The sequence below is a fragment of the Streptopelia decaocto genome (genome assembly GCF_964273445.1).
Source record: "Streptopelia decaocto genome assembly, chromosome: 5".
In the NCBI taxonomy this organism is placed as follows: Eukaryota; Metazoa; Chordata; class Aves; order Columbiformes; family Columbidae; genus Streptopelia; species Streptopelia decaocto.
Window position 1 is genome coordinate 68,459,443 of NC_138659.1, and position 144,179 is coordinate 68,603,621.

The following is a 144,179-nucleotide window of genomic DNA, read 5'->3' on the forward strand; positions in this document are numbered from 1 at the left end:
ACAAAGTAAATATGACTCAGTAGATGAACAATTCCCAAATAGTCAGTTCTCATTTTAGAGCATACTAACATGTGTGTCATAAGATACATTCTATTAAACAGGAGAGAATACACCAGATGAGACCACTCCAGTAGCTTGAGTAGGTGATAATTATGTCTGAGTTTGGATCTTACTTTGTAAGAAAGATATCAACCATAGGAGAGGCTGAAGGAACAACATTTGTTCAGTTGAGATGAAAGGAGAGAGAAATGGGACAGATGGTGGTTCTTCGGTATCTCAAAGCTGCTTCAGGTGATCAGCTGAGCCAAGTTTAAGGGTTGTCCTATACAGGGACAGGAGCTGGACGCGGTGATCCTTGTGGGTCCCTTCCAACTCAGGACATTCTATTATTCTATGAAGTGGCACCAGTGGAGCGACAAGGGCAATTCCCAAGTATTTTCATGTAACTTAGCTTGGTCACCTCAAATGTCTCACAAATCTGTGAGCCCAAAGAGTAGTTCGCCTACTGTCACCACCCCTGAAAGCATCATTGAACAGTTGTACCTCGCTTCCAATGGAAGCGATACACAAAGTGATCAAATTGCTAGTACAAAGCACACAAAATTATGCTTAATATTAGAATTACCAATACTGTGAGAGTGGCTTAAGCCATCGCACTGGCTGCAGAGCCGTGGTGCTAAGTCCAACTCATGTATCTGGGAAGAGACTGAGCTTTTGCCATGGAGTTTGCAGGCTGGGCAAACCAGAACAGAGAGAGAAGACAGCAGCTCGTAGTCAGTGGTATAACAAATTAAGGCTCTTTAGTCCCACTTTCCTGCTGAAATGACTGGGCCATGCCATCTGCCAGTGCTATTTTAAACAACATGACGGAGTGAAAGTTTATGGAATGAGCATAAAATGATTGAGGAAAAAAAATCCTCATCTCTAAACTGCTGGAAGTACCAACACTATTGTAATTGCTGCTGCAGGAACCACCTTTCAGAACGCTCCTTGGAAATGGCGTTTAATCTGAAGAAACGATAGCAAATGAAGTATTTTTCCAGGCAGGTTTAAGAGCACCTGCTGTTGAAAACAGTTTCAGCAAAGATCGTATTTGCCATCGCACAATGGGGCTCTCAAGCAGCACACACGGCTGTTCCCTCTCTAGAAAAATCAATAGTTTCTCAACAGCTGTGCAGACATATTGAGCAGAACTGACCTTCAGTGTTTCTCAGAGGCACAGAGAAAGAAAACTTTATGGAGTTATCCGTATTTCACTGTCAAAAATAGTCTAAGTCTCAGTACAAATGAACTCTCTGTGTTAGTGTAGGTATGAGGAGTAGATAAAGCTCTGCCCTCTCTCCCTCCCTCCCCTAACCAGTTAAAAGTTTTGCCTTGTTAAATTTGTTTCAAATAGATATGTTTGGCCTCTAAACTGACCAGTTTTTTAAATTCAAGATCCTTTATGATGGATTTTCTTACCTTGTGTGCTTTTCCTATGACCCAGACAAACTGTCTAAAGGCATCGAACTCTCTCTCTCTCTCGGAGCTGGACTGGCTAAAAACGCTTGATAGCATGAGCAAGATGCTTTCTCAGATACTCCAGAGGGGACTTAGAACCAGGAGTTAGGACTAGATGTTGGATTTTTAGATAGCTAATGGTAGGGGAATACAACTTCCATGGGACCAAGCACTGGCACTTTGTGTCCTGATTTCAAACTTCAGTGCTCAAAGTATGGTTTTGCTTAATACTCAGAAAATTATATTAAGCTAGGCAGAAATTATTTTTTATAATACTTGTGGTTAAATTTGCTGTCATGATGGATTCAATGATGACAATAAGTGTGAAAGTCAAAAGGAAACATACCTGGAGAGATTATACTCCTTTCATTCTTTTTGGAGTTATATTCAGTCTGTGATGAACTTCAACTGCCAGAAACATGATGTTATGACTAGAAAAATGTTCAAAACAAGAGCACTAGATGAAAAAAAAAATTAAGTGAATATAAAATGAGAAACTTTGCTTTCCAACAAGAGGTCTTACTAGGACTGCAAAACCTAGAGTCATCAAAGTCCATATAGATTAGTGTTGGCACAGAGACTAAAATTGTTACGGTTGAGGGTAGGTTATATAGGAAATTATTTTATGAATAAATGCTGTATGCTACTTTTCAGCAGCAGCAAACTTTCTATGAATAGTTGACCTGCCTGCCTCAGAGTATTTATGATCCCAAACAGGGTTCTCAGTAGACAGAAAAGTTAGGGCTGGTTTACAGAGCTCTAGAGAGAGGCATGTCCCTTTATTAAGTATCTCGATGGCCTGAGTAAGGCAGATGAGTTCAAAACCCAGCTCCACATCAGAGATTTGGAGGCAGTTTTTGGTCTCCAAAAGGGGCATTCCAATAACAAATAAATGGGCTGTTTTGAAGACCGCCTCATATCCTGCTGGAGCTATTCCCTTTTGCACTGTATTCTTCAACATCTATTGAGGCAACACATCCAATGTCCGCTTCCAGCCCCAGTAAAGGTACAGAGTCAAGAATGCCTTGAAGTTGGGAGGTCAAGACACTTTAATAGGAGCTATGTAGTCCCATTCTTGGAAAACAGACCTCAAGTCTACATTTGCAGCCTTAGAAATGTATAAGAGGAACACTACACTGATGTTTTCATGAAATTGATTTTCTTTTGTTTTCTTGCAATTGCCTAGGAATAAATGGGAGTTTTTTGTTGTTTTTGGGGGTTTTTTTTTGAGAGGTGTCATTGGCTTACGCTTGTGCTGTTGCTCCATGTATTTAATATGAATATTCACTCTTTCAACCTTCCTCTTTCCACAGACTCGTTGAATTATCCTCTGTAGTTCACATCAATTCCCACTGGGGAATAATTTCCAAGTGCTTAGCTTACAGCAAAGTTGTTTCAGACCCTTTTGTGTACTCTTTGCTACGGCATCAGTACAAGAAGACGTGGAAAGACATCATAAACAAGATCCTCAAAAGAAGCTCCATCAATTCCTCTGCCCTCACAGGCGAATCGCACAATCGGAATATATTGCAGCTGAACGAATGAGGAGCCTGGTATGGGACCTAGAAGACCCAATTAAATGACATAAGGGAAACTAAAGTAACTTGCCTATCCCTAGTAGCTATTCTCAGCTGTCAAGGTTTTGGGAGGCAGTCACAGACAGGTTGAAGCTCATCCCATGTCCCTCCAATAGCCCATGTAACAGCTAAGGGAGACAGGCTGCTTTGTACCTCCTGCCTCCAGATAAAAGTGCTGTTGATAGGTGATCCTGCAGGCTTCACAAATACAAATCTCCCATTGATTTCCATCAGCAGTTACATATACCCATAGGGTGAGAATCTGGACCTCCGCAGGAGGACTCGTGAAAGTAGTGGGAGCAAAAGGGTGCCATCATAAGATCGCTCTAAAAAGCTGCACAGGGATATTTGTGCTGTATTTTTCACTGACTGCAGGTAACGCTCCGTCTGATGGAGCTGCCAACCTGACTTTACAAAAACAGCCCTGAACTATTTGCTTGAGTAGATCCTGTATAGAAAAACTCTTAATAGAAAAGCTTAATAGAAAAATCTTTACCTAGATACTCATAGAATGCCCAACATAGCATTCAATCTCTTTTGAGACAGATTTTTGAACAATCCTATAGAAATGAATGAAGAGCAAAATAATTTTTGAAGTATGCTACAGGCTGGATTCAGCCATACTCTTATGGGTTTTTTTTTTTTTTAAGTAACTTCCACAGAATCCCATTAGTTTTCTCCCCATTAAATTGCAGAAAAATAAAAATGCTAGAGAGGCTGGAAAGGTCAGGACACCTCCTGCCTACCTTCAAGCATAGCTGAGCTATAAAGTGATGGACTTCGCCCAAAGCTGCAGAACTGGGCCCTGTGCTCAGGGGAAAAAAAGTTTAAAACCCTCTTTTTCTGAAGTGTTATTAATAGTTTTTCCTACAGATGTGTTACTTAAAGAGGAGCCTAAAGCTAAGTTTAAAAGTATTATTTCCAAAGCAAATGAGGCAAAAATAATAGACCTCCTTCCCACCGTGAAAGTGCAGCCAATAATCCAAATATACTAATTTCAGGAGGTTTCAATACAAATCTTTATAGCACTAGATTGTAGCTCTGCATAGTAATGTTATTAACTTTTACCATGCATTCAATTCAGCCTGCAGCTAAAAAAGACCTAAATACCAGTAAAATTTTCAAAACCAGGACAATCCTACGTGTCATGCTTCCTCAGACGCTACCACTGTATCTTTATTTTTGTAAAAGTTATTTAGTTCATTCTAAATACATTTGGTGGATGGCTTCATAACTGTCACATGGACAGGTGATGCTCCCATGACTCATGAAGAATTACTTTCCTTGGTGCAATTTTCAGTGAGTTCTCTCTTAATGCAGTGAAAACACTATGAAATAACACAGTTTTAAGTATTTTCTTGTTAAGATGTAGGCTATCAAGAGCAATAATTAATCAGTTACCATTTCTGTCGCTGTGATTTTTTTAGTAATAATCAATTCGTAAACCACTAAGTGTATCATCTCATAAACTCTCGAAATTCTTTTCAGATAAAAACTATTGGTTTTGAATGTTTCACATTTATACTTTGATTGGCAAGAGACTTATGACCAATTCTGACCTTAATTCTGCACACATTTTTCTCCAGAAAGTGACTTAAGGTCCATAAGACAACAGCACAGTAACATCAGAAATGAAAGTTATGGAACAGCATAACCACAATAAGATATATACACAAATTTAGTTACAGAATTTAAGTAAATTTTTACAACGCTATGTTTAAAATTAGCCCTTAGCCAGATTAAGTAGTCTACCTCATCTTAATCATTTTACTTCTTAGGCTTAACATGATTTTCTCAGGTTCAACAGGTGAAAACACCCAGTTAATACTTGTTTCTTAAGATATTCAAGTTATTTTGATGGCTTGATTGTATTTTGAAAGAATATTAGGAAGTTGATTATTAGTGAGTTTAAGAAGATAAAATGCTCTATATCAGACTTACATGTTTTAGTAAGACCACTTTTACTTTAGTAAATTGCAACAGAATGATTGTTAAAATCCACAGCTGTTTACTTATATGTGGTGCTGCTGCCAAAGTCAATGGGAGGTTTGTATGTCGATAAACCTAGCCCCAGAAAAAAATCAAATTTTAAATTAATTATTCAAGTAGAATAAGATATTTTCCCAGGAAAAAAAAATATATATATATATACACACATATAAAAATAAGTACATTTAGGACAGCTAGTAAATGATGGAGAAGAATACAGCATTGGACTTGTCTCATTATGCTTGTGTATCACAGTCAGTCCCCGGTTGATTTATGTGTTACCATGAGCAATAAATCTCTCCCCTTGTATGCGTTTAAAAATTTGTCTTTCCTTCATGGTGCCTTTCTTCTAGAATTAATCTTATAACAGAGAATAAATATAATTTCTCCCTACTTACATCAGCTCTCTGACACATTGTCATATTTCTACCATCTGAAGCAAGCGAGAGTTGTAAATGCTGGTGCTTGGCAAACCGACTCAGTGTACAAAATAAAAGTAATAACCTAACATTTCCTGATGACATTTTATAAGATATTAGAAATATGATACTGTGGCTCGTTAAGTGCTAGATATTCAGCTGAATTCTTATAGGCAACTGGCAAAATTTCCTAAAATGTGTGTCTCAGTGATGAATGTAGATATGAGTAACTGTGTCTGCTGAGTATTATATGTACTATACAACACTTTCACTCGAGTGAGTTAGAATAATGATGGTAAACGTAATGCACAATATTTATTATCTCTGACCATGAAGCAGAACTGTTCTCTTGTCTAACACAAATGCGCATGTATGCCTGGGGAGGGGGGAGTGGATTTTTCCATTAGTTCTTTAAATATTTTTGAAAAATTTTGTAAAGTATGGCTACAATGTGTGCCCAAAATACAGACCTGCATGTGCAAAAATTGTGCAGCTGCTTTGGCAATACGCAGTATTCAGTTTGTTGGTATCTGCAATCCATATGCAATATCTATTTCTCACATGCATGTTCAATTAACATTTTCTTCATATCTCGTAAATTTGGCAAGCAGAACGTTGGCAGACAATTAAGAGGATTTAGTCCACTGTCATTTTGCCGATTCAGAGATTTTCCTCTGCTCATTTTACAGTTATTTATATAATCTCAGAGCCCTAACTGTGAACTAGGATCCCATTTTACGTTATGTTTTTGACCCAGTCTGAATGTGAAGATTTGAATAATTGTGCTTGGCCAAAACTATGAGAGACTGATAAGAGTTTATTGAGTAAATAACAAGTACCAGGTCCTCTCCTAATAGAAATCAATATAGCAGTTGTTTGTCTCACCTGATGATCAGGTCCCATTAGATGGCTATATCCAGGTTTTATTGATCTGTCTTCTAAATGTGTAGGGCCCTATTTTCATGGTATTTAAAAATGGAAAGGTGTAAACAAGATTTAGTGAGCTCCTACATGCCCACTTGCAATGTCAGGCAACCACATGATTCTTCTCTAAATAAGCCCTATCCCTGTTTTCACTCTTTGAGTAAAAGACCCCACCAACCTGGTTTTGGTGGCTCTTAATCAGACTTTTTCTAGCTATTATTTCTGAAAAAAAAACCCAAATCTAGATGTTTAGAAAGTTCCTGACAAATCCTTATGAAGCCTGATGACTGCTACAGCAGTAGCCATGTGTGTCACAGCATGACAGACCAGCTGAGGTTGGAAGGAACCTCTGGAGATCAACTTATCCAGCTCCCAAGAGGCAAATCACAGCCTCTTGTTATTTAACATCTCAGTATTGCCAGTACATAATTTGTTCTGCGATAGTGCTGGGAAACGATCCTAGGTCATGAATAAATTCTTCCTAGAAATAATTATTAAAAAAAACAAAACACTTTTGGGAAGACATCTTAGACTTCATTTCAAAAGCAGCTGCATCAGAACAATTTTAGAGGTTAAAACACTAGGGCAGAAATAATTGTGAATGGGAAGCCGGAGATCAGAAAGGTTGGGAACTATAAACTGGCTTTGCTGCCATTGCAATATGTGTTACCCTGGCTGAACTGGCCTTTTCCTAGTGACCTATTTCCACACAGAGACCTCTCAGATTTTCACTTACCCCAAAAAGAAAGGTAATATTTCCATCAAAGCCCAGCTGAGGCTGCAAGAGCAGCACAGACTGCACAGGAGGATCCTGGTTGGGTTGGGAAGACACTAATGGTTTTCAGCTGGGCTATATGGAAACTACTCACATGATTTGAATGATCAGAAATCACCTACACCTGGTTGAGTGTTACTTTAGGAGACAGTTTAACTCTTAAAGCCCAGGAGGTTTAAACACCTTGTAGAAAGTAATTTCTTTCTGGACTTACATGGTTAAATGAAGAAGGCTCTGAATATTTTGTCCTATATATTTTTGTCTGTGCAGTGAATACCTTCGAAACAACCCTTTGGAAATGGCTTGCTTTTCATTACTGTTAGAGCTGTCTTCTTCCCACACTAAATGTCCTTGTAATTAACGGAAGCCTAAAAGCAGAACCAGAGATTACACACCTATGTCAGCTCATTTTTACTTGAATCTAAAAGTCACTAAATATTTCAGCACGTCACAGCACAGAAAGCTCAGTTAGATCCTGATCCTATGGTCACTATGTGTTTGCTTCAGCAGGTAGACCTGAATAATTAGGGCTAAACACAGATTTATGTGTTCACAGATTCAGAGATTATACCTTTGTGACCTATTGAAGCCTGGATAAGTGAAGACAACATTTCAGCCTTAAATCCTTTTATTTTTTTAATTTGATTTTTTTTGGTGTGCTTTCAGCATTTAATGTGTCAAAAGTCTTTGATGGGTGAAGTTTCTTTATGAAAATCATCCTGCTCAAAAAGGCAGCTGTCCCTGTTGGGGTATAAAAGTTTACATGGAGAAAAGAGCTGCTGCAATCTCTGTAAAATGTCTATTACTTACCTATAGTCCTGGCGTGTACCATGTAAATATGTATTTAGGATTGTTGGTTTTTAAGCAAATACTGCTGATCTAATGAACAAGAGAGGTTGCTATAGTTTATCATACATGTCTATATTTATAAGAAAGATGGTTAGCCCTATAGACTGTAAGTGCACTTCAGAAATACGTGTATTGAGAAGCAAATGCATCAGGTGTATGACAGCATGTGTGTGGTAATTCTGTAGTAAAATATTATATTTTTTTGTTGAAGAAATACTATTGCACATGGTTTCAATGTTCCCAAAGGCATGAGTCCACATAGCTGATTAATAATCTACAAAGAGATATTAGGAAAACGATCTCCATTTGCAGTTATTACTGAATACTAGGAAACTGGTTTCCAATCACTGTAGTTATACATTACTACTTCAAAGTAAACCTTTATTAAAAATCATACAAATAGCAAAAAAATTAAAGTCTCCATCCTCCTGGGACTTGGATCCAGCAAGAGGTCCTAAGGAAAAAAAAATAGCCCTGTTGGATATCAAAGTGTTTTTACATTACCTTGTGACCACAAAATCCTTATGCAAAGACAGGTAATTTCTACTCCTCCTGCTTTGCTAATGCAATCAATTAGCAACAGAGGGGGTAATAGATAAATAAATAAATAAATAACCAAATTACTTTTGTTAGGAAAAGAAGTCAGTAAAATACTCTGTGTCCTTATAGTCACACAACAAACATGTGACAAGGCTGGGGTCAAGTTCTCCGTGCTCTGGCATCCAGCTCAGCCTCTTTCAAGTAAAATAAGGTTACCTGCATCGGCCAGAGTAAAGAATGGATCTTTTTATAACAGAAACCATAGGGCTTCCCAGATAAGACATTTGAAAAATCATCACAGATTGCCTTGGAAAATAGAAATAGATAACTAAAAGGTGCCTTGATTTACCTTTATTTATACACAGGACATTTTTCTAAACCTTAGATTTTTTTCACAGTGTTTTTATTTTCTTAAGATCATTTTAGGGTGAAAAATCCCACATATTTGGCAATCACTGTTCATGTCCTCCTGAATTCTTGCAGGAACGTAATGTATTACCAGTCTTTACAGATGCATTTAGATATAAACATCTTCCCCTAGATTAGATTATTAGCTTATTATTTCCTTTGAAAAAAACAAAAAAGTAAGGGGCTGGTTTTACAAATCCTTGCTTGGATGAGTAGGGACCATTCATATAATGAGAGGTATAAAAGGTCCAGCCTGTGTATTTAAACCTTCTTGTTCTATTTTGCAAACAACAAAAAGAGATGGTCTCTTATTTCAAAGAGCACCCAGCCAGTCTGAAGAAAGATAGTTTCAAAATACTGTAACAATACTAGCTGCTACAGATATGGCATGTTTTAATTATATTATTATAAATATACCATTATAATTTATTGCATTTTACTTTTTTGTATAACAGTGGGATATATTATAATTGCAGGGGCTATTTATTTAGGAAAAAATGGCAATATAAATAGAACCTCTCTAAACTGCATGGATAGAGAGATGCGCAGACCAATCTGTAATTATAACTTGCTCTAGAGTGCCCATGGGTTAACATGGACTGCAGGGTCCCTGGTCAGCTAAACTGCAATAGTCTCCCAATAGGTATTTCATAGATACAGATTCATTCATATAAAAGCAGACACACATTTTTTTTTCCTATATTAGTACCTACAGTTTAAAGGAATATAATAGAATAAATTTTAATCCTGACTTTAAATTTTTGAATAACAAGGCCTGTGCTGTGTATTCTGTTTACAATGGCTTGCGCTTTGTGAATACATATCAAACATTGTAATATATTTTTATTACATAGAGTTAATGGTTAATACAGTGACATATACAAATAAATATATACTATATATGTATATTGTGATTTTGTTAAATTTACTGTTAATGAAATGTGATTATGATAAATGACTTGGTGTGAGATATTTTTTAATATAAAAGTTAATGTTTTAAAAAGTCTGTTTCACTTCATTGTTGCGAAAGTCAAGCCTGTAATGTCATTGCAATGATGTGACCTGATCAGTCCTGCTCGCTTGTGGAAAACAACTACAAAGTCAATTGCAATAGAATATTACTGCATTGCAATATGAGCAACACAAGTGAAATAATTAGTATCATAAAATCTAGAATGTCCTGAGTTGGAAGGGACCCACAAGGATCGTGGAGTCCAGCTCCTGTCCCTGCACAGGACACCCCACAGTTCACACCATGTGTCTGAGGACGTTGTCCAGTCTCTTCTTGAACACTGTCAGGTTGGGGCCATGACACCTCCATGGGGAACATGTTCCAGTGTCCAGCACCCTCTGGGTGAAGAACCTTTTCCTCATGTCCAACTTGACCCTCCCCTGGCACATGTTCCTGGGGTTCTGTTGTTGGTCACTAAAGAGAAGAGCTCAGCCCTGCCCCTTCTGCTCTCCTGCTGAGGAACTTGCAGCCCCATGAGCTCTGCCCTCAGTCGCCTCTGCTCCAAGCTGAACAAACCCAGTGACTTCAGCTGCTCCCCATGCAGCTTCCTCTCCAAACCCTTCATCAACTTCATGGCCCTGCTCTGGACCCTACTGAAGAACCTTAGAATCATAGAATCATCTTGCCTGGAAAAGACCCTAAAGATCATTGAGTCCAACCATTAACATAACTCTGGCAATGAACTATTTCCCTAGGAACCTCATCTACACATCTTTTAAACCCCTCCAGGGATGGTGACTCCACCACTGCCCTGGGTAGCCTGTTCCAATGCACAACAGGCCTTTCTGGGAAGAAATTTTTTCCCAATATCCAATCTAAACCTCCCCGGCGCAACTTGAGGCCATTTCCTCTCATCCTGTCACTTGCTACTTGGGAGAAGAGACCAACCCCCTCCATGCTCCAACCTCCTTTCAGGCAGGTGCAGAAAGTGAGGAGGTCTCCTCTCAGCCTCTTCTTCTCCAGGTTGAATCCCTCAGGGGTCTTAGCCGCTCCTCACAAGAGGAGCATACGTCTAGTGTTAACACGTATGTCTGGTCTTAATACACACAGTCCTACTTAAATTTAGCTGTTTCTTGACACCCTGAGTAGGTTTCACACTTGGTGCAAAACCAAGTTTGGGCAGGGGAGCTGGTAGTGCAGGGGTCCCTCTTCCGGCTCCTTGAGCATCCTTGCCCACCCAAAGAGCCACCCACCGAAAGGTCTCTGGAGGTTCCAGACTCATCCTGACCACCACTCACAAGGCATACCCTGCAGAGGGAATAGCTGGTAGTCCCCACAGAGCAGAATCCTTTTATTATCTATGTAAGGTCCAAATTCTTGCGTTCTTCTGCTGACTCACAGGGTTTTGTCATTAACTGTGCTTTAATAACAACATCATAACTTCAATTCTTAGCTGTAGGTAGACAGTCATCAAAATCAGCAGCGATATCGCCAATCTCCTCCCTGTGATCTCTAGACACAGATTCGAGTTGAAGATTAAATTCCACTCCAGTGCACAGATTAGGCCTCTTAAGGGCTCTTTTGCTTCCCTTACAGATTTTAAATCTCTGCTGTAGAAAAGCAGAGGAGACCCCAGAAGAGCTCAGATTTCTCAGACATGGAATAAATTCTGATGAAACCAACATGATTACCTAGTGCTATGTCTTTGGTCCTCCTTTCCCCCCTTTGTTTTAAACAGCTCAGCAAATAAACTTCTGTTTTGCATCTTTCTCTGTGTGTGCCATCCCTTCGTGCTACACACACACATAGATGGTCTCCACAGATTAACACCACGAAAGCCTGTCAGGGCTGGACGGGGTAAATAATTTATTCATGTTCAGCTCACAACCACTTTAAATTTTTACTGAGAAATGCATAAATCAGGCTCCAAATGCAAACCTTCCACTGTTTTCTTTGGGAGAAGAAGCTGGAGACACGTTGGCTCTGCAAACTCTCAATGTCACAATGTCCTTTCACACGGGGAAGACATTTCCCAGCATCATGGATCCCTCCTGGGCTCCAGACTCAAACAAACACCCCAAAGAAACCTGCTGACACAATGGGAGAAATTCTGGGAGGCTGTTCCCTCTGAATCTGTGGGAGGTTTTATTTTGCTCTGGTCTCCACTACAACCGCTTCTTTTTATCCCTTAGAAAGGACCTAAATATTGCCTTTCACATGACAAAGGCTGATGCAAAGGAATATTAATTCATGGAAAGTTTTGCCTGGAGATTTAGCAGAGACAGAATAATTATCCTGGAAAATGAATCTTGTTTCAAAGGACTCACCATCCACATGGTTTTAAGACTTTGTTCTTTTGCCAGTATCATGCCAGGACCCAGTTAAAAGCTTCATGCCAACTTCTGCTACCCAGACTTTTAAAGGAAACAAGCTGTAATGGCAGCAATACAGTGGGTATGAGTCCAGCAGGGCAAGACACATCAAAAAATAACGCTACTTATTTATTCTTGTGTATTTAGTGGTGTGTACAATGTAGAAAAGGAGCCTAAACTGATGTTATATCCCTGTGTGTGACTGTACAGTCTGTTTTCCAATGGGCATGCGCAGATGTGCCATGCAAACAATGCAGAAATACCCATATCTGTGCCATTAACTTGAATTATTTGTGTTAGTATCTCTCCCAGAGTATTCCCAATGTACTGGACAGAAAGACTCTAATGAAAGATAAAATTAAAGAAAGCAAACCAGTTATCTGGCAGTAAACAAACAGCTATTCACATTTAGTGTTGTGTCAACAGAAAGAAAAGGCATTCAAGAGGAATGTTCGGGGTTTTGTTTGGTTATTTGTTTTGGTTTGTTTGTTTGTTTTTCAAATTAAACTCTACAAATTCAGATATTTCAGCACAGCATTTTCCAGGTAATTGCTTTATTAATCTTTAAGCCTCATAATTGAATGTGTGTATATCAAACCATCATATCTGATAATTAGGATCATTTAACTTTGGTCATTCTGAACACGTACAGAGGCTGCAGCTGAAGGAAAAACGAGGAGAAAACACTGCATATCATTCCAAGTTTAAGCAACCTAAATAATACATTTTTCCAGCTGAGGTTGGAGATAGCTAATGCTATTTGCTTTTGGGTTTTTGTGAGGAGTTTCATCACTTTAAATTGCAAATATTTCTTTTCAGATTTCTTTTTCTTTTCATCACCTCCTGAAAGTGCTTTAGAGAACCTCTTTCCAAGATGACAAGTTATGTTCTGACATCTTTCCTAATAGGTTTGTCATTACATCCGACTTAATATTTAAAAAATAATTCTGCACCTTTGCTGTCCAGGTATCACATTTAATTACCATTATACTAACAGCAGCTACATCGCATTTTCCTGTATCTGCATATATGTCACTTTTGATTTCATTTGTACTGTAAGCTTCTTAAACTGTAAAATAAATAATTATGTACTATTTCTACACAGCAGTAATTCCTGTTGCTATGTATAAATAGCCAAACTTTCATGGCATATGGGAAGAAATAATGTTGGCTTGATTTGTTCTGTTCTACCTGTTTCTGAGGTTGTGTGCTTGAATTTAATACTCTCAAAAATCTTAAATTTACCTTTTGATCAAACTGACCATCACAGGATTTCACTAACATCTTGGGATAAACCCCTCATTCTGCTCATGTTTGAGGAGAAGACCCACGGGAGCAAGATCCAGCTAAAAAATTGTTTGTACTATTATCTCATCATTCCTTCTTCTTTCTATTGTAAATCCTCCACTCCTAGTAGGCAAACTGTCAAAATCAAACTGTTTCATTTTAAAGCAAGTTTCTCTGGAATCCACACAACTTCACACCATCCATAAAGAAGGTTAATGATATGAACAGCCAGCCCAACAAAACGATAGCATCTGAACTTGCTCTAGTCCAATTAGTTATCATCTTTTAGACAAAGTATACTTCAAATATTGGATTTCAGAAAGGGAACCTGCATTTTCACCCTCCAGGGATGTCAGTCACCCTCAATGTTCCCACACTTGCCCCAGGGGCTGATAAGAAAGATGGGGACAGGCTTTTCAACAGGGACTGTTGCGGTAGGACAAGGGGTGATGGTTTTAAGCTTAAAGAAGGGGAGATTCAGGCTGGACATGAGGAAGGAATGTTTTACACTGAGGGTGGTGAGAGCCTGGCCCAGGTTGGCCAGAGAGGTGGTGGATGAACCATCCCTGGAGACATCCCAGGCCAGGCTGGATGGGGCTCTGAGCAACCTGAGCTGGTGAAGATGTCCCTGCTCATGGCAGGGGGGGCACTGGATGAGCTGGAAGGTCCCTTCCAACCCGAACTGTTCTGTGATTCCGATTCCATCATCACCTGCATCACTGAGTCCTCAAGCCACCACTCTGAAGGTGTCATTGTTCAGATGGATGTGGAAAAGGACAAAATATGTCAAATGAATTTTCATTTTCTTATTCGGTGTAAGAGTTGCCAACAACCATAAACATTTCGGATACCTTCAGGAAGACCAGTGCCTTGATAATTCAGGAAGCCAGTTTTCCTTCTACCTTTAGGGAATTTAATACTTCTCAATAGATTAATGTAATCTGGTCTACTAAGCATGCACTTGCATGAGAGCCTTCACTGCTATTTAGAAGAGTCTATTAGTACATTGTAGGCTCATTTTCAGCAGCGAGGTTCCCTTCTCTGGCTTTGCCTCTCTGCCAGGGAGATTTTCATGCCAGCTGATATGGTGATATGTCTTGGCTAGTGCCTAGGACAGCTTCGCAATCAATGGAGACAGGCATTTCCAGAGGATTAATCAAAAACCCCACACTGGACACAGTAAGATTCTGAAGTCAGGTGACATGGCCTGATGTTAAAACATATACTCTTTCTTTCCATAAGTTTGCTGAAAATTTTTTGTCTGAAATTTGTTTATTTTGGGGATTTTTTGTTTCTATTATAACTGTGTTATGGTTTAAGGTGCTAAAATTCTTCTAGGTCCATAGGAAAGTATTCAAAATAAAATGTTAGAGCAAATGATAACAGAATGTTCCTGAGATAACCTGAAGGGACCTGACTCACAGGATATTGTAGAGACTTTCCACCGAGTCCAGGGGACCATGGAATGAAGCCCCAGATCTGAAAGAGTTTGACTATGAAATTTCCTATTTGCAATTAAGAAAGTGTAAACAATAGATTTACAATCACAGCTAATCTGTCATATGTACACCAACAGAATGACTTCCAGCTGCAATGCTTTGGACTGGAAAATGAGAAAATCATCGTTAAGGAAAAGATTACAGTGAATCAGGTGTTTGGGGCTCCCTGTCTTCAGGTAGGCTCAGGTATAACTAATCCAGCTCCAGCACAGTTTAGTCTCATCTGGTTTTTAAAACTCCCAGTGGTGGTTGTTCCACAAATCCTCTATCTTCTACAGATTATTTCAAAGTTTCACTGTTCCTACAATTTGTTTATCCTCTCTAATATCTAACATTGCTGTAAACATTGATGTTAACTGTAAAGCTCTTAATCTTCCTTATGCAGGTGCATTTATGGGAGAAAACACTTTCATAAGTGAGAATTTGAAGAGCTAAAGCTTCACTTACAAAACAAAAACAAAACCCACAAATATAAAGGAAACTTTCAGGAAAAAAAAATGCACAAAGTTTCCAGCCTTTTTCTCCTGCAAAACCCCTTTGAAATAGATAAACAGTTGCACAATAAGACTCTCCATGCAGATGGATGGGCTGCTGGCATAGTTCAGCTGCATTATTTCCAAGCTGCTAATGAGTCAACAGTAACAGCGTCAGATGATATTTTTGAGAAGACTTCAGGACATTAAGAAATATGAAAAGAAACAAACCCAAATCCCCACATTTTCAAAATTTTGGTTATAAAAATCTTAGTAAAAATCTTATCTTTTGCCCACTCAGTGTCCTACAGATGAAAATTTTTGATGGTATTTTCTATATAAACTATACATAACTATACATAACATACAAGATTTATTTACCAAGGCTGGCAGGTTGGTGCTTTTTTAACAAAAGTCCTTTTCATTTCTGAAAATGTCATTCAAGAGCTGCCTTGTTGTTCTTAGGTGGATATTCTTGTCTGAATGGAATGAACATATCCTAAAAGGATATTTTTTCCCCCAGCTCCACTTATTTTTGTAACATCTACATACCCCTCTGTTTTATAAGTGTGAGTAGTAGCATCTCCAAGACTTGAAGCAGAAACCATCTCCAAGATTTACAACCCAAAGTCCTCCAGGAGCCACATGCCTGCCAGGGTCATCACATTCCTTCAATGGGAATGGGGACAAGGATCCTGCTCCCCCAGACCAGCCCTGTGTGCCACAGTCCCCAGGACAAAGATGCTGCAGAATCACCGTCTAAGCAGCCGTTTCTCTACGTTCAATCCAAATTCGGTCAATTCCTACTCTCGTGATGCCTTTGCTTGTCAGATCAACCTCCCAGCAGTTTCAGGTGCTAAAAATTCCAGGATATTCTGGAGATGAAAATAGTAATTACGAAAAGCAGGTGCCTTTTTTTTTAAATTGTAAAATGCCGACAATTACTGCAATCATTCTCACAAGGTGTTTTGCTAGAAAAAGATCCACCTGCACATTGTGGATTCAGAGAAAGAGGATGCTGCAAAAGTCAACATACAACCTAATAAAAATGCCAACACAGAACAAACCAGAAGCTGACAGCAAACCTGGCAGCGCTCTGGGGATTGATCTGAGTTGAGTCTTTTCTGAACTTGGAGAGAAGAGCAAGAGCCAGGGCAGCACTTTGCTGCACTGATTATTTACCAAGCTATATACCTTCTCAGGATTGCAAATTCTTGTTTTACCACTATGAGAAAAAAAAAAAAAATAGTTCATTTAAAGATTTTAATACATCCAAAATCATGATATGCTAATTTTCCAAGGTTTTTTTCTTCTATTTTTCTGATAGAAAGATTGCTTTCAGCACTTTGTTGTCTGTCCTCATTTAATCCATTTCAAAAATATCTGTGCAGCACGAAACATTGTCGTTGATCTCATTAAGTGTCTTCTAATAATTGCAGGTTTTAAGCAAGCTAAAGACAAAAACCGACTGAAATTAAGCTTGTAATGAAAAAGAACAAGAAAAAAATGAGTAGGAGTATGGTAATTACATGCTTACAACTGTGACGGTAGGCAAAAGAAAACAGAGCAGCAGATGGTACCTAAATCTAAAGGAAAATGTAAATGATGCTGAACTCAGACAGTTCCCTAAATAATGGTGTATTTAGCAGCAGGTAGATGTTCCATCTAAAGAAGTTTTGCCTGATAATTCAAAGATGTACATCTATATAGAAGGGATGTACCTGCCTTCTTGATTTGAATGAGAAATCACTTTATCAATTTCCATGTACTGCAAGCCTTTGTCTCACTTTCCTGGCCATCTTCACAATTTTGCTTATCAAGAAACTTACATCAGATTTGATGTTTCTCACTGGTAATCACACAAAACACCACCTTCTTCTGCGACCTTGGTAGCCTTAACATGGCTATTTGCAACGTACCTTGAGTCAGCAGTAGCTGCCCTCTAGTTCAGCGGGGAAAATAAACATAGGACTAAAAGCCAACAAAAATTATCATCGACATTTTAGGACATGTTCCCAAGGAGGCTGCTCAGCATCACAATAAAAGTGTCATGTGAATAAGTGCAATGGAAAAATCAGGTCTCCCCAGTTTCCCGTCTCTGTGCCTGCAATAGAACGTGAGCTGGAGCAGGGCAGGAGGTCTGGCCAGCAAAGTGCTGACTTACAAAAGAGGTTTATTTTTGAAGAAGGGTAGAAAGCAGGGCATGTGTGCAGTCCAAGTGTTTCATCAGCAAAAGCTTGTGTGTCAGGTCTGATAAACTGCTGGCTGAAGCACCAGCCAGTTGTCTAAAAGCCTCTTTCCAGCTATGAATTATTGGGTGTGTATAAACACAGTTAATAAGATTCTTGGGCCTTGTTTAGCTCGTGTTGTTAGAATTCTGGAACTGCTAATGTACGATCATTCTGTAGAGCCAGGCAGCATTTGTCTAAAGATATTTTTACTCAAACTATGTTCCTCCTTTGCAATGCAAAAGAAAGAAGAGGATGGGAATGTATATCTATGCATTTTTCTTATTTATATACTTATGTATTTATATAGCATATAAATATGTATGTGTTTCACAAATACAAATATATTCCTCCACAGGAGGCAATAAAATCTATTATCTGTTAACAATTAGTCAAATAACTTTACCCAAAAAATAGTATTTTGAAATTATAATTATTTTCACTTCTCCTGTGTCAAGAGGACCCAAAGAACATTGCTGCCTACCAGCAAACAATGAATATACATAGGCAGTGAGATCATAATCTCAGAAGAACTTCTGATTACTTCAGATTGTTTTCTCCTCTATTTTTTGGCCAACTTGCACAGGCTTCTTCCAGGGACTGAGGCATATTTTTCTCTATAGTAAAAATGAGCAGCTTAGGTAGTAAGTTGATTAGGTGGTGAAGATATTACCTGTGACTTTCTAATTTTACTTTTTTGAGCTCCATAACCCAAAATTTGATGTGCATTCCAAAATCTCCATCAATTTTAAAGAGTTTCCATACCATGGCCTGCACCAGCAACATCCTTTTACGATTTGCTTTATGCTCAAGACCTTCATTACATCGTCCCAGGCTGCCTTACAACATATCTTCTCTTTCCCTCTTAGTTCCTACCGGCCTGTGCCATGACCTTCATACGGGCTGACGAGTTACTGTTTGTTAATCCATATATTTTGCTTCTTTTAATAAATGCAGGTGCACATGCGGCTGAGATGTTTTCCCCAGGAGCCTGCAGTTCTTAATCATCCTATTAAAGTGATTGTGTGTTCGCCATAATTTTCACATTATCTGCTTTAACTGCACACACAGAGCTGTTCAAATTACTTGTTGCGAACGGCTGATTGAATTCAGCCCTGTTTGTTGTTTCCAAATCGTCCCCTGCTTGTCCACGGTTTTAAGGAGCTGCTGAGTCACTGAAGTTCAAGGTATTTCAGATATTTTGGGTTGAGGGGGTTGTGAGCACTATTGCTTACAGTGAGTTGACCTGAGCATAGAGTTTCTGAAATGCCACGGAGCACCTTGCAGAATAGCACCTAAGCTGCTGGCATGCCTGGTTTGCTATAGGCTATCAGAGTTTTTTCTCATCATTAAAATATGTTTGCATAGCGTTCCTACAGCAGCAGCATAACAGAAATAGCCTCAGTGCTAACTCGGCAGCAGCAGCCTTGGTGGACAGAGCACTGAAGCATTAAGCCATCAAAATAGATATGCGTCCTGACTTCTGTTTATGTAGAGACCGTACACTTTTGTCTCATCATACTACGTCTTTCAGTCTTCTGGTCTAACTGGCTGTGCATGAAGCAAGGGAGCAGCCAGGCAGCCGTTCAGCCTCTTAATGTAGTAGAATAGTTTGCTTTATGTTTCTTTCCTGGACCGAGAGGGTATACATGTGCATTGCTCCTGCCTTAGAGCAAAGAGATGAAGACAGAAACCTCAGATATCTTCTTGTGCTCCTTAAGAATCAGTGATAAGAAAAAGGTATTAGCTACCACACTGACCACAAAGACCTCTCCTGCTCTGTTGTTTGTTTTTTAAACTGTTGAACATGTTTTGATATCGAGGTTTCAAGAAATCTTTTTGTTTGTTTACCTTGCAGAAAGAAATGAGCGTAAGCGGTAATTTGAAAGGCTCTATAAATTTAAGGCATCTCCTATTCAGGAATGCTTCCCATGAAGCTCTACTCAAGAAATACAGTACTGTTCTGGAATTAGTCTCTACATGCATTTGTTTATAACATGCAGATATGTGCAGTGTTAAAGTTAATTTAGCTTGCAGAAGCTTGAAAATTGTGCCTTGGCTTTTGGAACAACGTATCAGTGAACTGAAAACTAGCACACACTGTTGCGAACATTGCTGCCACCATGCCCTCCATGCTTACTTTGCATTCATAAGAAAAAATATAGAAACAAGCACTAATGATGCTGCTGAGTTTATGTGTACATGGAGTACTGTTTGCCTGAACACAGGAGGAATGAAAAACAAGGATATAGTTTCCTTGCTCTTGAGTCTCTTTTCTCTCACCTCTTCTCCCTCTGGGATCTTTTGCATGAATGTGATGTTTTGCAGGATGTTTCTTTCAGGCTTTCTCTTGTTATCTTCTCGCCCTTCATACAGTTTCCCTCTGTCTTTTACACCACCGCAAATTAGTGATCAGCTACTGGGAGATGGCTAATTGATGAAGGGAGGCAGTTACAGCTGAATGACAGGGAGTTTTCTGTACAATCCATGACAAATGTACAAAGTTGGATGTGCCAGTTACCCACATCCATCCCCACGTCTCCTCATTGTGACATTTGTCTCTGTTGGGACTGATGCTGTTCCCCAATACTCCCTTTTGCCAAATATTACAAAACTGTTTTTTTACCAAAACAGGGTGATTTTCAGCAGACTACGGGTCTGTCTCTGGGAGGCAGATTGCTTATTGATTAAGATATTGTGCATAAAATTTAAGAGAGGAAGAAGAGGCAAAGGCAACAGGGTACCGTGTGTACCATGATTAAAGTGACCTCCTAAACAGATGAATTGTTCTTATAAGCTCAATATTAATGTTAAACACAAAGTTCCTATAAGAAAAGCTATCTTAGCAAGCAACAAGTGAAAACAAAAATATCCTCATCATAGTACCAGTTCAATATCTTAAAAATTTGTAGCCTGGCTCATGAAAAGTCATGAGTTCAGCTTAAAAATAATTAAATTACCAGAAAAATGCAATTGGTAGTTGGCCATGGTTTTTTCAGATGCTTGCAAACTTCTGATCTTTAGCTTCCTTCTGCAATTCTGAAGGTTTTTATAAAAACAAAAGCTGAATTTCTTCCAGGGACATCTGTATAAGTACAGTGTTGGCAAAGCTAGAATGACATATTTTTATTAGTATTTTGTTTACGGCAGCACACGCAATGTGCTGGACCTTTTAAAAACATTCAAGTGTGGACAGGCCACAAATTTTGATGAAAAAAAAATCACAGAATCACAGAGTGTCAGGGATTGGAAGGGACCTGGAAAGCTCATCCAGTGCAATCGCCCCATGGAGCAGGAACACCCAGATGAGGTTACACAGGAAGGTGTCCAGGCGGGTTGGAATGTCTGCAGAGAAGGAGACTCCACAACCTCCCTGGGCAGCCTGGGCCAGCCTCTGTCACCCTCACCATGAAGAAGTTTCTTCTCAAATTTAAGTGGAACCTTTTGTGTTCCAGTTTGTACCCATTGCCCCTTGTCCTATCTTGTCCCATCTTGATGTCAGTAGGCTTTGTGTAGCTTCAACAGATGAGAATTTTTTGTTTCCTCTCTAAAGTCTCTTTACAACCTGACATATAAAACCATGGACAAGTTCCTAAAGATTTCAAGGTAGCATTTTCATATACAGAAGTCACAGCAGTGTGTGTGGGGCGGGGGGGGGGGGGTGGGGGGGGGCTATTTATGTTTTCTTTCTTTTCTTTTTCTTCTCCTTTTTCTCTTTTTTTGGAGGGTGGGAGGAATGTTAAAACCGCTACTTTACATCTTGAATTCTCAGGCTGCAGCGTTATCACGGAAACAAATCCAACAAGATATAATCAGGAAAGCTGATAAATACTCCAGCCTCCTACACTCTGCTCTGATTGTTACTATAATAAGGCCACATTCGTACAGTTTGGTTTTCCTAATGTCAAACAATTGGCAGCTCGGCAGTGTTGATGCCCCCCGAGGGCTGCCTCTCCTCCTAATTGCTTCTATCTGCTGAAAGTAAACATATGAAGCTATACAACATGCCCACACAAGGCACATAAACACATGCACCAGTATTGTTGTGGGTCACAGAGACTCATTTCTTCTCTACCATCTTTCACATCCTTATTTGCTGCTTCCTCCCAGAGTTCATTATTTTTTTTTTCCTTCTAACAACAGACATCTATTTCATTTTCAATTGGGAATGGATAATTTCAACATCCTCAGCAGTTTGTGATACTTCTATGGTATCCTTTTAGAACCTCAACACCTCTCTCCAGCTTGTTTACTATGGGACAGTGATGATTTGGAGCTGTGCCTGGAATGGGACAAATATTCTGGACAACAGGAGGTGAATGGAGCCCTGGTTTGGTTTATTTCTCACATCCATCCTCCTGCCATGAAAAGGATGTAACACCATCTCCTCATTCACACCAAACACAGAATTTGTATCAAAACACAAACTCATCAAAGGAATGCTCCTTTGACCATGCCCTGAGCTTTTACCAGCGCTCTTCCAGTTCCTTCAATATGAAAAATACTGTCTGCTTCTTGCCAGATCTGAAAATTCAGAGTAATCTTCTGTTATTTGAATAACTGGAGTTATCAATATTTGGGGAAAAATAATATGCCAACATCTGCTTCTGAACTCTTTGGCTTGGACTGGAAATGTTGAAATGCCACAACTTAGGCTGTTTTTCATTTATCATCTCGCTGAATTCTTCAAAAGCAAGGACTGCTTGAAAATTCAGGAAAAAGTTCAGAGAGGATTATGCAGGACAAGTAGGAGAAGAGAAGATCCCAACTTGAATCCTCTTTTCCATGCTCCCTGCAGAATAAAACAATGAGTTCCAGGGAAGCTTTATTGATTTATATTTTGTGCAGACCTGGCTTATGGTAATTCTTATCAATCAGTATTAATGGTGCATTTTCAAACATGGGGAAAATTTGCCAACCAAGCAGCCAGGTGAAACTCTATCATTCTCGAGCACCTATTACATTTGATTTTCAGTCTGCTAACAGCAAATCAAGGAATTAATAATACATCTAAAGGATGTGATAATCTGAAAAGTACTCTCTGGAGACTCATACTGCTTTAAGAATGACAGATTGCTTCTGAAGCCAAGATGGAAATTCAGCAATTAATTTGTATGAACACTTTCATTAGCAAGAAACTGATTTTATAATGCTGGATTTTGTCCAAATCATTTATGGTCTGCGCACCACTTAATGCTGAAGGTGGCATGGTTATTGCCAATATAGTACCATCAGTACTCAAATTTACAGTGACTCAGAGTCATTAAACTGAGCCTTGATGACCTTCTTAGGGCAAAAGTGTTATAAAGTTTGCAAGGAACCACTGCTGTGAAATTTCAGTAAAACCAGGTATCATATGTCTCTGAAGAATAACTCTCAAAGTTCTGACATACAATGAACTTGGTGTTTAAAAATGAAAATATAGCAACAAACAATAGCAAAACCTTTTGACTTAAACAGAATAGGTATATTTAACAGCTTACCCATTGTTGCTGGTGGAGCTGTTGAGTTGATGCTCTTGGTCCCTCACTGCAACCATAGGGGGTTGAAATGTTAACAGAAACCGTTATGTTCATTACAGAGCCAAATACAGAAAAATAATCTTTCGCATTTAGGCAAATACAGGGTAGATCATAGAAGCAGAATCTGGTTTTCTGTTCAAATTCCACTCCTTTCCAGAATGTATTATAAAACTACCAGTTCTGCTAGTGAGCTGGGTTAGAGCTGTGGCCACAGGAGACAACCAGATTGATGATTCCATTCACCTGTGAGTTAGAGGGCCCACAAAACTGTAATAAATTGGAATTTGATTTTAATGCCTTTTACATTGAAGCCATGTAATCAGATCCAGATCCTTGTGGTAAGAAATAGATCTCAAATTTAAATCCCCCTGGTCTATTCAAGTAAGATTATGTTGCCATTGATCCTTATTAACCCAGGTATTGAATTTCTGTCACATCTAAACCACAAAAAGTAATTCCATTTTTCATATTTTTACTTGCTGACAATGAGGCTGCCTGGATTTTGTTGGATCTTTAAATGATGGTTTACTCTGAATGTTCTTTTTTGTTGCTCTTGGGTTAATACAGAGTCAATAAGAATGACTGTGCTGTTGACATAAGTGGTGTATTGAATTCTAGAAAGCAGCTGCTGCAAATTAAGTGAGAGTTAATGACTACAATAATTAGAATATCAGGTGTTTGATATTACCTTCATGTAACAATAGGTGGGAATTGTTACTAACTCCTTTCTCTAAACAACATCAGTATTTCAGAATATACAGTACAGATTTGGAATGCAAAAGAATTCAACAGAAAAGAGAAAGCTTTCTGTTCAAAATTAGGATTTGGTATTACTGTTCATAAATATTATTTCAAACAAGTAGAGGAGGGTTTTTTTTGCTTATTTTGCTTGCAATAAGCAAAGTAACAAAGTGGGGGTTTTGTTGTGGTGGATTTTGCTTGTTTTGGTTTTCTTGCATCTCATTCTCATGGAATAGCCCATCCTGTATATTTTTTTGTCACAGGTTTAGATGGTTTCCACATGGATGCTCACCAAGTTGCCATGCTTGAAGATACATCCTGAGTCTTTACATTTATATATTTCTTTAGATCTGTATGTCCCATTCCATATAGCTTTTTCTGGCCTTGAAACCCATTGTGCACACTGATGCTTTACCCTCTGAGAAAGCATCTTTCAGCTGCTTTCAGCCCCTGGACATTGTGATTCCTCAGTATGGAGTGAAGGGCAGGATGATTTATTATTTAAGTCACTGGAGAAAAGTACTTATTTTCATATGGACTTCACCGGTGTTGCAAAACAGCTATAAATATATCTATAACTTCTTCATAAAATCTTGCAGAAATTATAAAATCTGAATGCAAAATATTTGTTATGGAGCTATCATTAAACCTTATTTTTTCAAAATTTGCTGTTCATCAGTCCTTCCACATTTTCTTTACCTATGTCCTGATCAGGAAAACAAAGCTTTCTAAATTGCCCACACCTTCTCTTAGAATAGTATTAAACTACAACGGTAGGCATTTGCAGAGCAGTGTCATGCTCCTTTGTAGTATTTTGCTGAAAAAACCTACATTCAGAAGTGCCAATGCACCTTGAGAGCCCAAGTGTCACCTCCAGATGTGATGTCAGGACTCCAGCTGTGCTCCAATGACCTTTGCAGATGAAGGTTGGACCTTCATCTGGGAGCCTGGCTAATGGGGAGAGGTAAATTCTGGAAAGGTCTCTGAAGGTCAGTTCAGTAGAGCCAAGCAAAGCAGTCTGAGCAGAAAACCGTGGGATATTGTTTAATCCAGTCAGTACAAACCACCAGACACAGGCGAGGGGAAGAAGGATTTAACCTGACACTATAGCGGATCATTGAAGGCACTCATATAACTGAAAAGGCAGATTAAATACATAAACATGCAGCTGTAAAGTACCTTTATGTTCACTGCCTTAACTTTTTTTACAGGCTTCTTCCCATTCTTGGCATTTTTTACTGATAAATGTATTCATTCCAGGTAGTTATGAGCTGAAGTGTTATACCAAAAATCGTCCAGTCAATACCACCCATCTAAAATTTACGAAAGGCATAAAAATATCCTTTTTCTGCTTAACGAGCAAAGAACAGATAATGAGTATAAGAACACTGTTCAAAATTTTCATCTGAAGCAGTAATCCAAATCTCCATCCAAATAAAATTTAATAATTTGTCAGGTAAAGAGGACAGAGAAGCCACCACAACTGATCACAAAATTGTCCTGCAAATCTGAATGTGAACTTGGTGGGATTGTACGTCTCAGGTATAAACTGTCTATGCGTGCTGTAAAACGGTGATTATATCAGTGGAAAATAGCAGAGAATGGTTCCAGGCACAAGATTGCATTCACCATGATGGCTTCATTGAACATAAATATCGCTGTTATAAAAATAATATTATAATACTACAGTGAAATACAAAAATGTGATCTCAAGCTAAACGACCTTCAAAAAGAAATTAAAGACAAATAAGCACATTAGACTAAGCATACAGATGTGCTTTAAACTTGTGAAATTAAGGAAATACAAAATAAAGACCTAAAACTTCTGTAAGTTAATCACCTGAAGCCAAAAAGCATTCATAGCCATTTTTTGAGGACTGGAAAGGCCTGAGAAAACTGCTTGCTACTGTGATAGGACAAAGCAGCACAGGCAAAAGTGGTATTAAATTATCCATGAAATCAACTGTAAAAATCACTGACCCTCTCTCCAACTACCCAATTGCTCCAGTAAGAAAGGAAAAAGACTTTTGGAAAGCTGTATCCTCCTAGTGAGTGTGAAACAGATCTTCTTTGGGCTGTGTCCATGCTGGTGTAGCCATCAACAGAAGCAGAAGGTGATCCCACCACTATTTATACAATTTTATGTCCTTTTACCCTTTCTCCCTCAGGCTTATTGCTCCAACCTAAATTCACGCTGATAAATGGTAAAGACGCCCTTTTACCTCCAAAGTTGGGCATTTTCAGACCCATGGCAGATCTATTTAACGTAAACTTTTAAATGTTAACTACTCCAAGTTTTTGGTGTAAAACCACTTGTACTCTATTTCAAATGAACTCATATCTGTCCTTGTGTTTCTGTAAAAGGTTAACCACCTACCACACCGCGATAAAAGGGGCAAGTAAATCTGGCTGTATAACTCCATCGCTGACTGCCGAAATCCACACTTTGGGAAGATGTCCCAAATGCACTGAAAATAATGAGCTGAAGCTAGAGTAAAAAAACCACAACTACACATGAATAAAATAATGTAAAGTAGTTGGTGACAGAAGCTGAAGATATGTGACAGGCTTAAAATATCCAATGAAAAATTGCATTTCTTCACCAGCATAGTCAACAATTTCATTTACATGCATTTCTATCAGTGTATTTTACCCATGCAGAGCTCACCCTGCTGGTAAAAGTGACCCTCAGATACTCCTAACAGTCAGCAGATTAAATTTGGGTTAGAGATTACCAAGATTCACTACAGTTATACCAACAAGTAGATATAATTTTAGTAGATACAGTTTCATTGGTTTCATCATTCCCAGGCTGATTTGCAGATACCAAGACTGGTCTTTGCGAGATTACCATACCGGTAGTTAGGAAGATGGATGAGAAAAACTGAGATAAAGGTGACAAAAATTATGATAATTAAACAGATAAAAAATAAATAGCTGGAGAACATGACTTGGATAGCCAAGGAGAAGCCAGCCAGCTCCCACTGTATTTTATGATTGTCAGGGCTCTGCATGGGAGCAGATGACTGATGGTTGGAGGGTGGAATACGTCCTGGTTTAACCTTCTATTTGTTTAACCTTTACAGTATGGGTGAGATTGTGTAGCTGAATTTCTTATTACTTGGGAAGGGATTGTATTTTCTTCTTTTATATCAGGGATGATCAAAATTTAGCAGAGTTCTCATAGAAATAGCTCTTAAAATGGATTTGTAATTATAAAAGCATCGCTATCCATCCTCTAGTTTTATTTCCATTGTTTCTGCAGGGTTGCCTAATTTCCTATAACACCAAAAAGAAGAAATTAAAAGCACAGACTTTAAAAAAAAAAATTACCTGTTCTAAAGACCTGGAAAAGGTAGATAAATAGAAAACATCAGTATCCAGATATATTGGTTTGTGGTTTGGATCTATCTAAAGGTTAAATATCAGTGCTACGCATTTGAAAGAAAATGAGCATTTTAACTCCTGAGTGCATAACAATAGCAGTAAATAGGGCACACATCAGTTCAATATTATTATATTCAGGTCAGGCATAAGCATCTTTTCTCAGCATGAGATGTTCACACATCTGAAGTTCCTAGTAAAATTCCTTTGAACTCGAGTGTTCTCCAGTGTAAAGGTGCTGGACAGTCACAAAATAATTGCACAGACAAGTACACTTGACAGCTATCAGGCCATTTATTTAATAATGCCTGGACTAAAATGGAGTAAGGTCACCGGCATTAGTCCTGGTCCTGCTGTGCGAAGGATGTGTAAGCACTAGTCATGGCCAGTAAAAGCACCAAGACCACTGTCTTCAGCAGGTGATCTTACTGAGGTCTTCAGCAATCACAGTCCATCTAATTTTATCTAATAGATATCAAGGAATTTCCCATCAAATCCACTTCTTGCTATCAAATCAAAAATAACTTTGCGTTGAGATAACCTCATCCCTACGCACAAAGCACAGTGACCTCTAGGTTTGTAAAGTACATCTCATCTCAAACCAGCTTGAAATGTTATTTCAAGGCGGAAAGAACTGACCCGCCAGGACTGAGACAGTGGTTTCCACCTTCAGTCTGGTTGTCAGAGTGATTGAAATTTGGCTGGTTAGTTCCTTGTCTGCCTGTGTACGGCAACCACCCCAGCAAGAGGACTGGGGAGCTTTTGTGGGATTCCACCTAGAAGCCACCTAAGAAACTCCATGAGTTCATAACACAAAAAATCATGTATGGCCCTGATCTGTTGTGGTGGTAACAAAATCTACATATGCCAATGAACAAGCCAAATTAAACTGCTAACGAGATGTCTGCTGTCATTATTTCATATTCTAAAATTATTTCACATCGCTACTTGCACAAAGACACCGTTAATCCCTTCTCAGCTGCCAAAAATGCTTCTTGACAAGTTGCTGTTATATTTGCTATACAAAAATATGTAGCATATAGAATGTTGTAAGGGTGGTAAACAGAGTGAAATAAGTAAAATATAATTCCAAATGCTAATGTAATGACTGGATTATTTGTTTACCTCTATTACTTAATTTAACAAATGCTGTCTGGGAGCTTGAGTTCCATAATTTCAGTTATAGAAAATTATGTACACATTCTTCTATTTTCTTCGAGCCCTTGCTGCCAAATACATTGCTATTATTTAATGATATCTGCAGAACAAGCATGGGCTGGAATTGTCTAAGAAATTTAAGAATAGGACTACTTATTAATCAAGGTTCATGATTCTTCATTCTGCAATCTTTTGCCTTTATGTGTTTACAAGATTTGTTGACAAGAAAAAACTTTTAACACAGATGGCACATGGTATTCTAACAGTAAGTTTTCTACTTGCACTTTATTTTTTCTCAGTCTTGAATGATACTTTGGTGAATGTCTTTTCCAAGAACCATATCAAATAGACAAAAACTGTAATAGCAATTAAAATGTTTTAAACAGAACTGTATTTGGAAGTGTATGCCGCAGTCTTTCTACCAAGCATATTAAGAGATGTTTATTTAGCCACAGACTTTTGACTGTCTAAAATCATACAGCTGGCCCTTCGTTTGGTATAACTATGGTCATAACATTGAAGCTAATGGAGCAGTTGTTTTTCACCAGCTGATACTTTGTCCAGTGTTTGTTTAGTTCATTCTTTCCCAGACCTGATCTGCATCTTTCCTGAACCTCATTCCTATCCTGCTGTACATTTTTGTTGCTGAAAAGCCAATAATAAAGCACAAATCCTTCTCCCATAGAGTCGTAAGGCCAGAAAAGCAGTAGCAGCTGCAATGGCAAGATGAGCAGACCGTGCAGAGAATACAAAATCCATTGCACGTCATGGAAGACAGTGGCGCAAGGTGTGCGTGGGCACAAAAGGCACTTTTAGGCAGGTCAAAAATAAAAAAATACATATATATATAGGTGGATTTTTTGAACTATGCACATACCAGTGACCAAGCCTCTCCTCTTATTAATACAAACGTGATACAACCAGCTGTATCCACAAGAAAAGCTTTGCTTCAAGTCTTTCTCCCGGGTTAGAGAGGGGCTGCCACACCACAGTGGTCTTCGTCCCATGCACTTTTTGTTAGGTTTCGTTCATGGAGTAAAAACACAGCCTTAAAAAGCCAGAGGAGAAAACACTCCTGGCATTAAACTCAAGAATCACAAGATACCCTTAAGTATGAACAACCCAAGCAGGAAAGCACAGGTGGGTTATTCGCTTCAGGTTTTTTCCCCAAATATTATGGTGGTTGGCAAAAGGTGGATTATCTTGGAAAGGGGGACTGAAATTCTGACACAAATTTTAATGATATTCAGCAGAAGTTGTCCGCTCTCAGCTTTCCTCCCATATGAGACTAAAATGTAAAGAGCATCATAACTGGTTTTGAATTGTAAAAATATACCAATTTTATACGTTAGAAACAACATTTTTCAGTTTTTCATGCAAAATGACACTTTTCCTTTATAAGTATCTTGTTTTTTTTTTTTCTTCTATTTTTAAAGAAAACAGTTTTACAAAGGATTAAATAACTCAACAAGCAAAAAACCTCCTTCCAGGTTCACCCGAGACATCCTTCTGCATTCTTCCTGACTCTCCACCCAACCCAGGGCTGATTTTGGTTACACTTTGTTTCCGACTTTTTGCCAAACTGAAAAAACCCACTATTCGTCCAGCTCCGCTAACAGAAAGGCCTTGTGCAGAGAAATATGTATGAAGAGACAGGCTATGTAACTCTCACTACGACTACAGCCAGGCTGATAGAAGCTCATGGACGCCGGGACCTATCGCCGCTGCCGCCACTGCCGGGGCCTCTGCCTGAGCCGCCGCGTGGACAGGCTGATTGGTTGCTTCCCAAACTTCCTCATGATCTCCTTGATCCTCGCCAGGTTGGTTTTGGAGATGGTGAAGTCGCACTGGGTCGCTCCCATGTCGTAGCCGACTTCGCAGGTCTTGGTGGCAGTGGTGTAGCCCTCTGCCTTCACGCCCACCACGTATTCCCCCGGGTTGAGAAGGCGCCAGTAATCCCCATCGGCTCCTGGTAGGAAAAGAGATGGTTTTCAGGACAGTGGCCCTTTCCCCTTGAGGAAGGTGTGAGGAAGGTGAGGAAGGATACAGAAATGCCTGTATGTGGATTAGATGGCACCACAGGCAGCAACCCTGCATCCTCACACCAGGAATGTGTCAATGAGGTTGTCCCCTATCACACATAGAATCATAGATCATTTTGGCTGGAAGAGACCCTTAAGATCATCAAGTTCAACCATAACCTAAATCTAGCACTAAACCATCTCCCTATGAGCCTCATCTATACGTCTTTTAAACCCCTCCAGGAATGGTGACTCCACCACTGCCCTGGGCAGCCTGTTCCAGTGCTTCACAACCCTTTCCATGAAGAAATGTTTCCTACTATCCAATCTAAGCCTCCCCTGGTGCAACTTGAGGCCATTTCCTCTCATCCTGTCATTTGCTCAATGGGAGAAGACACCAACACCCCCCCTGGCTCCAAGCTCCTTTCAGGCAGTTCAGAGATCAGAAGGTCTCCCCTCGGCTCCTGTTCTCCAGCTGAACGCCCCAGGTCCCTCAGCCGCTCCCGTCACACTTGTGGCTCCAGACCCTTTATTAGCTCCGTTCCCTTCTCTGAACTTGCTTCAGCACCTCAAGGGCTTTCCTATAGTAAGGGGACCAAAACTGAACACAGGATTCGAGGTGGGGTTTTACCAGCACCAAGCACCAGGTTACACATTCCCCTCTTCCTGTCAACCCTACAGGAAAACAGACCTAAAATAGATTATCCAAATGGTGAAGGAAATGACAACAGGCTTCAATTTGACCTAAGATTTCTGTCAGTTTAAGTCACAAAGATCCTGAAGCAAAGGGCCACCTTGTAATAGTTGGTGATTCTTGAAGGGTATAAAAGACCTTCCCCAAACTAATTTGTCATTGCCAATAAAGAGAAGCCCCAGAGAAGTACCCACATCACACTATGATCCTGGCCAGACCACCTGGACATGTGTGCCTTGGTGCTATTTAGTATACAAACTTGTGAAGGCATAATGTCAGTTCACTTAGAGATGTAAGTAAATATCCCCTTTCATAAAATCTTACATTGAGTTTTATTATACTAATTTTCCTCCAAACTGTAATACATCCAGGTATTTAACCACTTGCTTACCTTGAAATGCATGAACAGAGCTCCACTCCCATATTCAACTAAACTACTCATGTGTAAAGCAAGATGTATTTTAACACCTCACTGAAGCAGGACTTTTTGTTTCCTTCTTTTTTTTCCCCCATATATAACCTCATGTTACCCATACAAACATAAGGATAGTTTTAGACTTCTAAATATTATTGTAACTAGTAAGTATGCTTAGCTGTGAACTGAAAAGGTGAAACACTAATATCTAATATCAGTTTTGCATTCTATCCTGGGAAAACCCAGTGGGATGAAAGTGCATATTCAAATATGTAATTCTGTATATAAATAGAAGTGCAGCATCTCTTGTATGAAGAGGGGTTGTTTTTCTAACACTGACAAGAACCGACAACCTTACTATCACTAGCCTTGAGTTGCTTGAAGTGCAGTGTGTTGCAAAAACTAAAGATGATTTAGATGAAAATAGTACATTCAGGGAAAGATCAGACTAACTAGAGAAATATTCTTTTAATTCGGGGCTTGGTGAAATAGTGAATATATTTGCAAACAGTAGGCATTAGAAAAACAGTGATACCCAACTATAACCTCATATTGCAATCTCAGTCCGTGAGTGTGAACTTGTGTACAAGAAACACGCTCAACCAGATTAATTTTTGTATTACCAGCTTGCTCAGGTTTTTCTTTCAGCCACTTTAACCCCACTTGGGGTGATGATTAAGGTCCAGATTTTCTGTTTCTCAGGACTCAGACATATTTAGGAAGGGGTCTCTGAGAAGCTCTTTATTCAAGTTCTCCATTACTATTTGATCCCTTGGCACCTTAACCAAAAGCTGAAACAAAAAGCTGTCCAAGTTTCTTGAATTTATCCCTAAGGGCTCGTTTTTAGCTGTAAATGCTCTGGCGATACTACAGGGCTGGCAAAAGGCTACAGATCACCCCATGGGTGGCTGTGAATGCATCCCTGCTCAGAGCCCGGCTTTATTTAGCCCCTGGAGTTCAAAACTGACCCACATTTTTCTGACACATTTAACAGACGGTTCATACAACCCCGCACAAGACTAGAAAAAACCCTACACATTCACACACCACAGGGAAATTATTGCAAAGCTGGATATTAAGCTGTTAGCAGGATGCACTTTACCTCCTTTCCATTTACAAGTAGACATTAGTATTTCTGCCAGCTGTCAGTGCCCAGAATTTAATACCGGACTAAAAGGTTGTGTGTTGTTTGTTTTTTGTTTTGTTTTTTAAAAATCAGATTAAATGCAGTAGGTAGAAAATTTCAGAGCAGATGGCAAAAGAAACACAATTAAAAATATAAATAAATTTAATAAATAATATGTTTGCTAAAATAATAGGCTCCAGTGAGAGAAGGCTGGAGACGGGCTACATCTATCTCCTCCTGTTGGGTCTGGAAGAGAATTGCCATGTCTGCTTAGATAAAATAACAATGCTTAAAAATACAAAGACAGCTTCATTATAAATTAAATGTGTCAGATGACACCATAAACACTTCAATTACGAGAGACACTCTCTTTAGCTTGATAGGACAGACCTTTTTTACACATTTACACTTAAATGGACCAGATTTTACTAACTGAAATACATTATAAAAATCTACCCCAATATACTGTTACCTACAAAAAACTCTCCAGAAAAGCTAGCAATAGTGCAACTAAAATGTAACTTTTCTCTACTGAACAGGCAGCCAGAAATTAGTCTGGAGAGTTATAATACCAGAATTATGCTTAGCTTAGGCTAGTGTTATTAAATATTCCTAAATGCTACTTCAAAATATTTTGGCTTGGTTACATAATGTATACTGAAATCATATGAAACTTTCCAAAATATTCATAAAACCTTCTCTGAACAGTGTGTGAAATTAAATTATTTATGCTTTATTGCAAAAATCACAAAGAAAAGTGCATCTGCCTTTGAACGCTGGCTGTGACACTTTACATTTCATCAAGATTTGCTTTGAGATTTCCAAAAAGTGCAATTAGAGGAAGGGACTCACAAAATTGCCTTTGCACCATGAAGTAAAAAGGTGTCCAGGTGCATTTGTACATCAAAATGATGAACTCTTTTCCAAAGGTTATCTCATAGAGCACAGGCCACATAACCAGAACAACATGTAATCACTCAGACCCAATCAATAGTTACATCTGCATCAAGAGAAAATGGAATAATTTTCCATAAAGCTCTCTCAGAATCAATGAGATCAATTAGCTCATTAATATTATGCCAGCAACCCTCTCTTCCCATAAGGTATTTTGTACATTCAAGAGAAAGTAAAAACCAAATTGTTTTCCATGCACATTTTTGTCCATGGGAAGAAGTAGAGAAATTTTCTCAAACAAGTAAATTTTATTAGAGGACATTTAGAGACAACATTTGTCTGGCTATACAGGGTAGTTGACCACATTAATGTATCAAAGAAACAGTAGATACCTTACAGCTTAGCTCACTTTAAACAAAACTTATATGAATAGAGATAGAGGTCGTAATTCTTCTCTTGCCAGGTCTATTTTTGTATCAAGGCAACTCTGAGATTTAAGGGGATACATTTTTCATTTTAAAAGGTATAAATGAAAGAAGACTGCTGACAATTTGCCTTCTTTCTCTGGAATTCTACATGTCATTTTAGCTTTTGGGATCCAAAATCAATTCTCCAGTTTCAAAGGCTAATGAGAGATACATTGTTATCTGCATAATATAAAACGAGATAGAACTTTAATGTTCCCACCTACAAAGTGATTCCCAAACAGAGTGTCAGCTTAAATGTCTCATCATGAAAAGAATTTAAAAGAATGAAATAAGAAGTTTTATTTTTACTGACAATTGCAGATGGTCTTGAGCCACAGAATCTCAGCTCTGAGTCTGGATGGAAATAGCTGAAGTTTCCCTGAGCATTACAGGGTGGATTCTGGGTTCCTACACCATTATTACCATGTCACTGGGGCTCCATGTGTGTGTTTGCTGCCTTTAAACTGTTAAGTTTTCTTTCAGGTGACAATCCAGCGTATTGAGAGCTAGAGATCAATCACTTACTGCATTTCCTCGACCTCAACCAGGGCAATATATTAATTCTGTTGACAGAGTAATACAACTTACAGTTTATGGCAGTCTTTCAAGACTGCCGAGGCTTCCAAGACAAGGAAAACCAACTGATTACTTTAATTCCTCCTATCATTTCCCAGTGGTACTATTTTAAAACATTTAAGGCAGAATATTGCCTAATTAAATATCTGTCATTCAATATTTTATTTTAAAACAGACACACAGTAGCACTGAAATAAAATAAAAACTAAGTTTGATATTCCAAGATTCATATTTGGCTCAGATAATCTACTTTAGCAAATGTTAAAGATTCCTAAGTCTCTTATCTAAAGCTCTATGACATTCCATAGCCTCAAATCAGTTTACATGTCAAAGCGTGACATATCATACCTTAGTGGCAAAGCAAGTGAAAGTGGCAGCTAATGAATGACCCAGAATGTCAGCCAGGATGTAAAAAATACATACAATTGCTGTTACTAATATTAGATCAAACCTAGAATACACAACACTATGGTTTTTCTGGTTATTCATCACGATGCTGCTTATCTGTAAACATCCAACAGACACCTTGTTAACTTATTGCAAACAACATTGAGTGCAATCACTGAAGACTCCTGCTGACATCTTGTTTTACTATTTCTTTCTACTCTCCTTGCTACACCCTCTTGTTTCTCCATTTAAGACAACTGTGTGTCTTAAATCACAGTACATACATACACGAACACAATGGCCACTGAACACTATCCTGCCTGCTAACTGCCAACAACAATTTCTAGGTATTACTATTAATCTTGTAGTTGCTAGTGTCTATTTAAAGCAGCTCTTTATTTAGTGCCATAACTGCTTTCTAGGCTATTAAACAGGCCTGGAGTTTGCTCCAAGTATAAATATGTGTCTGAGTATAGACCAAGACTGTGCTAACAAGGCAAATAGCCATTTGTGCGTTTTTTTTAAAACTATACATATTGAAAAGTAATTCTCTGGTCTGAAATTCACCCATAAAAGCAGCGTCTCTACTGAGCCCTATGAAATAATCTTTTATAAAGCCGTGATGTTTTGCAGGAGACTCCAGGTTGTGAAACTCTCCCTTTCCCCACAACAGCTGTTCCTCTGGCCACAGCTCCAAATCACATCTCCAACACATTCACAGTCCTACAACTGTTATCAGCCAGAGAATTCTCTTTGCACCCACCAGGTATCACCTACATCCTTGTCTTTCAGAGCCATAATTCTTCTGGGTTAGATTTGCATTACCCTTACATGAGAAAAGGAGCAATAAGTCTCAGGCTATTGATTTGGGGCAGACAAAAGGCTGTTTGCTAACTACTTTAAAAGAGGTGGGAAGAAGAAGGGGAGCAGAGAAGAAAGTCATAGTTCTGTTCTTGTCTACGCAGCTGCACCATGGAAAGAAGTGACCCACTCCTCCTGCAATGTGCTCCTTGGATTCTGCACTATCTGCTGAAGTTCTTTATTTTGTTATTAAACCATTAATCTGTTCATTTGCACTGCTATTTTATTATTTTTTTTTTTTACCTGTGCGAATGTCATGGTTAACACCTTCTACTGAAATAACAGCATTTGGGATTCCTTTTCCATGCACATCTCTTACTATGCCTTTGATGCCTCGATGTACCTGTTGAGAGAATAAGCAAAAAACTAAATATTGCACAGCAATGAATGGTGCTATCATTAGGAAGATACAACAAATCATTAATCTCATACATGAATTAAATGCATTCTATTCCTACTTTATGGTTCACACGATTTAGAAATATCATTATTAGCACAGTATCAGCCTACCAGGCATATGCTACTTCTGAACTGTTAGGATTCCTGAGGCATCAAATTCAAAAGATAGATAAAAAGCAGATAAAGCGGTAGACATAACGGGTTTTGTTAGTTTGTTTGGGGTTCTTTGTTTGCTTTTTTTGTGGGGTTGTTTGTTTTGGTTTGCATTGCTTTTTGTCGGTTTTGTTTTGGTTTGTTTGCTTGGTTTTGTGTGTGTTTGGTTTTGGTTTGTTTTTGTTTTCTGGCAATCGATCATTTCTAACAAGCTCTGCACTCACGGCAAATTTCAGCAAGCTTCTTTATTTTGTCTTCCTCCTACGTTAAAACAGTCTGGCTGAAGTGATACGCCAGTATTGCTTACAGTAAGGTTTCTATCACAAACACCAATAATCACTTAATTAGTCATGCAAGAAAAATATCAGAAACATGAAGCTCCCTTTCAATCTGAAAGGAGCCATCAATTTATTCAGCCGTTGTTCTTCTGTCGAATACCTGTTCCATAAAAACGATCAGGGACTCGCGGTTGTTTTCCCATTCCTCAGGCAGCTCGCTCTCGTGGGGATACTTGTCGCAGCCAACATAGATGGATAGCTCAAAGCAGTTTGTGTGCAGATAACTGAAGTCATTTATACCTGTCAATAGGAGGTAAAAAAGAAACACTTTTATACTCTCTTTTAATGCATTGATCAGATCTGTTTATATTATGCAAAACAATAGAACTTATTTAAACACAAACTGGGTATTTTTCTAGCTGGCTTAGTGTGCAGATCTGGCAGGGCAAAAGTTATTTACAAATGCCATGTATCCTGTAACAAAGCATCAGAGTAACATCAGAGCTGTACATTTAACAAAAAATCCCCACTTCCTAAAGACAGCATCCCATTCAAAACAGAAAACACAACAGACGGACCCAGCACATCCCTAATTCTTTGCTGCAAGGAGCAGCATTGTTCTGCCACCACAAAATTTAAAGGAAATAGAGATTTAGCAGAAAATCTTTCTCACCAGGGTACCCTGCCACATAATCTACAGGTCTGTGTGTTTGCAAAGAAGTGAAGACTGTCTCTAGATATAGATACTATTAGCTCCTGGTTTAACATATAATCTGTTTCTCATATCAGGCTTTCCTGGAGTAAACATCTAAATATGTCTGAAGACAACTATGGCAGGTGGCCGTAAACTCCTGTAAATGGACAATGAGAAAGGGGGACCGTAGGTTTTATAAAGCTCAGCAAAATAATTCACGGCATATCTCATGTACACCAAATAAAATCCATCCTACTTTGTGTTTCTCTCCTTTTTGGGTAAACAAAATTAAATGGAGAAATATAACCCATGAATGTTTCTCTCGCATTAAAAGTTTGTACATTATGGTCAAAAACCCCTGTAAATCATAAAGAAGAAAAAAGGCCAAACACACACAACAAAACACAACCTAACCAACCAACTAAACAAACAAACAAAAATTTAAGCTCATTCCAGATAAAGGTTCTACGATATTGATGGGGAATATAGGGGCACATTAGGAAGATGTTATGAAAGGATTTTAAGAAAGTACTGAGCTTCAGTAATCCTGGGTACATTCCCATGGAGCAGCTCTCACTTCTGTTTGCCCTGGGTAGAAATGGGATGGTCTAAGTTGCCTTCCATGGATGTGGGACCATTAACTCAACTGAACCCTAAATGTCAGGATGCAGAGTAATGCGCACACGGTGACTGCTATGTACGATTTATCTGAGCAGCTGCTGAAATAGTTTCTTAGTCTAAATGTTTTCCCATGTAAGTAATCTGAATGATTGAAAAGCCAGAAAAATCAAGGTAGTAAAAATTCCTTTGAGTTATATATGGTGTCTGTTAGCTTGTAAGGAATGAAAGGATCTATTCTGGGTTTTCCCTATTATGGCTTTGCAGAGCACTGGAATCTGCACCGCTGCTCTGAAATAGAGATTTCCATTAGAAATGTGTCCTGATCCAAACCCACGAACCTTAGTGCCTCTGACCACTGAGGAGCTGCAGTATAAGTCCACGTTGCAGAGAGCATTTATTAATGATCGTTTATTATTATATTTTAAATGGCACAGATTAGCAGGAAATGCATTCACCGAGCACTTCTGACTGAAAAGAGTTAAAAAAACCTTCTAGTCCCATCCAATTACCACAGAGCAGTAGTCAAGTATTTAACGAGCCCTCAGTGCCTTCTGGATGCAGAACAGGAGGATTATATAATACAGATGTTAATCTTTCCACTTTTCTGACGGGGAAAGCCCAAATATCAGACAGTGGCATATGCTACGCTGCATGAACGTGCTTCCCCTTCATTTGAGAAACAGTCACAATTATTTTCCCCTCATATACTGTATTGCATCCTGATTAATCTGTCGTGAAATGTTTTGCAATACATAGTAATTGTTCAGATTTAATACATATATTTAAGAAAATGGTTTCACATTGCCAAAAGCAACTCTCCGTGTAGCATCTGAAACATGCAAATCCAGCCTTGAAAAAAAGAGAAGTAAAATTATATTAATTTGTGCTTTGCTTTTGTGCAGTTCACCCAGCACAGAAATATTATATGTGACATTGCTGAAGAACTCGCACGCTTTGCAGTCCTGAGTATGTGCAGGCAATAGTTTGGCTGGGTTTCAAAGGCATGCAGAGATGTTTGATATCTGTGCAAGATATCTGTGGTGCACAAACTTCTCTGGGGACTCTGTGGTGTTGAAAAGGAATCAGAAAAATCCCTTATAAATTTTCCCATAGCGTAAGCAGTGAAAAGTTTATGTGCGTGATCACAAGCAGGTGGCTGAGGAGCGAGAGGATGGGCAGCTTCAAGTTGTGGTACAGCAAGGAGATGTCACCCACACCAAAGGACAGGGGGGCAGCTTTCTGCAAGCAAAATGTTGGTGTGTCACCTTCAGGTCAGACATTAGCAAGCAGGGGCTTAGGAGAAGCGAGTGTTACATGATTATCTAAAAGGTAAATAAAAAGTGGAGTCAGCTACATCTGTATAGTTACAGAGTGAAAAAAACACAGGGGAAATCTGTCTCCAAATCTAGAATCGTATTTGGACAGCCGCAAGGTTTCCAAATGGAAACACATATTTTGAAGTTTAGTCTGGAGTGCAAGGTATAAAGAACTGAAAGTAAACTCAATATTCTAGCATTTTTCTCAAAGATGATTTTGGAAGTCTGATTATAATGAAGGAGAACAGGATGTAAAGTATAATGAGAAATACCATCAAGCAATTAAACAAATCTGCTGAACCAATTCCAATATGCAATTATTACTAAGAAATCAAAATACTATTCAGCATCTATATTGTACATCGTTACTTAATGTAAATTGGTGTGACGGCTGTTAGTGACATGGCCAATATCATGTTTTCTGGATCAATTCATAATCATGTTTCTCACAGCACTTAGGAAAACTAAACTAATAAATTAGATAATTAAGCAATCAAATTAGCATTCGGTGGTTTGGTTTTGTTTTTTTTTTTTAGAATTTGCAGAAATGTTTAGAAATGTATTGTCAGGCATTGGCCTTGTGATCTAAGCAGTTCAATCTTTCCCTCTGAATTCACCCAGCACTTTTGAACCTCCTGAAGAAATATTTGAAAAGTTAATTCCTGGCTCTAGCCTTTAAAGACTGGCCAGCATTAACTTCACACATGCCAATGTAAGAGGATAAAAGTTGTGTCCAAAATTTAGAAATGTTTATGCAGTGAAGCTACCTGCAAGTTACAAACAAGAGCCAATTCCAATAAAAATGTGGTCCGCATCTGTTTGCCATTACTGTTGCAGTTGTTCCCATGGCCATTCAAGTGAAGGCAGATGCACAGCTCATTTCTAAATTTCAGAGAGTACACTGTCTAACTGATTTAGTTATAAAAAACCAAAGATTTTGAGCAGAATTGTGATGAATCAGCAGAGTTCCTGTTCCAAGTCTGCTCGAAATGTACACCCATGAAGATAACTGCGCCTACTGCAGTTAAAAATGTGCTTTTAATTGGACTTTCCTGGAAATTGATGTTTTCTCTACACTACAGGACCTGGTCTCCCTTTCATGCTCCTTGACTGGGCAACAGGTTTGGGCATGTGGTGAACGATGCAATCTGTAATTTATTCTGGCAGTAGAAATGCCTATGGAGCCCGTGCAAAGTTTAAGTGTAAGCATGTTGAGGTTTTTTAATAGGACGGTAGCAGGCAAGTAGCAGCTTTTCATGGCATGTTTTTACAACTCAAAGTAAGTGTGAGTAGGGGCTGATCTGTGATTGAGTTCAGAGAGTAGGAGGCTGAAATCATCATTTTCTTATCCAAGGGCCACCAGAGTGTCTCCCTGGGCTTCCCAACCAGTGTGAGAGTCGCTGCTTCTGACACTGGTTACCTTTGATATTGGGCAGTAATTTTCTGTTGGCACCCACTGAATGGGCAAAGGATGACAAGCTCCCCCCGATGGTGGGTTTGGACTGGGTTGATTTTCTCCTGAGAAATCATCTTGAACGTACAGAATCTATAAAACTAATGTATTGTACGGGCACTTTTGGAAACCTCAGTGGTAAAGGAAACGGCCAGTGACACAGTCTCCTTCAATCCTCTGATGAAATGCAACAAGCAGACCTTCAGAAGTGGAAATATTCCTCTCAGTCCACATTTTACCACCATTGCCCACTGCAATGGACACCAGGCAGTGATGGCATCAGCATATTTCATAGAATCATAGAATGTCCTGAGTGTAGAGGGAACCACCAGGATCATCAAGTTCAACTCCTGGCCCTGCACAGGGCAACCCCAAAATTCACATGTGTCTGAGGGTGTTGTCTAGTTGTTTTGTGAACACTGTCAGGCTTGGGGCCATGACACCTCCCTGAGGAGCCTGTTCCAGTGTCCAGCACCCTCTGGGTGAAGAACCTTTTCCTCATGTCCAACTTAAACCTCCATCTTCCTGCCATTCCCTTGGGTTCTGTCATTGGTCACTGAAGAGAAGAGCTCAGCCCTGCCCATCCTGCTCCTCTTGTGAGGAAGCTGGAGCCACCATGAGGTCTCCTCTCAGCCTCCTCCAGGCTGAACAAACCCAGTGACTTCAAGTCACTCTCATACAGCTTCGCCTCCAAACCCTTCATCAACTTCGTAGCCTCTTCTGGACACTCTCCAGTAGCTTTATATCCTTTTTATCCTGTGTCCCCAGAGCTGCACACAGTGCCCCAGGTGAGGTCGCACCAGAGCAGAGCAGGACAATCTCCCTCCTGCCCGGCTGGCAACGCTGTGCTTGATGCACCCCAAAACACAGTTGGCCCTCTTGGCCAATTATCAAAGTAATGTTAATTACAGTTTCTACAGGCACTTACTTCCAGCCACAGTATGCCAGGAGGCTCCATTAACGGTGCCATCCTCCTTCTGGAAATCTTCTGTGTGACACGCTCTCCTCCTCGCATCTGTCATCAGGCGGTGCGTGGACGCGTAGGAATATGCAAGCCAGCGAAAGACATGGTCATCTGGGGTAGGTGTGTAATCCTGGGTTTTCCACATCGACCGCACCATATCGTATGGGTACGCCACCACCAGCTCTCCTCCCTGCAAATTGCCACCCAGCACAAAAGGGATTTTTTCCATCCAGGCTATTATTGCCCGTGTCTCGACTGCCACCTGGGAGAAAAAGAAACAGCAGCTTTGTTGTGACCTGTAAAACCTGATAATTTTGTTTCAAAGGTAGACCAGATGCAAAAGTCCTGCAGTTTACTGAGTCCTCCTGAGTTTCTTAGCCAGCACAAAAGACGTGGCCAAGCAGAAGGGCTTCTTTAAATTAGAGTGCTTGCCTGCTGTTCCTTTGGAGGTCATCGACAACCCATAAAAACTAACAAAACCTTAAAGCTTGTAATTTATGCAACAGGAACATCTTTGAACAGCAAGGCCAAGAGCAGCAACTGATAAAGATGTCAGAGCCTGACAGCGCTGCCCCTGCTGAAATGGGTTTCTGAAAGACAGGATTTCTAACACAGAAATTTGTAAAGCCCACAGAACTGCCCCAATTAACTGCCTTCCCCTCAAACTGAGGGAATCTCAGCCACTATAAATAGTTGCCATTATATTTAAAAGACCATGTAAAAATAAGCTAAATTTTTGGCACTACGATCCAACAAATGACTTTAGCATAAGCCACTGCATTGGTTTTGCATATGCCTCAGCATTTGTTATTTCAAATAAAAATATAATAGAATCACAGAACAGTTTGGGTTGAAGGGCTCTTCCCTGCTCCCCCAGTGCCACCCCCAGTGCCCCCCCTGCCATGAGCAGGGACATCTTCACCAGCTCAGGTTGCTCAGAGCCCCGTCCAGCCTGGCCTGGGATGTCTCCAGGGATGGTTCATCCACCACCTCTCTGGCCAACCTGGGACAGGCTCTCACCACCCTCAGTGTCGAAAATTTCTTCCTCATGTCTAGTCTGAATGTCCCGTCCGTTAGTTTAAAACCATTACCCCTTGCCCTACTGCAACAACGTCTTTCAAATAAGAGCAATTAGAAAACCCCAGGAGAAATCTGTATGTTGAATGAGTTTGCAGAGAGCCTATCTATGCCTCAAAACTAGGGAGAAGCTTGATTCACAGGACTGAGCTCTGTGGTGGGCTTAACTTTTTCTGTCTGTTGCCACCTAAAAGTTGGAAATCAGGTTCTCCCAGGTTATTGCAATAGCTCAGGGAAAGGAGGAAGCAGTTCCCTTCCCAAAGGCTGCCTCTAATATATGGAGGTGAACAGTAATTTCTATTTCCATTGACTAACAAGCTTAGACCAGGTATGTAACTTCACCTACAAGTTACTCATTTCTTAGGGGTCTTACTCACGGTGGCGTTTTCGGACAGGTACCAGTCAGGGATCGGGATGTGATGGTTCGGAACTTTTCTTTTCTTCTGATCTTCGGACTCCCAGAGCAAAGAGTTTAAATCAGGGAAATTATTATTGATGTCAATGCCGTCCTGAGTCCATCGTCCTAAAGACCAGCCCCCTAATTCTGAACCCTTAGATTAAAAAAACAAAACAAAAAAAACACAACTTAATGCAGAACACGACAACCTGTGAGCCCTCAGCAAAGTGGGATTAGTGTCAGAGATAACTCTACACAGAAAACTGAAAGGTTGAAATTTTTCATTAACAGAAACGAATAACTGGCGCTTTTTTTTCATTTTGTATGAAACCTTGAATAAGATGAAGCAAAACCCATGAAAAATTACTTGGGCTTAGCCAAAATGTTCTGGTTTGTTTTCAAGATTTCTATTTAAGACTAGGTTTCCCCTGGGTTGCAATAGGGATGCCATATATTCCCTTCCATGGCTGTAAGTCCAGCTTTTGTATTCCAGTCTTCTACAGACTGACCTGGAAGATTTTCCAGTGCATGTGACCAGATCCTGTAATTTTCCTCCTGGTGTCTGTCTTCTTTCAGACTGAATTATTACAATGCCCAACACATCGTGCTCTCCTTAAAGACACACTATTAAATTTCAGCTATGGAAGAATGCAAATTTTCACATGCTTAGCTTGGTTTCTCGTAAGAAACACACTGCATGAATTTTCCATTTTCCATAATGGTGTTCCCATCGATCTGTACACCTCAGTATGGTTTGTTCTGGCAGTTTTAGAGACCTTTCTTTCCATACACATCTTCCCGATAGCCAATGTCACATCAAATACTGTTTCTTTCAGCTCTTTTTCTGAATGTTTCAGTAGTTTATGTTTGCTTTGATGTGCTTATTTTTTATTTGTTTGTTTTCATTGAAAAATATGACCTTTGAAAAAAATAATGACAACAGGAGCATGTTTCATTAATCTAATACAACTAAAATAATTCCTTGATACGCTCATAATGATATTACCGCTTTATAAGCTTTGTCATATCCGTCCGGGTTGACTGAGGGCAGGAGGTGGATTCTGGTGTCTTCAATGAGATGGACAATGCGCGGGTTCCCAGCCAGGTATTCCTGACACATGAACTGCATTAACAACAGGATTAGCTCACGGCCAAGCACTTCGTTCCCATGAGCTCCTGCAATGTATCGAAATTCTGGTTCACCTGTTGAAGACACATGGGGCAGAAGTGCAGTCAGAGCAGTAAATCAATATTCAACTAAATTTATTCCGTGTCAACAGCAACATTTCACTGAAGAAATGCCTTAACTGAACAAATGATAGGTGAAAATGTAGCTTTACAGAAACAAATAATTACTTTCTGCTGTTATTTTAGAGGAACAAGCTTATGTATCAATGATATCTAAAGCCACTGTGTAAAACCTCCATAACTCACTTTCCATTAAACAGATTTTTAATTATACTCACAATTTCAGCATGTCACAGGTAGATTTTTAAAGTTCTGATTGTCTAAAAATAACATTAAAAATACATTGTCGGTAGTTCATTGGGACAGATGTTAAAGCTCTTCAAAGTTAAGTCAGCTACTGTAAGTAATTGATCTCCGACTTCACACACTCCTTTACCTTCACTCATCAAATAACAGGTTCACATATATTTTCCTAGGTTATATTGAAAGCCACAATACTTGCAGTCAACTGCTTTAGAGGTGATTAGGAATAGTGCCAGCTATTTTAAAGAAGCTCTATAATTCAGTTGCCTGGCCCATGATACACTGTTTTCTGAAGGCCTCTCAAAGACAGTTAAGTAGACACAGCAGATTAGATTAATTATTCTGCTGTTAATATCTGAGATTCAAAGAGTGCAGGTTAAGATCAGCCCCAAGTCTACTGAGAGATTACGTTTACTGAGCTTCATCCCTTATGGCAAAGTACAGAAGTGTTTTAGGAGCACGTCCTAGAATTCCTCCTTGGGTGGGATGAACATGTATCAGGGTATTTATGTACATGGCAAAGCACAAGACGCCTTTATTCCAACAGCTGCCCCAGGCCCAATCATAGTGAGGTTTTTATTTTTCTCCACAGACATATCAAAGACTGAGTAAGTTTCTATTCTGAAGAATTATACCACTGTAGGGTATTGTACCCCGACACTCACCGGTGAAAGATGATTTGGAAGATTTCACCTGTCCTTGCTTGCAATGCGTTCACACCATATAAAAAAAGGGCAAATTTCTATCCAAAGCCACAAAAATCCTCACAACTAAAATCCATTCCCCAGTACTAAAATTCACTTCTATTTTGTTATTGTAAAGAATAAAACTCTTTATCATTAAAGAATTTGATCCCACATTCAAACTGCCTTCTATTTGTGCTCAGCCTCCTCTTCCCAATTTAGAAATATAGCGCTGAAGTTCCTCCCACATACATTTGAAATCTTTGCTGCCGTGAATATAATTCCATCAGTGATAATTACTGCAGATACAGAGAACGAGGATTAAACAAAAAAGACAAAACCCAACACCCTTCAACAGATTAGTTAGACTAAATCCTAACCAACTTCGTGTTCTCCGGGGTTGTCAGAAATCTCGACAGCATACAGCTTTAGTCCTTGGTTGCTTTTTCCGATATTGTAAATTCTGGTGATATTCGGGCACATTTTATTCACAGTTTTCATCAACTGCAAACGAAAAAAATGGCATATAGTTAGAGAATACAGCATCAAAACAGATCCACTAGTATTTCATTTCAAACTGGTTGCAGCAAAAACTCTGTGTTTTCTTTTCTGGTGACTTCTTAGATATAAAAGTTTTATGTTTAGTTCATGCGTTAAAGCTTTGCTGTCACACAACAAAATGTTTGTTCAGCTGGAACAAGCTGAATCGTGTCTGCTGAAACACTACAGCGTAGGTGATGTTAAAGATCTTCCTTACGTGAGATGTATTTGTCATTTTTTCACTAAATTAAGGACCTGAGGGGGAAGTCCAATAGAATTTTATTTCAACTGAGTTACACAGATGTCATCCAGATAAGGATATCTGGAGGCTAAATTGTCCCACAAACACTTCACTTTGACATGTCAGGTGAACATTAAAATTTACAAACAAGACTAAAAATTGTTATTGCAAATAGCTTTAAATGACAAGAATTTATTTGTGGGTTTTTTTTTCTTCTCCATTGGAAGGCATTAAAGAAAGAAATTAGGAATTTACTGTAAATTGGAACCCTAGGGACTATTAATTAGACAATCATTTCACAAACAAGGGTGCATACATTATTGAAGAAATATTGTAGCATAATAAAACTCTTTGCTCACACAGTGTTAATTTAGAAACAATATTGGATGATAACAAGGCTGATGATTTAAAAAATGCCATAATTAGATGTGTCTGATTCCCATGCCACCATTTACCAAATCTAAGTGGAAACAAGATTCACATTGGAAAGAACATCATTAAAATTCCTCTCATAAAAGGCTTCACTTCTATTTATAATCATGTTGCAAAGAGACTGAAAAGATGCTATTTTTGTACGTTTGTTCATCTCACACGTTGGTTTTATACATATGAGAATTTATTTTGCAAATCTAAACTCGGCATTCATCTGCAAAATACAGTCAGATATGCTCTTTCAGTGTATTGTCTAATTCCATATCTATTTTTTTTCACCACTGTCATCATATCAGTGTGCTGGTATTATGGGTACCCAGCTATTTCCATGGAAGTATTTTTAATGTTTTGGGCATACGTAAGTGTATATGTCACCATTTGTTATCCCAGCTGAAACATAAGGTGAAAACAGAGGAGAGTATTTTACATTTTACAGTGTTTGATTTAAATGTGTCAATTACTAACTTTGTGGGACAAACTTCTCATAGTCAACTGGCTCATAATGAACCAAAAATACTATAAATGGATATGGAGCTATAGAAATCTTGCTGGAGCCTCGTGGACCAAAAATTATCCAAGGTCTACTGTGTGGAGATGATTAGTTCATGTCCTACTGACAAAAGGGTTAAATGGATTATCATCAGATCAGATACAGTGTTTTTCTCCAATAGAGATAAATACTACTTTTTTCACTCTGCCAATGAGTACAGATATTGCATTAAAAGGAGGTCTATTTTAGCCAGCTGACGCCCTCTTTCTATAATGTATAAATAATGTTAGTCTCAGCTTTGTGTTTACCAATTCCTCTCCTTACACTCTCCTCAAACTGCAGGAAAGTCCCTCCTGGCTGATGTGTCGCTGCATCCAGGCAGCTCCCAAAGACGTGAAATAGCGAAGATGAACCCGTCCTTGCAGGGGTGTCTCTGAAACCGGGCTGAAGCTTTTCCTAAAATCCCTGGCACTGCAGCATTGATTCAGGAAAGCAGTTAAAAGTAAGTTAAAAGTTCATCACTAGTGAGAAAAATGCCTAGAATCAAGTTCAAAGTGCATTACAATGAGTGAAAATATTCGTATTGGCTTCAGAAAACTCCCCATCATCCCTTTAATTGCAAGCACGGGATTACTTTCCAAGTCAAAGACCCTTTCTTGAGTTAGGGCATCTGTAGCAGACCTCACTGTGCCTCTTTTATAACACTATGCATATAGTAACTTAGTTAAATGCTTATATAAAAGTGCAATACTGAAAATAAACATATTTCATATTTGCTTTTCTCATATCCATTTCCTACAAAAGGCACAACAGGTCACCTGAAATGTCACAGTGTTTTCTCTGCGCTTTGCACAAACTGTCCAAGACAATTGATGGTAACAATCAGTCAGGGCTTTATTAGCAAGCAGCAGGACTGTAAAACACTTCGACAATTATGTTCTCTAACAGTTCTGAGTTGACAGTTCCTATTTGTTTGTCACTACCAATTATTTACTCTATTAGCGTCCTGGAAAAAGACCGCACACAGTCCTCAAAGAAGCCTCACAAAACTGGTCTCTTGAAGGTCCATTTCACAGAAAAGGTACATTAAACCCAGGTCTAAGTGCCGTCTACACTTAGAGGAGGCAAAAGGGTTCTCAGTCAATGCCTTTCAGGTTATGACTATTCTTTACTGTCTGTGGAAATCTCTGTATTTCTTGTTCTGCTGTGGGCAAAACAAGAAACTACCTCCTCCTTGAGCTTGGAGACTATCAGACAGAGACGGTCAATCTGGCTTTGCATGCAACCTGGATGTTCACTGGGTATCTCTCTAGTCTTCTACATTTGGTTGTTTCGCCCTAAAATAAACCGGTTCAACTAGTAACATATACAGTGATCTTTAATTCAGAAGAATTATCTGCATTATCATTACATCACTTCATAAATACAGCTGGTCATGAAGAGCAACACAAGACCTCAGGGCTGCTCAGAGTCTGGCTTGTCCGAAGATACGAGTGACATCCAGGTAAGCGTGTTTCAAAATTAACATTGCTATTTCCTAATATATGACCAGGTTAGCTATTTCAAAGACAGAGTTGTACTCAAATGTCCATCTCAGACTATTCCCGGGGATATCTATAAATTATTTTAACAGCTTCCTATACAGAATGAATGCAAATATTTCGGACTGTAAGACAATCCTGCCTTCTGCATACAAGATACAGGGAGTGTTCCCATTGACTGAAAGAAGAATCTTGAATGCTCTTTTAAAAGAAAACATTGGTACTATAAATTTCATCTTCCTAAACAGAGAGTTCTATTAAGATAATGTGACACAGAGAAGATCCCTCCCTCTCAGAAATAGTTGACATATTGCAATGTAATATGATGATCCCAAAAATGGCCCAGGGAACACGTTTTTCTCCTCCATTTTCAATTTTAATGATAAATAACTCCAAAGAACAGCATTTTTCTAAGATGGTTGGCAGTGAAGTAGCTAGCAAAACTGACAATAATGCACAGTATATTTTTTTTAATTGACTCTGGAAATTGACAGTTATTCTTCCATTTTACACTCAGAAAATAAATTATTAAGTTCTAAGAATAGTTTCGGGGATCTAAGACTTATCACAAGGCAAAACATAGTCTTCTGCCTACCAGCAGCAGAACCCAATTAGAATCCAATGAGCTCTAAATAAATTAACTATTTTGACACACGGAAAACCAGGAACTGAAAAACACAGTCAAAACCAGTTCACAACTGACCAGCCGCAGTCGAAAATTTTCTACTTGCAAGAAAAGTAGACAAAAAAAATCTGTTTTAAAGCTGTGTTTTTCTTCCAAAGATACCTGACCAGCCTGTCTTTCTGCAATGAGGATCTGAAATACACTTTATTTTATTGTTCTTGACAGTAATTATGCCAATTGAGTTTATACTTGTCTAATCTTTGTACTAAGAAATATAGGCCACAAAATCTCTGCCGAAATAAATGTGACTCAGTAGACAATTGCTCAATAAAAATGAATGGTGATTCATGCAGTATAAATACACTGAAAATTCAGCATCCGGCAAATGATTCACACACTTCAAGTCCTTCTTTATATTTGAAGGGCAAGTGGGCAGAAATATTTCTTTAGCACAACACACACCTTTGCCTGTGGTGATATGAAGCAAGATTAAAAACAACAATAAAAACAACAACACGGTAACCCACTTGATGTCAAAGGAACAAGATTAACAAGGCTGGCTTGTAGGTTTAAAATTATACTAACAGGATTTTTTTTTTTTACTAGTGGTTTTTTTTTTGGTCAGTTTTTGCAGATTTTCACAACTGCGAATACAGAATTGGATTCTGTTTATTCTCATTATCCCAAACCACAAAAATATAGGAGAATTCTGATGGCTAAGTCAGGGTCAAATCTGATAGAAGAAACCACTGAACATTCATAACTCAAATATACATGGAAGAAAAATGATGGCACGTTGTGTGTAAATGCTCCCTCTGTCATGGAGTGTCACTTGTTTAAGGTTGGATGATGTACAAATTAAGCCTTTAGGATTTTAATGGTTAAAACAGAAAAAAATAAATAGATTGCAGACACTGTTTAATATAATTTTTAACAGGTATAATTCAGATTCCATAAGCCTGCACCCATCCATCATATCCAGGAGGTGATGCACCGGCCTCTTTGCCTACCTGCCTCATTTCCTTGTAGTTGTGATGCTTAAAGTCAAGATTATCTGTGGTTGTCATTTCATTTCTTCTGTGGTAATAATTATTTGGGTCTGAGAAAAGAAATAAAAGAATTTTCATCTGTTTATTAGTTTTGAATATAAGGATGCTTAGCCACAACGCATGAAGAAATGCAGAAATCTGAATTCCACTGTTCTACATGCATTCAAAACAGGTTTTCAAAAGCAAAACAACAAATTTGAAATATTTCTGGTTATTGCTCAAATCAGCTCATATGGATTCAAAGAGAAGCAAGGAGGCAGCAGGAATCAGCTTGCTGAACAGCTGCTTGGCACCAACTGAACTGCAACAGAAAGCAGAAGAGCATCCTACGGCTACAGAGAAGGGCAAAAGATGCTGGAAAATGATGAGCCAGATGCAAGATAAAAGAGTGGGGGAAAAAGCCACACCGGAGGAAAAAACCCCAGTAAATGTTTTGTGTCTGTTTGATTAAATTACTGTTATAAGATATAAGGAATTATCTTTTCGTTTTCTGGAGTATTTTTAGAGTCTATGCAGTGCTTGCAAAATACAGAAAGGTCTACTGTGAATGCTAAGCATTCCTGAGTATATTCCTAAACATTTTCAGTGGGAGTCAGAGGTCTTTGTTACTTTAAAATTAGCATATTTATTTCTATATGGATATAAGTTATAGTTTGCATTTTGAAGAATCAAAGGAGAATATGTAGATAGAACAATAACTTTTATTTCCTTGACTTTCCAGGCCATTCACCTAGATAAAAAACAGCCAAGACTGTTAGGGCTCAGCTCTGTATTTCCTGACAAATATATATATGCTCCTAAACTTGATCTATTCTGATTTATTTTTAGATGTAAACAAGTCTATTTGGGAAACATTGGAAACATTCCTTAATTTGCCATATCTGGAATGTCTGGGGGTTTGAGTAATCGTTTGTCAAACCAGTGGCTGTCAGGCTGCTATGATAAATTGCTTCCCTTCCACAAAATCATCTTCGTTTGGTTTAAATTTTTTAGAAAAAGAAAGACAAAAATCAAAGCCTAAATATAATCCAGTCTTATTGCAACACAACCAAAAGACAGTCCCTAGAGAAGAAAAATGATTTTTTTTAAACAGTACCACATAAAAGTTGCAATTTTTGGGCGGGTAGGAAAAGCATAATTATTATTAGGAAGAATACATAGGTACTGTCTTCCAATGACAAACAAATTATTGAAAACTTGTAACACATAAAAATATTGAAGACATTTAAGCTTCATATTTGTGATGTTAAATCTTCTAAATACTCAAATTTCTTTTCGCTATAAAATTTTTTCTTATGTGGCAGGAAAGCAAACTCTGAACTCTTTATGTTATTTATGAAATGAAACACGCAAAGTCCATTAAGCTTCACTGTAACATTGCCCATGTTCTCTACCACTTACTTGCTCTTCATTCACATGTTTGTCTCTACTTCTGTTCCCTAATCTACAGAAGAAATACTGGAAGGTCAGTTGAATGCTACTCCACAAATATTACTGAAAAATGTAAAAAAAAAATCATCCCTCAACAAAATCTAGTTGTTCAATACAGTCTGTGCTTTCCAGTAAGTACTTATTCTATATATAGCAAGACCACCTGGAAATAGATTTGAATTAGAACCTAATTGGGTGAGGAAACAAGATTTCTTTGCTTATAAAACAAAAGTTTTGAAGAATCAAGAGGGTTAAGTTTCATATAATGCGCCTGCATTTTTAGGTCTTATTTCCAGCCTAACAGCGGGCTAAATTGATGCAAATCCACTGTCGGTAGCAATGCTGCGGTGACCCTGCAGATGACTGGAATCACAGAATGTTAGGGATTGGAAGGAACCTCAAAAGATCATCTAGTCCAATCAAAACCCTTAAAGGTCAACCCATGTTAATTTGAGAAATTGTTATTATTACATTGAAGACTGAGAAATGGAAATTATAAAATATCCAATGCTTCTAGCTATGCACAGTGTGTTTAATGCCACACAAAATCTCTTCAGCATTGTAAAAATACCTCTGTGTTGTAAAAGGATAAAAATAAACATCATAAAACTGCCAGGATGTTGAAGGCTTTCTCTATCACCACGAGCCAAAATATACAGCAACTGATTTTTTTTTTCATAATACTTTAATCCCATTCCTTTCAAAGTCTGGCACTTTTTCAATACATCAAACATGAATATCATGGGAATGATTGTGAATGCTGTAGAGTTGGTGGAAACTTCAAAAAGTTGCCCAGTGAGAACAATTGTATCTCTGGTCTGCCCTCAAAACCAGTGCGCAACCTGCCAGCTCCCTGGAGAATTAACACTCCTATTTTGCCAGGGTCCACTGTGAGTCCGCTTGGAACACTGAGATGTCTACTGCAGCAGGAATAAAGATTAGCAAATTAAAAGCTAAAATGTAGAAAGGCACAAGGATCTGTTGCGCAGCTGGTTCTTTCATAAAACAGAGAATAAGAGACCAAAAATCTCAAACCACAGAAGAACTCGATTTGAAGTACACTCATTTATTCATGGCAATACCTCAAACAGTTTCTGTCTCTTCCAAGGAAAAAGATCCTGCAAATGTGTGGCACTCTCATTTATACAGGGGAATATATTAGTTTTTTCTACCACTTTATGTTACCAGTAGAGTTGATTAATTTTGCAAGTAAAGGTAGCTTGTTACCATCATACTTCTCCTCTTCATACAGATGGACACATGATTAAGAAGACTTTTCTGCCTTCTGTTTGATCTCGTTCTACAATGCCCAACTACTTTCCAGCATGAGAGCTCTGGGGTCTTCCTACAAAAAGTACCATAGAGCTCAGCAGTTTGACGTATAGAAGGAATTTTCTGTTATATTACGGCTCTAGACATCACCTCAAGCAGTGGAGCCCTGATGCTTCCAGTGGGTTTCCAATTATTACGCTAACAACAGCATCTATTGGTCTTTTTGACCTTCTTAATTTTAAAATGTTCCTTTAACTTGCATGGAAAGGTACGAAATGAGCTTTGCCATGACCTGAAGATGGAATCAACACTCATAAAAGAGTATGATCAGAATACTCTCATTTATTAAGTAAAACTTGCATCCGTTTCCGACACGGTTTGTTCACCTGCTTCATCCTCACAGAAATTGTACAGGGAGGGAGCTTGCAAGCTCAGAAACAGGGCTCACATATGCCAAATGGATGAGATAATTAAGTCATTCCAAGTGATTTAGATTAGTTTTTAATGAATAGTCTAGTTTAAATCCTTTAGACTCCCTTAAAAACCTCACTGTGTCTTTTTTGCAAATGACTGATTTTTTTTTTCATTTCCGTGTAATATAAGTGAATGTGACTCGTCTTCATAAAATCGAACATGTCACAGACAGCACACGCGTAATCTTGAAAACATCTGCTGGCAGACATATCAGAGGACTGTGAATTTTTTTCCACATGATCTATTTCATGGCAGTCATGATCATTCACATCACACATTAAATCAACAGGGAAATAATATTCTGCAACTATATATGGATTTTCTTCTGTATATGTTGATGCGTACTTGAACGCTGCACAACTAATTCCAGTTAAGGATAATGAACGATAATAATGTGTAAGAGAAAAAACAAACTCTTAACCTGTGGTAGTTGTTTCTAATGATTTCCTACAGTTTGATTCTAATAATAATGGTAATTCTGAGGCCTGGCAATAGTCTTCCAGAATAGTATTCATCTCATTGTACAAATAAAATACGAAAGAAAACCTTTTAATGACACCCACTGCATTGCTGGGGGATGTTACACATCTGTATTGATGACTACGGGGAAACATAATATATCGCCTTAACTCCAATATATTGCAAATAAATCCCAAGAGAGTTATTGGAATTGGTGTCATTTTTATTCAGTCTTTGCTCAAGCAAGCTTCAAGAAAAAAAGTTTTCAATTGCTCAAGATTAAGGTTTAGCTTTGCAATGATAAAAGCAGAACACAAGGACAGACTGTCACTCTAAGTAAAAATTTACTCTCAGGACTAATCAGCTGAATTTAGTCCTGCTATGTGCACATTCACTTGTAGTGAAAAATACTTGTAGAAAGTTACAGTTTTATGCAAAACGAGCACATTTGTAGACTTAACCAGGGAGCCTGGCAAGAGAAGAGACAAGAAATGAAAACGGGACTGAAAGATGCATCCACTGCAAAACACGGGACTCCATTACAGAGCAGTTTGTCTTTTATCTTGGGTTGAAAGTGATGGCATAATCATGATACCAGTGATAGTTTTCTATCTAAGAACTATTAAAAATTAAATTTAATCACAAATGTATTCCATTAAAATAATTGACTATTGCCATGAATACTCTACACTATAAATAAATGCATGAAGAGCTCAGTTAATTTCCTCTCTCCTGTCTCTCAGCACTTTTGATCATAGGAAGTTTCTTTCTGATTTTCTTTAGGTCTGAGAAAGAACAGGCAAGGAAAGTACATCCATCCCTCTGAGGCAACTGCAAAAGATTGCGCATGTCAGTCTACATCGATGCAAATACCAACATTTTTGGAAACTGGAAAGGGAATTAAATGCTGGTGCTTTTGTCCTGTTTTTCCCCAGCAAGAAGTGGCAGCACCGATTCGCTGCTATAGGTAGGACTTTCTGGCATCTTTACTACACAGGGAAATGTTTTTCCCTTGGTGAAACAGCAAATCACTTCTGTTGCTTGAAAGAAAGTACTGACATGGTTGGATAACACAGCTTCTTTTGTAGAGCTACTACAGCAGTCTAGAAAAAGTTGTTTGTCAAAACTAACCCACAATACACCAAAAACATATGCTATGAATAATATATAAACATTTCGCTGATAAAAATTACAATCATCTTATATAATACCGATCGGATAATCAATTAACTTCTCTGTTCCAATTATCTAAATGGGTCCTAGCTGCCTTTAACTGCATTTTCATCACATTCTGTCAGTGCTAAATTTGTATCTTATTCAGGTTTCTTCTTTATCTTGCATTCCTTTCTTACCCTCCCTTGCGAGCCTACATGATGGAAAGATGACATGTAGTATAGACCGAATGCAAATCACTTAATTTATTCAGAGATGAATAAAGACATAAAACCTACCATTACAAGTTTAAAAGACATGAAAATAAATCTGCAGGTATGAAAAATGACTGACTTTCCTTCCACACCACTTTTTTTCTTGAGTATTTCCCTATGCCCCATCTGTCCCCGCATTGTCATTAACTCAGGAGGACACGTGCATGGGATCTCAAAACAATGACCAAACTGCTTCTACTGAAAACATGATTTCTTGTATGTTCACATTCAAGGTACAAATATAATAGAAAACATACCAAGTACCCAAGGAAACTGAGCATCACATAACTTTTTAAATGGGTCTTTGGGCTTTGGAAAGGATGAAGTGTGAACTGCTAGAGCTCCACCTCCTGATTTTGATGAATTGAGGAGACTTGCTCAGTTTTACAGAGGAAAATTTTGTCAGGAAAAAAAACCCGTTGGTTTCTAGTCACACAGTCAATACAGCGTGATACAGCAGTTCTATCAAAGGGGCTGGACCTGTGGCCAAACCAGTCAGTCATCTAAACTGGGACAAGTAAGATGACACCAGTAATGGGAGAAGAAGCCCATTTACAGGGAACTGCAAAAAGTAAGTCATGTCCTACAGGAGGAAAACATGCACGAAAAGGCCTCTGCAACCTGGGAAACAGCTTTGTTTTGAGAGCCTCGCGTGCGATGAATAAAATGAGCTGGAAGAAAGAAATGTCAGTCCTTTCTGAGCAAAAAAAAAAAAAAGATGGGTCAGCAGCTTATCAAAACCTATTAGTTCTTTCAGTCCAATTACATTTTGAATAAACACATCCCATTCCTATTGTGTTTCTCAATGAATGATTCTGGTATTTTCTTTCAGGAATAAACTGAATCAGCCACTGCAGGCAGTTAACTCCATAAATGACTACCAAGAAGAAGCACTGATGCTGTTTCCAATCTAATCCAAGACCTGTGACAAGATATAACAGCACCCACTGCAACACTGGTGGAACTGCAGGTATGTTTGTACCTCAGTAGCACCTTCACCCACTGATACAGCCCCGTGCAGCTGAAGGGTGACAAATGCTGACACTGCCTAGCAGAGTTTAGCCCTGTAGGGCTGTATACTAAATAAAAATCTAGTAGGAATAACTGCTGCACTTAATAAAAATCACCTGTCCAAATATCAACATTTTTGATCTTTCCTCTAAGTACAGTTTTATGGAATAGAAAAGGATTGTGAAAATTTCCCGACAAATTGCTCCCTGAACTAGTTTGAGCATCATCTCTATAATTCCCTGGAGACCTTCGTGTGTGTCCTCCACGCCAGTAAAGTCATGGTGCTGAAGAAATCTATACTGTTCCTTCAGCCTCTCACCCTGCTATAGAGAACAGATCCTCTGCAAACCCACACAGGAATTTGGGATAGGTGACCTCTTTCCAACAGCCCACCAGTCCTTTCAAGAGCTGAGGGGAAATACAGGCTCAGAAATTGCCCCTGTGGGGTAAAAAGCACAGTGAGAAACAAGCAACTCACAGGGCTGAAGTTTCCTAAACCCACAGTTGAAATAAATCAGAATCCCACTGAAAACATGAATATTCACGTACACAGGACACATTTGGTCACTGCCACTCGAGGCCAAGATGTACTTGTTACCCTCAAAAATGCAGTTTCTAAGTACTCCAAACTTCCACTGAGTCATCGTAATACACCTGCAGACTGTTTGATGACATTACTTGCCCCATATTTCTCTTCATCAGAAAATTATCCTTTCCTTGCCCCAGACTAGTTTGTTGCTTGTTTGTTTGTTTTCATGAGTATTTAAACACCTTGAGGACAAAAATCAGGCTACCTCTGGCTGGCATGTGAAGACCCTACATCAACATGGAACTGGAGGCAGCGAGTCTCTGAGCAGCAGCAACAGGAGCAGCTAAAGTGGTAGTGATAGGCTTGGGAAAGGCAGTTCTCTTTCTGGCTTTAATATTTCTGCAAATACTATTCATAGCCCCCTGTAACAAAAAGAGAGAGCTATCCCCAAGTGCCAGAATTTTAAGATCAAAGAGGGAAAAGAAAAGGCAGATGAGAGATGCAGAATGAGCAGTGGGCAACTTAGAAAAGGTTTGAACAAACAGGTTTTCCAATATTTATATACATATATACATATGTAGACACAAATCCATCATAAGACTATTTATAATGTGCTTAATAGGAACATTTTTGCCATAATTTGCAGTACCGAATGTCCACCCCCCCTTTTTTAAGTGGCCTCATACAAGGTTTCACTTTGTACACGCTGTTTAGCAAAACCTTAATTGCACTTTGCACTCATATGTTAAGAGAAACAGCTAATATCCAAAGTTTATGCTTATCTTCAGGTTGTGTCTTTTCCAGAGTCTTTAACCAAGGGTAGGAGCATCTACCTTCACCAGAAACCTACCAGGGGTCATGCTGGATTTGATAATGTTTGAAATTTGCTAGAAATTCTTTACATCTCTGACTCCCCTCCCTCCCCCGTACAGGATAAGCTCCAGTTCAGTCACAGTATTTGCCTTCCAGTTAATTCAGGGAAGTCTTATGGCCTGCACAGTGAAATATTAATTAAAAGGGAAAAAAAAAATAATCAGACTACATAATTATAATGGTTCTTTCCTAGCCTAGAAGCTTAAGATATCTGCAAGTGACTGTCCTGGTGTGTAACTCTATTGCCTCTTTACTACATGTACCTGCAGTAAGATTAATTGCACTGCACTTCAGCCCAAACAACAGAGAAAATCTTGTTAGATCATCCATGCAATCTTGTTTTATTAATAAAGCCACTTATAGATAGTGTGCAGTTGCACTGGAAGAGGTATCCTGATACTGTCCATGTATCTGGACAAATATTTTGTGTTTCTTTTTGCATAACTCTACTCACTAAAGACAGGTATGATATCAAAAGCAAGTTATCGAAAGGAAATAAAATTTCTGAGTCTGGGCACAACATCGACTGAGCAAAAGTCTTACCTGGCAAAGGACACCCTAAGATTTCCAGTCTCATACAGATACTGCCTTCTTCGAACCAGGACCGAGGATTTATACGGATATAACGTGCAACCAGTGGCACCGGCAACATATTGAGAACTGGGATCTCTTTCTCACTGTTTCCTTCAAAAATCTATGCAGGCCAAACATACGGAAATGGCAAGATCAGTTCTGCAAAAAGTCTTTTATCACTTTTGGTAATAGAAACAAATGAAGTCATCTGGTGCTGCCCCAAGTTGATGGTGGCTCAGACCAGAGCTGCTCTTCAAAGACCAAAATCCCCCCACATGCTTCTGATAAAGGGGCAAAGGTGCCAGAGCTTCAAACTCTCCCTCCTCACAGAATCACAGAATGTCAGGGGTTGGAAGGGACCTCAAAAGCTCATCCAGCGCAATCCCCCCGCCAGAGCAGGAACACCCAGATGAGGTTAGACAGGAAGGTGTCCAGGCATGTCACCTCATGGGCAGGAGATGTCCCCAGGGACCAGCAGACTGACATTAACACTTGTACAGGCCATGCAACAAGAAACATGTCTCATCACAGGCAAGATCACTGCCAGGGTGGCATTCACATCCATAGGCAGACACATAGATTTGTTGCATAGGATATTCTGGGTTCCCCTCTGTATTACACTATTTGCTCTTAAATTAGTGGGATCTCTCAGAGACGTTGCTTTGTAGCCTTATACTGACGAATCTGGCAAATGAAAACTCCACGTGGACAACCCCTCGCTTTCCCACCTCCATTTATCTTCACAAAACATCTATTTTGTGATACTCACCACATCTCCAGATTCATTTCTGACAGCAGTCCATGCATGACTGTCATTGCTCACCAATACTCTGTAAGAGGTCACCCAGTTACTCCTTGAAAAAGACAAAGAGTATCTAAGTTATTTTTTCATAACTTAGAATGACTGCAAGTTATTTTTAGTGTAACAAAGCTTGGAAGACTGCAAGCAATGGAAATTCCACTTGGCAAAGTCATGTCGACACTTGGCTGAAAAAGTGACATGCAAATCTAGATTCAACAGATAATTAAAAAAGCCTGGCACGTCAAAGCAAAATAACAACAGGACAATACTCTGGGATTCCAGGAGGTGTGGGATTACTGTTGTCTTTTCATTTTATAAGCAAATTTGGGGATAAATGGTTTGTCTAGAACAGATACATCCACTGTTCAAAAATCTTACCTTTTCAGCTACAGAAAATTTATTATTTCTGCTGTTATTATCAGAAAAGATGGAAAAAAATTATAAGTCCTCTAGGATTAAAAGCTTGTGGGTTTCAACCAGCAAAATTTCCATTTCTTCCAACACAAGAATGACTGGAGCCTGCAGTCATTCTCATATTTGTTAGCAATAGACAGGAACAGAGACAATTCTGTCTCTGCACAGCAGAGTCCAATTGATCACAGGACCAGCGCACTACTACAATCTCTAGATCAATCTTCAGTAGGCTGATCTTTCTAGTGGCCTGTTATCTGATTTACAGCAAAATCCCCTTTAATCTAAAAAAGCAAAAATCTTCATTCAAACCTAAATTTATGTCTTGTCTGCATTCATCTTAAGAAGAGTATGAGGAGAAATAAAATGCTGCTTCCTAACTTCAGAGTGAAATTAAAGCTCTGTAGCTTTTGTATTGTCTGGGCATTCCCCATGGTAACTTGTACACAGCTATAGAGAAGGTGATGCCCTGACTCTCTTCTCATATATGTTGGTCTGAAACCACAGCAGTAATTTTTTCCCTAACACCTTGCTGGTTTCAATAGGCAGTGACTTGGCAGAGAGTTGTGGCTTGGAGGTATCTTTGTACCATCAAGTCAGTCCGGGATGATTAAATTCTATTTTCACGTATATAAACTGATAGTGCGTAACCAGCAGCACTCCAGAGCAGTCGCTTTTGGACACGGGTTCTCACCTAAGCTATGCAGTCAGATTGCTGGGAATGAAACCACGATAAGGAAAGCTTTTGGGACTAGAAAGAAGAATCTCTTGGGACTAGAAAGAATAGGAGCAATTTGGGCACTTATGGAAGAGCATATGGACTGGAGAAAAGGGATCATCTGGAAGGACAGACACACCTAAGCAAAGCTTCCCCTTGTATTGCACCCATACTAATGCTGCTTTCTTTGCTTTTCTTTCTTTTAAAATCAACAAATATTATCAAACTACCTATGAACACACACGTTGACCTCACTGTGCTTATGTTTAAAGAGACAAACTAGCTTATACATGTCCAGTAAAAGAGAGTCAGGATTCTAGCGAAGAACAAAAAAGGGGCAGGGGAGGAACAAGAATAAATTCATCACCCACAAGCCCAGCACAAGTTCACTCAGTCTTTACAAAATAGAGACCATCAAATAATGCCTAAGTCAGTGCATGGCAGCAGAAAAATTATAACTTTAGATTTTCATCTGTTATTTAATTTTCTGAGTAAGAGTGGTCCCACTTACATAAAAAATGCAAACTGATGTCCAGACTTACAATGACACGAATAAACCAAAGATTAGGTGTTTAGCAGAATTTAGAAAAGCACTTCTGGTTGTAATTTACTAATACCCTCAAAAGTCAAAGATGAGTTATCACAAGATTTCAAGAAAATCAGTGGAAAATCCAGCTCTGTTTTACACGCTAAACCAGTCTTTTGCAAATCTTTCACCAGCCTTCTTCAATGAATAGATTTTTTTTTAATTCATGCTGTTTTAAATGGAAAAATCTTGACTATAGCCAAGCAGACTGAACTCTTTATTATTGTATTGAAAAGATTAATATATCTGCCACCTGTAATGCACACGCTACTTCAACATTTGTTAAACAGCTTTAACAAGTTAGCAGCTTTCTGAAAACACTAATTGTCTGCCTGTCAGTAGAAAACATCCTGGGGTAGCGGATCTGCCAGAGATCCGTGAAGTGCCACGCTGGCATCTCACATCTTCATACAGTAAAATTATTTACAACAAAATAGACAGTGATTTCAGTGCATTGTAAAACTTTCTACTAACTCTTGTAAAATACTTTACTTTTCTCCCTCAACTTCTGCAAAATCCTGGCAGTTGCACCAGAAAATTTCACTGCGATTGTAAGTTGAAGGCAGATTTACATCTAGCAATGGTGGAAATAAGAAACTTTGGAAATGGCCAATATCAAGACTCTAGGAAGAAGAAAAATAACTTTTCCTGATTGAAAAATTAACCAAGTTTGAGAGCAAAACATTGGATTTGAATGGGGGTGGTTGTGTACATATTCATTGCACGTTAAATGGTGGTGTTGGGTGGTTTTTTGGTTGTGGTTTTGTTTGGTTTGGTTTTCTGTTTTGGTTTTGTTTGTTTGTTTTTATATTCTTGGCCATTTGTCAAAATCACAGTAAATGACCAAAAGAAGTGGTCAGGCATTGGAATGGCTGCCCAGGGAGGTGCTGGACTCACTGTCCATGGAGGTTTTTAAATTGAGATTGGACATGGCACTAAGTGCCATGATCTAGTAAATGGACTAGAGTTGGACCAAGGGTTGGATTTGATGATCTCTGAGGTCTTTTCCAACCCAGTCGATTCTGTGAGGCAATATTACAAACCGAAAAGACATTATTGCTTCTGAAGTATTACAGATTTTTTTTTTTACTTCAACTGCACAAATAAGATTAGGAGGACAAACACAATACATCCATATTCATTACTCTAGGCCTGAAAAAAGATTTTCAAACAGAATATCACAACCGCATGAAAACAAAACAACAGTGGACATTCTGTATAATTGAGAAATATGTAAGAAAATCATGGCACATATAGACAGTTTTTAAAAGAACCAGCTCATTGTATTGGCATAAGAAGATGCTACTGTTACACTAATACTTCCAATCTAGGACTTTTATTTACCATATTTTAATATTCTCACTCCCTACAGTTACAAAGGGTCAAACTTCTCCCGAAAGAAAATGTATAATAATCAGTCATATGCATACTCCACCTTGAGTGACAAGTAATCTGCTTTTCAGAGGCAGTCTGCCAATTAAAATACAAATGGGACTACATTTGGTCTTGTACATTTGCAGTACAGAAGGACTACAAGAGGGCCACGGGACAAGATAAATCAGGCTAAGATATGAGGTCACACACCACATCCCATTAACTGTGCTTGCCTGTACACAACAAGAATCAAATTTGCATTTGTAGAGATGCAGGATAAAACCATCACAGGTGATCAGATCCACCTCCCACTGGCACTAAATGCAAAACTGCCTCAAGGGGCTTAAATTCTTCCCCCTTTTTTTTCCCCAACATCATAAGAAAAAAAGCTTCTGCCAATATTAAGAAGGCTGCTGTAAATTCAGATTCCCCTCCAAAATGGCACCTTCTGCCTTAAAATCACATTCCCTGTGGTGGGGAAGGGGAACTTTGCACGTATTCATGTACTCAGGGTACCTCGAAAACTTAGCACAGGGATCCCAATCAGGCAGCAGGTTATCTTTAAATACCAGACGTTTCCAAAGATACAGACCAGAGGAGCATTCAGACACTAAATCTTCCTGAAAGCTGCAGATTGTCTACACATGTGCAGCGCAGGAGGTCTGGTGCTCCCAGGATGTGTTGCACATGCTCAAACCAGCAGGCAGGCTGTTCACAGTCGGCACGGCGCCTCCTGGAACTGAAGAGTTTAATATACACGTGGTGCTCAGTTTATTCACGTAGACACAGAAATCTAAAGCTTCTGGGGAAATCCACCACAGAAACATGACAGTTAAAGCAAAGTCTTGAGCTAGAAGTATTGGGGAACATCTGTGCTGTCACCTGATGATGGGAATATCCAGCTCGTTGGTTTGGGATTCGCAGATATTAATTTCTGCAGCACATCACACGGAATCGTTTGGGGACCCATCAGCACTGAATGATAAAGCTGTCTGTAGAAAGCTGAAAGCCTGGAGAAAAGGAGGCTGAGGGGAAACCTTCTTGCTGTCTACAACTACCTGAAAGGAGGTTGTAGCATGGAGGCGGTTGGTCTCTTCTCCCAAGTAACAAGTGATGGGACAGGGGGAAATGGCCTCAAGCTGTGCCAGTGAAGGTTTAGATTGCATAGCAGGAAAAATTTCTTAACGGAAAGGGCTGTCGGGCATTGGAACAGGCTGCCCAGGGCAGTGGTGGAGTCACCATCCCTGGAGGGGTTGAAGAGATGCCTAAATGAGGTTCTTAGGGACATGTGTTAATGCCAGAGTTAGGTTATGGTTGGACTCGATGATTTTGAGGGTCTCTTCCAACCAAAATGATTCTATAAAACTATAAAACTTTATAGTACTTGGGATGTGCCTACCATTGTTTTAGAGAAGTTCTTCTGAACTCACTCTATAAAATCTGTCTGGACCTACAGTTATATTCCTCAAATACTTGTCAATTTTATAGAGCCAAGGAGACATAATTCAGAGAAAGACCTACACCAGTATTCAAAAAAGAATGCATTAATTATCAAGCTCTTTCTTGCAGTAAACTAGGCAATACAGAAATTATTACATAGCAGTACCTTCAAAAGCATTTGAGGTTAACCTGTATCTCATGTTCCAGCACAAATTCGTTTTACCACTGCTGCCTCACAAATTTCATCAGTGCTAGAAAAGGATCACGAGGTACAGATTTGGCAGAAATTATTTGGATTCAGGTGCTTCCCATTAATAATCCTTATCTCTTCAGGATGAACCTACTTGAAAAAGCTCCATATCTATTGCCAAGATTAATCATGTCTTTTCACAGAAAGTAAATGCAAAAATCAAATACAATTCAAATTTACTTAATGTGGTGAGGTTTTCTTATTCTTATTTATTAGTTGGGTTTTGTCTGTAACACATTAGCTTTAGACAAGGCTTATTTGGACATCTTAGATTTTAAATTCAATTTCTTGTGATGCATGGAAATGTCCAGCTTGATCATTTCCATCCAAAAAAAGACAAACAGAGGGATTAAGTGACTCGCCTAGGGATAGAGCGAAAACTTGAATCAAAAGGGAGAATTAAGAGCGGATCTACAGCCTTGGCAGGTTCCTGTCCCGAGAACCAGCTTTTCCTTATCTAACTACATCATCAGGCTACTGAGCAGAGGGAAAGACATCAGGACAGCACCAGAACAGCAAAACATTTCTGCCTTGCTTTCCCCAGAATAATTTTTGTACTTTTCTTTATGTGTATTGAACACGGAGATGAATCCCAACTCAGCACAGCACACAGTGAGCGCTAAAAGGGAGGCAGGAGGGATGCCAGGGTTTTGGCTGCCCAGCCTCCAGCAGGCAAGCGCATCAGCTCAGACTTCTGACTATTTGGATACGGTTTTATTTTGTTTGAACAGCATCTGCTGCACATAATATTTCAAAGCCAAGCTTCTCAGTTATGGAAAGCTGAATATGCAACAAGTGAAATAAACCTGATATACTTATCCTGGTCTCTAAGGATGCTTTTCCACATCACTATACACCCTGTGATTGGAGATAAAAAAGGAAGGTTGGCAGGGGCTCGTCAGCAGAAGCTCAAGCCCACAGCGGTGGAGATGCTGGGGATAAGAAGCAAACATTGGCAGAGTTCAGGTTGGCATCATCTGCAATGGACTTGGCCCCCACTGGCCATATTATTCTTCTACTGTCAGGTTAATCTGATTTACTTGCATTAGAAATCCTGAAAATTAATAGAGAATAGAAAGAGACAGGCACACAGATGTGTATCCTCCCATTATATATAAATTGACAAGCCAAAATACTTGAAACAGTGGAATCTCTACACCAAAAAAAATGCTAGACAAACCTTAGATTAAACCATATTCAGGCAAAAGAATCAGCGTGCTGCAATTAAATGGATTTCTGCTTGAAAAAAAAAGTAATTCGTAGTCTCATGCAATTAAATGTAAAACCATTAATACTAATATTCTATAATAATATTTATGCTGATAAAAGTTTAAATCACCCACTACCCAACAGTTTCAAAAATAAGCCAAGTTAAAAAATGCTCAGGCTAACCACAGGTAGCTCAGCAAGTTTTACAAACTAATTAAAATAAACATGATTTAAGAGATGGAGCTTGACTAGCAAGCAGGGGTATTTTTTTTAATAATTGAATATCTTTGAATGTTTAATTTTTAAAATTGCTTCTAGCTAACTTAAATTAACATACTGCTGTGAAATGTGGCTCTTTGGAGGCCCTACAGAGAAAAGCTGAGGGCCAGAATTTCACTTGCTCAGAATGAATTAAGCCCCGATTTCCCAAAGCTCTCTTCTCAGTGAGGAGTTGGGGTTGCAAGTGCATTTCCCACCCAATGGCTGCCAGTCCCAGACGGGTTTTCACAAGATATTAATCTCCAACTTCCTCACCTTTCCAGAAAATCTGGTGGCAGATGTAGGTGTTTCCTTTGCTGCTGTACATTCAGAAGGTGCCAGGCCACCTATGTGGGGTCAGACATCCTCTGCCCCAGAGATTTGATGGTCTTAACACCTGTGATTTTGGGCCATTATTTGCAAAGAGATCTGTGTGTGTTTGAAATTCTTCCTACACCAGACTTTCCCTTTTCTTATTTTCTGTATCTGTTGCACACAACCAAGCTGTGATTACTTTTTAATTTCTAATTTTCCATTCCTGTTCATGCCTATCACACCTTTGTGAATCAGTCAGACATTTGAGGAGAAAAATCTGAACTATAGTCACTGCCTCACTATGTCTTTTTGTCTCCTTCCCGTGAATATTAAAGGAATGAAAAATGAAAAGCCCTGACTGTAACCAGCAAATACTGCCATTTGTGTGCACAGTTGTGAGCACATTTAAATTTTGAAGGGGCTCACATCTACCAAGCGCACGTGAAGATGCAGCCAAGTGCCGCTTGGTGCATACAGAAGGGATGCTGGTTTGGGAAGGCTCCTCAGGGCATGAGTGGAGGGGACAGGAGCATCTGCCCGATGTCCTCGAGGTGACCCCAGACACAATCACTCTCATTGCAACGACTCTTAATGCACATGCAAAATATACAAGTCAAGGCTGTGATTAATCAGTGAATCTGTTGCAACAGATGTCCGCATTCATTTGATGTATCCTTTTCCTAAAGGCTGCAGCTCACTTGAATTCAAACTTCCCACTGTAGAGGTTAAAAACCTTTCCTCCCTCTTTCGAGTATCCCCAGTGAGCGTTAATGGCACAAACGGGGTTCTATCCACACAACGCCACCTTCTCCCAGTGCAAAGCGATGGTTAACTGGGCAGGAGCCCTTCTCCTGGGGACAGCAGTGACCTGCTCCCTCCCAGCCCTGCATAGTGAGTCACCGGGTCTTTGGCAAGAGTCAGAACTGGAGCAAGAACCTCGTGACAAATCACACCCGCAACAGAACATCATCAGTTTTGACATTTTTGTCAAACTTGTGAAAGTATAAACAAACTTCTGGGTACGCTGTCAGGACTCCACCTACACAAGATTACCTGAGCTGGTCACAAACTCAGCTCCCAGGAGGGCAACAGAGCTGGTGAAAGGGCTGGAGCACAAGTGTGATGGGAGCAGCTGAGGGACCTGGGGGGTTCAGCTGGAGAACAGGAGCTGAGGGGAGACCTTCTGATCTCTGAACTGCCTGAAAGGAGCTTGGAGCCGGGGGGGTGGTCAGGCTCTGCTCCCAAGCAGCAAGGGACAGGACAAGAGGAAGTGGTCTCAAATTGTACCAGGGAAGGTTCAGATTGGATATCAGGAAAAACTTCTTCATAGAAAGGGTTGTTGGGCATTGCAACAGGCTGCCCAGGGCACTGGTGGACTCACCATCCCTGGAGGAGTTTAGAAGACATGTAGATGACATTCCTAGGGACATGGTTTAGTGTCAGAGTTAGGTTATGGTTGGACTCAATGATCTTGAGGGTCTCTTCCAACCAAAATGATTCTACGATTGCCCAAAGCCAGGTGAGCGTTCATCAGCAGTGACAAATGCTGCACCAAAATCCTGCATAAAGCACAAGAATGGAGGTGGTAGATTAACATGGGACAAGAATTGAAGTTGGGTAAATAGAAGAGAGCACTCAAGGCTGAAGCTGCCAAAGGCTGACTCTGCTGTAACAGCAACGCCCGTGAGACAGCTCCACCAAGCCAGAGTTAAAGGGAAACATAATTTATTTATAAAACTAATCATAAACCCTAGTGTAATACCTAACTAGTGACATTAATATATCAAGGGAGATTTTTGGGCATCAAATTCAGGTTGTTTTGTAACTCCCACCCATATACTTGGTATGATTTTGGTAGATTTGGAACAATTCACTCTGTGATAGTTCAACTTCGGGGAAGCTGTAACAATCTCTGCTGTCCTTTCACCCAGTCAGGGCAAATTACAGTTTGTACTGATTTAATGCACCGAACAATGCAAGTCAGCACACAGCAGCTGCTTATTTTATTACATGATATGGATAAAGCATTGAGACATTTTCATTGAATTTGCTGGTTTCATCAGGGTGTGTTTTCACAGCCTCTGTGTGGGGACAGGAGGTACCACTATTTGAAAGTCAATGTCACCTATGCCTGTTGCCCTTGTGAGCTGGACAGGATTTAGAATTTATCCTACTATGCTTTCAAATGCAGCATTGTGCTATTATTGTATTTTGTCCCTTCTTGTTATGTACAGTGCAAAATTCTGTTTTCTTCAGTATCTGTAGAAACAACTCAAATACCTATGAGTAACCACTCTACAGTCCCAAATGCTAATGTACTTACACTGAATGGGATATCACTGCTCTTTATACTCTGATTACTAGAATACTGAAGATGCTGATGTGATTACATCTTCCTGAAGACAAACTTACTACCGAGACCACAATCTTAATATCATGAATGGCCAATAAACTGAGGAAGAAACAAGGATTTTTACCCTCTCTAAGCAAGGAAATTTGCCACCATACAATCTTCACATGCAGACTGTCCATAAAAACAAATCTCAGCTCCTGAGAAACTGCCAGTGGCTGTAGCAATAAACTAAAATTTGGGGCAATACATTAATTTTGTGACTGAAGAAAGAGCAGAATGCTGTACCGCCAAAATTAGAAGAAAGTTAACTGCACTGACCTAAATTTATCCTCCACTTTATCTCTGGAAGGTACCCAGTTTGCTACAGACCCACAATTCCCTATGGACAGTTCATCAAAAGGTGCACTGGGAGATGATGAAGGGCTACGCTGCATGCAGAGCAGGCTGAGGACGAGGGTGTACTATAGAAAACTGCAAAGTTATTCTCCTATTCAGCTACAAATATCTTGTTCTTTAGCAAAAGCATGACCAGACACACGATCAAATCCACTGGATAGTTATTATTTGCCATCCCTATAGAGTAGCACAAGTCAAGCAAGGGAGTGTGTAACAGCGTCTACACAAGATTCTAGTTAAAACATGGCTTCATTAGTGATGGATAAAAATGATCAACTTAAAAGTGGGTCAGTTTAGAAGCAAGTAATGTGTATAAGTCATTGTCATTATTTCTTCCACTCAGCAACACCATCGATTTGTTCTCTCCTCCAACCAACCAGCCTTTTAAAACCTTTTTATGCTCTGCAAGGCACATGGACTAACCTCTATCCAAATCAGATTTTGAAAATCACCACCTCTCCATCTTTTTTCTTAAATACATGTCTTGCATAAATGTTTAAAATCATAAATATTTTGATGAGGCTGAGAGGTCTGAAAAAACACATACTTGGAAATACATTGTTTGTTTTGGGTTTTGTGGGTTTCTTTGGTATTGTTTGTTTTTCTCCACTTAAAAATTTCCAAATTTTGCTTCAGAATTTGAGCATTCAGCACAGATTCTTTTATCCATGCTTTTTATTACTGTCATTTTGTTATTTCATGACATGCAGTGATAGTGCATAATTTAACATGGTTGAAAGACTAATTTTAATAAAATACATCAAGTCACAAATAAATCCTACTCACTGAAAAATCGCATCCTCTTCTAAAAACCAAAACATCCTCTGTGTTGAAACAGTCCAAATAATATATTACAGTTAGTACACACTGAGTCTATTTAGACATGTGGGATTTCTCTTGATACAAAAGATGATGTTGAATTATCAAAAGATTGTTTGGGTTGTGGGAAACAAGCTTCCTATGCTTTTTAGATTCTTGCCAAACTGCTAAGAGTGATTAATATTTTTCCCCCCTTTGTCAAGAGACTGCATATTTTAAACTATCACATCATCTCTTTAAATATATGGCACAATTCCACACTAGCACTTCCAGTGTCCCACTCAGCAGCCTTGAGCAGTTGTTTAGAAGATACTCAGTTCATAAAACTGAAAGGTCGATTGGCAACAATATAAAGAATGACATGCTGTATTTCTCCCCCAAATATTCAGCCATAAACCCTCTTGTAGCCCAGCTATGGCACCATCCACCTCAGAGGAGGATGTCACAAGCCTTTCTAAAAGGTCACATTGCTCACACAACATTCTCCAGCCTGAGAAAGCAAATAAAACAGCTCTGCAAAGAGATATCACTGATGTCCCTCTACCCACCACTGGATATTCCTCGTGAATCAGTGTGGTAACTGCCCAGAGACACTCATCTCCAGATGCTCTCTGTTCATACAAAGGAATTGATATTCTGCCCACAGTCAAGGCATTATTCATATCAACCAAGACTTGTGACACTTCTCAGATTTGCATATCTTCAGTGCAAAAATAAAAAAGAAGTCTTGGTTCTTGCAGCTGGGCTCCACCTCACCTGTGAAATTCAATATCTGCAGATCTTCTGGATGATATACGCATTTATGATGGTAAAAGAGCACTTTGCCATGATTCCAGGTATCCCAAGAATGCCTGAGGTTTCCCAACAACAGCAACTGAGTCCACATGCTTTGACTGATAAAAAGAAGGACTCCTCAAATCCAAGAGTTTTTGTTCAGTCTGGCAGGAAGATTTGATTCCTTGTGACTATCACAGAATTCACAGCCAGGCAGTCTGAGCACAGAATTTGAGTCAGAAGTGTTTTTCCTTAAAAAGGAAATTATTAAACAACTCAACTATTCTTTACTAACCACAAATGGTTTCCTTCTCTCTCTAATCAGGTCATTCATGCTTTCAAGAGCTGTTGCTGCACCTTGGCCTGTTCCTCCTCAAAGCTCCCATGTCTCAAGCACAAGAGTTTCAAGACAAGAAACAGCAACTTCCCAAGTGAGACCAGGAGAGCAATAACTAAGGTGGATCAGTTCCTGCCAGCATACAGAAATTGATGGCCCCAGGCATTTTTGTGTTGTTTGCATTGTGTCAAGTGTAACCTTCAGTTCATCCATTGCCCATAAAGTCCCAAAATCCAATAAGCCAGGCTTATGTGAGTCTATGGGTGGAGCAGGACACCAGCAGAACTGGACTGAGGTTGCCAGGGCTGCTATAAAGGAGCAAAGATTTGCTTCCACCTCCACAGCAGCTCTGGTTACAGCATCAGAATTACAAAGAGAAACAAAGGCCAGACTGCTCATAACTCAAATGTTGCAGCCCTGCAATGAGGTGGAAAGTTATTTGCTGCAGGATTCAGCAGGGTGTCCTTGCCTGCCCTCCTGTATCACTCTACATGTCCTCAGTAAGTCGGCAGCAGGACGCTAAGGGGACCACAAGAGGACTTTAAGGGCTCAGAGAGGACTTTAAGTAAATTCTTACACTTTGTTAAAGTTTCTTGTTCAATAAAAAGGGGGAAAAAATGTTATTTTTCTGATTCTCTATTATTATCTCATAAAAGCATTGATGAATTTAGCATATATCTCAGCATCTTGATCTTTTTTTTTTTAAATATAATGCTGGGAAAGTCTCCAAGGCTTAAACAAAAGCCTTACCTTGGCTTTCAAGCTTGGCAGGCTTTTGCTTGTAATACAACACAGATCAGAGGGGTATTTTTTTTGGCTTTCCTACCTGAAATAAGCTTATTCTCCAACATATATTTCTATTAGTTATGAAAGCACTATATTCTTGTTGCATAACTTCAGGAAGTTGAGGAGTGCCTCAGGTAACAGAATGACATCTTTTTGTACGAAGTTTTGTATCATAAATAGTCCTTTTTGATGTCATCACAGTCAGTAGCTAAGTATAAAAGAAGGAAGCAAATGAGACTCCTTCACTTCCAGTGCCCATTACAGCAAAACAGCCACAAAAGAACCTGCCCACACAGTAAAAGTCCTACCAGCCTGTTTTTCCTGGTCTGGCTTCACAAAAGGCAAATCACTCTATGCAAGCCCTATGGCTACAGTCAGGTCATTGATTCCTGAGTTTGGCACAAGCATCAAAGGTTCCACCAGTGCCTCTGAATCCCACCCTAAGGCAACTTCTGCTCCAAGCTCAGGGTCTCTACTGTTGTCTCAATTCAATTTCCCTTTGAGCAGTTCTTCTCCATGCTAGGATTTCATTTTTCTTTCCTTCTTGCTTTCCTTACTGCTGGGGCAATTGGGGTAGCAAGTCATGCTGAGAAGATCATTTTTCAGATGCAACAACATGAGTAATTCAGAGAGCAGCATCTGCCACCTTCCCAGGTATGATGTTCCCAAGTGCTGAGACTCTGGAAACCCCAGGACATGACTCTTGGCTCAGATGCGGGCAGCAAACATCAGCCCTAACTCTTTTGATAGCATGAACATCTACTTTGGCACCTTAGGGAGTACCAAGTTATTTTTAAAATCTAAGGACTTACACGTTGTAGAAGCAGAGCGTGCACAAACATTAACTACTCTGTTTTCATCTGTTCCACCTGATGACAGCAGAGAGAAAAATGAGGTGGACTCCAGGGAAGCCAGTCCCACAGCTAAGGCTGTTTCAAGAGACACCAAGTGAGATGGTGGCCATCACAACCTGTCAAGAAAAGCCAACCTCCACAGCAGCTCCCTGTGTGCAAGCTGGACATGGGGAACAAGGTCACCCCTTCCTGGGACTATTCCTCCTACTGCCTCAACCCCTCCATAGGACAGAGCTTGATCTTACAGGACACGTTTTCCAGAAAACATTAGCCTGCCCCACAGCACAGCTGGTCCAGTTGAAACCATCTTTACTCCTATGAGGTAGAAACATGCCCGTTTCTCCCCAAAACCAAGTAACAATCCAGGAGGAGCCTGGACCTGCTCTCCCAGCACCGACTCTGCTCTTCCTGCAGACCCTCAGGGTTCTGCCCACCAACTCTTTGTGGGGGAAGAGGGAAAAAGCAAGATCCAGTAATTTAAAAACCAAACCAAAGAAAAAGACGACTGTGAACACCAACTATAAATAGAGCGTCAAGTCCTGCTGTAAACTCGCAATAGAGCTGAACTAAAAATAGCAATACAAGACAAAACAGTGCAGCACTGGTGTTGATGGGAACAGCGGTGTCAAGAGTATGAATATAGGAAAGAATAAGACTTTGCTACAGTAATTATCTCACCTAACACAGAACAATGTGGAATAAATATAGAAACCTTAATGCCATAAAGGCTCCTACACTCAACGTGATGTTAAAAGAAACACACGAAAAAAGAAGTCCAGAAAATTAAACTATAGAAGGAAAAAAAAGATACTCTTTTCTTAGCTATAATGGTATTTTTCTGGTTTTCTTTTTATTATATGCCACATTCATTCTATTAAGCAAGAGATATGGCCAGAGTGGATCTAAGGCTGTACATCTCCTGCATACTTAGTCAAAAGGTCCAGCAGCACAAGTGAGATTATTGGCTTTCATAGCTCATGAAGATGTAACAAGAAATTAAGAGACTGAACAAACGCTGTAAAGATGGGGAAAAAAATTAAACCATCACCTCCAGCTCCTCTTTATGCCAGCTGATTACTTTATTCCTCATCTACAATTCTCACCTCATCCACATTGGCTGTATTATAGAGCAATCTGGGCACCTGCACTCAGGAGCAGGTCACGAATGAATAAATGCACACAAATCTGTGCAAAACAGTTATTTCCATCAATGCAACACAACGTGCCTGCTAACAAACACTTCAGTCCTGGTCGACACACACTGTATGGGGTTTCATAATAAATCATGTTGTTTCGGAATTTTACCAATTACTTGGTGATTATATATGAGGAATTCTCAAAGTGGTTATTCTAAATTAATATCTAGAAAGTAGTATCCAAACTAATCAAGTTAAATTTAGGAAAGAATGAGAAAGTTTAACCCATGCAAATTTGACAAGGTGAGCATAAAGGTAAATAATCTATGGTAATCTTGTTGATTCCTTTGCCAGATGTAGATAATAACTACAGAAGTTTGCTACCCTTAAACTTGTATTTTATGCCATATATAATCACTTTGTCTTTTACTGTTCCTTCACTCAAGTATTTGATGTCATACAGCATTTCCATTCTTTCTTTTTTCCTTGAAGAACCAAAACAATATGACATGAATTCTTTGGTCTGAAAGCTCAGAATCTCATGGAGAAAAGTAAGCGTGTACTTACGACCAAAGAGAGTTTCTTCCTTGTGTGATGACCCCAGTGAATTTTGTTAGCCTTCGAGCATCTACTTCAATCCACTGATAAGGGTCGTTTCTTCCTGCACACCAAGCACCATCATAAAAATCATTTTCATTAACACCTGCCTGAAAAGAAGGCAAAAACATCTTCATAAATCAGAACCAAGAAACTGGAAATCTTTCATGGGACAAAGAAAAGAACAATTGAAGTCATCATTCATTCCACTTACTCCTTTGGCTCCAGTTTAAGACCCTTGAGATTGTCATTCTCAATAGGTATTTGCTTACTCAAAGTGGGGAGAGAAATTCTGCAAAGTCCCTTTAAAACCTAAGAACCATTAGGTATAAAATAGAAAGCATAAACAGAGCATCAGTTCAGTCCACCTGGCTGCACCTGTGGCCTGATAGAGCCTTTATCCAGAACAAATTATCTTCAGAGTTATGAAAGCCCATGCAAAAAATGGTCAGCGCTGGAGCAATCTGATTTCCCCTGGAAGCAGCCAAGGAAAGTATAAAGCATATGGAAACACTAATACTATTTCCCACCAATTTTCAGTTCCAGAATTATTATTTTCATCACTAGGTTGTCAAAGGTTAAAACTCAGGAATGCTCAAGTGTACTCCAACTTGTATACCAATCTATATCCCAATTTATGTTGGCAAAACCCTGACAAATAGCATTCTCAACACTTTCAAATAAATAGCTGCAAGGTATTTTGAGTAAGCTGTATTCCAAATACACCTAAAATAGCACTTAAGGAAACATAGCAACTGAGGTCTTTAGATATTTATCTTATTACTAAAGCCCAGGAAATGTTCAGCACCAAGTTGGCTACTGCCATAGAGAGCACAGAAGCTTTTCCATATGGTCCTCTGGGGCGACATGTATTCTTATGGTATTTCATCTGGGTTTAATGTGGATTTATCATTGCTATACATGCAATTCCAAGAATGGATATCCTTAAATATTTCCCAAGTATAGATTCAGAGTCTGGAGAACTTTGTAGGTTTATATTAGAGACAGATCTTAAAGCTCTGTTCAGTGGTATATTTTCAGCTGGAGTGTGTCTATATGTAAAACACAAATGAAGTACCCAAGAACACAACTATCAACTAAATTTCCTGAGTTACCCTTCAGCTTCCCACTGAGCAGTATGAGCAGATATTACAGTCATAGCTGGTTACAGCAGCAGAGATGGACATGTTTGTCTAACTGCCTTTTCACAGATGGTTTCTACCAAAATGGGTGTTGGGTGGGTCTAATTCAGAAAGAGAGGATCAGTTGATCATCCTGTTAACCCACAGATTCAATCCCTAAAACTTCTTGTTTTCTCAGGTATTGAAATCTGAGATAGGGCAGCTTAAAAATTACTTGTTTTCCTCCATCTACCAAAACTACATTAAACCACTTACTTCTATGCGTTAACTCTGATATTTTAAAGTGAAGTTTGTATAAAAGTTGAGGTACAAGATACAGAGAAAAACTCTCTTAACAATGGAAGATAAATTCTTCGAGAAGAACTGAACAATGGGAAAACACAAGAATATAAATATGATCACTGACCTGAGTTATAATATTTTTCAAGGGAAGGTTTCATTGCATTTCAAAATGAGATGGAATTTGAAGTAGCCTTAGGGTTTAAAATCAATGCTTGCCAGGAAGTGTTAAAACCTACAGAGCACCTTGAAGCAGCCCCATGCTAATCCCCCTCACACCAAGGAAATTCCACCCATTTCTGTGGACCAAGTATCCATATCATTGCTTCAGCTGGGATCCTCGGTCCTCAAATTGAGGATATTTCCCATTGATGTGATGCTCATCAGGGTTTAAACCTCTCCTCAACACTGCGCTGAGGAGAGGAGGAAGAGCTGATTTGCAAAACCCCTCTAAATTACATACTCAAATCTCCATGGTGTCAACTGGACTTAAATAAAGATATTGCTTAAGTTGTATGTCAAATATGTGGAGTCTAAAGGACATGCTTACAGCTACGCACAACTTAAAGTACTATGGCCTTAAATAGGGGCAAAGATACCACCCCAAAAAGTAAAGTAGAAACTGCGGCTACTTCTTCCTGCTCTTCGAGCTTCTTTGAGGCTAAAAGAATATTTTACTAGGTAAAAAGAAGCAAATGTCTGTATATAATGAGCAGGAGAGGAGTTTAATCAATGAGAAGTTCTTATTAGTAATATTTCAGAGGGAAAATAATTCTAATAAATTTATGTCAAAAATTCTCTTTTCAAGTCTGTATTTTTTGCCTTACAGTGCCTGAAGTTTTGAATTTGCCATAAGGGCACTTTAAATATTGTTTCTATAAAATCTCAATCTAGTAGTTAAAATTGCTATTAAATTTCTTTGAAAAAAAAAATAATTCCTTAAAGATGAGAACAATCATCATCAAGTATTCAATCAAAGGATATAGATCAAGATACCTTTTCGTAGTAAGATGTTTACTTGAATGTAAAAACTACATTGAATTAACAGAGATAATGGATTCAAGTTATGACATACATAACTTTTAAGCTACACATTTTGAACACTTGCATTATCTTCATAAGTAGGAGGGTGAAGGAGCTAATGGAAACTGAAAGGATGGACTAGATCTGAAGCAAACCCTTCTTCCCTCTGAATTTTCCAGAATAACTCAAATTCTAACCCAGCTGAAGTTTCACTTGCAGCCAAATGCAAAAACATTTCTCAATATGCAGAGTCTTAGGAAAAAACACCTTCTTGACCTAGCAAAAGGGACTTTTTTCTGTCACTCTTGAGTAAGTTACCTATAAATGTGAGGAGATAAAATTGTAATTCAGATAAAAGAAATCAACTGCTTGTTATGTACTCAAAAGTTAAAATGAAAGGAAATCAAAAGGCTACAATTCCTTTACAAATTAGATTGTTTCTGATTTTAATTCATGTTTGTCTTCTGAGTTAGACATGTGCAAAACAGAATAAATAATTGCTCACATAATCACTGTTTCAAAAGCCTTTTATAATGAGGAGAAAGATGTCACTGCCTAAATGTATTCAACTGAAGAATTTCAGTCTTCTGCTACAAGTCAGAGCCGCAGTAAAAATAAACCTAATATCAAACCACTCCTGCTTAAATTCTTCTCAGTTCCCAGCAGAGTGATCATAAATATTATTTTACCATAGGAAATTTGGAAGAAAAAAAATTACTCATCGCAGGTATTTATAGCAACCACTGCCAGTAGGAAAGAGAAGAATTAAAACACATAGGCTGAAAGAAGAGCTTGGATAATTTTGTCTTTTGCTTGTGTTTTGATAACGCAGCTTTTCAAAAGGCACTAGTGAAACGAAGAACTGAAGTGACAAAAAGCAATGCAACCTGCTTATTTGCATATACACAATTGTATTACTTGGTTAATCTTCAGTGTCTGGATTTCTCCAACCAGGAAAATAAGGAAGGGGAAGATATGCAATTTGACTAATTATTTCAGGTTTTAATCCTGCTAATTGTTTTACAAGTGACAAATACTAATGGCTTTTAACCCTGAAGGCAGAGCTCCTCACTGAATATTATTTCATGCTGTTATTTTTCCTGATGATGTTAAATTGGTACTGGTTATGCCACAATTGCAGTTGAAGGCTAGATCTCCAATAAACTGGGCTCTACAACCCAAAACATCGCTCCTGCCCTCCAGAGGTCCCAGATTCATCACCACATCCAAACAGGACTGGGAGGAAAACCAGGTCCCACACAGCACAGGTCACAGGAGAAGCAGATCCTAGGTCTTATCTCTTATAAGATAAGGTCTTATCTGCTGCTGAGCCTGTTCCTCCTTGGAATAAAGCACACACCAACTGGTTAATTCCATATGCTTCAAAAAAACATCAACAGAAAATAACCCTCAGAAGCCTTTGAAAAAACTTCATTATTCTGTGGATTCCCGGTACACCGAAGTGGTGCCAGTTACCTGGGGTGAGCCATAAGCTTCTCAGCTGATTTCGCATCAGATGATGAAATTGAGACTGGATTTTGTCTTATTTCAGGCAAGAACACAACAGTCACATGAATATTGTGATGTGGTGATCCCCCAGACCATGCCACAACGGCAGCAGCCCATAAAATTGCTCATCACCATATGTAGCATAGTGCTGTGGTGAAACATCAGCCTCTCAGAGTCTCTCTGACTTGGGAAAAGTGTTTTTCTTCATGTGCAGTGTTAAACAGCATGAAAACTGCTTAAATACCGGTGCCTTTGCCTTTCCCCGGCACACTGCAACCTGCCCTGCGGAGCGGTGAACAGAAATCATCAGGGATCTCATCACCCATCTGACACATCAGACCCCTGCAGGACCTATAATAGGATTTTATCATTGGTTTTAAACATATATTTTTAAAATACTACTGAAATTCAGAAATTTTAATGCAAAGCAAAATTAAACACCAAAAGCCACATGACAGGGAAGAGAACCGCATATTCAAAGTAGCTTTGAAAAATGTTGAAGTGCTATTAATTTTAAGCTAAATTTTAAGCAATATCTGAAGAAAAAACAGATGCAAGCTCATACTTCTAACACTGTCAGTCATAGTGGTAACTGAGTGGTTAAAGTGTATAAAGAATTACTGTACTTATAGTATACAGTGGGTTATTTGTATACGAGCCTTCCACAGTCCTGAGGTCAATTAAGTCCCTACACCAAAACAGAGCAAAACCAGTTTTTGGATAATAAGGAGAATCGATCCATGCAGAATTTATACAGCTCAGGAAAATGACAACACTTAAGCCTGTATCAAGCAGAAGCACGAAATTGTAAAGCCTTTGTTCACAGCCACAAAAAGCACCATCTTTTGAACAAAGAAGACTAAAAAAGCAATTTGCACAAGATAGTGGGTTTGTACACCAAAGACTCTACCCAGCACTCCAGGGAGGGGACAAGAGCCCCCACGCTGCAGAGGTGGAGACCTTATTCTCCCAAAAAATGCAAAAGAAACTGCTGTCACCGAACTGGCAGAAGCATTACAGCTAAAAGCAGGAAGACCCAGGCATGGCTGCTACCCAGCAGGTGAAGGTGGGATGGGAGAAGTCCTGGAGACAGGACACCAAAAAGCCCACACTTGGTCTCAACTGAGCCCTGGGAGATTTGGGGAAGGATGAGCTGAGTGGCATCTTGCTTCTGCCTGCTTCCCAGCAAGACTATGCCCTTGGCTTCTGCTTGAGGCTGTGGACTATATTTAGAGGAAACATCATCCATAGGTAAGACTCTTACACTTCCCTATTTTAAGGTAGCGTTACTCGTAATGATAGGACACGGGGCTGGATGAACTGCTAGTTGAAACCAGTATGAATATTCTTGTGCTTAAATAAATTGGACTTCAACACCAGCATGAAAAAGGAGAAACCACACCCAACAGGGAATTCAGAGGTTCGCATCACAGTCCTTGGTCTTATACCACTATATAAACAAAACTGTAGTAAAGTAATTAAACATTCCTATAGAACCCACCTGAACATCATCCGCATTCCATTTCTGAGTTCATGAAAGATTTTTTTACCTAGCAAGGAATACAGAGTAAAGAAGCAAACTACCTCACTCACATCTCAAAAGGAATTAAACATCAAGGCTGCAGGTGAGACCTCACCCCTCTGTACCTGCACGATGACTTGGAAGAGAAGAGCCTGTTCCCACCTCCAGCTGTCTCTGCTGCTCATGGGTTTGCAGAGCAAACTGGCTTACTGAGTTTTTGGACCAAAATAAACTCTTTTAAACAAACAGTGGGATTTTAACCAACAGTGGTCCCTCCTTCTAGCAGCTGCCCACCATTACACTGCAATGGGCATCACGTGGAATCACACAGCTGGTTAGAGCTCATCCTTCCTAGGCCCAGTCTTAGTTCATTAACTAGCAACCCCTTTCAGCTGGAGAAGAAAAAAAATACATAATGGAGGGTCTAATAATGAAAGACAAGTAATAAATGAAATAAACTTTGGAGATTTTTCACTGTTGGCTTGTTGCTCGCATACCATTTATGACTTTTGAGTTTTAAATGTTGTACTTTGTTACACCAAAGTAACACTTTTACACTGGAAAAGACTGTAATTCAGAAAACAGCACTAATAAAGTGGGGAACAAAACCACAAGAAATGGGAAAATAGAATTTGGTCCTGCAAAGCACCTAAGCACATCTGTAATATTAAATAAAAGAATCTAAACCAGATTGCATGCTAGTGACTTCTGAATTGAAGCATTTTTCGGTAGCATAATCATCGCCTCTGAAAAGCTGCCTTAGGGCAAGTGCTTCGCTTAAAATCACACTTTCAATTAACTATTGTCATTAACTACAGGCAAACAACAAAAAAAGCAACTTGCTGTGTGAGCTTCTTTCCAGGCTGGTTGTTAAGGGAGCTGGGCCCATTTCCTACAGCTGAGAAGGGAACATTTTTGGGCTGCCTCATAGAAGTCTGTTTGGATTTGCACCCTCAGCACACTAAGTTTGGAGGTTTTTTCCTAGCTAAACCCCACGAATCTAAAGGTTATCCATCAACCTTATTCACTTCTATAATTCCGGTGCTTCACCTTCATTTGAATTACATGAGCTGACAAAGTAGTCAGAACCAATAACCATCCACTGGTTCTCTTTATACAACAGCACAACCTTAAGCCATTCTCCCACTTAGGATTAAAAATGATGTTACCTGAATATTAAGCCTTCCTCTGTGAGCCCCAAGGCCGTACCGCTTTGCTGTAGAGGCGTGGAGCTGGAAGTCAGTAATTTTTAATGTCTCTAGACCAAGTGGAGGACAATCTACAAAACAAAAGATTGATTAAAACTTAATTAAAGGAAAAGCAACACGAAAACAAACAAGTATTCAAAGTTTCTGGACTTCGCTTGTGCCAAACTGGCTGTGGGCCTCAGCTGGTCTCAATGAAGTCAATGAGAAATGGCAGCTCTCATAAAATCAATGAAGCAATGCTGATTTACACCAGCTGAGGATCTGGCTTTTTGAGGATCTCAGATAGTTATTACTGCTTGATATAAGCTTATTTTTTTTCACAGATAGGCAGTTTTTCCTGTCAAGTGCTTTTCAGTACAGAATGCCAGTAAAACAGCCTCTTATTTTTCTCTCTTTTAGCACTTTCTTTTTCATCTCGTTTTGATTTTTTTCCCCACTGTACTCATTCCAAGCTACTGTATGAAGTTATGTTTCTAATTAAACTCTGTTCTGGAAACTCAAATCCCAGTCCCTCATGTTGCACAATAGCATCTGTTACAGAGGTCTGGGGGGACCGGACCGGCTGAGCTCTGCAGAGGTTGTGACTAAGCACAAAAAGGGCAATTTTGAAACAAGGGGCCATCTATCTGAGCTCCAAAGCCTTGAAGAAAGAAAAGCAGATGCCATTGCTTTAGCAACTAGCCAGTAATGTAACACATCACAACCTGGAGCTTTGGCTTTGGAAGATAAGACGTTGGAAAGAGTTTACTTGGTGATTATCAGAAAAATATTCTGGTCTAAAATGACCTCAGCCACCACAGTTCCCCAAAATGTATAGCATATTTATCCTCAAAATACCACGGTGAGGTGGGGAAGACCCACTCTCAGTGTTTCACAGGAGGTGGACAAAAGCACAGGGAGACACTTTGGAAGCATCTAAGTGGTACAACAGAGCACAGTTTAGAGACCCTGAAGTCAAAGTCCACATGGGGCAGAGGTAGAAAGCAGTGTCATGCTTCATATTTAGCTCAGGTACTTGTTAGGTTAGACTAGGTTTTGCACTGCCATGGCCATATCACTTCTGGTTTTGGGTAGAGACCAGAATTTTTTCTGCAGTCGAGTTTGGGAGGTTTGTTGTAACTTGCACAACAGGTTGTGACACAGACAGGGGCCAAGCACCAGTCATGGATCCCAGGCAACATTTCCAGTCCCCAAACCATCCCTCTGGTCCTCAAACCATCCCTCCTCATCTCATTTGTGCCACGGTTGTTGGAGAATTGTCAGAGACCTCCCTCCCATGTTTTATACCTGCAGCCCTCTTACATACACATTTTTAATCACTCACCAAAACATCATGAGGGTGTGTACCTGAGAACCTCATCCTTGACAAGTCTAACTTTGACATGTAGTTTTGCATTACTAAGCACAAACTGGCAAAATATATGAGATTTTTCATGTTCCTCCTTAGCTCACGACAACCTGAAACCCCTCAGGTATAACTTTACGTGCCCTCAGTTCACATTAGTATTTGTTCATCCTTAGGAAAGTTCTCACACAAATCCAGGGCAAATCAGAGGCAGTAAAGACAAATCCTAAATATTAATGTTTTTTCTGAAGTACCAACAGAGATCTTAGTCTTACACAAGGGACAAAATGTAGACAGTTCCTCAATTTCAAAGACCTTTCAATCTAATTATCCAAAACAGAGAAGAGACAGGATGTATAAGGAAAGCCAGAGGAAGAAGCAGCTCAGAGGATTTTTGTTTCAGTGGCTGATTGTTTTAATCACATTTCCTTATAGAGCGTTTCATCTTTCATCGTACTCTGACTGGAAGAAGTCCCAGGCTCTGACAGATCTCCACTGGTTGTAAATTATACAGCTGGGCACTGCCTGCCTTTCTTTAACAATTTCAGGACAGGTCTGGAAATCAATCTCACAGTGTAATCCTGCAAACTCTTGTGCACTTTGGTATATTTTGCTCTGTGAATAGTCTCACCATCCCCAGGTGCTCAAAAGCCACCTAGAAGAACCTGTGCCAGGTCTGAGCTGAAAATAAGAGCAAGCTGCTTTTATATACCCAGTTCAGAAAATATCACTTAATATGATGTTTATACTGAACTAGTCTGCAGGTATGGCTAGGAGTTAATAAAAGGGCAGAACATTTCCCACAAAGTGAAGAGCCAGATCCATAGGACATATGGCTGCACAATCCACACTCCCTCACCATTCTCCTCTTCTGTACAAGACCTATTTTCATGAAACCTGCAGGAAAAGCACTATTTTTAAGCCTGACAGCTGCCTGTCAGACCTGGCTGAAGTTACCTGGAGTGACATACACCTGTCAGTGTACACACGAGAAGTGGGTTTGGTTTTATTCAGACTGAAATGTTAATAATTTATTATGAGACTGTGGACTTCAGGGAAGGTTCCTTAGACTGCAAGATGGGCATCTACAGACTGAGAAAAATTACCTGCATATATTTGTGTGTATTATCTCTGTTTCTAGAGAAACGGAAGCCTAATAATAGACTCAAAAACGTCCATATGGATCTCAGTTAAACATGCTTGACTGCTCTTTATTTTTCAAAGACAAATTATTTGTGTTGTCTGTGAACACATCAGATTAACAGGTCAATATTATGAAATGCTCAATTTCACAGGAGTTTTCAATGAAGGTAAGATTAAGCTCTAAGAGAAGGCAGGAGCAGTACAATATGCAATATAGATGCCTTTGATGAAAACTGCAATACGTTGTTAACAATACACTGTCCTTTCTCAGCGTTCTCAAGACTTGTGATATTTCAAGTGAGATCATTAGGATGTTTACCATCCATTTAACAGTATGCAGGATTTTTTTTTCCTGTTATTTACATAAATTAGTAACAGAGCACCTAGCTTGCTTTTTCTCAAAGTGAATTGAACCTTAAGTTGTCACTTCATTAACTTACCAAACCATGTAAAGATTTTTTTTTTTCCTTTAACTTGGTAAGAAAAATCAATTATTTTACTCCAACACTTGACTGAAAATTAATGGAAAGAATTCCCAAACCAGCAACGGAGCAGCAGGATTCTCCATAAAAGACCATTGACCTTTAGATGTTTCCGTCTGTGCAGCTCTGAACCAGGACGATGTTCTTGGAGTCATCAAGCCTATTGTTTGCAGTAGCTTTGATGTATGGGATTTGTGAAGTTTTCCACAAGGCAAGACCTTTGATTTTGCTTTCAAATGAAATTAGGTCTCCTATTTATAGCCATAATATTTGACTATTAACACTTTAGGAATATTACTTTTCCCCACATGTTTATGAATTCCACCGTCAACAAAAGGATGAAAAGAGGAATATATTAGACCAAAACATCAATCTGTAATGTACAGAGGTGCTGGAGGCAAATTTTTCGGTGTGGGCTCACCTGATTGACTCCAAGTTACTCATCATAATACCACACAATCCACCTAAAGAAGCCATTTCACCACTGAAAAAAAATCCTGATTCATACTGTGAATTTAATTTTAGATAAATTATTTTGTTGCTGTGTGTCCCCCCACTTCTTAAAGCTACTAGAGATAACTAGGACAGCATATTTTTTGAAAGGCATACAGGAAAAGAAACTGATTTATGGCATTCATGGAGACTGTACTTTTAAAACTATTGCTTTATTATATTTTATCTTTTAAGAAATCTTTTGTATAACAATGAAAATTGCCACACAATCAATGAGGCTGTCTTAATGATTTTGTATTCTCCGTGCCAGTTTGAAAAACACCGCAGAAGCTACAGAAATTGGGTATCATACCTTATAGATTCACCCGGAAATGACCCAGTTGTTTGGTCATTTCTTTAACTGGTTGAAAAAGTAACCATTATAAAATACAGAAATTGACATTTAAATCCACGTATTATGTACATAACAACTTACTAACAAACTGCAGCTAGAGTATTTATGTTTTAGAGTGACCAAAAAACAAGCATTAACCTTGCAGGTGGAGGGAAGAAGCTGAGTTCTGGACATTTCTCTCTTCCTGGACTTTATCCAACCACAATTTTATGTGTTATTTTTTCAACCATGAATAGGTATTCACTTTAGAAACAAGCCATTAATAAAATATCTGGATCAAATTAATTAATTCCAAGATTGAAACAGAGACAGGGCTTGGATTCAGACTTAATAACGTGTATCTTGAATGCTGTTCTTGTGAGATTTCCATTTCAAAATAGCTTTCCATTAGCTATGTTAAATGGCGGTACCTCGGTGTGCATTATTTTCAATTATGCTTCTGCTAGACGGAGAAATGATTGTATCCCAGCTAAGGGCAGCAAGGCAGTTCTGATAGTTTGACACTGAGCAATCGCCCATCCCTTGAAGTCATGAGGAGGAGACTTTTGAGACTTAATTCAATCACAACTTCATCTCTTGAAACCTCAACTTACCAGTTACAATTTAGGGTTTGCCAATACTGAGAGCACTACCCAAAGGAGCTGCTGAGCTCCCATCTCAAGCCAACACCAACTCAACTCATCTTGCAACTGTGCAAGGATGTTGGTGCAGGTTTGAAAGCAGTTTCAGCCTCACGATGGCTGTACCCTACTTGATGCAACATCTTCCTTTGAAATTCTCATCAAAACAACCCACCTTCTGCAGAGCCAGCTTGGTTGTCTTTACAACTGGAGTGTAACTGTAGCTGCTCTGCAGCAATCTTAGCTGTTCTTTATGATAAAACTGTATGAATGGGCATTCTTAGAAACATATTAGCTCCATAAATGGAAGATAAATGTATAAACAGGGCAAGGAAAACAACCCTGTTCATCTTCATTGCCTAAATTAGTCACTTATTTTCTTTTCTTCTGGTCTAAATAAAGATTGTCAGATAAGCACAGGTTGTCATTATAGCTTTTGTATCTAATAAGGATGCATTTAGGAAATCACTCTGTGCTGTTCTTTTGGAGGCATGGCAGACAAATAATTGTTTTATTTAAAGAATATTTTCCACCAATTTAAGAATATGTTCAGATTTTCAAATGGAAAGAAAAGAAGCATCATGTTTCCTCTTCACTTATATTTTTAAAAGCTTTACTTATAATCCTTTTCAGTTCCTGCAAGTCTGTTCTTGTCTAACTCCTCAAGCACAGTGATACTCAGACCTAGAAATGCCTCAAATATCAGCCCTGTGCAGTCTGACAGTCTCCTTGACATTTGGAGGCAGAATGTACCTTGACTATTTATTTTTTTATGATTCTAAATGTGTTTTAGCTCCAGGAGCTTTGTCATTTTTAAACGCATAATAATCTCCTTGCGTTTCAAAATGTTTGTTTGGGGAGAAAGGATGTTACGCAAGAGATGCAGTAGTTCAGAGAAGACAAGGGGAGGTCACAGTAGAGCTGACAGTGAGTTAACACAAATTTTTCTACACAGAGAATGATTTTAGCACCAGGATTTTGCTGTTGTTGTTGTGGGTATCTATAGCTTTGCATTTGGGTCTTGAGCTTGCACCACCCAACTCAACAGAAGAACATCACTATGGTAAATATGAAGACCTCATCACCCTTCCAATGTAGCCAACACAATACAATCAGGTATCTCATGGTGACATCCCATGAAATAAGACAGATTTAGTTTCAGGTTTTGAGTCCCTGTTTCTTTTTCTGGGTCATCCCAGGTTAAATGCAGAATTTAGGCCTTGTTTAAGCAGAACACTTAAACATATAATTAACAAAGAAAATGCAAATCTGTGAAGCTACTGATACAGGTACAATAATGCATCTATTTTGGGGGAAGAAGACTTTAATACTTCTTATACTATACATACTATTCTTACAGGCTTGGATAAAAATTCTTAATGAGGTCAATATAATAAATTTTCCCCTAACAGCTAACTTTAGAGCTTTTCCTATGAAAAGTGTGGTTGATAATTCATCTCCCAACAGCAGAAACTTTTAAAGGAAACCCTGGCAGTGTAATTCCTGTATCTCAACTAACACTCAGTTCACAAGTATGCAAAGTATTTTAATACTGCAATGCACCTGAAAGGTGAAATAACAGTAAAAGCCTATTTCTGCTCACCTGCTACTTGCTGAAAGGATCTTTTGATTGCTTTTCTGTGGTAGACAGCCTTTGTGGGGGCTGAATGAAACAGAACAAGGTTCTCAGTTTTCTAGATAATTTGTTATATTTACAGTCTTAGGACATTAGTGGGGGGGGAACGTGGTCTAGCTAAATTTTGCTGTTTTGACGATGTGATTGTGGAAGTGTGAAATTTCCACAGATGTTCATGAGTCACACTCTACACTTGGTATGGCCCAGCTTTTCCCTGGAAACAGGTCGGCGGATTTCAGTCTGAGCAGTTCTCTGACTTTGTTCACATCCAAAGTGTTGCAAGCAACACATTCCAGTTTCTTTTCTGGCCTGAATTCACGACACCAGCCCCTATGCACCCCAGATTAATTAAAGCAGTAGAGGCAGTTGAAGGTCCTTCAAGCACACACAGTTTGCTTTTGTTTGCTTTTTCTTATAAACCCATTCCCAGGGTACTAAAAGAACAAAGTAAGCAATGTGCACTTATAACAAATCCCCTATATAGAAGCTAAAATACTGAATTATAGTCCCAGATCAAAGATCAAATAAAGGATTAAATAGATGCCAAAATTTTCTATCCTAAGACAACATTAATTGTTCTCTAATGTTGCATCAAAGCTGTATATTTTTCTAGGACAAGCAACAGATACTGCACGGGGGTTTAAGATGTCAGGGACTTCTCTCAGATGGAAATGGCAATATTTATCATAGCACTGCAACATAAACTTCTCTCACTTCTCTTTATGGTTGCTGTTGAAGATTAAAATAAAATAAAAAGCCACAAATGCTTTTGGTTAAAAGCCAGAAGAGCCAGTTCTGTTAGGGGTCTGACTTAAAGCCTCCATAAATCAGGATCGACACTTGCATGGGCTCTAGGTGAGGGCAAAGCCTGAGTGAGGCTCCCACAAATGTCACCTATCTGGCATCTCAGAGCTGCTTTGGATGGTGAGATATGATTCTTCTTTGCAACCATCTTATCCAGGGCCAAGGAGCTGCGTCTTGAAAGTCTCTTAGCTTGTGGGGAGGGGAGATGCTTTTTAGGAAGGGAGGTAGTTACTGAGAAGTGGCAAATATCTCCTGTGTGATGGAGCAAGGCCAGTCCTGGGCAGGGAAGGTGTGGATTTAAAGCCATAACCACTGGAGTTGGGAGTAGTGAACCAGAGTGAAAGCCCTAAGACACTTTCAAGGCCACCAAAGTTGTGTCCTCACCATGTCTGATACCAGTGACACACAAAGACATCCCGTTGTACAAAGGCACTGAACACTTCCATGGTTTCTCTACACCACCTAAACACTGAGCACCAGCTGGCAGGATTGGGCACAACAGTTACTTGAAAAGTTGCAGGGTCCAGACTCTATCGAATGTGAAAGTATCTCTTCTCCTCCTTCCAAGGTTAAGGAAAGATTAAAGGCAAATAAAGAATAAAGTAAGAATTATCTTGATCCTTTAGGTCAGGTCTGACATGAAACTAAACATTCTGAGGTTCAGAAAGTACACTTTGTTTTTTTCTTTAATTACTTTTCACATTTTTGCTTCCTCACAAACCCAGGTTGTGGCTGGTTCTAGATGCAACAAAACAGCACATTTAGCCGGAAGAGCTTCTGTTATTCGTGGCATAGCTGGAAGAAGGAGTTTCCAGAAATCTTGTTCTCTGAGAGATTTCTGGCCAAGATTTCAGACTCAGGAGGCTCATCTACATTCCAGATACTGTATGACATTCCCTGAGCTGCCTACTGCTGCCATCGTACAGCCCACCTGGCAGATGACATGATTTATGATGTGGGCAATACAAGGGCCTGATCCCACAGGTACAAAATCATTAGGCTTGGGCACAAGAAGCATTTGCCATTGTTTCTCGTGGCTCTGGTTCTTGCTACCTGTTGTCCTTCTTCTTGAGGGAAGAAGCAACCATACCCATAGGTGCCTGCAGGCAGCGGCCTCCTCCAGGTGGGTGGAAGCATGGTCCGTAGCTCTTGTCTTCATCTCCCTCTCCCCACATCTTTTTAGGAGAAGAGAAAGGCAGAGAAAAGAGGTCATGGTGTCCAGGCCATTAACAGAAGAAACAATCAGACAAACAGGACAATTTAGGTTGGAAGGGACCTTCAGGCTCATCCAGTCCAACCCCTGCTATGAGCAGGGACCTCTTCATCCAGACCAGGTTGCTCAGAGGGAGGACAAGCTGCATTCAGCATGGACCACCAGCATATGGAGGCAATAAGTATCAGTCTAGGCATAGCCCCAGGAAAAGGTTTTCTAGATGCTCGTGATACCCTCTCACTTTTATGCAAACCCGACAAGTCCTCCACTTCCTCTACAAAAGAATATGGGTATTTAGTCACTCAGAAAAAGACATATTATTCCCTTTAATGGCAAAAAAATACAGCCTGAAAAATACCTTATCAATTCTCAACTTTTTATTATGAGTTTTGACTAAGGCTGACTTCTGTGCTATTAATTTTAAAATGTCTCCTGTGATGTTTTTCTGAAGCACAGGATGAAGACTTTCTGTAATTCCAGCTAAAGCCACAAAAACTGAGCACAGCCATCAAAAATTAGAACCATCCTTTTTTCTTCCTTTTTTTTTTTTCAGAGCCAAACAAATAAGCTTAGCCAAACAATGGAGAAAAAAACTGAGACAGACCGCTCACACAATGGCTGGGTATGGGACTAAAATTACCATTAAAAACGCATCTGTCCAATGTCTTCGTGCCAGAAATACTTTGAAATATGAAATCACTGAGGTATCCTGCAAGATCAAAGATTCTACAAGAAGAACATTAGGTCTAGCCGTTAAAAATAAACACTGAAACTCGGAATACCATTAACAAACACAAAAAATAGGTACTATCTTAAGATACCACCCTGGCCTAATAAATGAAACACCCCAAAAGTGCTAAAGTTTAACCGGTTTAATGATTCCAGTTGAGCATATTTTACCAAAGATAGTACAACTGCATAAAAACAGTTGTATAAAATTGGCTTGTGGTCACATTTTTTTCTTCCCCCTGCCTGCTCAAAAGCTGTAGTACCAATGTCTTACAGAAGTAATTATATCTATAGGTAGGTATTGCACAGATACTGTGCAGTTGTACAGAAATAGGTGGCACCACTCCAACATCACCCAGTTCCCACCTTCTCTCTAGGACACACATGAAGCCCACACACATAGAGCAGGAACGACCTGCGAGGTTGTAAAGGAGGTCTCATTAGCACTGATAAGCCATTAAATTTTATCATCGCTACTATAGTTCCCTCCAGTCCTGAGAACTAAATTTACACTTGAGAAAGACTGAAATCAGCCACTTCCTGGTCAGCAATACTTAATATTATTCAACTTTTAATCAAGATAAAAGCTAGCATAAAGTAAACTGTATTTATTTTCTGTAAAGTGGAAAACATGCTGAATATGGTACTGAAACAGATGCACTAGTTTCTTTCGATGAAGCGGTCCAAAGCCTAACACAGGTAAATCAGGGATGAAGACAGAGTCACCTTGCTGTGCAGTTTTGGGTTTCATCATAAGCTGTTTTCTACCAGTTTAGCTTTCTGACTTAGCTCTTGGTGGGAGCCAGCAAAGTTCAGAGCCAGCATGATGAAGTAGTATAAGCGATGCCTTTAGGCAGCGGACCGACATTAGTCATCTTAGCTGGGAGTGGAAATGTCATCTTTCATTTTTTAATGATTAAAACTAAAAATAGGCATTTACCAACAGCATGCGGAATAGATGTAGCAGTGAGACCTGGGTGAACAGCACAGGATCATCCTTCCCAGAGTCATTCCTCCCCTGGTCTGTGAAAAAAACTAATCCTTGCCAATTTTAAACCTTCCCAAAGATTATGCTGCTAATCAGAAGTGACATTAACAATTGCCTTCTCTGCATGTACACAAACATATGGTTGCAAACGAACCTCCTTGCATGAGCAAGAATACCCTCAAAGGTGGGCTGACCACTTCAGCAGAGATTGCCAAGCCAACCATCATCCCCCAGCACCCAACTGTGCTTATACCTCTTGCAATTAATATCCCTCCTCCTCCTCTCGCAGAAGTAACTGTGAGGAAGCATCGCTGAGGGGTTGGTAAGGACGGTTCAAGCCTCAGAGTTTATTTCTGAGTCGTCGTCCCGCACAGGCTGGTCTCAGTTGCTGTCTAACCCTCCTCCAGGTTGCACATCTGGGCTAAATACTTGACCTATATAGAGAACCCTGTGACAGGAAATACCTAAAATCAATCCAACTCGGGTTTAAAACCTTTTATAAAGTGTAAGTCTCGGTTTTATGGAGACCTGGTGCGTCTGCTCTAGCAGTGAGTTTAGACATATATACTTTTTTCCTAGAATCACATCTGTTGTTATTATTTCATACGGCATAATAGGAGGAACGAATGAAAACAAACACTTCTCATAAAGAAAAGAAGTCACTGTAGTGCCTGGAGCTACTGCTCAGACAATGATTTCGGAAGAAAGTTTTGTGGTTACAATTAACCTGAACTCAAACTTTGTGCTCCCTCCCAACCCTGAAAAATAAATCAGATTGTACTTTCTAAAGCTTAGTAAAAGAAAAAAAAATAAGTTTACTTGTCTTTTTGCTTTTCACTTAATCTCTTTCTGATGGACTTTCTTTTAATTGCATGGCTGATTGAAGCTCAGCTCTAAGGCATTACTGAAGTCTGAAGTGGCTGATACATTTAAAGTCCCAAACAGTGGAAAACTGTTTTAGTGAAGGGATGAAGAATTGGCCAAGTGCACACAGAAAATAACCGGAGGTCCTTTGGATATTCCCAGAAGTCCTGAAAAGCAAAAGATTTAGGAACTCATATAACAGAGCTTTCTTCTTGCCTTTAAAGCCCCCTACGTCCAAACTGTTGCACCCTTGAGAAGCACCCTGAAAGCAAAGTATTTAAGAGTTCAAAGCAAAAGGAAGTAAAACTTCAAGAAAGAATTCAGTCTCTAAGATTTGAGAGAATCAAATCCAGGCCTGGGTTGAAATGTGACTACCCTCCTTAAAAAAGAATAAAAATAAAAAATCCTAAAGAGCAGAGTTAGAGGAGAGGAATTGCTGGGGTGCAGGATGGATGCTGCCCCTGCGACCAGGTCTATGGCTGGTGTTTGGGCTCACTCTGGAGACACAAACCCCAGGGGAGCACAGGAATCCCACTGGAAAATGCACCATCGATGAAGGTATCTAAGCACAGAGCCCAGCTTGCACAGACAACTTATTATTCCCTAATTTTTGAAAAACGCATGATTTTTAAGGAGTTAAAACACACGCACACTCTGCAGTCAGACTCTCCTTTTCTCAGATTTCTCAGCTGGCCTTCCCAGGAGCTTTTGCTCCACTTCCCAAAGGATTTCAGCTTCCAGATGACTTTTTAGCTTTCAGATGTTCATTGCCAGAAAGGCAATGACACATATCATAGTCCATCCATTTTACTTCCCTATCTCTACCTGCCCTCAAGCTAGTCATGGAAAAGGACATTTAGGGAACAACAACCAAAAAAAAAAAAATTAAAAAAATACCCCAAGCCCAAGCAAGCACCAGGATTCTGTGGTTTTAAAAGCTCAGTTAATATCTTTTAAATTCTGTGCACTCAGCACTTTCACAAGCCTCTGAGCTTCCTGCCCACAGAAAGCGAAAAGCTAAAAATACCATGAGAAAGACATGGCTCTCACTACTTCTGAGCAGATCGGAGAGAAGAACTGGAGGTTCAGTAGGGAAGCTCTTAAGAAGCTCCAGCTCCATGTGAAGGAGCTGAAACAGTTCAAGCAAGGTTCAGATAAATAGTTCCAAGGGTGGGCACCTCTCCAACTCAAATGACTGAGTCTTCAGAGGTCCTTCCTCCTTATTCCAGCTCCCTAATGATCTTGCAGCTTTCTGCAGCCTGCAAAAGATTCCCAAAATTCATTCTGTCTAAACATCTTTTCTGTTTTGTTTAACAATTCAGCCCCGGTCCAGCAAAGGCTCATAATCACAAGCTAAACATTTAGCACATAGAAGGTTCACTGATTCAAAGCTGTATCTCAGAAACTTCAAACGATACAAAACGTGAGTTAATAGTGAGCTTAAAATTGCATGTTTGCTTGTCTCCTTGCTCAATTCTGAAATCCTGAAGATCCACAGACTGTTTAGAGGAGTTATCACACAACAAGTGGTGATGGTTTTAAACAGAAGGAGGGGAGATTCAGGCTGGAAATGAGGAAGAAATTGTTGCCCCTGAGGGTGGTGAGAGCCTGGCCCAGGTTGGCCAGAGAGGTGGTGGATGAACCATCCCTGGAGACATCCCAGGCCAGGCTGGACGAGGCTCTGAGCAACCTGAGCTGCTGAAGATGTCCCTGCTTATGGCAGGGGGGGCACTGGATGAGCTTTGAAGGTCCTTTCCAATGCAAACCATTCTATGATTCTGTGATTTATTTCTGCCGAAATAGAAGTTTCTGCTCTAAGCCAATGAAAAATCTTTCAGAAGGTTAAAATCTTGTCCTGTGTTCTCATGCGTATGGGGCAAACTCATTATATTTTTGAAAATTATCTTGGGGGAAAAAAAGAGAGTGTTAAACCCAAACCTGGCATAAGGGGTGGTCATAACGGTGTTGATAGGAAGTGCTTACCTCCAGATTTGAGATCAGGTCTTCTAAGATACTTTGAATTTTTCCCTTGATTTGACGGATGTTTTAGGAGGACCCTGACAGTAGAGAGAAGCCATAAACCTGTCACCATAAAACACTGTATCCCTGAAGAGGAGAACATAAAAATACTCTAATTTCTGGCAAAGAATGACAAAGAGAGTTTTCAGTTGCTCCCATTACAAACAACATCGTCTCCAATGATTAATACACTCAGGTAGTTTACAGTGAACCTTGGATGCATTAGAAGGAGGAGATGCTTGGCCTCACTCCATACTCTCTTGTCAAACATAACTCGCCTTGAAAGGGGAGACTGTTTTGCTTTCTAAAGTTCATATGAGGAAACAGGCAAAAGGCAAATCTGGGGACAATGGAGACCACAGACCTCCTGAGCCACTCCACAGACCAAAGAAAACTCTGAAAGCCAAGCCCAACATTTGGGCTTCTCCCTCAGGCTCCCTTTTAGGTCCCAGCCAGGAGGATAAACCCTGTGGAGTCAAAGAGAAGGGAAATGCCAAGAAAAGTAATAAATTTGTGGTACGTGGGAGTGTGAGGAAGAAACCGTCTACAGGAAGTGCTCAAGCCCTATAATCTAAGCAAAAATTTAGATTTAGGAAGCTCTGTTAGATGTTGTCTAGATGAGCTATTGAGGTCCAAAAGAACAAGGGCTTTTGTGCTTAAGCCCAACTGAGACCCATCACAGAACAGCTGAGGCTGTACCTAGTGTCCAGCTTTGGGGCATATCCAGTAGTATCTCCTTCTGGATGGTCAAGACCTGTCTGCCATGTACTAGGATTCAAAACTGAGCATTTTTCTGTCCACATTTCCTGAACAGATCAGTCCACTGCAAACATGTCCAGTATTCCAGGCTCTGGGAGAAACATGGCCACCAGACATGGCATTGGAACAGGATATCTCCCTTTATCGGACTTCAAAAGATTGCCCAGATGGCTAAAAGACTCTCATTGTTGAAATGAACACATATTTTGCAGGGAAAGATGCTGAACATGAAGCTGAGGCACACACATGTTCCCAGCCCATGCTGCAGGAGATACTCCTCTTTTCATGAAGCCCAGAAGTTGTTGAATCAGGGCTGGAAAACTAAGATGAGCATGATTATCCAACTAAGGGCTAGAGGAGAAGTCCTGCCCTGGTGATTATTTTTATATTTGTATTAACTCCCAATGGATGAAGTAGAGAAATATCATTTACAGTTTCAATTACCATTACCAAAACGATCATTACCTGTGGCCATATTTCTAAGGACAGGAGCTTCTCAGATTTTAATCCGTTGTCTTGAAAATAAAGACCACACATCTTTCAAAACTGTATTTTTTAGGTGTTTATAAATATAAAAATGCACATAACCTTTTAATATTGACTTGATAAAGACTGAAGTTGTGATGTTAGCTGAAGCTGGTCCTTGGGAATTCTGCTGATTATAGCAGAACAACACTATTGCCAGGTACATACCTCACATAATTCACAAGCAGCCTAAGGCTGATGTACGGTCATACAAGAAGTCTGTCAGGCAACTCATGCTAATGAAAAAAATATAAGAAAAAGATAAATACCAAATAGATCTTTAAGAGCTAAATTAATCAGGTACACTATTCACTCTGAAAGTAATATTTTCATTATTAGTAACTGGAAACCAGTGAGCACACTGTGTAGCAGAAAGAAGTAAAAAGAAGCATAAGCTGCCAATACCTGAAATAAGTTTAACTTCTATATACAGCTTTGATTGCATTCCTCGCTTGGACTGTTGGATGCAGCAGCAAATTTAGAAACACAGCATCCTGCTAATGCTTGTATGAAAGCAGTAGAATGGTAGTATTTGCTATTATTTACAGACCTGTACATTTAGAGGTTTCCCATACTGTAAATAACGACAAGTAAACAGAAGATTAATGCTGTATCTGCACGCTTTCACTACTAAATCAGATGCACGAGCAACAGTTACTGGAGGTCGGCACGATCCACTGAAACTTGCCTCTTTTTGTGTGATTTTCTGCAATAGCAAATCCCAGCAGACACGCTGCAACGCCGCCCCACACAGTCCATGCACCGCAGGTTTGGGGCTCTCTTGTGTGTCAGAATAGGAATCATTCACTTTGCCTAATCCAAGAATAAAATGTGTTTCTCCAGCTCTGGCCTAGTAGTAGTACCTCACATAATTTTTTACAAGACATTATTTTGAAATATACTTCACAGTGTATTGAGCTTGATTCCCATTTATAAGACAGCTCCTTTAAACACCCCTCCAAAACCAGAAAGTCACTTCAAAGCCTCTTGCTATTTAGAAAAATTGTGTTGATCACTGTGGAAATAAGGAATGAAACCTTTATCTTTCCTGATCTCCATTTAACCTAAAATCATAGAATATCTCGAGTTGGATGAGAACCATGAGGATCATCGAGTCCAAACTCCCAGTAATGTGATACAAATCCTTGCTTGCCAATTGCAGTATGTTACCCACCAGAAAGAAATTATTTTATTTCCAAAAGACGACTTAGATATCTATCAGCAGATTCTCCAGAATATCCTGTTAAATTTAATTCAAACAGGGCTAGAGGGATTAACAGCTAAACCCAAGTACTCCAAAGATGCTTTAAATGATCCCCATATACTTCCCCTGATGTCTCCATAGGCACCCTGACTCTCAGAGCCACCATCTGGCATCTAGTCATTCCCCTTCTTGTTTTTCTCACCTTTTTTTTGTTCCCATTTTTAGCTATGGGTAGAAGAGAGAAACAGTTTTCCTTTTACACCTGTCAAGTTAATTTAGCACTGCCTGGTGAATGCACGAAGAATAAAATGCCTTGCTCCTCTCTGATGATGCTTCATCCCTTCTAGCACACAGCAGAAATCAAGAGTACCCTGTTTTTCCCTACGCGGGGATGATAAAACCACAGGGGAATGGGATCGTAAATGTTGCTTTTGCTGTGTTACAAGGAAATTATAAATGTTCTTGCATAAAAAATCAGACATCAGCAGTGTTAGATACCCATCTTGGGGCTGGTCAAAATGTCCTTTATTCCATTTTCCATGCACTTTATTCTTGCCTGCGCATGGATAGTATGTTCAAGCTGGTTACTGAGAAGTAAATTCTACATTGGAGATATAACTGCACAGCTATAATGGCCATGGAAAAAAAAAGCAACCATGAAGCAAATTCAAATGTTGCCTTTGATTCATGACCTATTGAATTAAATAGAACCAAACTGTCTATTAAGGCAGCTCCCAGGGACAGGAAGAGTAAAGGTGATTGTCTGTTTCAAACATGAGTGATTATTTCTCTCACCTCTGTTTTCTTTCGGTGAATGTTTGTTTGAGCTGAGTAAAGGCTACAAAGTGTTTTCCATGTGTAATCACTGCATTTTAAAAGGTAAATATTTTTGGCCACATAAGAGCTTTGCTTGTTCCTGTTTGCCTTGAGTACCCAAAACCCTAGTGTTAAGGGCACATATAAATATGTTCATTTCAGAAAGCCTTGCTTATAAAACAAGTATCACAAGACATAACCTCACCAGAGGCCTGACAAGAAGACCAAATCTGGTGCATCTTTTGCATAATAATAACACAAGCACATGAAACCAGTATATAAGACAAGCAAATTTCAGCTCTCTACCCAGACAATAGAACTTTTGGTATTCTGTTTTTACATAGAAAATGTATTGGGCAAGGCTCAAAAATTCCAGGAAGAAAAGGCTCAGACACTGAAAATTCAAGAAATCATTGCTTCTGCACCCTAACTTCCATTACTTCATCTTTTTGACAGGTTCTAAGTTCACATAGCTGACGGAAATCTTCATTCCAAAACCAAAAGAAATAAGTGAAATTTGATTGTGAACCATCAGATTGACCTGTCTAGCCAGCTCACTGAACAGAAAATACCATCAAAAACCAGGAATGAATTTGAATAATGAGGGATTTGTAATATGCTGATATTTCAGGTACAAGTCTAGATTCAGGTTCATACTACTAGAATCTGTTCAGTGAAACCATCCCTTTTATAGAGAGGTATTTTTCTCACCTTAAAAATTAGTCTGAATTCAGAAAAAAACTGCTAGGAGAATTATCGTAGAAAGCGGGTTCCTCTAGCATAATAAAACATGTTTATTCTGATTTTTTCTCTTGTTTCATTAGCCATTGAAGCCATGGGTAAGGAAAGATGCAAATCAAAAAGGTTTGGCCAATTTCGAGGGCATTTTTCATTATTCATTCTTAGTCATCCTTCATCCTCTTTTGTTGTGACATTCTTTAAAGGACAGGCTCTCAAATGCAAAGGCTATGTTACTTTTCATAATCCTACATATTTGTAGAAGTGCTGAAGAGAAAATAGAAGCTGGTAGATGAAAGAAGGCTCATTAAAAGCCACATGTTTTCATCTTCGCTTGTCACATCTGGCAATCAGGACGTGATACAGGCCATATTAAAATTTATGGAATGTGCACCTAGGGCAAATGAGTTAGTTCATAAAAGTTGGTAGCATATGAAGTTTTGGCAAAAGCTTTGAGATGACAGTTTACATTCTAGGACACAGGAGCACTCCACTTTCTCTGGGCTTCTCAGAAGTGCAAGCCAGCTACAAGGTTTAAAACAGGATAGAAAACAGCAGCACTGGTAATTAACTGAGCACGTGGATAATTCTGTGCTTATTTCTTCTTAGTTCCTATATGAGCTGTTTATCACTGGCAACCAATGACAGAACCCCAAGGAATGGCAGGAAGATGTGCCAGGGGAGGTTTAGGTTGGACGTGAGGAAAAGGTTCTTCACCCAGAGGTGCTGGACACTGAACAGGCTCCCCAGGGAGGTGTCACGGCCCCAACCTGACAGTGTTCAAGAAGAGACTGGACAACGTCCTCAGACACACGGTGTGAACTGTGGGGTTGTCAATGCAGGGGCAGGAGTTGGACTCGATGACCTTTGTGGGTCCCTTCCAGCTCACGATATTCTATGATTCAATAGCCTTCACTTAAAACCCAGTCCATGCACACAGTCATCCCCAGCCTTCATTCTACCCTCTGATTCAGTTCGCTCACCCAAAAGCCTCCTTTTGCCCCTGAATCTCTTTTGTATTCCCAGCTCCTGCCCCATTTCCCTCCACACCTTTCCTCCAAGCTCCTCGACACGCTGCTGAAAGCCACCGCTGGCTCTGCTCCCCGCAGACCTATGATCACGCCAGCCACCCGTCCCGTCTGGTTTTCAGCCCTTGCCTTCCACTCTGAGGCACCTTGCCAAGATTTCTAATGACTTCTTCTTCCCAGCCAGAGCTCTGAGGCGTCACCCCATCTTCATCATGCCAGCAAAGTTCAACATGCTGGACTTCAAATGTCTTTGGAAAACTTTGAATTTAATGACTCTCTTTGCTGCTAGACTTCCTCCTGGCTCTCTGGTGCGCCTTTAGTCTGCTTGTTTGCAGTCTCCCCTCTTTCTACCTTTGCTTTAGCTAATCCCATCTAAAACCACAATTTTGGCCACCTTTTTCTTCTGTGTTTACATCTGTTCTAGCTGGAAATCTGCTGTATCCCTGTGACTTCTTCAGTGCTTTCAGCTATTAGTTCAATACCTTACATATCACGCTCATGTCTTCTTCCTAGTCAACAAATTCACCATTCAAATGCCAATAACACCATGAACTTGTCATGTTTTTAACTTCACACCCTCTTCAGGTCTTCATCACCATTTTGTACCAAAATCTTTGTAGTTTTTCCTGAATAACATCTCTCTGATTCAGCTTTTCCTCCTCTTTCACTTACTGATCTCTCTCCAACCCTTCATTATCTCATATCTTGATAAACATCTTAATTAATGCACTATGAGTCTACTTTTATACATTTAAAATATTTCTGCAAGACAGGTTTCATAGCTGCTTTCATTGGCCATTTCATCCTATTTTTGCTTTTCCTTACTGACTCCTCCTCAGACGTGGGGTCCAGTGGGATCACGACCCATCCAAGAGACTCCTAATGCACTACATAACTTTAAAAAATAAATAAATAAACACACCCAAACCCTTAAGAATTACATTGTTGAACCGGTGGCAAAATTACACAAAAATAAACAAATCTGGAGCAAGTAAACAGTGATGCATCTGAAGAGTTTCATCAAGCCTGAGGAAAGCAATAGATTAGACAAGACAAAGGAAATCATGGTAACTACACACACACATATGCTGGATTGTGCGGAGATCAAACACTGGAAGACCTATGAAATACAAAATAAATGTGCAGTAAACCCATTCTGAGCACTGCCATATAAATAAACATCACTCTCTTATTTTCTAAAGGCAATCAGACTTGAGTCATGGCCAAAACACAAACACTGTAGCAATATAAGTTTTAAAAATCAAACTTGTATCTTAGGAATGTTTGGTAGGTCCCAACTTCCTGCATTCTCCGTGAGACTGACAGATAGTCTTGGACTAAAGAGAGCTATGTAGGCAGTATTTTGGCAAGCGTGGTATCACGTTAACCATGAAAGGAGATACGGAACAGAGAGTCTGTAGCATTGCATTTCTAGAGTTAGGCGGCAGCTACACCAGAAAGTGACAGAAGTATAGAAGAGTAATTACAGATGTAATTGTGGTTGATTTGGGCGCCATCGGGTTGACAGTGGGAACTGTCGGGTGGTGACCCAGAGCAACGTGAAGCACTGAGCAATGTCATGAGGACCGCAGCCCCCTAAACCTCCGCACGGTGAATGTTTGCAGACAGACCCCAAAGCATCTGCAGGGATCTGCCCCACAGATGGCAGCTGGGACGGCGTATATTAAACTCTATTAAGGGCCTCATAAAAGAAAAACATTGAGGTTAACAAGACTCTTTCCAGTGATTTGAATGAGCGTTGGATAGAAGCCTAAGCAAACACGGATGGAATTAGAAATGGAAATATGTATATACAGAAACCTGTCAATCCAACTGTTTACCTCCCAGGGATGACCTGGTACCACTTCATTTCTGAGTCATTTACAGGGCAAGGAGGCAGACTGATATTTTTAACTGTTACCTGAATCGAGTATTTGCAAATATTGATTCTAATAATACTTAAAAAACCCAAAACACATTGCAACCTCTCTGGCATCAAGAGGATTTCTTTCTACATCAATATCTTACAGATTGAAAATATCTATATTCTCACCACCTTCAGTAATTAGCTTAAATAAATTGAGTTCGTGGCATCTGTTACGTGCCGTGTCCTTCAGAACTGCTACGTTTGATTTCGACTTTGATTCAAAGCTGGGGCTGATCAGCACCAGCTGCTCAGCCAAAGGGCAGATCACACGTTCCCGTTCCTCCGCTTTCTTCATCCCAGCTCCCAGCCAGACTATTGTTTGTTACAACTAATTAATCCCGCATGCCCCCGCTGCCAGCAAGCCTCACAAAAAGCAAATTTTTGTGTTTACTGCATGCCCAAAAAATTAATTCCAGTTCCAGATATATGTACAAACATATAAATATATATATATATAGACAACATATGTATTTACACAGCCAGGTTTATAGCTCCTATTCATGGATATCTGTTTGGCAACTGCTATTATTATTTCTAGCTGTCCCCTTAACAGGCCAAATGTGAGAAATTGTAGGCATGTATTATTATTTAGGCATCTCTGGCACCTTTGCAAGGGCTCAGATTTCCAGATATTCATTTCAAAGCAACCCCCGGTGACATGGTACCAAGCATCAGTGTCACTGCACCGGCAGGACCTGCCCCTTGCCTGCCTTTGGGAGAGAAGAAAAGAGAAATTCCAAATATTATAGCCAGAACTTTTAGCGCTGTCTGCAGTTAAAATTGCCTGACACTTCCTGCTAAAAACCTCCTGGTTTTCCTTAAATCTTTAACAAATGGTAACCATTTTCTTTGCTGGGTGTTTGCCTTAGGGCTTATTATGGCTATTTCAGTTAAAATAGTTCAGCTGCTCCCAAGGAAATACACTGAATTTTCCCATATTAAAGTGTAACAGCTAGTTTGTTGAGTTGGTGCCAAGCCTCCGTGCACCGAGCAAGGAGAGAAAGTTTGGTGGAGGGGATCAGTTGTTTATTGTACCTCTGGCTATTTTTTTAAAAAGCTCATAGGCTTTAAAACCTCTTATTGCATGCGGCTGGTAAAAGCTCCGTAGCTGAGCTGTGGCAAAAGAGCACAAGGTTGCTCTGGAAGGAGGGACTGAGCTATTCGAGCTACTTTGGGTGGTGCATCACGAGCCTCTCCCGTGATCCCCTTGACCTTGTGCTTGGCCATGCCGAGGAAGAGGAGGCCAAGGAAGGACCTCACCTGGCTGAATGCAGAAATGACTCCTTGAACTGAGTGGAAAGCAAAAAGCACCAAATTAGAAAGACAAAACTTGCACAAGTCAATTAGTTGGCACACAATAGGAAGTTTTCCGAGGAAGGTTTGAGGTCTTTTTTTTCTCCTTTTCTAATTCCCTAATTTCCTATACAGAAAAATGAGTGCCATTCCATGTGTAAAATCAAACATTCTTAGGCGATGACCAAATTCAGACTCCTTGTAAGACCTCAGCATGCTGTGTAATATAGTTAGAATTCTGTACCGCTCTGTCTCCAGTGCATACACTGAAGCAGGTTTGGAACGGACAAGTGTTGCACCCTGAAGGAGGTTGTTACCCATGTGGTTTCTGCCTCCTTTGCCCCTGTAAAGTGCTCAGTGCAGGTGGGGAACAAGAAAGCCACCTGTCTATAGAGATGAATGAACATTGCCCTCACATATTGGATACTGTCATCATCGCTGTCACAGTGCTCCATGTCTGGTGAAGTATATGTGATGCCACGGTGCCTGGGAAATTGGGAAAAAGGCACCAGGGAAGGTGAAAACAGAGCTGAACCCCAGAACATCCCACTACAGGCTGGAAATCTGTGCTGTCTCCAACATGCTGAAGAAGAAAAAGCCTGGTACCTAATTAAGTAGCTTTAAAACCCATGTGTTGCCCATGGTTAGATAATAAACCCAATAAGCCAGGGCAGTACCTGCTCAGGAAGCTGCTGCTGGCCTGAGGGAGCCAAGGGTGGAGATGTCCCGTGTCTCTGCTCCCCTGGGTGAGGTATTAACATATTTACTGTCATCCTTGACTTCTGCCTTGAGTTACACCAGCAATCCAAACTGCCTGCCCCACAGCTTCCCAGATTTCAGAAACGTTATTTTCTTATCACTGTTTATTATTATAAAACCCCGTATCTTTGCTAATTATTTTCTGTTAGTGTTATCATTAAATTGAAAGTACTTTGTTTATTCTCTGTTAGATGTAACTGGGAAAAGTTAATGTCACTCTACAACTCCTGATCCTCTGTTTTGCTCTCTGCATGTAATAATGGCTTTGAATTGCAAATTTTGAGCCATGTGCTCCAGCCATTAAAGTTCAGATGTAGGGAGTTCAGCTGTAGGGATGTGGGATTTGCCCCCAGATTTTACAATGCTGAAGTTCAGCATATGGGCCAAACTCACTTCTAAGTGTCCCAAACCAAAAAGTACCCACCATTCATTTAGGAAACAGAGAAAGAAATTACTCTTCTTTCAAGGGGGGTGCAATTAGCTCATAGTGGGAATGACTGGATGGTAAAAGTTGATCAAGTTTCTGCAAACTTTGATCATTGCATATTTGCATCCAATCAAATGCAGAAAATAGAAAATGGAATTAAGGGTGGCTTTTCTGTTTTTATAAGGCTTTTTTGTGGCTATTTAATTTCATTATTTTACAGGTCAATAATTACACTGAGCTTGTTATGGCTTAGTCTTTTACAGGAAGATCTTTGTTTACATATCTTCCTCTGGAGGGCTGTCAAGTGACATCTCAAAGAAATTCACAGGTTTATAAGTAAAATTAAATCAGGAACCTCTCAGGTTAAAATGACAAGAGATAATGTAAAGCATCACCATATGCAACCAGTTTTTACTGGGGAATCTGTCTTTCTTGCTTATAGAACAGCAGCTTTAATAGCAAGTCAGCTGTCAAGTGTAATTAAGAAGGAAAAGTCTGTATACTAGCTAGAGTGAAGCATAATTAATGCATTACCACTCTGATATCTCTTTGCTTGATGAGGAAAGGGTTAAAAAAATCTATAAAAGTTCAGCAGATCTGTTCTGTGGGATATTAAAAATTAATGTGTTGTCATCATCCTCACCACGAGCACATTTATTGTTATTGTTACCAAGACTGCCATTAACTGGATATTCATTAATGCTAAAAGTCACAGTCAGCATGAGATTCAGCAGACTCCAAGCTCTGGGGGAGGAGGTGGAAAGTTACCTGGTGGAGTTTCAAGAATGGCTTTTCCTTTTTTGTTGTTTTTCTTCGGTTTTAACTCTTTCCTGCTGGGTTTGAACCCTGGGCGCTCCTCTGTCTCTGCAGCACGGACGGGTCCTTCCTCTCCAGGTTGCTCCGTGAAAGGAAAAAACTCTTCACCAGGATACGGGAAGGAATAATAATGATCTCTGTTGCTAATCTCCTGCAGGTAATAATCCTGATCGTCCATGGGTACAGCCTGGGACACATCCCCCAGCAGCACCAGCCCAAAGGCGCAGAGAGCGAAGCAGAGCTGAGAAGAACATGAGTTTTTCTTGCTCGGGGCAATCATTATCCTTTGCTTTTGCATAAATCTCTGCAAATCCCAGAACTTTATTTGGAAAGAGGGGAAAACAGAGAGCCTTGGCAGCCGGGAAACCCCCCTTCTAGAGGGCTGGAGCAGCAAAGAGCAGCCGCTTTGGGGTAGTTTTGCCGAAGTTGCGCAGCGGGACGGAGGCTGCGGAGGGAGGGGGCAGGACGGGGCTGCATGTGATCGGCGGGCTCGGCAGCCAGACAGACGGACAGCCAGACAGACGGACGAGCGCTCCGCTCCGCCGGCGTTTGGCAGGTGGGATCGGCAGAGCAGTCAACTCGCTGCTTTTCTTTTTCTTTTCCTTTCACTTTTTTGTTGTTGTTGCTTCCCCCCAAAAAAAGTTACAAGACACTTTCCACTAAACCCCCCAACAGTTTTTTAGGCTCCCCGCACACAGATTATCCAAGAGAGCATTTGTTTAAAAACATACATAAATTTGGCAGCCAGCCCTTGCTACCCAGCCTGTGTATGAAAGGGTTTCCCTCCCCCAGGAGATGCTGTGCAGATGGGGGGGGGCACACAGAGCCCTGCCTGGACTTTGACCCTGGGCATACACGAAGCTGCATGGGATGTGGGGCTGTGGTAAATCATCCTCATTCCATATGTGTTGGGCTATATTCCCTCTCATGGTATTTTTTTTGGTCTTTTTAGTTTGTAAAAATGTAGGATCCCTCTCCAGCACCAATCTCAGCCTTCTTTCTTTGTATTAGTTAATATATATAGTGTCTATATATACACTATACTATATAGAGAGTATATATGCACTATAGTATATATAGTTTATATATCACTTAGTTTAAAGAATATATAAAAATATGTATTAGTTATATATATATATATATATAAAACTATATATGTATAGTTTTATATATAGGCTATATAAAAATATGTATTAGTTATATATCACTATGTATTAGTGCCAATTACTATCTATTAGTGATATATAACTAATATAACTCCACACATAGCCTTTGCCAATTTATAAGAGGTTTCTCCTCAGGTGTATGGGAGCTCCCTGGACTCAGCCCAGCTGAAAACCAGGTGGGACACCTTTCATCAGTGACTCTTTTCCCCACTCTTTTTGCTCTTTTTGGAGTGATCCTGACTTTTGTTCTCTCTGGATTATCTAAACAGCTTAGGATGTGTTGTGCTAGCAGCTGCACACATGCAACCCAGTGTTGTTAATAGAATCAATTTGTCTGAGAGTAAAATCTTATCTTTCATCTTTTCCATACCTTTAAAATAATCTTCAGTGCTGAAGGAAATGTGCAGCAGTTGGCTCATGTGAAATGTGGATCCTTACTCCCGTGTTGAAAATACCAGATTATATTTTCATCATGTATATTGTATTTCTTGCCCTTGTCCAGTCATCTAGGAGAAAGCATCACATCTGTGTGGCAGTTGGATCTTTCAATGGTGCAGTTGATGGCTCTTTAACACTTTTTGTGCCCCAATGACCCTCTCCTCACCGTCTCCTCCACCCTGATGGGGGAGCAGGAGGGGTGGGACACTCAGTCAACAGAACAGAGGCCTCAGCTAAGGGAGCCCCAAGAAGATTCTGGACCATGCAACATGTAGGGAGACAAGCGAGGATATGAACAGTGAAATTCAGGTCTTCTTGGCTGATAATTCTTATGAGGATGGACTGAGGGACCTGGGGGGTTCAGCCTGGAGAACAGGAGCTGAGGGGAGACCTTCACACTTTCTACAACTACCTGAAAGGAGGCTGAAGCATGGAGGGTGTTGGTCTTTTCTCCCAAATAACAAGTGATAGGACAAGAGGAAAGAGTCTCAAGTTGTGCCAGGGGAGGCTGAGACTGGATATGAGGAAAAATTTCTTCCCAGAAAGGGCTGTTGGGCATTGGAACAGGCTGCCCAGGGCAGTGGAGGAGTCACCATCCCTGGAGGGGTTTAAAAGACAAGGAGATGAGGTTCTTAGGGACATGGTTTAGAGGTGGACTTGACAATGTTGAGTTAACAGTTGGACTTGATGATCTTAAAGGCCTTTTCCAACCAAAACAGTTCTATGATTTTGTGCTTGTGATGACCACAGCCAGATTCCACCAGGCTATAAAATGGGGTCACCACTGGAGACCTCCTTGGAGTTGGTCTCCTCAGAGCAATAGGTCTACAGTGGAAGGTTCTTCTCCTTAGACTGACCATCTGAGGAACATTCCTCAGGGACTGAGACACCTCACCGACCTGTTACATGATATTCTGGGTACTCTTGGGAGTCCTCACCTTGTAAGAATGGGAAAATGCGCATTTTGAATCATCACCCTTGAGTTTGGGGATCTGATCCCCTTGAGTTTGAATCAGCTGAGTAGTAACCAAGCTCACACTCAGTATCTAAACCTGTGTTTTATAATGTTGTTGGAGTGCTGAATAATTTTGGATAAACCCTGTTTGTAGTTGCTTTTCTGCTAAGCCGTTCTGGTTAGAATAAAGTCTGTTTGGAGCTTGTTGCCCAAGTTGACTTCTAGTGTGTCTCAGTGACAATTTGTTACCCTATTCTTTATTCTGCTTTTGCAATTGCATTTCACGTATATTTCTCATAACTTTAATATAATAATAAGCATAATTTCATATCTCAGTATCTATATATTTTGGTATATTTGGGTTCCAGCTGTGGGTGATCCAGTCCCATATATTTAGTGATGATCCTGGCTTTCTAAATCACTATCCCAAAAGCAATTGAATTATTATATTGTGCCTGCGGTCCTTTCATTTAGACAAATGTTTTAACTACAAATTCTAGTTTCATTCTTCAGTTTTAAATTCTTTTAAAATTTGAAAACTAAGACTTTTTCTATTTTAAAGCTAGGATTTTAATTTTCTAACACTGGAATTAAAAAATTAGTTTTCTTTTTCACTGCTTTACTGAATTACATATTTTAAAAAGAAAATTTGTTTAATGAAAAACTGCTTTCCATCGAACTTTTCAGGTGGTTTTATCTGGAGTAGGTGGCTTTGTCCCCTTTGGTGCAGGGTGTGCAGTGACAGGGGGAGCTGTGGGAGCTGAGACCCACTGGACATGGTGTGTGAAATGGGCTCTTTGTTCTCTGCATTCAGTGGCAAGAAGAATATCATGGATATCCCATTTTAGCGATTTCACAGATGTTCTGTTTTCCCTTTCCAAAGTATCCAGTCTTCTCCTGCTGACTTGTGAGGACAGAGCACAAGCCACAGAAAATGTGTGTGATTTGGTACCGCTTGCAGCACAGTCTCTCTTTTGCATACATTGCAGACATTCACATACCTAGAGAAGTAACAGAAAAATGGACTTTTCCATGACATCCTTAATGACCTTTTTTTTTAACGAGCTTTAGATGCAAATTATTATTTAACTCATTGCAGTGGTCGAAGAAGGATACCTGGAAACAGAAGAGGATTTACATTTCCAAGCATAACAAGAAGTATTTTCATAAAATATAGAGTCCAATGTACATTAATAAAGACCTGAGGAATGTGATTTGTGGGAATTGTAAATTGTTTGCTTTTGGCGACTTTACATGTTTACATTTCAATAACGTATGTGTGTAGACATCACGTATTTTCTGTTCCACACAATACCTTTTCTATAAAGAGGCAACTGTGTGGACTTTTTTATTAGTTTATCCTATATATTGGATATATCTGTCATATTGGATTTGGACCTTTTTAATAGTGAGTATGCATAATAGCTGTATATATGTAGATGCATGACTACAGCTGTGCATGGTATAGCAGCAAAATTTTTGTCCTGACAATATAAGACCTTTACTTATTTAATACATGTAAAAAATGCATTTAAGTGACACAAATATCCATCCAGATGTTACCCAGATCACCCATCACAATACCTTGTTATTCACGTATCCAACAACTCATTGCTGTATGTTCATGTTATTTAAGTGAGGTGTTGGTGTAAAATTAGGGCGCAGATCATATGCCAGCAGTGTTTCATTTCTTTTTTGTATATAATTATATACATATATATTTTATATATATGTATATATATATTTATATATATATATATATATATATAATATATATAATGTAATAATTTCTGAGTTTCCTGGTGGATTCAAGCGGTGCTGTACCAGTCCTTCACCTCCTTCAGGCACCACAAATAACTCTCTCCTTTCACTCTGTGTGTACTTACCTTAAGAAAGATTTATTCATCAAACATATCCATCAATATCTATCGCTAGGTCCTGTGCCAATAACCTGTTCGTGTATATTTCTTTCTCTTGACTTTTAACACATTCTGTGGCTATGGGTATGGATGCACTGCTGCTCCTTCCAGACCCACCTCTGGTTCTGGGGTGTCCATGCATCCAGCCAGCTGGAACCACACAAAAGTTTGTTTCAAGGCAGAATTTTGGTCTTCTTTCTCACCGTAAGATGTGTTTACCATTTTATTTCTCTCCGTCAGCATCCTAGCAACATACAACTTACAAGCAAGTGGCACAGGAGTCTTTAAGTTCACTGAAGGCTCAGATGTTTTTTGCCTAGGAGCTGTTCCTTATTTTTGCCTGTGAAGCATCACAAGAGCTTTTAAAAACTTGCAGTCGATGTGGAAGGAGATAAAGCAAACTAAGGTTTTTGTAGAACAACTGCAACTAGCATTATCCTCCCCTTCTGGACGACACCAGCAAGTCATTCTACACTTTGCTTTTAATCTTTTTCCTGCTGAAGTGAAACACAATGTGCTGTTATCTGCAAACTAGTGGGGCTTTCCCCCTCTGTTCCCAAGAAGGATTTATTTGAAAGATGATGGTTAACGCTTCTCAAGCTGTGTGTTTTAAGCCCATTTCAACAACACCCCCGGAAAAAAGAGGCACTCCCAGCTCCCCCTCGCCATTAGTCACAGGCTTAGCTTGGCCAGTCCCCACATCACCCCAAGCTGGTCCCAGCAGAGAGAGGGGACATGGGAACCACCCTTTCCTGCCCTCTTATGCCTCAAAATGGTATTTCCCAGCTCTTATTTCACATATACCATTTTGCAAATAGATGGCTTTACTGGAACTCGTGGTTTGAGTTTGGGAAAACCGGGCTTTACGTGTTGCGTTCTTCCCCCTCACCTTTGCATCCTTGTTTCTCCCTGTTTGGTTGTCGGCAACCATCACTTCATGAAGTTCAGATTCACTAATGCATTTTTTACAAAAGAGAGGCAAATTTGTATGTGTAAGCACTACCCTGGTTCAAGATCTTAATTTGTGTTTATACTCCAGAGTCAACGGTCGCACATTTATGTTTAATTCAACCACAAACTGCTTGGTGACTTGTGCAACTTCTCATTTGGAGTATGGGCATCATTCTTTAATTGGAGAACAGCTTTGTGTTCGGAAAGAAAAGATGAAGAGATAAGCATCCCTCTTTCACTGCCATTCCACGGTAACTTTCTGAGGTAGCACATAAGGTTTCTATATGCCTTGGCAACAAAACAACACTAAAAATAACTTTCCTCCCAAACACCAGTAAAGTTTCTGTTCCTTTGTACTTCAGATCTGTAGTCAATCACGGAGCACAGGACGGAGCAAGAAAATAGGATTACGCTTTTTGAACAGTCATTTTCTTTCCCGCATAAAGCATTTACCCCTCCTGTCAACGAGGTCAAACCATCTCAAAGGAAATGGAAACGTAAAACTGACATTGGGAAGTACAAAGAAAAGTGCCTTTAACATTTATGCGTCTCTTAGCTGCCTGTTTCTTACATATGTAGCAGAGACAGATAGCAGCTGGCTGTCCTGCTTACCTGCATACGTTGAATGTGTCCCTGGGGTTTCCAGGCATTTAAAAGCCTATTTGCACTTGTTGGTAAGGCAGATCCTTGAAAGAGTGTCTCTTATGGCAAAAAGAAAAGAGGACTGGAAACAAAAACAAGCTCTCATATGGAGACATTTTACTGATTTTTAAGAGGCATTTGACATTAAAGAGAATTTCATTATTTTACCGGATGAGGGATGCCAAAAGTAGGTGGGATCTTAACTCTTCTCTTTGAGTGGATCAAATGATGCAAAATATGAGTGAGCCTAAAGAACAGCCAGTTGTGCTCCATCCCTCACGAGCAGGCTGCTGTTTCCTTCAGTAAAAGAGTTTAAAATAAACACATGACATTAATGAAGGCAATTATTTCGTTTAGTAATTGCTTGTTTTAACTAGTTGGAAATGCAGCCTGCAGCCTGACCAGGGAAATTAGCCCAGTGTATTCTCTCGAACTTTTCTCGTAAGATCAACACGACCTTTGGGTGATCGTTCAGCGTGTTGCCTTTGTGCTTCTGTCTGAAGAAGGAGCTCGGATTGCCATGGAAACAAAAGTTCCTTGTTCTCTTATACTTCCCTGTGCTATGATATCATTTTCACTATATGAATCCTTTTCTTAGTAAGAAATGGAGTCATGCGATTTTCATGTTTTGAGCATCATCCCAGGTGATGGCTCAGTTCGTGGCAGAAATACTTTGAATATGGGGCAGAGACTGCACCAATGTCATTATTTTAGGGATATTTATGTTAGATACATCTGCATCAATCCATTTCTGCTGGAGAAATGAAAAACCTCTATGTACTCCTTTCCAGAGTTTTCTTTACTTTTTCCTTTGGTGCTGAACAGATGAGAAGAAACAGCATTTTAAGAAAGACAAGATTAACCAGTGACATAAACAAAGCCAAAAAGAATTTCTGGTGTTTTTGTAAAGAATGCAGTAGTGCTTTTTTTTCCTTCATTTTTTTGCCTTTTTTTTCTTATGATGGGAACTACATTTCTTCATGCCCCAGAATGCTGTAGATTTTATGTTGACAACACATTGCCCTGGCATTTGGCAGCCACTGTTGGATCAAAGCCACCAGGATTATCACTCAAACAGGGACTGAAGACGCTGCCTTGTGATTAAAAAATCTGTAATGCTAGCAGTGCAAAAGGAGGACTAATAATATAATTTCTCTAACACTATTTATTTTGATTTATTAGCATTTGAAAGACTGTAGGTCTGCATTAGTCAATGGTTTCGAGTTTTTTGCATTGTTCAAAAATGGGCAAATTTTATGTGCATTTCTTTTTAACTGTAAGACTGAGGCAGCATTAAGATGACAGACACGACTGGATGACAGTAGTTTTATGGAATGGTTGGAGATAAATGGGACGAAATGCCCCCTCTGTGCACACAGCCAGGCTGCGGGTGATGAGCGGCTGGGACGTCCTTTTCGGTTTACTTGTAGGAAAACAGCCACTTCCAGCAAATTCCCATGGACATCGCCTACCTGCCAACATTTGGATTTCCAAAAAGTAATGACTCTCACATTTCAGTCTGGTATTTCCTGGACTAAAGTTGCTGTACGTGTACCATGCAGAGCATGAGCAGCGCGGTTAACACATCCCAGGCAGGAGCGGGGAAATGCAATGCGGAATTGGCCTGAAACCTACTCAAAGGCCATTTTTCCTGGAATTTCTTCAACATCAACAGCTTGAGAAGTCACGGACAAAATTTCATTGGAACTGAAGATGACACATACAAGTTGTCTTTGTCATGCTATTATATAAGCAATAGAGCTGGGAAATGCAACCTCATCAGGAGCAGTCCTTAAGATTTCTGTATTTAAGGATTGCTTTTTAAAGACAGAGTAGCAAGGAATTATTCCTTTCAGCTACAAGCAGTATTCATGGCTGTGATTAATTTGAGGTAAAAAATACATTATGTGATACTTCCATATAATAATTATGTCTCTGCTTATGTTCAAATACAAACAGATCCAATGTAACAAAAAATTTAGTAAAGTTTCATTATTTATAGCTGATGTATTTGTTAGAAGGTGGGAAGAGCTGATTTTGTTTAACTTCATAATTACATATTTTGTCAACATAAATACCTTCCATAATGCACTCACTTATTAAAACAGTGAAAATGCAAGAATTTATGGGAAAGAAAAGCACTGAAATGCTGAAATGGGTTTTCCATTGTCATACAGAAGGCAGCAAAGATTCATGTTAGACTTACATTACCGGATATGACAGTATAATTTCACAGCTGTGTAATAAGCTTGTTTGAACCTGACTTAGAGTCATTTAAAAAGGGCTTGTGCCAGCATGTTGCATAAAGCTGTTTGAAAGGTGAATTCATAGGCTCTAAAGATGCAGTGAAGCTTTAGGGCTATGTAGATGTTTACTAATATGTGGCATAGCATGAATTATAAAGTTCCAGATAATTTTTTGCCATCTCATATCACAAATGCCCAACTGTTCTAACTGCACTAATATATTTATTTGCATAGGTCTTCGGCACTAATTCTGCCAAGAAAACAGGATGGTGAAAATCGCTTTTCATTTTTACATCTATTTTAAGTACTTAGTTTAGAATAGCTTGAGTTGAAAGGGAACTTTGGGAGGCCAACATCTCCCTTTTTAATCTCCTTTGTATATTTAAACTACAAGAACTCCAAGACCTAGTTTATTTCTCAAAATGTGGTTGTATATCCCACTAATTAATAGGGTCAACACTATCAGAGATATTATTGATTTCAACTGGCTTGTATCATTAAGAGTCTCATCAACATTTGTCTTACTGAATTTGACTTTTGGAAATGTTGAAACTTAGCTAAATACACCCCATAGTGCAGTTCACATTGGTTTTGCTTGCTTCATACTGGTTCTGACAAACACAGTCCAAGTAAAACATAAAATCTGGCTTTGCTTAAGGCCAGATAACCTTGTCAGCTGAGCAGAGAGCAATTTTAAGAAGCATCCATCAGGACTTAAACAGCTTATCTCAGAAATAATGGTAATAACAATAATATTTTTTAAAGGAAATCACTTGTGACTAATAGTAAGAACTGCCGTCTCCTTTGCAACAGCATCCAGACAAGTGATTTTCTTACTTCTTTTTAACTACAGTCACTGGATTGATAACAAAACTAGCATTTTTAAGGATGCTGTTATGTGCTGTTATTGTCTCATCTTCTCCTGCCCATGGTCCCTACACATTTGCCTTGGGATGGGCCTCCTCTTCTTTGGCCATGATGTTGTGTGACACTGACCACAGGTGGAGAAGCTGAACCCAAAGGGCTGGCAGATCAAGGGCCAGGTTGCTTCTCCAAATGATGAGATGTTATACAGTCATCACACTCCTCGATTCTTCAGTGTCACTCTCCTAGATTTTAATACAAATATTGCTACCGAGTCCTGCCTTCATGCTTGTGACTCTGTTCTGCTTCATTGCTCCTTTCTGCTGCTCCGTGGCCACAGTCCCAGGGCTCCATTTCATGGGAAATCTCAGCAGATTTGAAGTGGTTTTGGAATGAGCTCAGCAGATCTCCTGTCTGAGCCAGCAGCAAGGCTGGCAACCCAAGGAATGGGACACCTGCAGATCTGAGCCTTGAGGTTGGCCTGATATTTATAGAGGAGTAACACCACACCATTATTATCTTCCCCATTGAGTTTCACAGGTGCTTCGAAGCCAAATTAAATATGCTTTCTTTACGAATATAAAGAAATATTTTTCAATGCGTTCATCACCCCTATTTCATTCACTACAGAAAAAATCCCACAGAAACTCACAAGAGGCTCCAGATCATTTGCAGGGAACATTACCGAAGGCCTCTTTGCAAGAAAATAAGGAAAAATGAAAAACTTAGCTCCTCACTCTCCAGAGAACTCCATCATGCACTCAGATATTTTGATTAATTAATGCTGAGGGACAGCTTTAGTTTTTAAGGGTACTTTACATGTATTTTAAATGAGATTGCAGTCATATGAGGTCATGATGTTTTATAAATTGTAGAAGTCACTTGTAAACATTCATCTGAAAACTGTGATTGTATAAAAGATGTCATACCCTTCCTGTACACCTGGGTTATCTCCCAACCAATTCAAACTGCCCAGCATGTTACAGAAGCATCATTTTTTGATCCTTACTCCCTGAAACCCCATGGAAGATAATTTCTTCAGTGGGATCTTTGGAAATGCCCAGCAATTGTCGTGCTCTGTCACCAAGCTGTCTGTCTGCTCATCTCCACAGATGTCTGTCCATCCACAGTGCACTTGTTGCTAGTGGTGCTGGAATCCCTGCTGGATTTCATTTGGAATGAACAGAAAAATCAAGGTGGCAAATAAATTCCCTTTACATAGTATGAAAATTGGATGAATTATTAACCCCAGAGATGGAAAACTGCACGGCGAATTTAATGATTTTCTGTTCAGTTTAGCTACCTGATTTCTCAACATGCAGACAGCTTCAGGCCAACCCAAGCACACGAATCCTCTTGCCAAGATAGCAATTTGGGAGTGGGAAAGGAAGCCACAACTCAGGAGAGCAGGAGATAGGAAGGAAAACTGAACTCACTGTGATGAGCAGCCATAGACATCAAGTCATTAAAGAGAATTTCCATATAGGGGCCATAAGATGGAGATGCAGGAGGAATTATGCTCGGTGTCCTTTATGCCTGTACATGCTACCCATGCCTCAAGTCCCCCCAGTATACTCACTGCAAGCTTAGGATATTTTTTCTCATTTCTGCCTCAGGCTTCCTTTTCCCAAAGGCTGCAATGGTCTTTTAGTCCCTCTGTTCCTGGCCAAACTCCTGTCACAGGTGTCCTCTAGGGGAAAATGCACCATCTGTAGAGGGGAGGTATCGCTGCTGTTCTCATGCAAGAGCCAACAATGGTCCAAAGCTGCCATTTCTGCATCAAGGGAACATGATTTCCGCACCCTTTGCAAACCAAACAGGCAGGGGAGGAGGGCAGAGTGCCAAAAGCTCTTCTGAGTGAGGTTCCAGACATGTAGGCAGCACATCATCAAACAGAAGGGAATTTTATAGGAACATTTGATTTAAATCACGTATATTTGTCCTAAGTGCAGGGGGAAAAGGAAACTTCACTCACAATACTTGTCCTACCAATGAAGTTGCCGTATGTGGAATACAACTTGGAGCTAAGAACTTCTGGGCTTTTTAACAGCTGTGAGTATGCTTTGTGATTGGTTTAATAAACTAATAAAAACACAGCCTTTGGCAGCAGATCATCTTCCCTGAATTTTTACAATGAGACAAGCTGTCAGCCACTTCTTTGTTTAATCCCAGGATTGAATTTATTTTGGTTCTTGATTCAGTAGGCGCTTTGCTTCGAGACCTTGGTGAGGACCATTTGAGCAGGGTGGGAAAGTCCTTCCCTGTCCTAAGCCATGGTTTGTGGAAACCTGTTAAGGGCTCTGAGCCATGAAGAGAATGCTCAGGTAGACATGAGACTTATGAGTGGTCATCTCTGTTACATGCCCATACACCTTCTTGCATGTCGCAGCAATTCATTGCAGGGCAACATTAGTTATTCAAGACACTCAAGGACCTGCTCAGACAAATTAAAGGTTTTCCAGTGTCATATTTTTTTGTGTGAAATGTTCCATTTCGTGAGCCTTCCCATATCCACACACATCTATTGTCTCCAGAACAATGAGAGGGCTGGAACACCACTCCTATGAGCACAGGCTGAGAGAGTTGGGGTGTTCAGCCTGGAGAAAAGAAGGCTCCATGGAAACCTCACTGCAGCATTTCCATACTTAAAAGGGGCTGATAAGAAAGATGGGGACACACTTTATAGCAGGGTCTGTTGCGATAGGACAAAGGATGATGGTTTTAAACTAAAAGAGGGGATATTCAGGCTGGACATGAGGAAGGAATTGTTGCCTCTGAGGGTGGTGAGAGCCTGGCCCAGGTTGGCCAGAGAGGTGGTGGATGAACCATCCCTGGAGACATCCCAGGCCAGGCTGGACGGGGCTCTGAGCAACCTGAGCTGGTGAAGATGTCCCTGCTCATGGCAGGGGGGGCACTGGGGGAGCTGGGAAGGTCCCTTCAATGTAAACTATGATTCTGTGATAAGCAACCTGAGGGCCAGCGCAGCAGGGAATAAGGATGTGGTGTGCCTAGAAAGTTTTATTCTGCTGTTGCAGATCTTCACCTTGGTAGTGGAAAATTAACTTTAAAAGGTCGGGTCATCTGGAGGATCACTTACAGCTACTTTCTACATGGTTTGCTTCTAACTATGATCCATCATACATACCAGACTAATGGATTACAGTGCAACAACTTTAGCTTCATCTTCCTTTATCTTGGAAAATCTGGGTAATGGTATTAAGTGTATTTTTCCATAAATAATTTATACGAGGAGGCCAACCTTGTAATTGCAATGGAAAATATTTGTTTCTAGATATTTCGTCCCATCATGTGTAAATACCCCCTGCCTACTTGTCTAAGACTGTCACAAAAGAAAAAAATACTTAAAAGGCTATGTTGAAAATGCTGTGGAAAACACCAGAAACTTAAAACAAATCAGCAGGGTAGAGAAGGGCAAAGCAAGACACAGTCGCTTCCAGCCAGCCAGCCAAATTCCACTGATAATCATTAATCTGGAAAAATAATCCTTGTAATTTCTATGATTATTGGAAGCGGGTGTTGCCGTTGATTTAAACTTTCTAATATTTAAATACTTACTCCTACATAAACAGCATCGCCATTGCTCATCTCCTGCAGGTAAACCATGTGTGAGGGTTCAGCTGCAAAACTGCATCCTGCCGGTGACCTGCCGGGAATGCCAAGTCCTCTGGCTGCAAACCTTGTGCAAACACCACCCCCGGCTCTAATTTACAACGACTTGCCCTTTCAAAAAGCTCTAATGAGATGGTGTTTACAGAGCCCTGCTTGTGCGTGTCCGCGGGGCCGGGGAGCCCGTGGCCAGTGGTGCAGCCAGCGCCGGGCTCCATCAGGCCAAAAAGACTTTCTTCAGGCTACATCAGTTAATGATCCCCCAAATTTCTATCTCAGTTCCCCTTCAGGCAAGTCAGTTATTCTGATTTCACATGGCTCCTTAATTTAATACAGTGTTGGTGTTCTCCACATCACATTTTTTTCCAATAGCTGTTTCTGCAAAGAAAATGAGATGAAACCAGAAGTTTTTATTACCTTCCCAACAGCAATCTATTGAGGTAACTCTGCCTTTACAGACAGACCTTCCTGCTTGGTCTGTCAGTCTCTTTCATTTCCTTGTCAGAAAATAAATGTCTGTGCTATATAGAAAGGTTTAAAATGGGATAGCTGTGATTCTGGTCTCTTCGGAGTGGACTGTAATTGTGCTTCTATAAATCAAATATAAAGAGCTATTACTTCTGGAGAATAAGAATTGCATATCCATCTTTAAACAGATAAGCAGTGATACTGCACTCTTTCAAAATTAGGTTTACGACAAGAGAGAGAGGAAAACTTGTTTTTTCTCTGAATTTCTCCCTTTCCTCCAGGCACAGGAGGGCTCCTTGCATATTTTTCTTTTGACCAGGTTCTTTGCACCAGCAACAACACGTGGTCCAACCACAAGCACAGAAAGCTGAGAAACATGCTCGATATTACCAGATAATTTTGGTTTTGAAAATTTATATATTATATATATTATCATTAATAAGTTGACAAGGAATGGTGCTCCACCATCTTATCAAGGAGAAGGCAGGAAAAACCAGCATCTGTTCAAATAGTGTCACCTGGTTGCAGTTCCTTCTCCAAAATATTTCTTGAAGGACTTACAAATTATAAACTACCAACCGGTTTTACAGACATCCTCTTTATAAAAGGGATTTTAAGCGTCTCCCTCCTCCTTTGAGGTCTCGTCTCAGTGCAAATTTCCTGGCTAAAATGGTGATAAAGCATAATCATGCTTTTGCTTTGCTACAGAAGTAAAAAAAGAAAGGTAAGATGCCAGCTATATTAACAGTTGATTCATATAAGTGGTACTTTTCAAAGGAAATGAAGGAAAACTGAATATTTATACTTTTCACTGAAATTAGAATATTCCCCTAAAGGAGAAACTTAGCATTAAAATTTTTGAGTTATAATCAAAATATAGCTTTCTGCATATAGCAAGTGTGTTATGTGTGTATGTTTTTGTAGAAAGGTATAGGATTACTTAGTGGTTTTATAAGATTACGGTAAGGTTACTGAAGTGCAATGTTCTTAAATCTTTAGTTTTATGATGGTGGCTGTGTTTTATATGTGTATATGTAAATTTATAATTGTCAATTGTATGCCCTGTATAAAAAAACATAACAATACTGACTATTAGGAAACACATCTGTATTAAATAGTATGGATGAAGCTTCACAGGTGGACTGTGTTTGCCATCAAGCCACATTATAAAGGCTGCTGTTGAAAGGCTCTGTGACAGATATCAGGAGGAGGAAGGGGTGGAGATAAGAAAATAAAGGCAAAGTTAGTTTTCTGAAAGCTTCACAGTTCCTGAATTTAGGGTTCCCATTACAAGAAGACCACATTTGTATTAACTGGACTTCTCACAGGTAGTTGGCTTTGTCAGTGCTGATTTCTCAGAGGTACTGGCTGTGAATTGCTGTCGGTTTAGATGTAAAATAGATTGCTGAGCCTTTGCCCAGCATCAGGACGAGGTGTTACAGCCAGAGCCTGATGGATGGCGAGTCTGCGGGGACAGGGCTGGATGCGGGGCTGACCGACCTCCTTTACAGGTGCTGCTAATGAGGCTTTAAAAATGAGGTCAGGGATTTGTTTCTGCCCAGAAAAACATGCAGCTGATAATGATGTGTAACTTTCTCCTTTCCCCACACCTATCACTCATTCAGGCTAATTCTGAAGAATAGGCTCATAATCTGGCTGGTAAAAATTGTTATAATTGGATATTTAACTCCCTTTACAGAAGCTCGGAGAAGCTGAATGCTCTTGGACAAAAGCAGCAGAAACTCTTAAGAATGTCTGTTGACATTCTCGGAGGCTGATGTCATCATGCAGCTTTTTCTTATTAAAAGGGTGAAATGTGTGGGTGCCTACAGGATTAATTAACTCTTCTTTCTGTGTGGCTCTGGATAGTTAATGATTAACACTTCTATCACATGATAGCAGTCAGAACGGATTAGCTCAAATTGCTACTGTTATATCTCTAAGGAAATGCAGACTGTAGTTTGAAATGAACAGCAGCAATGGCCAAGCCAACCTTTAAGTACAACATGCAAATGAGCTTGATGCAAATGATGAGCCTAGATCATTAGTGAGAGGGTGTGTGTCCCTTTCTGTAGGGGTAGATGCTATTTCAGGGTGTTTCTTGTTTCTCGATTATATTGATACTTGTTCCAAAAACAATCCCTCCTGTCCAGACCTGTTTGAGTCCCTGGATTCCCCCAGCATGTATCCTATGACAAGCCTGGGGCTGATGGATTAATTTAAACTGTAAATTGAATTTTTAGAACATGCCTGGAAGACACTGCTGTTTTCCCCAGGCGGGCAGTGAATCAGCCCCGTGAACAAGCATCTTCATGTGAGAACAGCTGCAGGAGTGTGAAATCCTCTCTGCTTTCGGTGGCCTCCCCGAGACTCCTGTCTGTCCATCATGATGCCAAGCTGTCACCAGGACCTCGACGCTCACTGTGGGGCAGATGTGCTGGGGACAGTCACTGTCATTTATTTCAGACCACTTCACTACTCCTGACCATTTCCAAGAGCAATTAATGTGGCAGCTTTCTTGTTGCTAATCACTGAGTTTCCATCATTTGCCTCGTGTTGTCGGAATGGTGAGTCATGATATACTTTGTCCTTTTTATTCTTCCTTCTTCTATTAGTATCTTATTTTGTACAGCTCTTTGGGGTTCAGAACACGGACATTGGGGTTTTGGAAGTCCCCAGGTGCATTAGCCTTGCTGATTTTCCCTGGAGTCCATGGACCATGCTGAGCAGCGCTGTGTGTAGGCAGACACCAAGAAGTAGCTGCATTCCAAGATCTGGCCAAATATCTGTCTCAAAATCAGAACAGAAACTGTGACAGTTTATATAATAACCCATTGCAATAAAAAATACGATAAATCATGTTTTATTGTGATTGAGCTACTTACGATGTATCTTCCCTACATAAATTCTCTGTTGCCTGTTAATAAGTCAGTTCAAGCTATGGCTGTTCCTTAACCAGAGCGTCAGTAATCTGTATTTCATAAAGATAACAATGTAGGAAAGAAAATCAGTAGTAACTTCAAATATCTCCAGTTCTCTTTCAAAATGCAATGAGCCAGGGAATTTTGAACAAAAGTTATTAGAGAAAACATTTATATAAAAATGTATTTAATTAACAAGACAGGCTAATTAGAGAATCAAACTGGGATTTGGTAACAACACCCAGAGTACCAACAAAGTTAATCACATGTGCACAATTAACATGATGTGAAGATTTAGACTAATAGATTAGAACTTTGGAGTCTCCTTGAACGTAAGGAAAAGGTGAGGAAGATCTTGTGACTGGGCTGTTGTTCAGATGGACTGTTGGGCATCAATTAATGCAGGAGGCACTATAAAGTAAGATCCACAGAAATTTCTGCAGTACCATCGGTGACAGCGACTGAACCAAGGTCAGCTTGTATGGTTCAAAGGAGCCCATTTACTTTCAGCTGCCTGAATATTTCCTTGAAATTATCTCACATGTGATGGATCCATTTAAATGAGATTGTACATAAATGCCCATTATAATTAATAATGAAAGCAGCTGCAATGAGTGTACATGTCCATTTACCCATCTCTAGCATGGCTCATGCTGAGACCCATCAGGGCTGCCCCAGCTGCATACACTGGGCATGCTGGTTTGAACTGGTCAAACAAGACTGAAGCACATGTAGTCAGAGACAACTGGCATTTCATCCTGCTTGCCCAGGTTTTCTGGGATAGACAACCCATTCCTGGCTTCCACGGAGTGAATTTACTCTCTGAGCTGTCAGAGGGAAGAAAGATTGTCCTCAGTGATGTGGCAGCCAAGTTGCCCTGTCTGCTCCTCCTTTCTGTTCCTTGATGTGCTCCTTAACTCTTATGGTGGGCAGGGGGTTGTAACAGTGTGGGACACTCCTGCCTGTCAGAAAGGGACCTCGTTTCCACCTTGGAGATTCATCATGGGTTGCTCTGCACAACTGATCCCCTGGAAGCCCCCAGAGAGGAGGGAACATTCAGCTGGGTGACATGAGGAAAAGCCCCAGGGGAACCGAGCCCAGCTGTCAGGGTGAGGGGACCAGCAGCCAAAATAGAAATAACTCCCACAGATTAAGTTCAACTAACATAAAACTGGAGTTTGGCGAAGAGGAGACTGAGGGGTGACCTCATTAATGTTTACAGATATATAAAGGGTGAGCGTCAGGAGGATGGAGCCAGGCTCTTCTCGGTGACAACCAATGATAGGACAAGGGATAATGGATATAAACTGGAACACAAAAGGTTCCACTTAAATTTGAGAAGAAACTTCTTCTCAGTGAGGGTGTCAGAGCCTGGCCCAGGCTGCCCAGGGGGGTTGTGGAGTCTCCTTCTGTGCAGACATTCCAACCCGCCTGGACACCTTCCTGTGTAACCTCATCTGGGTGTTCCTGCTCCATGGGGGGATTGCACTGGATGAGCTTTGGAGGTCCCTTCAACCCCTGACATGCTGTGATTCTGTGAAATTGCTTTCACTTTGCAGAAGCAGAGCTTTTGTTAAAGGTCCATTTCCACACTTTTACTGGGAACCATATTTTTATGAGATGCATGAAAATAAATTGGAAAGCTTGAGCGTTTGGACTGTTCCTAGCCTTGATGGCATTTGCAGACACTATCATCTTACATTTTTAAAATGTCATGTCTTTCTTCTACTCTGGATGAAGGGGTTATGCTATGAAATATAGTCCAAAACAATACCAGCCATACTACAGAAAGATACCTTGTCTATAAGGGCGAACACTGTCAATACATGTCTTGTGGCTTCTGGTGCACACTAAAGACAACATCTCCACTTGAGCCATTTTTCTCAGTTCTTTAAAGAATAACTATTTTGAGGTGAAATTTGAGACTTAAAAAACTTGAGATAGGGAGAGACAGGAGAAAAAATATTTTTTTAATTCCACCACAATTGAAATACCAGTGTTTGCAATGCCAACCCACACAACTGTTGGCAGTTTTAGAAACGTTTCAGAACAGGGCTATAAGGAGGATGCCAGCATAGGAAATATCACCCTCCAAAAACTAAAATAACCTCTGTTTTTCTGCACTGTGCAACCAAACACTTGACTGTGGGCTATAAGCCCTCTGGGTACAAGTAGGTTTTTGGCAGCAGAGGGTTCTTTTGGCTCAGCAGATGACAGAATTATCAGCTCTGGTAGCTGAAATCGACTGATGAAACAAATAACAAGCAGAACAGACAAATTTTTAATGGCAAGGCTAAACTTCATTGGAACAACTTAACTGTTGACAGATGTGATAGGGAAGTGAGAACGTCCTTAAAAGTTATGAATTTTAGTGTAGAAATAACCTAATAAAACTCCCTTTCAAGCCTGTATTGTGTATTAGATTAAAATGGATAACCATAAAATACTTCCCAAACTTGCAGCTTCTTATTCCTCTATGGAAAATGTCATGAGCTAAGGATGGGGGTTTAACTTTATTTGAATTTTTAGGTTTTATATGTTGGTATTCTAGAAATTTGTTTTGATGGAAATGTTGTCCACAGAATTTTCACATTTGATTTGGTTTTAGTTACACAAGTTCACAAGCTGATACATTTACAGAGTGTTTGGAAATACCATCTGAGGCTTGAATTCAAGATTTGAGAGCAATCAGGGTAAAGTAGTTGAAATCAGCCAACTCAGGGTTCTTGGTCACTGGAAAATGATAGTTTTTTCCCATAGGAGTGTGAAGTGGACATTATAGATCTGTAATTTAGCAACACCAAAGTTGTCTAGTCGTGCAACTTGTATTCCTGAGGCCACTTTGTGCACTCAGGACCTTGTAAGACAAGAGGATAAATGAGCAGATGTACATGAAGATGCAGGAAGTTTATACTCTTGCAGTAGCTGATCATGATCTCAACCAAATGACTGACATAGATCTGATTTCTATTTTATGACACAAATTTCATCTTCTCTCAGGCAAGTGCTCTGATATATTTTCCATCTAAACAACAAGAAATGGTCCTGCTTAATGGGAGACTCCACACAACTTCTAGATCAAAACGTAGTATTAATGTTTGATGCCTAATGTCACATCAAGAAGTTTCTTATAATAAAGTAAATAGCATGTCTTTGGTGCTTAATCCTTTTCCATGAATTGGGATAACTTTTCCTCAGTTCTGAACTTGTTACTGATATTTATTTTTAAAGAACATGGCTGTATCTCTCTGTAGTATGTGGAAGTTGTGATTAATCTCTGTTTAATCCAAGTCTGCCGATTGGAGGTTACCTTAGCTCAGCATCATGCGTAAATACACCAAAACAATCCAGTCATTTATGCAGCCTATATATGCAGTCTCTTCATGGGACATAGGGAATATTTGAATGAAAACTAAATACAGCCAGCTCTTTGAAATTCATAAATACCATATGTCAAACCTTTTCACATGCCCTTGTGTAAATTGTTGTTCTGTTTGCACTATGTAACCAGATGTTGTTATATAAAATATCTCCCATGCTGAGAGCACACACCATTAGCAAAAGAAACAGTGTTCTTGCCTTTTTTCCCTTTTATGTACAGCAGTTTATAATGGTTTTTCTCTTGCTCAGAATGGATTCAGTCTTGATTTACATGTTCCTGAAACAAGGAGCAGGCTATGTTTATGCAATGCCCAGTGCCAGCATTTCCATTAGCCCTGAAAACAGCTCGTTCTCCTGTTCCTTCGAGGTAATTTGGCCTTTTATCTTACACAGAAATCAGTTCCCTTGCAAGAGCAAATGAAGGGCTGTCCTTCCCTCCTGGGATACCCTGTCCAGGCAACAGGGCGCTGATGCTCATCTCCAAAAATTAGCAAGTTATTGCCTGAAGTTGGAATATAAGCTTTGCCTTTGTTGCCGTTTCTTTTAGTATATTTTCTTGGGCTCACTTTCTCTACTTTCACACAAAGAAATAATATCAGGAAATGTAAAAATTTTGCATTCCAGAGCATTTTATTGCAGACAACGTGACACTATGCTTTGCACCTTCCCGATGTGTCGCAGAGCTGATGTCTGTGTCCCACCTGAGCTGCCGAGTCAGGTGGCAGATGAAGATCTGTTTTATTCTTCAACTTTCCCAGGATGGAGGGGCAGCTTTAGGGAACAGAGCTGGAGACTTTGCAATTAACTTGAAAGATTCTTCCCCTTCTGTTTCTGAGGGCCTCATTCATAAGTAATACGAGTCTGAAACAATATAGACAATTGTGAATACTTCTCTCTCAAAACAACTGTGGGCATTTCAATACCAGAAGATTTTCAGAGCTGACTGCGCTGTTTGGAAACACATCGTTTTTCGCACACAAAGGGATCCGGGGCAGGACCTGCATGTAACATATAGTAACATCCTTCAAATTACTAATGTAGAACTTGAACCTCGCAGAAGAGGGGCTTACAGATTAAAGGGAGGGATGAACTCACTGACTTTGCTGAGTGCTCAGAGGGGTGAGAACCTGCCTAAAAAGGATTTATTGTCCCTCCAAGAGCAAAAGGCAGATCAAGCCACATTTCTGAGTCGTTGTGACAAAGGAAAGACTTTCTTCAAATAACGAATACAGTATTTCACAACAATGTGCTGCTTTGATCTGATCAGCTACCTTTATCTCTGCTGGCTGCAAAAATCTCTGTGCTGCCATTCACATATGGAGATGTTTTAAGCAATTAGAAGAAAGCAAGACAAGGCCTGTTCTGCCACTTTATTTAGGAGTTCATTGAAATGGCCCTTGTCATACAATGTAATGGACCACCAACTGCTAGGAGATTCAACCAGAATACAGCATCACAGTGAAAAATTAGCCTCCTAAGGAGCGAGTTCAGTTCTGTTTGGCTGAACAATGTGTTAAGAATATCTCTGAGCATATGGCTCCCCTGTGATCCCCATTTAAAAACAATCTGAACTGATTGATGTGGGAAATTAAAGGGTACATCTAAGCAGTTCCTACAGCTGTCGAAACAGAAAATTATTTATTTATTTTTTTCACTATAGGAATATAAGATTCAACTTTCTATAAGGCCCCCAGCTATACCAGCATGTTTTTCAACATGAGCAGCAAAATGGGCATAAGGCCTGGGTAATGCTTACTCCACAAATGCTGCTTTTAGCCACCTACTGGCTTCACTCATGTCTATCGCCATCAGCTAGCAGAGTCTGTCTCTGGAAATGAAATCATAATGTATTTCAAATTAGCAATGTGTTCCTATTTTCATTACTACTATAGATATCCCTAAGCCTGTAACAAGGATTTCTGGTTTTAAGTTTGGATGCAGAAGTGGATCAAATCCAGTTCAGTAAGGGGAAGTGCTCGTTTTTTTGGATTTGAACAGGTTTGATGCTCTGCACTAGGGAATCCTCACACCCAGTTTTTGCTGCTGGTGTCTCCATATTTATGCAGGTGCCTGGGATAGGGTGATTCCCAGAGATTTCCACCCCACAGACTCCACAGGAGCCAAGAAATGCTGGATCCACAGCCACCGCAGGTCATTGTCACTGTAGCAGAGCTGGCAAGAGCCTCATAGTGTGCTGTGGAAAGTCCTTACAGCAAAGGGCACAATGGGCAGATAAAGAAATAACCATTTAGATCACCTCTGCATGGATTTTCAGAGACCACCTGTGGGTATTTGTATCTCTTAGTGCCCTGCCTCATTATGTTCTCATCAGAAAAGCAGAAAACAGGAGAGACATGCAGAGGTAGAGAGTCTTTGGCTCTGTCTCAGCTTGTCTACAGGATGATGAAATATCTTTTCATGGAGTTATAATAAAGGGAAATGGTTTTGTTCAGTTCCGGATACTAACATCAAAATTAAGTCTTGAAATAATGATGATAAAATCTCCAAACTGTTTTCTTTTTCTTTCCTTGAGGCTAAATTAATACTTAAGAAAATGACAAAGGGCTTCATGCAAAATAACTTGGGAATATGATGTATGAAAAAAAATCTTTTACTAAAAGCTCAGGGATGAGCTATTCTTTTGATTCGTGATCCGTGGTCCAAGTGGCATAGTGTAACACATTCCCTTGGGTCTTAGATTCATCCAGGAAGAAAAGGCATCAGATGAGCCCAGGTCTAAGGAACTGCTATGTCTGGCAGGTGAGATAAACTGCCATTGCTGAGCTGAGCTCAATTTCAGTATTTCGATATGCAGCCTACTCAGGTTGGAGATACAGTCCTGCCTGTCTTGTGCTTGTTAAAACTGATATTCATCAATATTCATCATTTGTGCAATAGTAATGCAAGAGTTTCTATGTCTGAATCTCCCCGTAATGCCAAGGATTTGAATTGTCCTTTTGTGGCCTTTTGTTATCTGTGAGTCAGTACTGAGTCAGTATTTGCTTCTCTGATAATGAACAGTAAAATCTATTCATCTTTATAAATATGAGGATGCCAAGTTAGACTTTTATGGAAATTTACCGAACTCTTCCAGAACAAAAGAATGCCGCTATTTCGCGTTTCTGATGGTGTTTATAAAAGGCTCTTTGCCTTCTACACATCACAACTTACAGTGTTTTAATAAGAAGCAAAACTATTGACAGAATGGAACCCATAATAACCTATTGTTAAGCAATTGCCATAACAGTGTCTGTTGTATCTTTTAATAAGCTAAACAGTCATAATGCAGTGAATCTCAGACCATGTGGTTGAGGTAGCTGGGTATTATCAAATTTGAGGTGTCGGAAGAGAAAGATGAATCAAGAGGAAAGTAATAGTCACTGGTGAAACCTTTAAGCCCTTAAACAGGATGTTCAAAACTAGTATGATGCCCTAATTTTAAATGGGAATTGGGAGTGAGCTGTTCCATTGCAAAATGTATGTTCTACAAAGAAAAGGAAAAGAAGCAGAACTTTTTAGAAGTAATATAAAATTCAAAGCCTAGAAGAGATGCCATATAATGAGAAACTTCACATTTGTTCTGCTTAACAAAGTGAAGATTGAGAGTCACTTGTTTGCATTGAAAACATCTTTGCAAGTTGCAGAGATAATCAAGTTCTCTCTATTCTATGTTTAGAAAGGTGATAAGTGATCTTTCTGCCCTCTTTAGCTGGCAAGCCTATGAAAAGACATACGAGGCCTTTTTCCTGAGCCTGAGACTATTAATGACTGTGAGAAATGCAGAGCTACATATAAAAGCTGCATAGAATGAAGGAGGCACAAGCATTTCAAAACACTTCCACTAATGTCTTTCATCTTATTCCTCTTCTATTGCCATCTGAACTGCAATTTCTCCATTCAATGCCTCTCTTCCATGCCTTTCATCTCCTCCTTTACCTTTCTCACCTGACTTTCTCTGTCCCAAGGGGACCAGGAGGCAGTTCTGTTTTACTGAGGGTGCCCCTGAGGGTGGTGAGAGCCTGGCCCAGGTTGGCCAGAGGGGTGGTGGATGAACCATCCCTGGAGACATCCCAGGCCAGGCTGGACGGGGCTCTGAGCAACCTGAGCTGGTGAAGATGTCCCTGCTCATGGCAGGGGGGGCACTGGGGGAGCTGGGAAGGACCCTTCCAACCCAAAATATCCTATAATTCTATTTGGATTTTCCCCCTTGTACAATGTGGGAGCAGCTTTTCATGCACAGTTTTGCACATACACCTCTTTGCTCAGCCCTGGGAAGCAAGCTAAATATTGTTTTCAGGTGGTCATTTGCACTAAATAAACCCTCTGCTGCCTTTGAAATATGCTCATAAATTGAAATCAATACTGAGCCTGGAGTCTCCACTCCTTGATAAGAGCCCATTTGTCATGTTACAAGCATATTGTTGAGACTCTGGAGGCTGAATCTTGTCTGCTGGCCAACATCTGGGGTATCATTTTTTAAGGCAAACATTCTAGGTCATTATAAACTGCACTAATCTGCCTTGTTGAAATTTACATTTCCAAACCGAAGAGGGATCATGATGCATTTTTCCTGTCACATGCAATGGCATTTAACCAGGAGGTTAATTCACTGATTGACTTACTGCCTCTCTTTACCCTGTTTTGCTACTAATCTTCCATACAAATGGGGTTAAGGAATGTAATTCAGATTTACCGGCATAAACAAAGTGTACAGCCACCCTGCTAGCACATAAAACTTAGGGAATTCAGGGGATAAGAAGGAAACAGCATAGCTGAAGAAGCAATAAAATGAACTGTAAAATCCACATGCTGGAAATGGTGAAAATTAAGAGGAACAAATGAGAAAGTGAAGTTTCTGGTTCCAGCAGCCAGGGCTGGGCAGAAAAGCAAAGAAGATGGGGAACAGTGTCCCTCCCACCTTCTAATCTGTGTTCATGAGCCACCCTGGCATCTGAAATCGCTGCCCAGTGGCTGATGGTTCCCCCGTTCCCCTAGAAATCCATGGCAGGTTGAAGATCCCCTAAGGACACTGCTGTGAGTCCCAAGGTGGCTGTCGCTGCTGAGCCGTGTCATGGCAGCTGCATTGCCAGGGCTGTAACAGTTGACTTAGAGCATCCAAAATAAACTAAAAGAAAGGAATTAAATAATCTCATTACATTAAATGCCTTGCAGCAAAAGCCCCCAACTGAGAGGGCTTGCTTCCTGAAAAAAAAAAAGGCAAAAAATAGAAATGCTGGGTTTGTGTCTAGCTCAGTTTCTCTGCCCAACTCTCATCCTGCACTGGTGCAGAGAAATCCTTCCTCTGCAAACTCTGGGGAAGATGTGAAAACCCAGCACCTCTTCACATCAATTCCTCAGTGCTGCTGTTACAGTTTCAGAGCAATTTCTACCCTGAAGGTAGATCCTGTCAGTATGTCTATCAACCCAGCCACATGGGAATAAATTCTGATTATTAAAAGTATCATGAGCTCACCAGCTTGGAGACACAGCTGGGCTCCAGGGACTCTGTAGCATCATCCAGCGCGAAAGAAAATAGAAACTTTTGTCAAAAAGGGTGCAGGTTTTGCAACGTGTGGGACATATTCCTTTACATCTACCGCCAACCTTGTGCTGTTGCAGTTGGGACCAGGGTGCTGAGCTGAGTCCTACCACCTTCACCACACGTACTAAATGGAATTCTCAGACACTCAGTGTGTTGAGATTTGACCCCCGAGCAGGTTGTCCCACCACCTGTCCAGTCATGGGAGTTCTGTGGAGATGGTAACGATGGAGGAGGAGACCATGAGCGCTGACATTATTTGTGTTGGCTGATGCTTTGACGTGGGTTGGGAGAAAGGTGGTGATCTTGCTGAAACATGTGGCGTGAAGGTGTGAAATATGTGAAGCAATTACCACCCTCCATCTCAATTAATGGATAAGTATTAAGCAAAGTGTTTCTTCTCACAGGTAGCAAGTGATAGGACGAGAGGAAATGGCCTCAAGTTGGCTAACGGAGATTTTGAATATTGATATATTGATTGATTTAGATATTGAAAATGAGGAAAAATTTATTCCCGGAAAGGGCTGTTGGGCATTGGAACAGGCTGCCCAGGGCAGTGGTGGAGTCACCATCCCTAGAGGAGTTGAACAGACCTGGAGATGAGGTTCTCAGGGATATGGTTTAGTGCCCATGTTGGGTTATGGTTGGACTCAATGATCCTGAGGTCTCTTCCAACCAAAAACTCATAGTCTATGAGTTTTCCCCCTTTGCCTGCGTTTTCTTCTCTCTCTGGTTAAAATGCTTTAACAGTCAGGAGATTTTGTCAGTTGGTAAATGAAAGGGAAAACAGGCAAATCTCAGGGTCAGAAACAGAAGAAGAAATAGTTGGGCGAGGAGTTGCAGCTGCCTTTTCAGAGAGTGCTGTGTTTGAACAGCAACCTCCTGCTTTCTCTGGCAACGAACATCATCTTCTTGGTACACGGTGGCGAAGACCACTATTGAAAAAGGCTTAGAGAGATGTCAGCTTCAATCTCCTGTCTGCAAACCATTCAGTCTCCTTTGAAAAAAGAAAAACAATGAGTGTGCTTTGGATACAAATTGATTAAAGCAAACCCCTGCCAACTTAGAATTTTTGCCAGGTGAGAAGGTGAGAAACCTCTAATTTTAGTATCTTCAGTCTGGTCATTATTCTTTAGCCTGGGCAACCTGTCATCTCAATTTTTTTCTTTTCAGAAACATCAAAATAAAGTTCTTTTTGCCTGTCTGTACCTTATATTGTAATAGAAGTGCTTTACAGAAGTAATAAACTGGCAGAACTGTGCACCTGCCCATAGCCCATGCAGCCCGTAGGCACAAACTTGACATTATAGTCATTGAGCCAATCTTAAAAAAAGAGAGAAAACTGAAAACATTCTAATGGTAACATCCATATTTAATAAAAATATCAAATCTTAATTGAAAAAAGGATTATTCAAACATCTCTATCTTCAGCTAATCAGAGAGTATCTAAAACCTCTTTAAAAAATGCAGTATTTTGATAGAATTGTAAAAGGCTGATTTTCACGGGCTTTATAAAGTACTTTTTAAAAAGTCTGTAGAAAATTATTATGTATTGAAAAGTTTCTCCCTTAATTTAAGAAGAGAGTAAGCCAGGGACTTGTTGTGGCTTGACTATCACAGTCACCTTCCCTGAGAAATGTTTATTCAATATTTGGCTGCTTTTCATTCTTTGTCTGACTTCAGTCTCACAAAAGCAAAACACAGATTTGAGGGACATTGTTTGGGACTCGGACAAGAAAAATAAATGCAAGAGTGTTTTCTGATCTGCTTCAGTTAGAAATGAGATGGATTGTTCCCTATTTTTTTATTACTGTGTCTGGACAATTTTGACTTTTTGGGAAAATACCAAGCCAGAAGTATTCAAAATGTTCCCAAGATACAAGAGGGTAATTGAAGCTGAGTTGTCGTATTTGCTGTTCTCTTGGAGGAGCTGGACTATTTCGGCTGATTTATGTTTTCTTCTTTACTGTCACCACTAAGTGGTAAAGAATGTCTCTGAAATGTGTATGGCAGATCCCAAAGAGCATGTGAATTTAAATATTGGGAAGGAGAGAATATCACAAGCACCCAGGAAAATGTCACCAATACATTTGTGAAAGATATGTAGAGTTCTCAGAAAAGGCAGGTACATTTTGTGTGCAAATATCGCTGAATTCAAACACTGCTGGTGTGGATGCAGAAACACGAATAAATAACAGCCCCGGGACAGACTTAAGAGAAAGAACATTAATGGAAGCCTTTCTTTCTTTTCTTAACTCTGTTCCTATTTTAGAAGGTATAACCATTGTGGCTTCATCACATAGTATGTCCAAGGAAGGCAGGGATTTCTTTAGCTTAGAAAATATATTTTGTTTACCCTTGTATTCTCAGGGTAAGGATTACCCTAGATCTCAATTTGTTGCACATTCTGCTGTACAGACTGGTCTCTTGTGACTTACTGGGGAATATGTTTTCTGAAACAAAAAGCTTTTTCTTTAAACAAACTGTGACATGACTTTCATCCAGCTGGCAAAACAAAACAGTGAACATTTCCAGTAGTATGTAGGAGTGAGTTTGGGGGCTTCTGTTTACACACAGAATTACTTGAGGCAATGAATCAAATTGCTGACATCTAGTTTTGTCAGGGTCCTACAATCTCTTTTTCTTTGTATAATAACATTTACTCTCACAGCACTTCCAACTACAGCCTCAAAATGTCAATGCAGTAGATAAATTTCCCATACAAGTTACAACATACATACTTCCTTTTTTCCCCACACCATGATGCTGTGGTTTCTGCTTCAGATTCCTTTCCTAAGTTCTCCTCCTACACTCATTTTTCTCCAGCGTAACTTCCATAAAGTTATTATTCATATCAATCAGCGTGAACAAATGCACACTCAGAAACAGGAATGTTATTAAACAGTTTTTGCAAATCTCAAACACAGCTTGTTTTTTTATATTTAAAAAAGAACAGATTTTTCCAAATTTGTCTCGGTAGTAACCCACAGTACATTAATAAAATATGTTGTGTTGCTTGCAGTCACCTTATGCTTTCCAGAGGTTGTTCCAGTAACAAAAGAACATATAAGTATGTTCTTTAAGTGAAGTAAAGAAAACAACGATCAGGATTCAAAGCTGTTCAAATTGAGGAGGGAATACACTCTGTGCCTTTGCAAAGGTTTCTTGGGAAGAGGTCAATGCGGTACCCACAGAGGTCAGGTTTTGTGGAGCCAAGGTGATGATCTACCCCAAAACCTTCCTCTGCTTCACCCCTGCAACCAAGATGATTAAGGGAGTGGAACACCTCCCTTATGAGGAAAGACTGAGGGAGCTGGGTCTCTTTAGTTTGGAGGAGACTGAGGGGTGACCTCATTAATGTTTATAAATATACAAAGGGTGAGTGTCACGAGGATGGAGCCAGGCTCTTCTCAGTGACAAACAATGGTAGGACAAGGGCTAATGGGTTTAAACTGGAACACAAGAGGTTCCACTTAAACTTGAGAAGAAACTTCTTCTCAGTGAGGGTGGCAGAGCCTGGCCCAGGCTGCCCAGGGGGGTTGTGGAGTCTCCTTCTGTGCAGACATTCAAAACCCGCCTGGACACCTTCCTGTGTAACCTCATCTGGGTGTTCCTGCTCCGGCGGGGGGATTGGACTGGGTGAGCTTTCCAGGTCCCTTCCAATCCCTAGCATTCTATGATTCTATGATCACCCTGTGCTCCCCAGCAGAAGATGCTGCCATCTGTGGAGAAACGGGTCCATAAAGTTACTCATCATCCTTCTTGTGCTGGAGACAGGGACATGGGTCACCAAGAACATGAGACCTGGGACAATCTGGTGGCCCAGCTCTCAAGTTAGCAGGTCCTTGTGCCACTGCTGTGCTGTGTGGTATGTGACATGAGTAACACATATTGAATTTGGTGGTGGTACAGCTGCAGCTAGTGACATGCATCCCATTGACTTTATCTGGATAGAGATTTCTATTTAAAAGAAGAAAAATTATTCCAGTTTTCTGATTATGGAGGCAAAAAAGAAGAGAGAGAGATTATTAACCTTAAATGCTAATAGAAATTTCCATAAACAAATGCCAGGCAAGCTAAGCAATCTCATTGTGTTGCAACCAAGAAAATATATTCCATTTTATAAATGGTAGCGCCTGTGTTGTTGTTATTATTGTTATCACTGAAGGAAAGAGGGAATAAAAAGAAGAAAAGATCCTATTATATTTCTAATGTTCTACCGAGTCCTGAGTCACAGGTTATTTTATTCTCAGGTTAAAGTATTAATAAGAGGGTAATTTTTTAGTTGGCCATGTGTCAGGAATATAATTTTTATCCTGCTTTTTAGAATAATTAACAGTTATAAGACTGTGATTATGTGATGTGCTAATCCGTGGTAACAATAGCAGGAATTCCCGGAGACAATATGCTCAAAAATCCACTGTTTTATTAAACTAAACTAGAATGCCACAGCCAAGAAATAATACATTCAAGACTCTGGCCATTTTGGATACAGGCCTTGTCCTGAACAATAGAAAAGCCCAAGTACTCAATTTCCTGACATTTGTGATTTTCTGGTGATTTAAATGAACTATCTGCCAGTAAAAAGGACTATAGTCTATAGCACTGTCAGGCATTAATCAGAATGAGATCAGGTATTGAAAGTATTTTTCATAGGAAAAGAGATCTCACTTCAGATTTTGATCTGAATCTTCCTTTCAAAAACAAAAAAGTGTCAAACAGTCATTTATTGCTCGAATAACACCACTGACATCAGTGGAACTGGTCCTGTATTCAACAGAAACATAAACTCCCATGTCTGTGCTTGTTTTCAGATGTAAAATGCCAACTCTGCAAAGACAGTAGATCCTCAAAAGATAATTTTGAAAAGAGTCTTAACAAATGTTTCAGCCAGGAATCAGTGCAAAGAGGCAGGAAGTTTCAGAATGATGTGTTGAAATGATATTTCTTCTACTCTTTTTAAAACGTTTGTACTCTTCCTCCCTTCCTTTAGTTTTTACATGAAACTGGAAATTTTAATGAAGTATCTGACTTCTTTCATTTTATTCTTCATTTAAGTCAAGGTTTGGAAACTTATATGTTATGTTATATTGTATAGAAACACATGTGGAAATGTATGTGGTGATTTTATATGTACCAGTACAAAACCACTAATAAAGATAATGTAATTGAGTATGGAAAATAGTGTCAAAAGGGGAGAGGAAGATGCAACAAAATGTTGGGATAAATAAAGAAGAGTGGGAGGAAAGAAGAAGAGAAGGGCATGATGAGCTGTATTATTTTCTTAAGACATGGTAACGTCTCCAAGTCTTGATCTCTGGATGACAAAAGGTCATGGATGTACATTGATAATCAGCTCAACAATGCCAACACAGATAACAAAGTGTCCTCCTGGACATTTCACTTCACTTGTACAACTAGTACTCAACTACTATTTTACAAAACTTCTATCTGTTTCCTTCTAAACTGTCAAGATCAACCTCATTCTGCTTCCTTAAACTTAACAGAAATGAAAATTTATTGGAATAATGAACCAAAATAATATCATATTTTATAAAGACAGTTGCAGCCCTGCCATCCACAAAATGATAACGTTATGTAACTGGGCAAGAGCTGGCTTTTAAATAGAAATCATAATAAATACATTAAATGAAAACATGTGGGGCTAATTGCTTCAAGGCCTTCTCTATTTTCTTGTGTTGGCAGTTCCTCCTCCCTTAGCTCTGCACAGATTTCATGTTTCCTAAGAGTCTCAGGTGTTAGGGAAAAAAAAACAAGGCATTTTTATTTATATGGCATTTGTCACAGTAAAAGCATAGAAAGATTTTTTTACGGTCAAAAATATAAATAGAATCTCTTGTTAAAATAATTGAATGCAAATAAATGACTTTTGAGGAATGTTACCTGTATCCAACCCACCTGCAGTGATAACGAGGCCAATCCGTGGACTTGTGTTGACCTCCAGCATTTGCCTTGATCTTGGAAGATGACTGGAGGTCATTCAGCCACCAGAGACCATCAGACACTGAACCCTCGAAGAAGCCAGCCCACGAAGAACAACACTGCACACACCATGCCTCTGATGAAAGATTTTATTACGAGTTGCCTAGTAATGAATATTTTCTTCAGGGGTCCATCAGCTGAATTTATTTAATGTATAGAAGTCTCAAATTTCTTTTAAAAAGAAGTTCATTTCTAGACCGCATGGCTGGGAAGGCAAACGTGAAAATGAAATCAGAAACCCATGGATAAAGGAAAGTGCAAACTTTAGAAAAAGCCTGAATGTTTTACTTTAATTAATCTCACATTTTGTGGGACTTGACTCACATCTTTTAATACACGGGATTAGCAGCAGTGTGCATGCAATATATAATATTTTTGCTCTAAAAAACATTTGGCCATGTAAGAAATCCAATACTTTCAGTTAATTTTCTGTTTTCTTGCAGCTACATCATGGTCCAAGAGTGGGGATCTCCAACCGTATCCAGGAGTGCTCAGTAAAACTGACATCTGTCAGGGATCTGAAGCAGCACCCTGACCAAATGACATGTCCAACTGATGCGCTGGATGAAAAACATCCTCTATAAAAGTTAAGATGCTTTCCTGGATTTTCACACACAAACCCAGAGGTGGTGTGAAATACTAAAGACTGCCAGGAGCTGAGGATTTCTAAAAGACCATAGCCTTGTACTTGGTAATGTCAATAAAATCCAATATTTTGGATGGATGAATAGAATCAGTCTAGTACCAGCAGCCCTAACTTAACTTTCAAAGACATTTTTTAATTTGGACTTGTGTGCAGTTCACTTATAAACAGCAAAATAGTTCATATTTTCTTCATCTAGTTAAAATTCTAGTTGGATTTTCTTCCACAAGCAATGGATTAAACTGGATTTCCTATCAATCATTTAACATGGAGATACAGTATGACAAATTGCCCTTGAAAATGAAAGTGCAGGTCTCTTATTAATGATAATACTACCCAAAAAAAGGCAAACAGATGCAGAACTTGACTCTTTCTCAGCTGAGAAGGCACAGCATTCAGTAGATGAAAAACGGGAGTATTAAAACACAAAGCTGAATCAATGAATATCAAGAAGCAAAATGTGCACAGTTGTGGTGGAAATGCTCTCCCTTTTCCCTCCTAGAAGACCCAGAAGTTGCATCCAGGTTGCACACAGAATGAATTTGCAGCTTGACATCTGAAAAATACTTGTTTGGCATAATAATTATATCTAACCCACCCTACTAATGACTAGTACAGTGAGGATGAGAGGCATAATTATAATGATGAAAATGATATTTGCAAATGGTATCAAACAATACTCAATCGCAATTAAGCTGTAATAAAAACATGGTGGGTCTCAAATAACCTGAGGAGAATTCAAAGTTAATAGAAACAAGACCAAATTTAAATGAGGCAATACTGACCTGAAAAAGGTGCTTCCTTAGAAATGGAAAATTTAAACCTATCTATAATACTTATGAAAACAGAAATAGTGAGAAAATTCTCTAAACAGTGAGATATCAATATAAAATTGTCCCTTGGCTTGAAAGTTTCTCCAGTTCTAAAGACAGTTTCATGAGCAAATAGTCCATTTTTAGTTTTAGTACAATATTTTGTACAGCAGTTAGTTACAGTAGCTAGATAGTGCAACAGTTTGAAGCCAAAAAAGAGCTTCTGACAAAGAGTCTGAGAAATATAATTTAAATTTAGTAGATGCAAGAAATAAGCAGAGAGGAATTGATAGAAAATTAACCTCCAGTGTGACTGAAACAAGTATTGGCTTCAAATACTTTTAACAAGGTCAATTTTTAGCACATGATTTTACTTATTTACATCTTGGCATTTCTCAGCTTTATTTGTGTTTATTGCAAGGGTGCTGTTGGATGTTATGAGGTTGCACGGGACCTGTGGTGGAGCATCCAAATCAGCGCTGACCATTCTGCTTGTCGAACGAATGACAACTGGCAGCCTTTGCAGCCTTTCCATTCCCTGAGCACCTACTGCTGTGTCTCCCCATGATAAAACACGTCAGCTCCCAGCAGCACAGGACCACCTGGAGCACATTAGCATCAGAGGGATTTAACAACCTGATCAGAACTTTTTGCAGGTAAGTGGCATTTGGAGGCAGTGGGAGATGGAAACCTTGCTCAGGCTTCCCAAGCAAGAATGCTTCCAAACATTCACCTGATTTTCAGCACAATTTTCAAGTTCGCTAAGTAGCTGTGTGGGGTACGGTAGATAAGAGGCTCAGAAAATTGCCAGGAACTGCAATATTACTGCCAGAAGAGCAACTGTACCTGTTAAATAACATGAGAACTGAGGCAAAAAGGGAAGCAGCCTCTCACTGGTAGGTGCCGGGAGTGGGTTATCCAAAAAAATCAAGGATATTGTTCTTCTAAAATGAAGATATTTTCTTCCAAAACTTGCAATGATCTTTTCATCAGGATCATTATACAACAGTATGCCAAGGATCATATGGCTATCAGATACCCAAGCCCTTACTGAAACAGCATTAAAAAGTCTCAGAAGTTAGGAAGTGCCTCTGTGTGTGTGTGAATAATAGCAATATACAATAGAGAAAACAACCTGAATCATTACAATATCTAAAAAGGTTGGCAAAGATTGCATAGGAATTAATGCAGCATTTGAAACACCCTAGAGTACTTCAGCAATACCAGCCTAAAGATCTCTTATTGTTTCCTTAAAGACCTGAAACACAACTTGTGGATTTGGAAAATGACTTTTTGTACAGACAGACTGGAAAAAAATCAGCACAAATAGTAATTTTTGCTTTGTTTAATTTTTCAGGTAAAGGAAAATTGTGTTATTTTTTACTGAGGAGGTGGATGGTAAGTACAAAGAGATCAAACCTTCTTTTAGCATTACAGTATCACGACTAATAATAACCTTTTCTTTACTATATGACAGTTTTCTCATGGAAATCAAAAAGACCCCCAGAACAACAAACTTTTCTTTCACTAGAAAGCTAGAAGGGACCACCTGGGTCATCAGGTCCCATCTCATATATGCAAGGTAGCCATATAAATGGATGTTTAATTCAGAAGGGTCCATAAAACCTCATATGAGGTGAATTACACCCTACAGACTACAACACCTATCCCAGCAATGCAGCCAGGACCTCAGCTCTCTCCAGGGAGAAGGAACAATGTAGTAATTTCTTGATTACTCTAGTTCGTTGCAAGAGCAACAGTATTGCTGTTGGATAAAACTCCAAAACATGTATATAAATTTCCATATATTTTAAGTAAGTTCCTAAGCCTTTCTTTCTACATTTATTTTTTTCCCCTGGACAAGCGATTTGTTATATTCCAGTCTTGTCTTATTTATGCATCTGGAAATGCCTTGTTTGTGAAATACCAAGATCCCAAGGCCATATAAAATTTTGATCAGACATGTTCTCCTGGGATTGAGAAGATTCAACATTTCACCTGAAAGTGCCTCTTTTGTTAAAACTAGGCCACTTTCAGCCTATCGACTCACATGGCCAAGACAGCAACCCATGCTTTCTGTTTAGATTTGCTGGCTGGTAAAAACAAGTTTCTGGCTGCGAGAAGTGTCCCTCCAGCAGTGGCCAAGAGCCTTCCCACTCACCAGATGGCTCCCAGCAGATGTGTTGGTTGCACATCTGTTTGCTCAGGACTTGCTGAGCTGTGACCCTCCCCCAGTACATGGTGGGACCACCAGCAGGGAAACACCTCCCACATCTGGGACCTTCTTCTGCAAAGTGCCAGGTCCTCACAGACCAAGGGACTGGGCTTCGTGCCATCCCACCCTCACACATCAGTAGAGAAGAAAGCCTCTTTTTACCAAAAGAAATATCCTGAGGAGGTCCAGGTCAGACCTTTGGAGAGCTTCCCAGGAGCTTCTGTTGTTCTCTCCACAGATGGCTTTGGCACTGCCCCACTTTCTCCTGCTGTCCCCACATGGCCCATGGTGTACATGTGGGGTTCATCTCCAGAAGGATATGTGTGCTGATGGGAAGCAAAGCTCTGGCACTGTCCCTTCACAGAATCAGAAAATGGTTGGCGTTGAAGGGACCTCTGGAGATCATCCAGTCCAACCCACCTGCTAACGCAGGGTCACCAGAGCAGATCACACAGGATCATGTCCAGTCAGGTTTGAATGTCTCCAGAGAAGGAGACTCCACAACCTCTCTGAGGAGCCTGGTCCAGGCTCTGGCACCTCACAGGAAAGAAGTTTCTCCTCATGTTTAGATGGAACCTCCGATGCTTCAGTCCATGCCCATTGCCCCTCATCCTCACCCAACACGGGACTTGTGCGTATGTCACAGCCAGGCTGGCGGTCACCAAGAAGCGCTGTAGCTCCTGCTCCCAGTCCCAGGAAACCTGCCTCCCAGTTCTCCCTCTGGTTTTACCCACCTGCACTCAGAAGGGATTTCATTCCTTTCAGTGGATCACCAGTAGTATTATTTCCTAAGCAATAATTACAGGACCAAGATATATTTCAACAAAGCACATCCCAGTGTTTAGAAACCTATCAGAGGGCAGAAACAGACCCTGCAGATCCAGGCTCTTCACTATTGCTTGTATCTGCAGGGGTAGCATATAAAGAAATCTTTTTCTTGTTTTACTGTGGCTGTATTGCATCTTTTCATTTTTCAGTGTAAAGTCTGCAATGTTATTTTGTGCAGCCTTGATTTTCAGAGTGGAACTTCAAGTGGCTGCACTTGAAATACTGTCTTGTGATTTTGATCGAATTTTTGTTTAATCCTTAGCCAGTAAGAAATCCTTTGAAGTAACAGAACTATACTTCTCTGCAGGTTGATCTGGACAGGCAATAATCAGAGACGGATAGCAGGCGAATGTACAAGAGCAGAAATCACAGATTTGCTGCTAGATTTGCTGTTAGGTCCTTGACAGCTCCAGATGGATCCTCTGCTCAGGTTTTGTCAAAGAAAGGGGTGACAGTGTCAGGACCCTGCTCCATTAAGTCCCTGCTAATACTGGCCTCAGGCCAAGCAACAAAATCCTCACTGCAGGGACTGCCAACCAGCCAGGTTGGTGTTTTGCCTGCCTGAACCCTGCTCCAAAGCATTTCCACAGCTCACCAGTGTGGAAAACCTTCCTGCTACCCTCCCCGCTCCAGCAGAGCTCCAGGCTGGGACCACCAAAGCAAGAACCAGCTCACATGTAGGCTAGGGAGGGGATGGCTGATGTGGAACCCTTCAGCTCCACTCAACCCTCGCTGTCCCTGATAGGACAAGGAGTGCTGGTTTTAAACTAAAAGAGGGGAGATTCAGGCTGGACATGAGGAAGAAATTTTTTACACTGAGGGTGGTGAGAGCCTGGCCCAGGTTGGGCAGAGAGGTGGTGGATGAACCATCCCTGGAGACATCCCAGGCCAGGCTGGACGGGGCTCTGAGCAACCTGAGCTGGTGAAGATGTCCCTGCTCATGGCAGGGGGGGCACTGGATAAGCTTGGAAGCTCCCTTCCAAACCAAACTATCCTATGATTCTATGTTCTGTGTCTACTGCTTCTAATCAGAGTGCCGTGAAACCCAACCACCCATCACACAAGTGCCATAACACCAGCAAATGCAAAACCATGGCAAATAGGGGGCACTTTGGGGAAATGACACTAGCCAAATGGATTTTCCCTTCACTGAGAATAATCTTGCCACAAAGGGACTGTTTGGATTAGAGGAGAAGCCTGGATGTAATGCTTCTTCTCTCGTTTCCATCTCTCACTGGCGAGTATCACAGTATCACAGTATGTTTGGGATTGGAAGGGACCTCAAAAGATCATCTAGTCCAATCCCCCTGCTGGAGCAGGAACACCTAGGTGAGGTCGCACAGGAACATGTCCAGGCGGGTTTTGAATGTCTCCAGAGAAGGAGACCCCACCACTTCCCTGGGCAGCCTGTTCCAGTGCTCTGTCACCCTTACTGGCAGGATGCGAAGGGGTTTTGTGCATCCCTGGGGCTGCCTTGTACACTTCATAAAGGCAAAGGGTTCCCATATGCAAACAAAATCACTGCAACATGTAGAGGAGCTCAGGGCTTCACCCCACAGGGGTGGGTTTCACCTAATTTGCATGCTGGAACAACCTGAAAACAATTCTTTTCCCAAATATATCCAATAAATCATAAAAACAAGATAGTAGATGCTGGAAATAAGTGTTGCTGTGCCTTTTAGACCTATTCAAATTGACTGTAAGCATGTGAAATGATTTTTAAACTGCAGTGAATATAACTACATGTTCATTTTAGGCATTTAAGTTTCCTGTTGTGACTCACTCCAAGATGCTTTTCTTCGTTACTATTCTCTGGGTTTGCATATCAATCTATACATTTTCCACAGTCTAAACATGGAATAACTTTGTAATTCAGGGGAAAAAAAATATTTATACTTCAATATTCTTCCTGATGTGATACAAAGTGCAGGAAAAGACTTTGGTATCAAAACAGGCTGTGGGGCAGCAACTCCAGGTCCCAGTGCAGGCATCCATCCTGGCTCTCTTGCAGTTGTGCTGGCACTGTTAGGAGCATTCACGTTCACCTTTTGGGGTCAGCAATCCCAATATTGTGTCTGAAGACAATTTATACTTTATTTAGAGAATACTAATTATAATGAAGATTTCTTTGAGTGGCATTTTCAAAAAAGGGGCATAGTCCAAGTATTTGCGCCAGCCTAACCTGCAAACCTGCGCCCATGTTATTTGTGTTACATCTGGTCATTAAAACTGGGCTAGTATGAATATGATTCAAAGATAATGAGAAACCACCTCAGCTTATTCTGGGGGCTTGAGCGAGCAGAAAATCTGCAACATGTGTCTAGAAATTGCTCGCTCTGGGGAAAAGTAGGACAAACATGTAAGGAAAACCAGGCCTGAATGGGGCTAAATAAAAATGTGGTATTTCTTCATTATAAAACTGGCAATATGTTATAAAATCCACTGGCAAAGGAAGAGGTTTTTTTCCTTTTAAAATACATGGTAGATATTGTAACATCATGTCAATTGGAAAGCCTTTTAAAAGACTGCATAACATAATCTTTTGAGGTCCCTTCCAATCCCTAACATTCTGTGATTCTGTGATAATCCTGAAAGCTCCTGTATCTATGTTAGTGTTGCAAAGTATCTATTGTTAATATTGCAAAGATGTCACAGAGAAAACTCGAAGCGCTGTGCTGGTAACTGATGCTGCTCATCACAGCACTAACTGTGCTATCTGAAAGCCTGGAATTGTTATCTGCTGTGGAAATGGAAACTGTTTCAAGGTTTTCTGTAATTTATAGATTTCTGGTCTTCTGAACTGCTAATACAGAACAACCCCCTCCTTTTTTTGGCCATACTCTCAGTGAAATGACAGACATCTAATTTTTAAATGCAGTGAGGATCTGCTTTAATTGTTTATTAGGGAAAAGAGGAGAGGGGATGACTATAGAGGAGATGCATGCAAAATTACACTTGAACAATGTGCACCTTTCCAAGTATAGAAAATTATTGAAAAAAACTCATTATTTTCTTGGTTCTTGGCTTTAGAACTCTTAAGACTGTCCTTCACTCTTCCCACCTGGAGCTCCATGTGGTCTCTTGCCCATCCACAGGCTGAATTTCCTAAGTAGACTTCTATCTTTCTTCAAGTGCCAGTTTACCTCATGAGACAAGGAACTTTTGGTGAACTTTTCCTCTCAGGGAAAATATTATTTTAGGCATAATGCCAAGGCAAGGTGGCTGATTTGCCTTCCAGTGTTTGCCAGCCTGGAGGGCAGGCAAGGTGAGCCAGGTCCTGTTAGAGGCTTCCTTGAGGTCAGATGGGGGTCTGGGGAAGACACACTCATTAAAATCTGAGTCCCAAAGATGTGCATTATCTGCCAGATCATCTTCCTTTCCTTTCAGTTTGATAACTAAAACAAGCTGCTTATTTTATTGTCTGGGGCAAATCGTTGAGGCAGCATTCTTAACGGTAAAGACGAAGTGAACAAGTAAGAATATGCAACTCTTCAAAAAAGTAGTCCTGAGAGCAGCAACAGATTTTTAAACACCCACAGCTGAGGGCACTTTGAATTTGGAAGATTTACAGTCTAAAATTTCTTCAATACCTGCCAAGACAACAGTTGGTTTGTTCCTTTTACAGTTGGAGGACCAAATCACTCTGGCACAAGCCACAGTTTCTCTCAAATAAATCAACTTACCCCCACCCTTGCTTTCATCTCTCTCTGTCCCAACTTCTCCGGTCCTCCAGCGCTTCAGTTCCTGAACTTCACAGTGTTAAAATTCCCAATTTCCTGGCTGTGCCAGCAGTTAACTTCAGCAAATCCTGCCTCCTGTGGTGCTGGGCACCTACAGCTCCTGCCTCCTGAGGTTTTATCGTTCTCATGCTAGTACACTTATGGTAGTCCAAGTGCTTTGAACCTTCTGGCTTCAGAAGCTCAGGATTTTGATTTCTTGCTGAATTGTTCTGTTTCAAATACCTGCCTTAGCTCACGCTGTGCTGCCTTCAGCCCTCCAGCCTTTAATTACACTGCAACATGTACCTACCGGGGTGTTCATTAAGTAATATACGCTTCTGTAGCACATATAGAAGAAAGGAAAACTACTGAAAATCAGCTCGATGTTAATGTCAGTTCAGTACTTCTCAAATACAGTATTACAAAAGCTCAGCCGCAGTCAGGACAGGGTTGCTCTGCAGCTCCACCTGCTGAAATGAAATGCACTTTGTAATCCAGTGTCAGAAAGACACATTTAACTGTTTAATCAGCCCATTTAGTTTTGCATTGGGAAAAAATGTTGCAGGATCCACCCTGGGCCATATGACACAGCCCTGTCAAGGAGTGACTCCTATGCACTATTTTGGGAAGTGTTATTTAAATATACAGGGTTTTTTTTTCAGTCTAAGAATTTTTTTTTATGCTTTGATAGTACTACAGAAGCAAAAGATGCTTCAACATTAATCAGTTTGGTAATATCGTTGCGAGACAACACAGACCTTAACACGTATTGCTTAAAGATTCAATAAACACTGAACTGACTGCTTAGTGTACAGCCCTCCCAGAATGATTTTTCAGTGGGGATGAATTGTTCATACATCATTTTCCTGCTATATCATGCTACAGGATAACTAAATAATGTACTGAAATAATAAACATAAAGATGTTGGGCTTATATCTGCTCATTACAACAAGGAAGTGAGATTTTAATGTGATACCTTCAAAATCCTTATTACTTGTGTTGAGGTTTGAGAAGGAGTTTGTATTCAGCAGCGTGGATCAGAATGAACTGGGCTGTGGTAGTCCTGGTAGGTTCATGAAGGAGAGAGAAGGGGGATCATGATGCCCATGACTCTGTGAATAGTGTCGATGTTGTGCTGCTTGTAAATTGTATTGCTGAGCATCTTTTGGTCCTTTTGTATAACTCCCTCGGTGCTCTTTGTGCTATGTTGAGTTATATTTAGTTATAGAA

General features: G+C 39.9%; 2 protein-coding genes across 2 annotated transcripts in view; one reads left to right on the forward strand and one right to left on the reverse strand.

The window, feature by feature from the left end:
- Nucleotides 1-3,045, forward strand: part of GPR26 (G protein-coupled receptor 26) — a gene marked incomplete at its 3' end in the record, with an annotated part of 13,186 nt that extends 10,141 nt beyond the window's left edge. Inside the window, exon 3 of the mRNA XM_082053589.1 lies at nt 2,814-3,045. Within this exon, the coding sequence (XP_081909715.1) occupies nt 2,814-3,045 (232 nt within the window). The remainder of the gene's footprint in view (nt 1-2,813) is intronic.
- Nucleotides 3,046-28,852: 25,807 nt separating this feature from the next.
- CPXM2 (carboxypeptidase X, M14 family member 2) lies at nt 28,853-104,025 on the reverse strand. The gene is made up of 13 exons (XM_082054521.1): nt 103,564-104,025; nt 80,591-80,700; nt 73,917-74,056; nt 59,301-59,385; nt 58,502-58,652; nt 50,444-50,532; nt 45,945-46,068; nt 44,397-44,593; nt 43,371-43,544; nt 41,881-42,178; nt 37,029-37,168; nt 36,282-36,381; nt 28,853-30,566 (listed from the first exon to the last, which is right to left on the reverse strand). Exons 1-13 carry the CDS (start codon nt 103,907-103,909, stop codon nt 30,313-30,315), a joined length of 2,208 nt encoding a protein of 735 aa, XP_081910647.1. The 5' UTR covers nt 103,910-104,025; the 3' UTR covers nt 28,853-30,312.
- Between the last annotated feature and the right edge of the window lie 40,154 nt (nt 104,026-144,179).

Bases quoted from the DNA above. Each gene is read 5' to 3' on its own strand.
- CPXM2 (XM_082054521.1), bottom strand. From the start codon at position 103,909: ATGCAAAAGCAAAGGATAATGATTGCCCCGAGCAAGAAAAACTCATGT. The intron at 74,057-80,590 runs GTAACATCATTT...CCTTCTTTTCAG, and splicing joins GAGGAAGGCTTAATATTCAG to GCAGGTGTTAATGAAAATGA. The intron at 46,069-50,443 runs GTAGGCAAAGAG...TTTCGTTTGCAG, and splicing joins ACTACAAGGAAATGAGGCAG to TTGATGAAAACTGTGAATAA.